General features: G+C 31.9%; 5 protein-coding genes and 2 pseudogenes across 5 annotated transcripts in view; 1 reads left to right on the top strand and 6 right to left on the bottom strand.

Annotated features, from left to right (window-relative positions):
• Nucleotides 1-1,956, bottom strand: part of LOC124938423 (L-type lectin-domain containing receptor kinase IV.1-like) — a 4,007-nt gene extending 2,051 nt beyond the window's left edge. Inside the window, exon 1 of the mRNA XM_047478858.1 lies at nucleotides 886-1,956. Within this exon, the coding sequence (XP_047334814.1) occupies nucleotides 886-1,951 (1,066 nt within the window). The 5' untranslated portion in view covers nucleotides 1,952-1,956. The remainder of the gene's footprint in view (nucleotides 1-885) is intronic.
• Nucleotides 1,957-23,019: 21,063 nt separating this feature from the next.
• LOC124938631 (L-type lectin-domain containing receptor kinase IV.1-like) lies at nucleotides 23,020-33,655 on the top strand. Its single transcript, XM_047479106.1, has 2 exons — nucleotides 23,020-24,082; nucleotides 32,625-33,655. Exons 1-2 carry the CDS (start codon nucleotides 23,035-23,037, stop codon nucleotides 33,572-33,574), a joined length of 1,998 nt encoding a protein of 665 aa, XP_047335062.1. The 5' UTR covers nucleotides 23,020-23,034; the 3' UTR covers nucleotides 33,575-33,655.
• Nucleotides 33,656-60,716: 27,061 nt separating this feature from the next.
• Nucleotides 60,717-63,877, bottom strand: LOC124938310 (annotated as a pseudogene).
• A 9,436-nt stretch (nucleotides 63,878-73,313) lies between these two features.
• On the bottom strand, nucleotides 73,314-80,805 carry LOC124938925 (L-type lectin-domain containing receptor kinase V.9-like). The gene is made up of 4 exons (XM_047479447.1): nucleotides 80,146-80,805; nucleotides 74,404-74,461; nucleotides 73,781-73,878; nucleotides 73,314-73,439 (listed from the first exon to the last, which is right to left on the bottom strand). The coding sequence occupies exons 1-4, from the start codon at nucleotides 80,803-80,805 to the stop codon at nucleotides 73,314-73,316; spliced, it is 942 nt and encodes a 313-aa protein (XP_047335403.1).
• Nucleotides 80,806-89,302: 8,497 nt separating this feature from the next.
• Nucleotides 89,303-91,799, bottom strand: LOC124938927 (annotated as a pseudogene).
• Nucleotides 91,800-104,870: 13,071 nt separating this feature from the next.
• LOC124938471 (L-type lectin-domain containing receptor kinase IV.1-like) lies at nucleotides 104,871-107,458 on the bottom strand. The gene is made up of 2 exons (XM_047478915.1): nucleotides 106,341-107,458; nucleotides 104,871-105,929 (listed from the first exon to the last, which is right to left on the bottom strand). Exons 1-2 carry the CDS (start codon nucleotides 107,446-107,448, stop codon nucleotides 104,980-104,982), a joined length of 2,058 nt encoding a protein of 685 aa, XP_047334871.1. The 5' UTR covers nucleotides 107,449-107,458; the 3' UTR covers nucleotides 104,871-104,979.
• Nucleotides 107,459-124,280: 16,822 nt separating this feature from the next.
• On the bottom strand, nucleotides 124,281-127,408 carry LOC124937484. The gene is made up of 3 exons (XM_047477752.1): nucleotides 126,522-127,408; nucleotides 125,005-125,562; nucleotides 124,281-124,450 (listed from the first exon to the last, which is right to left on the bottom strand). The coding sequence occupies exons 1-3, from the start codon at nucleotides 127,395-127,397 to the stop codon at nucleotides 124,340-124,342; spliced, it is 1,545 nt and encodes a 514-aa protein (XP_047333708.1). The 5' UTR covers nucleotides 127,398-127,408; the 3' UTR covers nucleotides 124,281-124,339.
• Nucleotides 127,409-142,505: the final 15,097 nt, after the last annotated feature.

Consider the following 142,505-nt stretch of genomic DNA (forward strand, 5'->3'; position numbering starts at 1 on the left):
TTTTAAAATTATTATTTTTAACCTATTATTATATAGTGTAAAAAAAAGGGAAATAGCTGCATTTTTTCTTCCATATTGACCCATGAAAAAATTATTTTCTACAAAAATTGATTGGAAAACATATCCAAAGTAATAAGACAACAAGGTACGTAGGAATAGGATGACCATAATTGACTTGAATAGTTTTTAAAATTTGGACTATAAACAAAATGAAAGTGCAAGAAAAATAACTAAAAGGGTGAGCGCGCTGTCAATAATAAAATCAAAATAGTGAGTTAATCCACATTAAAACATAATTAATATATTCTTGAATTTTAATTTTCTTTTATAACAGTGTTAATTAAATAAATCACTGTTATTATTCTTTTTATATTGCAATTATATAGTATTATAATTTGTTACTATGATTAGGTTATTTTCATCTTAGTTATTATTAATTATATATTATATCCTGGTTGACCACGGCTGATCAAGTCTGGGTAGCATCATAAATTAATTAGGCCAGATGGATTTTAAACCTGGATGAAGTTATGATTTAAAATTTATTTAGGCTAAATTTTCAACAAAATAAACCTAGTTTACTGTCTCTATTTTTTTTAGCGACGGAAAACATCAATAACAATGGTATTGTCCCGTTTATCGGCCTATATATACATAATATTTTGGGTTGTACACAGATTCACCATTGTTTTTAACTAGGCTCAAGATTGTAGCTTGGATTTCATGACAAGTTCCCGACAACTAATATAAATGTATCATTGTTTTTATGATCAGTAAAAGTTTGTTAGATATTATTTTTGTTTGAACCGAGCTTAAGTCTAAAACATCGATCCGTTTCGACCATGAACAGTAAAAAAAGAGAAACAAAATATGTAACGTACGTACCTCTACCCAACAATTGCTTGTCGCTAAATCCATTAGTGGCGAAGTATAGATCTTTGTATTTGAATCGGTGAGGCCCATAATCAAGCTCCCAATCCTCCATTTCTTCCGCAAACTTCTTCTTTCTTTTAACATAGTAAATCACAGCTGCTATAATAGTTATTAACAGAACAAAACCCAAAATCGAAGGCATCCCAATTATCAAAAACTTATTTTGTTCCATATTCTTATTGCCATTTGTAGGAGTCTTTGGAAGCAGAGAGAGATCAAGCTCCTTAGCTTGGCCATTCACTTTGAAACTCCAGCCAAGCAAATAATGTCGGTTAAAAATTGTACCGGTTGCTGCTGCAAACCCGACATACATAATCTGATTTAGGTACGGAGACAGGTCTTTATATAGAGATAGAAGCGGTTTAGACGGTTTTTTCATTTCGAGTGATGCGATTGTTACGTTCATTTGTTTCTTAACACCATCATATTCGATCCAAACCCGCCTAGATTTATCGCTAATCAAGGTCAGGTTCCGAGGATTTGGGTCGTTTTCGTCCAAGTAATACCCTGCAGGCATGGACATTACAGAGATTGGGCTGTCGATATCGATGCCAACGTGATTGTCATTCATATCGTTTAATTCAGGGCTCAATACCGTGTCAAACTCGATGGCTATAACATGCCTGGTGTCGTTATGGTTAATACTCGATGTGTTGAAAATGCCCAAGTAACTAATCGGCAGTGCCCCTGGTAAGTTAGGTTGTGGAGCGATTACGAAGGAGATTCCATGGCCACCTAACGGGTTTTCTGGTATAATCCCGAAAACGAAGGAAGTGGAGAAGGATATTGCAGATTCTCTTGTTGATTTCTTGAAGATGATTGGGTTTGGGTAAAACGCATGGCCGGTTATCAGTTGTGTGCGGTTGGTTAGGAATATAATTCCTTCATTGTTGTTGGCATCACCATCCAAGGTCAGGTTGGTGGATTGGAAACCATTGAAGGTGAAATCAGTGTTGGATTGTGCGTGGGTGGTGGATGTGATCAGGCATAGAAGAAGAAGAAGATGAAGAAGAGACATTTTGCTCTTACAGTTGGATCAATGGGATTTTGATGCTAGATGAACTCATTAAGTTTCTTGGTTCTTTATAGAGATTGTTTGATCATTGTGTATTTGACTTTTCTTTCTTGCAGTTGTGTGGCCATGTTACAGATCTTACGTTAGTGTTGGTTGATGACTTAAAGGTTTTGTCTATATATCTTAATTATTCATTTTCAAATGTTTGTTTTCAATTCGTAAATTTCACACCAATCTCTTTTACAATTAATTAAATGCCGGCTTCACTCACTTCTAAGATGAAATAATACCATATTCATCTATTAGAGCATCCCCATCGGTAGGTACAAATCTGACGTGGACAAAATTTGTACCTGGGTACACTAATGGGGAGTTAGGTATAAATCAGGAGAGAGAAAATTGAGTAGCAAAGTTTTGCTACCGGGTACAAATGAGAAAAAGTCAAAAAAAGTGTTCCCCACCTCCACTTTTTTATAAAAAAAAAAATAAACATTTAAAAATTTTAAAAAATAAACCGTTTTATTTAATTTTTTATTTAACAAAATATGATTTAGTAGTCTATTTTTTCAAGTATTATTGTGATGATAATTTCCTAAATTATTTTTAAAAATTATTGATTTTTTTTAATTTTTTAATATAATTTATAAATATTAGTTTTATTAATTTAAACAAATTAATATAATAAAAAATAAAACAAGATTACTTGAATTATTGAATTAAAAAATATTGTATGAATTAGATGATGTGGATGGTGGGACCACAATTGTACTTGAGATGGTTGAGGAATAGAGGTATAAATTGAGAGGTATAATTTATTTGTGATGTGGCTGCTGATGTGGCACATATTTGTACCTATGTATGGGTACAAGGATGGGGATGCTCTTAACTTAGTTTCCTATGTCAAATTTATTTAGGTATCTAAAATAGCATGCATACTTGACAAAATAAAATGCCAAAAAATAATAATTGTGTTAAATTTTGCAACAAGTATGCCATGTGATTTATATTTATATTTTTTTTATCCTCTGTCATTTTTTAATGGAGAACATTAGGAAGGCAGGTGAATAATATGCAGTTCATGCTTAAAGCCACAACCACAACTCCTAGTTCATGTATTGTAAAATTTTATTTTTAATTTTAATTTGTATATATATTATTAATAATTTATAAAACTAATAAAATTTCAAGTTGAATATATTTCAACAATATTTCTTTAAATATGTTTAATAAGATTAATTTTTTAATTTAATAATATTTTTTGTTATTAATAAGTAATAATAATGATTTAGAATTAAAAAGTTTTGAGAAAATAATTTTATTTTAATAAGATTAACAATTTAAATATATATATATATAACATATTATTAAAATATATAATATTATGAACTTAAATAATAATTTATCATAAATATAATTATATTATAAATATAATTATATATATATATATATTAAAATGATTAATCTTATTAAAAATTTAAAACTAGAATTTAATTTATAAAATATTATTAAAATTATTAATAAAATAATTTATTAAAATAATAGTTTATAATATATATTTATTACAATAAAGTCATAAAAAAAATCATTATATATTTTAATAATGTATAATTATATAATTAATAGAAGATTTCAGAATAAAAATATTGTCTCAAAATTTTTATAATTTTTTAATTGAGTATTTATTCAGTAAATATTTTAATAATTATTTAAAATTAAAATAAAATGTATTATAAAAATAATTTTATATAAAATAATTTTTTTATCTTATTAAAAAATTGATTTTTTAATTATCATTAACTTTACTATATTCAAATTAAAATTATCAAACTTATTTAAAATTTTTAAAAACAAATTATAGTTGCATAATATTTTTTATTTTGTTTTATAAGAAAATAATTATTACAAAATGTTGAATTAATCTTAAATATTGACAGGATTGAAAATATCTTGAGTATAGTTGAATTTGAATAAAATAATGTTACTATATTTATTAATACATACATAATTTTAAAAAAAAATCAAAATATTATTTAATTTAAATCAACACATATAAAATATTAAAAATATAATTTTATTGATTACAATGTTAACAGCCCAGATTTCAAACCATGGGAAATGCATATCTTTTTATAATACATAATATATGCCATTAAGAAATGACTATTATTAAAAATAAAAATATTTGATGACATGATATACATTCATGGCAAAATTTAACTTTGTTATTATATTTTTTTTTGTTAGACCTCAAAAATATATAATATATTTTATTGTCATGTTTGTATCCATAAACAAAATATTTAAATATTTTTATTGATAAGTGAGTAGATAAATAATGTTAGAATAAGTCAAATGAGATATAGGAATGATTATGTTAAATATTTTTGTAACTTCATTTTTATTTTTCTAAAAATTTATACAAATTAAACCAAAAAATATTTTTTAAGTACAAACAAATATATATTATGAAAAACAAAGTCCAAAATAAAAAAAAAATTAATTTGCTCAAAAGTTCTAATAAAGAAAATTACTCTCCCAAAATTTTCATTTTTCCCTGCATTGAATTTTATTTAATTTTTCATTTATTATAAATCAACAAAACCAACCATATATATTTTTGTCTTAATAAATTTAAGAGAGAATAGGCCCTATATTCTAGTCTTAATAAATATAAGAGAGACTAGGCCCGGCGGCCAGGTCAGAGCAAGTTATGCACATGCATAGCCCCAACCTCCTCTAAGGGCCCCTTAATATCTATTTTCTTAATTATATTAATAATTTGAATATATATTATAAAAGTTATTATATAATATATATTATATATGATTTCATATAATTGTTTTTGTTGACTAGATGTTTTCAAAATCTAGTTATTTGGATGTAACATTATTTACCGTGAAATTTTTACGGATAATAAGTGCAGGAAAAAATGTTTTATTATGATTTGTCGTATGTATTGTGTTCCAAATTATGTGTCAGAGCACATTTGATATTATTTTCTTTAGTTGTCTTTTATTACTATTTTACCATTGTAAATCGACTATATAACCTTAAACTAGTTTTATTTGAGGTTGGTTGATATTTTGTACTAAAATACTTTCTAGTTTATCTCTAATTACAAGTTGGCCATGAGCCATCTATATTCTTTTCTATCTCTCTTTGTCTATCTTCTTATATCCCTTATCTTCTCTTCTCCCTCAATTCGCCCTCCACTTCTTTCTATTTAGTTACTATTCTTGGTTCCGGTTGATCGTGACACCATAGTATGTGTCACGAAGAGGTTAGATTGACAATTCACTTAATTTTGCATTATTAATATGTGACTAATATTTGAAGTCTTTTGTGTAGTATTACTGTGATTCATTGGGTGATGCCCGAGTCTTTTAGGTAGTTGTCGGGAAATTTGGGATTGATGTGGCTGTTATGGAAGACCTACATAGTTGAGTTACCATCAAAATTATTTTTTAGTAAACTATCTGGTCTGAGAGAAATTGTTGAATTTTTAGTGATCGTATAATCTGATGCGTATTATTAATATTTTTATTATTATGACGTTTTCTAAGACTCGTTCCGAAAAATTAATAAAGTTTGTTGGGGAGTTAATCGTTTTTCTCGAGTATTTACGAGTTCAATAACTTATTGAGTACTATTTTTTTCTTTTAAAGTAATGTTTTTTCGTAATAATTAAACAATTTTTTATTTTATTTTTAATATATATAGACATTTTTTATTTTTTTTAATAATAATATATATATATATATATATATATAATTTTGTACCAATTTATAATTAATATAATGTTTTAAATTTATTGGGCCCAAAACATTTTATTTGAGATGGCCTCGATTCGGAGGCCGGTCCTCTACATTACTCTCACTGCTGATATAAGCTATTCATCCTTCTTTATTTAGTCGTAATCCATCTATCCCAAATGCAAAATTACTATTTCTTTCTCCACCTTATAGTTTGGAAATGTTGAACTTAATATCATATTTATAGATCCTAAAAATAGGAATGCTCTTTACATAGGTTGAGAGTTTAGACTCTAAAAATATAATAAGATGTTTACTAATACAAATCATATTTTAATAATAAATTTAGTCACAAAAACACACTTTTAAGCTAAAATTTTATTTAGTCAAATTTATTTCATATATAAATTAATATTTTAATAATAAATTTAGTTACAAAAACTTGTTTATAGAATAAAGTTTTATTCAATTAAATTTAATTAATAAATTAATGTTTTAACATAAATGTTTTTTTTTAATTCATACCATATGAATAAAAACACAAGTGTTCAAAATGTCGTCAAACACACCTAAAATACAACGAGATAAACCATTTAAATTTTTTATTTTAACGATTTCACCTATAAACAGGGGCGGAGCCAAACATGGGTTATGGTGGGCTTCAGCCCCACCTAAATTAAAATCTTCAAATGAAACATTTTATATATATATTTGATATATGACTCTTAGCCCAGTTGTTTATGTAACTAAACTGTGAATTGAGATCAGGTGATCAAATGGCCTCACCTTTAATTTATTATGATTTTTATCTATAAATTAATTCATAATTATTATTAATATTTTATTTTATATTAACAATATTTTCTAATATACAAATATTTATAATAATACATAAATTTTAATTAATATATAAATAAGATTTATTTATATAAATAAATTATAAAAAATTATATATAAAATAATGTAAATCATATAATAATATTATTTATTTTAATAATACAAATATAAAAATTAAAATAATAATAGTATTTTATATTTCTTAATTTTAAATTATTTCAAAAGTTTATAAGAAAATATAAATTAATATTAATAAATAAGTTAAAATAGTTACATTGATTTGATTCGGTATTTAAATAAAGAATTTGATATCCCTGCTCAAAAACCTAAAAAATCTCCTAGAATTGATGTTGTTGTAAATTCTCTTAAACTTAATCCAGCATTACGTATTCCGATATGGAAATATCCTTTTAATCAAAGAGATGAAATTAGACGAACTTATATCAAGATGAGGTCATATCAACCTATTAAGGATGAGTACCTGCCGACCAAATTTGGAAATCAAAATCGACGGTTCCAAAGTCATTGGTTTAAGAAATTTACTTGGTTAGAATACTCTCCTTTGAAAAATGTTGCTTTTTGTTTCCCATGTTTCTTGTTTGAACATAAGAAACCCCAAAAACCTACATTTACAATAGATGGATTCAAATATTGAAAGCGAGTTAATAATGAGGATAGATGCTCTTTTGTTATGCATATATGATGTAATATTTCACCACATAATAGGGCAGTTGAATATCTTGATAATCTAATGAATATCCTTGTCATATTGACAAAGTACTGAATGCATAGTCTTCGGATGAAAAACAAAATAACAGATTACGGCTTACAACAACTATTGAAAGCGCTTAGTGGCTCACTTTGCAAGCGTATGCATTGAGAGGGCATTACGAGTCTCCATCTTCTAATAATCGTGTAAATTTTATTCAAAAAAAGCGGAGCATAGAAAGTTATATCTAAGATGCAAGTTGGAGTCAGCCCCAGATAATTTTTCATCCTGACTCCGCCCTACCTATAAATTTGTTTTTTATGATAAATGTTATTAAACATGACTGTAGCTCATAAATAAGATTTTGTCCATAATTTATGTAAAATCTTGAACTCTAGAACAATAAGAGGTTAATTATTTATTCTAACTATCTACTCTATTAATCCACACAATATATAAGAGAATATCACATAGAGACATTCAAACTTGATAAAACAAATATATGACATAAATTGTCTAACATTAGTGAATCAAATTAAAGAAACTAGAAATTCAAACAATCAAGAGTGACATAGAAATAAGCTGCGTCGGGCTATTATTCTTATTTGCATTAGGAGGGAGCCTTGAAAGCTTGGAGTTATCAAGTTCGTTAGCTTGGCCATTCACCTTCAAGCTCCAGCCTGACAAATAATGGCGTTGAACCAATAAGCTGCTGCGAACCCGACATACATATTGGGATTTATGTACTGTCACAGGTCTTTATTTAGAACCAGAAGCGGTTGAGACGGTTTTCCCAGATTGATTGGGGCCACGGTTACGTTCATTTGTTTCTTGACACCATCATATTCGATCCAAACCTGCCTAGATTCATTGCTAATCAAGGTCAGGTCCTGAAATGTGGCTTTGTTTGCCAAGTAATACCCTGCTGTCTTAGACAGAACAGATTCCAAAATGTTGATATCAATCCCCGCTGCAGCCAAAGGATTGTGCGCCCGCGCTGCACAGGATCAGCTAACGCCTCTAACGGGACGCCTCATCGCTGACGGAACCAGACGGAACGCGAACAGAACGCTTCGCATCCGCGTCCGCGTTTTCCTTAAAACTGTTTCAAATAATTTAATTATACAAAAATTCTTGTTCTTTTAGTCTTTTAGCATTTTAAAAAATAATTATGATTGTAAGAGGATTATATGAATATATTAGCTTTTAAATAATTTGATATGATACATTTTTTTATTGTATTTTTACTTTCACAAGGACAGTTATAAAAAATTTTTAATCAACTTTTCGAACCTAGTTTATTATTTGATGGTGACAATATCCAATTTATTCACTTCATATTGTTGGGTTTTGCAACAGCAAAACTATGGATCTTCTTAGAAATCAAAACCTGTAGCAAATCAGATTCCAATTCGTCTATGACGATAAACAGATTACCAAGAACTGAAATAGCACAAAACAATAAACGACCACAATATACGTGGTTCGGTCAAAATCGACCTACGTCCACGGGAGGGATAAATTTTACTAAATCAAACAAATGTCAATAGTAGAAACTTATATGCTCTGCTCTCAAATGAAAGAAGTGATTACACTAGGAATTATTGGACTACTCCACAATCAAAACTCCCCCAATCTCTCTTTTTGGATTAGCCAAAGAACAACAAGAAGAAAACCAGAAAACCCTAGATCTGTAATTCACTCTCTCTCAACCTTGCTCTGTTATGAGAAAAATACCCAAAAAAAGTATTTATACTCTAACCCGTTTTCATAAAAGAAAACCCTGACCCGTTTACCCGGAATTTAAAACCCGCCCGCAATGGCAAGGAACACCAACAATTCTCCCCCTTCCGAGCCATGGGAGAATGTTGCTATAAACATTCATCATCGTGATGCTTCTGCCAGAACCATTCCGGCTTTGGCACAACATATCTCATGCTTTCCTCTTGGCAAGCCCTTTGTCATCATATCTGACCCGTTCTCATCTGTATGCACTTTCTCCAAGTATAACTCCTTCTTCTCGAGTACTTCACGGATCCAATGATACCTTCTTTGGATGTGTTTTGAACGTGAATGGAAACTTGGATTCTTGCTCACATGTATAGCACTTTGTGAGTCACTAAACACCACAAGCCTACCTTGTGCAATGCCTATTTCTTTCAACAATTCTTTCATCCATCTCATTTCTTTACAACATTCAGTAATGGCAATATATTCAGCTTCTGTAATAGACAAAGCAACATATTTCTGTAGACGAGACTGCCATGATACAGCTCCTCCTCCAAAAGTAAATAAATACCCTGAAGTTGATCTCATTGTGTCAATATCACCACTCATATCTGAATCAGAAAACCCTTCAACATGTGGCTTTCTAGTACCATAACACAAAGCATATTTGGAGGTCCCTTGAAGATATCTCATTAGCCACTTAACCGCTTCACAGTGTGTCTTACCAGGATTTGAAAGAAAACGACTAAGTACTCCAACCGCATGAGCTATATCCGGTCTTGTACAGACCATTGCATACATCAGACTGCCTATTGCTGAAGCATATGGAACACTGCACATTTCTTGTCTTTCCTCTTCATCCTTGGGAGACATTGTCTTGTTTATTTTCAAGTGTGTAGCCAATGGACAAGTAACTGGCTTTGCCTTGTCCATACATAATCGTTTTAGAATCTTCTCAATATATCTCTCTTAAGAAAACCATAACCTTTTCTTCACCCGATCACGAATGACCTGCATTCCAAGAATTTGTCTTGCTTGACCCAAGTCTTTCATCTAAAAAGACTTAGCCAAATCCTTTTTCAACTTGGCAATCTTGAGCTTGTCTCTCCCAACAATCAGCATGTCATCAACATATAGGAGAAGTATAATAAAATCATTAGAAGCAAACTTTTGCACAAAGACACAATGATCTGTAGACGTCTTCATGTACCCATGGATGATCATGAACGACTCAAACTTAAGATACCACTACCTTGGTGCTTGCTTCAAACCGTACAGACTTTTGACAAGTTTGCACACCTTAATTTCTTCACCTTTCTTATTATAACCTTCAGGTTGCTCCATATAAACATTGTTAGGATCTAGATCGCGGTTGGAGGACCGGGGTCTGACCGGTTAACGCATTTCACTCAACGGTTGTTGATTAATCCGGTTAGAGATTAACACTGGGGTTTCAATACTACACAAACTGTCACAAACCCTTGAACCGAGTTCAAGTGCGGAAGTAGTTTGTTTCAGGTTGAAGCAGCACACACACTAGATAGACAAAACCGGATTTGGATAAGGTCGGTTTGGAGTATGGTGGGTCGGTTTGGGATTCAGTAAGTGAGTTTAGATAGAATCGGTTAGAGTGTAAGGCAGAAAGTAAATAACAAGACATGTTTTTATGGATGTTCGGAGATAAAACTCCTACGTCACCCCTTCCTCTCGAAACCGCGAGAAGGATATTCACTAATGAATACACAAACACAATCCGATCGAGACTTATTTTCTGCTCGATAACACCCGTACAATTTTAACCAAAATTGTAATCTTACTTCAAATAAACACTTGAGCTCTTTTTGACCTTAGAGAGATAAACTTACAATAACTCTTAAAGCTTGTGGTTGGTGGAGCTTAGTAACTCTTGTAACTTGTTGCTCAAACTCTTGTTTTTCTAGGGCTGCATTTATTCATCTTGAACTTCTTCTTTTATAGGTGAAATGTGGCAACGGTCACATTTCATCACCTTGAATCTAATTGGTTGAGAAGAGGTTCAGTGATTCAGACCTGGCGGTCTAGGCTTCCAGTGTATAGGTCAAACCGGCTAGGTTTGTCTTTTACTTAGTATGACAACTGTCGGTTGGACAGTTGCTTGTACCTGGAGGATTGCGTCTCTGATTTATCCCGGAGTGGAAAGATCCTGTCGGACGGTCTTCTGCACCCTGCAGATTGTCCTTAGACTTGTATGAATATGGTAATACTAAAATCTGTCATTTGGTATCATCTTCAACAGATACTCAAAGTATCTTATTTGCACCGATCGATTATTTAGGTTAACCGGATGACTTTCGGTTTTGGTCTTTTCTTCTGACCGGTCTTGTCTTTCTGATCGGTCAAGTTTTTGGTCGGTTGGGTTGCTTGACCGGTTGAATTACTTGACCGGTTGGATTCTTTAACCGTTCCTGCACAAGAAGATTGTTTTTGTTAAGTTCTATTTAACCGGTATAATTTTATCTATCAATTTCTCCATTTTTGATTATTTTACTTAAAATATTCAAAACCATGTAAGAATGAAAATGTAGGCCGGTTGTTTTAAAAGTTTATTTGGCCGGATTTTTGGAAAATGACTCAGAAGAATATTTCGAAAAATTTTGGAAAAATTTTAAGAAAAATTTTATATTATTTTGGAAAACTTTTGAGAAAAATGTTTTATATTTTATCTTATCAATTTATCCCTTTTTGATTATTTTATTTAAAATGTTCAAAACCATGTAGGAATGCAAATGTAGGCCTGTTTCCAAAAATACTTGATATATATATAAAATTATACTAAGTTAAACATAGGCAATAAATAAAGAAAAGCTGCTATCTATTTTTCTTGGGCAGATATTTGTCCAGCATTTCTGCAGTCATCGTTCCCGTGCCCGGATTGCGAGGGTCGACGCCCGGTCTGGAGGAGGATCCTTGACCGCCTGAAGTGCCGGTGAAAGGTGATGCCGATGGAGCAACCGATCTTAGTGGGGCTACATCGAGGCCTCACGATATTTTGACCAGCGGTACGGATCCATCTTCGAGTTCGTCGTCGTCTTGCGAAACCGGTTTGATTTGGGGATCGACAACCGTGTCAGCAACGCTGTCCAATAGTTTTGAAATTGCCGCCCTCTTGGTAGGAACCTTTCTTTTTCTTGTAGTCGGTCTGGAAGGAGAAGCAACAGCTTTGGACTTCTTATGAGCCTCAGCGAACTCATTGTATGTTGACTGTTGGCCGATCAGTTGAGCCGCATCTTCATTTTGCTGAATCGTTATGGCCGGTGCAACGTTTTCTAATGTTTGCATATGTCCGGCCAAGTTCGCATCCGCCTCTGTCGTTTCCTTTTGAATCCGGACTTGCTCGTCCAAGGCATCCTGAATCCTCTTAGCCGCAAACGCATTTGCTTCCTCAAGTGCTTTGTCGGCTGCTAGCTTTGCCGCTACCATCTCCGCCAGCTGTTCGGTGACCGCCTTTAGATCGGCCTCGGTCTTGGCATGCTTCTCCTCAAGCATTGTCACTCTCTCAAGTGTGGATCCGTCCTGGATACTCTTCTCCAATTTAGTTCGTTCAACTAGATAATGCTACAGTTTTGGGTTGACAACAGTGTATGCCTCAATCAGTTTTTCATGCTCAGCTCGTTCATCAAGTATGACAGCAGCTTTGTCCTCTATTTCGTAAAGAACCTGATCCAATATATTTTGTGTATGCTTTCTACCCAATTGTTCATGCCTCAATGCGTCAACAGCCTCTTGGTATTTGGTATACATTTTCAACAGATACTCAAAGTATCTTATTTGCACTAATCGGTTGTTTAGGTTAACCGGATGACTTCCGGTTTTGGTCTTTTCTTCTGACCGGTCTTGTCTTTCTAATCGGTCAGGTTTTTGGTCGGTTGGGTTGCTTGACCGGTTGAATTACTTGACCGGTTGGATTCTTTAACCGTTCCTGCACAGGAAGTTTGTTTTTGTTAAGTTCAATTTAACTGGTCTAATTTTATCTAACAAACATCTTCATCCAAATCACCATGGAGAAATGCAGTCTTGACATCAAGTTGTTCAACCTCAAGATCCATACAAGCAGCTAGTCTTAACACCACCCGGATAGAAGTCATCTTCACTACCGGTGAGAAAATCTCATCATAATCGATTCCATGCCTCTAGACAAAACCTTTGACAACCAGCCTAGCCTTGTATCTTGTCTTGCTATCATCACCTTCTTGCTTGATCTTGTACACCCATTTATTTTGTAATACTTTTCTGTTCTTTGGTCTTTGAACCAGTTCATATGTGCCATTTTTCAGCAATGACTTCATCTCTTCATCCATGGAAGCTATCCATTCTTCTTTATGAGCATCCTCAAGAGCCTCTTTATAGCATATAGGCTCCCACAATCAGTTAGAAGGACATACTCTGTAGCAGGATACTTAGAACTTGATCTTTTCTCCCTAGTAGACTTCCGAAGTACCTCTGTTTGTTGATTCTGTTGATTTCCATCTTCTTGTTGAACTTCAAAATCAACCTCAACATTATCACCAAGATCAGTTTCAGTATTAGTATCATTTCCATGGCCTACAGCTTGACCTTGAGGAACATCATCATCACTATCTGAGTCTGAAGCTACATGTGGCCTTGTCTCCTCAACATCATGAGACAGCTCAAGACCAGAAAGGTCACGTATGTATGCATCAAGCTTTTCACCATCTTCAAAATTCTCAATAGTCTGATCTTCAAGGAATACCACATCTCGGCTTCTCAAAACCTTCTTATCAACTGGGTCATAACACCTGTATCCCCACTTTTCATCACCATACCCAAAAATATGCATTGTCTAGTTTTTGCATCTAGCTTAAACCTCTCATCTTTTGGAACATGCAAAAAAGCTCTGCAACCAAAAACACGTAAATAGTCATAATTAATATCTTTACCTGACCAGACGCTTTCTGCACACTTATTATTCAATGGCTTGGAAGGAGAACGGTTGATCACATACACTGTAGTGCTCATGGCTTCAGCCCATAAATGCTTAGCCAACCTGGCATAGGAGAGCATGCTCCTCATCCGTTCCAACATTGTTCTGTTTATCCTCTCTGCCACACCATTTTGTTGTGGAGTCTTGGGCACAGTCTGTTCATGTCGAATACCTTGCTCTTTGCAATAATCATCAAATGAGCCTATGTACTCTCCTCCATTATCTGACCGCACCCTCATCAGTTTGCTTCCCGTCTCTCTTTCAACCAGCTTGTGAAAGACCTCAAACCTTGCTGCAACCTCATCCTTGGACTTTATAGCATAGGCCCAAACCTTCCTAGATGCATTGTCTATGAAGGTTACAAAATAGGAAGCACCACCTATGGATTTAATCTTCATAGGACCACAAACATCTGTATGGACCAGTTCAAGGACATTCTTTTTCAGTTCAACTTTCGACTTACTGAAGGAGACTCTGTTCTGCTTACCCTTCAAGCAATGCTCACAATTTTCAAGATGAGCATCCTTAAGATTCAGCAACTTATTCCTCTTGATCAAAACATTCAGCCCCTTTTCACTAATGTGACCTAATCTCTTGTGCCACAACTCAGAGGATGATTCCATCAAAACAGAATATGCTGCGTCATAGACAATTTTCAAATTTGTCTTGTATAAGGAACAACATTTCTTACATCGTGCAACAACCAATGAACCCTTGCTTAGCTTCCATGCTCCACCACTGAAAACATTATGGTAGCCTCCATCATCAAGCATACCTGCTGAAATGAAATTCATTCTTAAATCAGGAACATGTCTTACATCTCTCAATGTTAGGAAACAACCCATGTTTGTCTCGATTCTAACATCACCAAGACCAACTATCTTGGATACACCACTGTTACCCATGCGAACCTCACCATAATCACCAGCTTTGTAGGACTGGAAGTAACCTTTGTGTGGACTAATATGGAATGAGGCACCTGTGTCAACAATCCATGCTGTTTCATTTGAAGATGTGCTAAGACAGGAGTCTTGACAATTAGAAGCATATGTCAGTTCACCATCTGAAACATAAGCAGATGTATTTGCACTCTGTTCTTTCTTTTCTCTGGGCTTCACTGTACCCTTCTCTTTATCATTTTTAAATTTCCAGCACTCGTTTTTCCAGTGACCCATTTTGCCACAGTAATGGCAAGCACCATCCTTCTTTGGAGCTCTAGACTTGCTTCTAGACTTTCCTCTGCTCGAACCACTTCTATTATCCTTTGATCTTCCTCTATCAGCCACCAACATATCAGACTTAGAGGGTTTATCCCCTTTTCGATTCTCCTCATCAAGTAAGAAACTGGTGACAAATGTCATGCTGACTTTACCATTTGGTGTTGAGTTGCTGAGAGTGATAATAAGTGTCTCCTAACTTGTAGGCAAAAATCCAAGGACTAAAGGTGCTTGCACTTCATCATCAAAGTTTATCTTCATACTACTCAGCTGATTCAAAATATTTTGAAATTCATTCAAGTGCTCAGCAATTGATTTATTATCAATATACTTCAGATTCACCAGCCTTCGTACCAATGCTGCTTTATTCCCTGCTGACCTCCCAGCATAGAGAGCTTCAAGTTTGCTCCACACACCATACGTCGTAGTCTCGTTCTCAACATGATGCACAACATTTACACCAACCCATGAACGAATAAAGCTGCAGGCCTTTGTATCTGTCTTTTTCCAATCAGCATCTTTTGTAGTCTCAGGTCTAACACTCTCATTTTCAATTGCTTCATTCAAATCATCTGAAACTAACAGATCACTAATCATCAGTTTCCATTGCCTGTAGTTTGTACCATTCAGACTCACCATATTAGGTCTAGATTTCCCCATTATTACTGCCTTAACAACTAACAAAAACACCAGCAAAGAAACCAAATGATCTCCTCTTTGAATTTCGTCAAATAACCAGCAGAACACTCTGCTCCAATGTTAAAACAGATAACCAATCAATACTGCTCTGATACCACTGTTGGGTTTTGCATCAGCAAAACTATGGATCTTCTTAGAAATCAAAACCTGTAGCAAATCAGATTCCAAATCGTCTATGACGATAAACAGATTACCAAGAACTGAAATAGCACAAAGCAATAAACGACAACACAATATACGTGGTTCGGTCAAAATCGACCTACGTCCACGGGAGGGATAAGTTTCACTAAATCAAACAAATGTCAATAGTAGAAACTTACATGCCCTACTCTCAAATGAAAGAAGTGATTACACTAGGAATGATTGGACTACTCCACAATCAAAAGCTCCCCCAATCTCTCTCTCTAGATCAGCTAAAGAACAACAACAAGAAGAAAACCAGAAAACCCTAGATCTGTAATTCACTCTCTCTCAACCTTGCTCTATTATGAGAAAAATACCCAAAAAAAAGTATTTATACTCTAACCCGTTTTCATAAAAGAAAACCCTAACTCGTTTATCCGGAATTTAAAACTCGCCCGCAATGGCAAGGAACACCAACACATATTTCCATCTCTTCAAAATTAGATTAATATTTAAGTATTTTAACATTCAAAATCAAACAGTAGTTAGATGTGTATTTATTAATATTTTTTTTTTCTTATAAACTGGATGCACCTCATTTCTTTTCTCCCACATTTTCTTATTTTCTTTTAAAATTTCATATAAATTAATGTAATATATATAGCTAAATTATTTTATTTATCATACATACATACAAGTCAATTCAATAATTAAATTATACATTGAAATATTTTAAAATTCACTTTAATTTTTTAAAAATATTCTCTTTGTTATGCCATTATTTTAATAAATGAACATTTTAATTTGTAATTAATTACAACTAAAATTAAAATCGTAACATTCAATGATATACGAGGTTAAACTATTTTAAAAACAGTATTTTGTGATATTTTTCATGAAACTAAATAAATTATGGTTTATATTATTAATTTTATATAAATAAGTTATTAGAGTTATTTGATAACAAATTGAACTCGTTATATTCGTTATATTTTAAAGGTAAACTTGTATGATGAAAAAAAGCCTAAATCCTTTAGCAAAAGTGCATTTTATTTCCGATTTATTTAGCTTTTATAAATAATTAAAATAATTAAATCAATTTAATTTTTAAAATTTTCTAACCAGGTCAAAAGTCCAGCGCAATGACACTATGGTTTGACACAAATGTTGGAAGGACGCCTCTAATTCGACATTCTTCCTATATTTTTTTAAGTAATTCCTTGCAAATTAATCCTTATCTTAAAAGTTCAATGGTAAAACATAAAAACTAATATTTCACTATTATGGGTTTGAGTTTTCACCTCTCACCATTAATTTTTTTGTTAACTATGTACTCAAACAAGACCTAAAATGCACCCGAAAAGATGGTCCATGTGAGGAGATAGATCGTGGACCTGGATGTTTTTCATCCTCTACCATAACTTGTGCGCTAAGATAAATCTTATATAAATCTTTTATATATATATATATATTCTAACTCTATAATTTTATAAAAATATAAAATATTTCTGACATGGTATCAGAGTCGTTACCATTAGATCTTGTTATCATCCGCTGCAATTCAGTCCAACTTCAATCATCAACGCATTTGTGTGGTCAGATTTTGATTTCAACTATTTTTTATTTTCAGATCTGATCATTTGGTTTTCCGCATTATCTACTACTTTTTGATTCGTTGAGCAGTCTAAGTTGTTTACTGAATTTTTTGTTATATTTTTTGGCTGGTTATTGGTATTTTTTGTCTTGGATTCTTCCTTTATATCTCTCAATATAGATCGTGTGGAGGCATCTTCTATTACGGTTATGTTGTTAGGAGACAATTATGATTTGTGGTCTGAATCTATGAAGAGTTTGTAATTGGTAAGAAGTTGTGGTATTATGTCACTAGTGACTTCACTAAACTAATAAAACTTGTTGGATTTTCCTCTACTCCACCGACTCCAAAAGAAATTGACGATTATTGATGGATATTGATGATTGGGATAGTAAGAATCATACTATTCTTGCCTGGATTCGAAATATGTCATCTAGGAATATCCGGATCCATTTTCGGAGAATGGATACCGCTAAAATGGCTTGGTGTTGGGTATTGATTGGCCCAACATAATAGCCCAATCACTAAGTAACCCACTTTGTGGACTTGACCCAATAAGAAAAAAGGATATTACTCTCTTGGTTAGAGGGTTAGGACAAGCTCCTTTGAGTGTCTTGGATGCTAGTGAAAGGGTTGTCTCCTTGGGTTGAGGTTGTAGTGCTTCGAAATCGATAAACAAGAGTGACTGAGCCAAATTCCAATCGCATTCACACTCAACACTTGAGATTATATAAAAGATCGATTCCAGGCTATCGGAGGAATGCACCACTATCAGTTGTTGAGTTCGTTACATTAACTAAAACATGAGCTATGGAAATCTATAAACGATTTATTCTTTACTATCCAGTCACTTAGGGATTGCATTAACGAGGTCAACATTAATGAGAAACACTTTAGGGTCATTGAACTACTAATGAAGCTTAGCCCACATTAGCCACCACATCAAGTAATCAACAATGGTTCATAGACTCTACTTGTTGTACTATATAACCTCTTACATTAATCTGTTGCATTCTCTAAAACCTCTCATCACCTCACCTCCCATTCACACTACAAATGATGCAACTATACATATCACACATACTAGTAATGTCACTTCACCATCTCTTCAAGATATTTACTACATTCCCCGTTTAATATTAAATCTTATTTCTGTTGGTCAGTTGGTTGAGCAAGGACTGATTATTACTTTTACATCTTCTGATATAAATGTTCATGCTTACACATATTATTGATCTAATTCAAAATTCCAACTCCTTCAGGAATAATCCTCATAATAGAGATGCGTTTTTCTTTTGAATATTTGTAACGAAGTACAAGAAACAATTTTTTCTGATTCTAACTCTGATAGATTGGAATTCCTCCCGAAGAATTATGAGATTATTCTCTATCCATGGATCATGCCAGGATAATATTCTCCTTTCATTATCGATTCTGAACTTCATTATCTGATATGTCTCTCCTCTAGTTCTTAGGACCTTTTTCAAGGACCATGTCATTTTATTTTTGATTTGGCATGTTCATATGCTAATTTTTCTTTTTATTAATCTTTTATGAACACATTTGACGCATAATGAATATGCTTTCATCTCAAGGGCCCACACATGTCTGATTGTGAGCGCTCGATTCTATATGACAAAATTTTTAATGTCAAGCATTCCTTCTTCCTTTGGGTATATACAGTTTCCCATTTGACCTTTTTACCTCCTCTACATTGAATACCCCGATAAAGTCTCTCATCAGCTTATCTAGTTCAGTCATAACTTTTTTGGGAATGACTATTTCTTGTGCCAGTAGTTAATGATTCACATAGTAACTCTTTTCACAAACTATATTCTTCCTGCGTATGTCAGGTTTTTTGTAGCCCAACCCAAGATAGAATTTCTGACATTTTCAATAAGTGGGCGAAAATATGAGTTTTGAAAATGTGAGTTTAAAGTTGATTTGTAGATAAGGGGACTCCAAGATATTTGACTAGAAGCGTTCCTTCTTTTATCCCCATGATATTAAATACATTATGCTTCAAATCCTCCTTCACTCCTCCATAGAAATCCTATCTTTTGTCTTCATTAATGAATAAATCTGTAATACTAAAAAACATTATTAGTGTTTCCTTAATTGTACTAACAGATTCAACATTTGCGTGAGCCACTAATAACATTTCATCAGTGAAACAAACATGTGTTATTGTTTCTTCCTTGCAATAAGGTGAAAATTTGAATTTATGGTTCCTTAGGAGCATTTTAAAGATGCAATCTAGGATATCCATAATAAGAATGAAGAGGTAAGGTGATAGAGAATTGCTTTGCCTTACTCCCTTTTCACCTTTAAAAAAGTCACTATCAATGCTATTCACGCTGATAATGAATTGAGGGGTCGAAACACACTACATTAACCACTCGATAAAAAAGTTAGTGAAACCGACAACATAAAGGAATTAGTGGATGAATTCTCATCTTATCTCGTCTAAAGTTTTCCGATGGTCAATTTTGAAGTCACTCTCGCAGATATAACTTTTTTTCCATAACTTTTCAATAAACTCTGCATAAGAAGTATGTTATGTGAGATAGAATGATTCAGAGTAAAAATTGATTGCCCTAAAACTGATTAATTTTGAAACAACATATTTAAATCTTTGTGAAATGATTTTAAAAATAATTTTATATATTACGTTTCAACATGAAATATTTTACGAAAGTCGATAATGCAATTTTGAGAATCTGATTCAAAAATTCATTCACTTACCTCTTTTCCAGACTATCTCTCAAGTTTTCTTATATTATATATTTATTTATCGATTGAATAAGACTTTAATGTATAAATAAGTGATTGTCACTGTATTTATGATTAAAATATGAGTTTGTATGATAAATATTATTGAATAAGATTTTAATTTTTAGATAAAGTCTTTGTCACTAAATTGATGTTAAATAATTGTTTTTTGTTAATTAAATTAAATTGACTAAGACTTTTTCCCACAAACAGGACTTTATCGCTAAATTTATTATTAAAATATTATTTATATTATTAAACATTATATTATATTTTTGGAGTCTTATAACACCCAGCTAATGTAATAAGCATTCTAAATTTTACAATTATTGAATATTTGATATTCAATTACTAAAACTAACTCTTAATATGATATTTCTCTTTATGAAATTTGTAGTATCATATCATTTTTTATAAAAGATGTTGCAACCTCCACTTGAAAGTTTGATAAGTTACAAGGTAAAACTGTTTTACTTATATATATATATATATATACTAAACTTTTTGAATCAACAATAAATTTCCTTCAAACTAATATTGTACAACACATAAATTATTTAAGTTTTAATCATGTGTTAGGAATGATAGAGGTTGACTATAAAAGAAGTTGAATAGTCAAATTTAATCCCTCATGAAAAAAATCAATAAATAAAGCCAAATCTAAGGAAATTTGTCTCAATCATAAGTTAAGGTTTGAGTATATATATATATATTATTTTTTAACTTGTATTATTTTATATTATAGATGTGTTATTGTACTTCAAACCATTTTTATTTTATTTGCATGAATCATTTAAAAAATTTAATTACACAAATATGAATATCCATAATCATTCATATATCCCAAGTCCCAGTTATAAGTACTTTACAAAAGAAATAGTCTAAAATTCTATGAAATTAATTATTGACTTATCTAAAATTTATTTATTGCCTAGTTGGGATCAGTGCCGGCCCGCAATGTTGGCTGCCCTAGACCCACATTTTTTAATTCATAAATACAAAATTTTTGTTTTAAATAAAGAGAAGATGAAAAGTATTTACCTCGAACATTTTCGTTTAGAAATACATCATTTTCATTTATGATCTTAATTGGACTCGAATAACTAACATTATCTTCATTTTGTCGTTAATACTTCCTCACATTCCCGGATCGTAGTTCACATCTGTAATAACACATTTATCCTATAATCCTCGTTAACACCTTCCTCTTCCTCTTCCTCATCATTTTCTCCATCAATACATTTTTTTCTTTTTCATTTTCTTCATTAACACCTTGATACTCATTTTTTCATTGATACATTGATCTCTAATATTATCCTTTGTAAGTGGTTCAAAACCTCATATTGAAAAGTATCATCTTCTTCATTATTACATTCATCTCTAATGACATTATTTTCTTCATCACTTATTTTTTTTATTTCTAATAGTGTCATTTTCTCTATCACTTATGTCTTCATCTCTAAGACTCGAACTCGAAGGGATAGAACTTTGATTTTTTGCATTGAATAATTTAGAAATCGAGCGCACCAATGACTTTGTCATGCATCATTTCGTCGTTTGATTCTTCTATTATAAGATCTAGAAGTTTGTTTTTGAAATGGACGAAACCTCACTCTATTTTGATTTATATTCTTCGTCATAACTCAAAAAATATCTATATTAAAATAATTCATTTTTTAATAAAAATTAACAAATAGTAATTCAACAAATATGTTATGACATTATTTATATATAAAACATAATTTTAAATCCTAATTTATAAACTTATAATCTAATAACTATCATATTAATTACTAGTTTTTAAGTAACGGAGATTAAGTATTTTAAAACTAAATTTCTAATTTCCTTGGATTGATACTAAATAACTAAAATTTATCATAAGCATGAAGTATTAACAATAATATATTAATTACTAATTTACTAAATACCTAATTCAAAAAATCAATATAGTTATAATAAAATATTTAAGTATATAAATTAAAAGATGATTAAAAAAAATAACCTTAGAAAATTTAAGAAATAATTTAAAAATTCGAAAAAATTTAATAAAGTTAAAGTATATTATGTAGAATTTATAAGTATAAGAAGTTTATATAATTTATAAGAATATATTAATTTAAGTAGTTTATAAAATTTTAAAAATAATATATTAAATTAAGAAATTAGGAAAGAATAATATAAAATAATTAGATGGTGATGGTCATGCTTGAAGGAAAAAAAAAAAAAAAAAAAATAAAAAAATAAAATTTAATGTTTAAAATGGAAAAAAAAGTAAAAAATATGACAGTAATTTTTTTTAAAAAAGAATTGGGATAGGTTCGTGTGATTTACGAATTGAGAATAAATATATGAAAATGAATAAATGAAATATAGACAAAACCTATTTTTTTTTTCAATATGTTGGGATAGTCTCATTAGAATATATTTTTTTCATTGAAATAGGTTTGTGTGATTTACAAATTGAGAATAAATGAAATATAGACAAAACCGTAAGTCGTCATTAACTAACGTGAGATCTGAGGACTGGGAGTCAACACATACATACACAAAGATCAAACAATATCAGAAAGAACGAAGAAACTTAATGAGTTCATCCAGCATCAAAATCCCATTGATCCAACTGTGAAAGCAAAACAAAATGTCTCGAATTCATCTTCTTCTACTAGTCTCTGTTATGGTATGCCTGATCAAATCCACCACCCACGCACAACCTAACGCAGATTTCATCTTCAACGGCTTCCAACAATCCACCAATCTGACCTTGGATGGTGTCGCCCAGATCACTGATGGAATTTTGTTCCTAACCAACCGCACAAAACTGAAAACCGGGCACGCGTTTTACCCAAACCCGATCATCTTCAAGAACTCAACAAATGACTCTGCCATCTCCTTCTCCACTTCCTTTGTTTTCGGGATTATACCCGAATTCCATTCCGAGGGTGGGCACGGACTCTGCTTCGTCATCGCTCCTCAACCGGCCTTACCAGGGGCACTGCCGAAAGATCGGTTGGGCCTTTTCAACACGTCCATTATAGACCCAAACGGGACCAACCACGTTATAGCTGTTGAATTTGACACAATAGAGACCCCAGACTTTAAGGATATGGATGGAAATCACGTTGGCATTGATATAGACAGTCTGGAATCTGTAGTTAATAACTCCGCGGGGTATTACTTGGACAACAACGGTACATTTCAGAACCTAAGCTTGATTAGCTATGAATCAAGGCGGGTTTGGATCGAATATGATGGTGTCAAGAAGCAAATGAACGTAACCGTGGCCCCAATCAATCTGGATAAACCGTCTCGACCGCTTCTGTCTCTAAATAAAGACCTGTCTCTGTACATTAATCCCAATATGCATGTCGGGTTCGCAGCAGCAACCGGTGTGCTTTTTAACAGCCATTATTTGTTAGGATGGAGCTTCAAAGTGAATGGCCAAGCTAAGGAGCTGGATATCTCTCTGCTTCCAAAGACCCCCCTTACAAATGGAAATAAAAGTAGCTCAAAAAATAAGTTTTTGATAATCGGGATGCCTTCGATTTTGGGTTTTGTTCTGTTAATAACGATTATAACAGCTTTGGTTTACTATTTTAAGAGAAAGAAGAAGTTTGCAGAAGAAATGGAGGATTGGGAGCTTGATTATGGGCCTCATCGATTCAAATACAGAGATCTATACTTCGCCACGAATGGATTTAGCGACAAGGAATTGTTGGGTAGAGGTAAGTACTTCCTTTTCTTTGTCTCTGTTTTTTTATAACCTATTTTGCTCCTAAGAAGAAATTGACTATTCTATGTAAGGATGTACTAGCTAGACTCAAACTCGTTTCTAACAAAAATAACATCCCACAAACTTTTATGGATCAAATCTTTTAAAAACAATAATACATTTGTATTAGTTGTCGGGGACTTGTCATTAAATCCAAGCTACAATCTTGACCCTAGATAAAATCCAGCTAGGCCTTAGTTTCTGATGCTACCCAGACTTGACCAGCGTCTCTAGGAATATAACATATAATTGATCCTATTGGAAAACTTTTGGAGTTGAGGGAATTGAATGATAACATATTATTTTATCTAAATCACCACTAAATCTAAATCAATACTAAGATATTTAAAAAATGTATAATTTTAAAATAAATCTTAAAAATTCAAATATCACTTTACTTCTCTCTTGTCTACCAAAATCAAATAATTCATTAATCAAAATATTAAAATATTTTATATTTAAATTATTATTTATTATATATATATATATATATATATATATATATATATATATAATTCTTTTTATAAATAAAAAACATTCTTACTTCCTCAAAATTATCCCAATTATTAATTTTTCCGCTAGGTTATTTTAATAATCCTAACCTAAAATGGCCTAATAATAGTAACAAATTATAATATTATATAATTGAAAATTAAATAACAAGAATAATAACAGTATTTTATTTAATTTAACACTGTTATAAAAGAAAAATAGAATTCAAAAATAAAACTGAATTGAGTATATTTCAAAAATAAAATTAATGTATTGGAACTTTATAATTTTATAATAATTTATTTTAAACATTATAATTATAATTTATTTTAAACATTATAATTATAATTTATAATAATTTATTTTAAACAAAAAACTGCCATAATATCATGTTATACCTGATTTATTTATTATTATAATTAGTATACTATGTTTTGCTATTTTGTTTAATGCCGGATAAACTCATTACTTTGATTTTATTATTAAGGGTCACCCTTTTCTTTTCTTTTTCTTTTTCTTTTTTTTTTTTATCTTTGCAGTCTCATTTTAATTCATATTTTAATCCAAATTTAACAACTAGTCAAGTCAATATATATATGGCCATCCTATCTATAGTTATCGCTATTACTTTAGATATATATATGTTTTTCGATGATCAGTATTTATTGAAATTAATTTTTCATGGGTCAATATCACGAAAGAAACGTGGATATTTCCCTTTCTTACCCTATATAGTAATAATTTTAAAAAAACAATTAAATTAGGATTTGTTTTGAATATTTAAGAAAATTTATAATAATAATAATAAGTTTTTTAAATGTTAAATATAGTGGAATAAAAATGATAGTCACTTTAAACGTAATGACAAAAACAAAATAAAACATATGTGTTCACATTATCCTAAATCACACATAAAATAGAATATGATTAATCATTTGAAAGTAACAATAAAAAAAGCATAAGTCTAAAAATAAACATAAAGTGTGAACGAGTTAGGAAATCTTCACAAGATTGATGAGTTTACATTTAAAAAAATAAAAAATTTTAAAATAATAATAATAATATTAACAATATTTTTTAAAATTATTTCATTTCTTTATAGAATTTAATACAATCCTTCAACAAATTAAGTCTTATTAAAAATAAAAAATATATATTGAATTTCTGTTAAAAAAATAGTATTAGAATATATGTTTTTAATATGGTAGTTAAATATTTATTACCTTATAAAGACATTTAACAAATCAAAAATAAATGTTAAAAAATTTGAAAATATACAATTAAAATTACTACTAAAGAACATGATATTAAAAACATTAATTTAATACTTAATTTTTAAAAAAATTTCAACCAGATAATATATATATATATATATATATATATATATATATATAATGCTTAATTTTTAAAATGTTCGGATTGCCGGGTCGAGAGCTGTGGGTAATTTGAATATATATATGTGAGAGTAAATGGATACTTGGGCCGAATTGTGGGTTGACCCGCCCATAAACTTAAAACGATTAAAAATAAAACTAAAAATACTATAGGTATGATTTAAACTTTCAACCTAACAAAACAAGTACAACTCTTTAATCAACTAGGCTAATAACACTTTATATTTTAAATTCAACAACAAATTTGATAAACGCGGGATATTTTAACAATATAAGTTCAACTTTTTAACTAACTAATCTATATATATATATATAATGATACTTAATTTTTAAAGTGTCCGGATTATCGGGTCGAGAGCTGTGGTTAATTTGGATATATATGTGAGAGTAAATGGATACTTGAGCCAGATTGTGGGTTGACCCGTCCATAAACTTAAAACGGTTAAAAATAAAATTAAAAATACTATAGGTATGGTTCGAACTTACAACCTAACAAAATAAATACAACTCTTTAACCAACAAGGCTAATAACAATTTATATTTCAAATTCAACACCAAATCTGATGAACGCAGTGGTTCATCAATAGTTTTTAACCAACATAATTCTCTTTTGACTCTGCGCTATAGATTTCATTATTATTAGTGAGCAATAATGAAGAAATTCTGTCATTTTTATAGAGATAGTGGACATAATTCATATGGATATAGTAAGTCTCGCTTGGACTACTTTAATAGTACTCTTTACATTTTTCCTTTCATTCGTAGTATGAGGAAGAATTGTGTTGGGTTTTGCAATAACAAAACTATGGATCTTCTTCGAAATCAAACCTGTAACAAATCAGTTTCCAAATCGTCTATAACGACAAACAGATTACGAATACTGAAATAGCACAAAGAAATAAACGACAACACAATATACGTGGTTCGGTCAAAATCGACCTATGTCCACGGGAGGGATAAGTTTCACTAAATCAAACAAATGTCAATAGTAGAAACTTACATGCCCTGCTCTCAAATGAAAAAAGTGATTACACTAGGAATGATTGGACTACTCCACAATCAAAAGCTCCCCCAATCTTTCTCTCTGGATCAGCTAAAGAACAAGAAGAAGAAGGAAACCTAACACAATTCACTCTCTCTCAACTTTGCTCTGTTATGAGAAAAATACCTAAAAAAGTATTTATACTCTAACCCGTTTTCATAAAAGAAAACCCTGACACGTTTACCCGGAATTTAAAACCCGCCCGCAATGGCAAGGAACACCAACAATTCTCCCCCTTCCGAGCCATGGGAGAATGTTGCTATAAACATTCATCATCGTGACGCTTCTGCCAGAACCATTCCGACTTTGGCACAACATATCTCATGCTTTCCTCTTGGCAAGCCCTTTGTCATCATATCTGACCCGTTCTCATCTGTATGCACTTTCTCCAAGTATAACTCCTTCTTCTCGAGCACTTCACGGATCCAATGGTACCTTATTTGGATGTGTTTTGAACGTGAATGGAAACTTGGATTCTTGCTCACATGTATAGCACTTTGTGAGTCACTAAGCACCACAAACTTGTCTTGTGCAATGCTTATTTCTTTCAACAATTCTTTCATGCATCTCATTTCCTTACAACATTCAGTAATGGCAATATATTCAACTTCTGTAGTAGACAAAGCAACATATTTCTGTAGACGAGACTGCCATGATACAGCTCCTCCTCCAAAAGCAAACAAATACCCTGAAGTTAATCTCAGTGTGTCAATATCACCACTCATATCTGAATCAGAAAACCCTTCAACATGTGGCTTTCCAGTACCATAACACAAAGCGTATTTGGAGGTCCCTCGAAGATATCTCATTAGCCACTTAACCGCTTCCCAGTGTGTCTTACCAGGATTTGAAAGGAAACGACTAAGTACTCTAACCGCATGAGCTATATCCGGTCTTGTACAGACCATTGCATACATTAGACTTCCTATTGCTGAAGCATATGGAACACTGCACGTTTCTTGTCTTTCCTCTTCATCCTTGGGAGACATTGTCTTGTTTATTTTTAAGTGTGTAGCCAATGGACAAGCAACTGGTTTTGCCTTGTCCATACAGAATCGTTTTAGAATCTTCTCAATATATCTCTCTTGAGACAACCATAGCCTTTTTTCACCCGATCACGAATGACCTGCATTCCAAGAATTTGTCTTGCTTGACCCAAATCTTTCATCTCAAAAGACTTAGCCAAATCCTTTTTCAACTTGACAATCTTGAGCTTGTCTCTCCCAACAATCAGCATGTCATCAACATATAAGAGAAGTATAATAAAATCATTAGAAGCAAACTTTTGCACAAAGATACAGTGATCTGTAGACGTCTTCATGTACCCATGGATGGTCATGAATGACTCAAACTTAAGATACCATTGCATTGGTGCTTGCTTCAAACCTACAGACTTTTGACAAGTTTGCACACCTTGTTTTCCTCACCTTTCTTATTATAACCTTCAGGTTGCTCCATATAAACATCTTCATCCAAATCACCATGGAGAAATGCAGTCTTGACATCAAGTTGTTCAACCTCAAGATCCATACAAGCAGCTAGACTTAACACCACCCGGATAGAAGTCATCTTCACTACCGGTGAGAAAATCTCATCATAATCGATTCCATGCCTCTGGCCAAAACCTTTGACAACCAGCCTAGCCTTGTATCTTGTCTTTCTATCATCACCTTCTTGCTTGATCTTGTACACCCATTTATTTTGTAATACTTTTCTGTTCTTTGTTTTTTGAACCAGTTCATATGTGCCATTTTTCAGCAATGACTTCATCTCTTCATCCATGTCAGCTATCCATTCTTCTTTATGAGCATCCTCAATAGTCTCCTTGTAATATATAGGCTCCCCACAATCAGTTAGAAGGACATACTCTAGGGTACTTAGAACTTGATATTTTCTCCCTAGTAGACCTCCTAAGTACCTCTGTTTGTTGATTCTGTTGATTTCCATCTTCTTGTTTAACATCAAAATCAACCTCAACATTATCACCAAGATCAGTTTCAGTATTAGTATCATTTCCATAGCCTACAGCTTGACCCTAAGGAACATCATCATCACTATCTGAGTCTGAAGCTACATGTGGCCTTGTCTCCTCAACATCATGAGACAACTCAAGACCAGAAAGGTCACGTATGTATGCATCAAGTTTTTCACCATCTTCAAAATTCTCAATAGTTTGATCTTCAAGAAATACCACATCTAGGCTTCTCAAAACCTTCTTATCAACTGGGTCATAACACCTGTATCCCCACTTTTCATCACCATACCCCAAAAATATGCATTGTCTGGTTTTTGCATCTAGCTTAGACCTCTCATCTTTTGGAACATGCACAAAAACTCTACAACCAAAAACACGTAAATAGTCATAATTAACATCTTTACCTGACCAGACGCTTTCTGCACACTTATTATTCAATGGCTTGGAGGGAGAACGGTTGATCACATACACTGTAGTGCTCATTGCTTCAGCCCATAAATGCTTAGCCAACCTGGCACGGGAGAGCATACTCCTCATCCGTTCCAACATTGTTCTGTTCATCCTCTCTGCCACACCATTTTGTTGTGGAGTCTTGGGCACAGTCTGTTCATGTCGAATACCATGCTCTTTACAATAATCATCAAATAAGCCTATGTACTCTCCCCTGTTATCTGACCGCACCCTCATCAGTTTTTTTCCTGTCTCTCTTTCAACCAGCTTGTGAAAGACCTCAAACCTTGCTGCAACCTCATCCTTGGACTTTATAGAATAAGCCCAAACCTTCCTAGATGCATCGTCTATGAAGGTTACAAAATAGGAAGCACCACCTATGGATTTAATCTTCATAGGACCACAAACATCTGTATGGACCAGTTCAAGGATATTCTTTTTCAGTTCAACTTTTGACTTACTGAAGGAGACTCTATTCTTCTTATCTTTCAAGCAATGCTCACAATTTTCAAGATGAGCATCCTTGAGATTCAGCAACTCATTCCTCTTGATCAAAACATTCAGCCCCTTTTCACTAATGTGACCTAGTCTCTTGTGCCACAACTCAAAGGATGACTCCATCAAAACAGAATATGCTGCATCATAGACAATTTTCAAATTGGTCTTGTATAAGGAACAACATTTCTTACCTCGTGCAACAACCAATGAACCCTTGCTTAGCTTCCATGCTCCACCACTGAAAACATTATGGTAGCCTCCATCATCGAGCTTACCTGCTGAAATAAAATTTATTCTCAAATCAGGAACATGTCTTACATCTCTCAATGTCATGAAGCATCCCATGTTTGTCTCGATTCTAACATCACCAAGACCAACTATCTTGGACACACCACTGTTACCCATGCGAACCTCACCATAATCACCAGCTTTGTAGGACTGGAAGTAACCTTTGTGTGGAGTAATATGGAATGAGGCACCTGTGTCAACAATCCATGTTGTTTCATTTGAAGATGTGCTAAGACATGAGTCTTGACAGTTAGAAGCATATGTCAGTTCACCATCTGAAGCATAAGCAGATGTATCTGCACTCTGTTCTTTCTTTTCTCTAGGCTTCACTGTACCCTTCGCTTTATCATTTTTAAATTTCCAGCACTCATTTTTCCAGTGACCCATTTTGCCACAGTAATGGCAAGCACCATCCTTCTTTGGAGCTTTAGACTTGCTTCTAGACTTGCCCCTGCTCAAACCACTTCTATTATCCTTTGATTTTCCTCTATCAGCCACCAACATATCAGACTTAGATGGTTTATCCCCCTTTCAATTCTCCTCATCAAGTAAGGAACTGGTGACAAATGCCATGTTGACTTTATCATTTGGTGCTGAGTTGCTGAGAGTGATAATAAGTGTCTCCCAACTTGCAGGCAAAGATCCAAGGACTAAAAGTGTTTACACCTCATCATCAAAGTTTATCTTCATACTACTCAACTGATTCAAAATATTTTGAAATTCATTCAAGTGCTCAGCAATTGATTTATTATCAATGTACTTCAAATTCACCCGCCTTCGTACCAGTGCTGCTTTATTCCCTGCTGACCTCCCAGCATACAGAGCTTCAAGTTTGCTCCACACACCATACGCCGTAGTCTCATTCTCAACATGGTGCACAATATTTACACCAACCCAGGAACGAATAAAGCTGCAGGCCTTTCTATCTATCTTTTTCCAATCAGCCTCTTTTGTAGTCTCAGGTCTAACACTTTCATTTTCAATTGCTTCATTCAAATCATCTGAAACTAATAGATCACTAATCATCAGTTTCCATTGCCTGTAGTTTGTACTATTCAGACTCACCATATCAGGTCTAGATTTCCCCATTATTACTGCCTTAACAACTGACAAAAAAACCTAGCAAAGAAACCAATTGATCTCTTCTATGAATTTCGCCAAATAACCAGCAGAGCACTCTCCTCCAATGTTAAAACAGATAACCAATCAATACTGCTCTGATACCACTGTTGGGATTTGCAATAACAAAACTATGGATCTTCTTCGAAATCAAACCTGTAACAAATTAGTTTCCAAATCGTCTATGACGACAAACAGATTACGAAGACTAAAATAGCACAAAGAAATAAACGACAACACAATATACGTGGTTCGGTCAAAATCTACCTACGTCCACGGGAGGGATAAGTTTCACTAAATCAAACAAATGTCAATAGTAGAAACTTACATGCCCTACTCTCAAATGAAAGAAGTGATTACACTAGGAATGATTGGACTACTCCACAATCAAAAGCTCCCCTAATCTTTCTCTTTGGATCAGCCAAAGAACAAGAAGAAGAAGGAAACCAGAAAACCCTAGATCTGTAATTCACTCTCTCTTAACTTTGCTCTGTTATGAGAAAAATACCCAAAAAAGTATTTATAATCTAACCCGTTTTCATAAAAGAAAACCCTGACACGTTTACCCGGAATTTAAAACCCGCCCGCAATGGCAAGGAACACCAACAAATTGGATTTTAGAGGTCAAACTAATTGAGTTGAGAAATCAAATTGTATCAATTGTTTTAGAGATCGTTCTGCAATGTGAGAGTAAATGGATACTTGAGTCGGACTATGGGTTGACCCGCCCATAAACTTAAAACAGTTAAAAATAAAATTAAAAATGTTATCAGATTTTTACCGTAATATTTTTTTTCACAATTTTTTATACTATTACTCGTGCAAATGCATGTGATATATGTTAGTTTAAATAATATAGATTCATTATTGTTAAAAGAGACTACAAATTTAAAATTATATGAATGTGTACAACACTTTTCAAAAGTTTATATTTCCGAATTCCGACTCAATAGCAACACTATTTTAAACAAAAGTTGCAAATATGTCATTAATTTTAGAAAAGAATTAATTGAAAATTCAGAGTTAAATTTAACCTTATTTGCACATATGGGAAAATTAAGGTGTCAATATGTTCAGTATCAAGTTCAATTTTAAACTTTATGTACCAATTTAAATGATTGTCAAATATTTAGGCTTTAATTTGATATTATATCAATAATATAGGTCTCAATTTAATATGTTTGTATTAAACAAGTTCTCAAACACATGTTAATCTTTTTCACATATCTTGTTTAAGGTGGGTTTGGGAAAGTATATAAAGGTATTCTACCAAGTTCAAAAATTGAAATTGCAGTAAAGAGAATGTCACAAAAGTCATGGCAAGGGAAGAGAGAATTTGTGGCAGAAATTGTGAGCATGGGTCGTCTTCGGCACCGTAACTTGGTCCAACTCATCGGGTATTGTCGACGAAAGAAAGAGCTTCTATTGGTCTATGAGTATATGCCAAATGGAAGTCTAGACAGATTACTTTATAACAAGTCGGGGCAGACTCTAAATTGGAACCAACGTTTCTTGATCATTAAGGGAGTAGCATCGGGTCTTTTTTATCTACACGAGGGATGGGAACAAATTGTTATCCACAGAGATGTTAAGGCGAGTAATGTCTTGTTAGATAATGAACTAAATGGGAAATTGGGTGATTTTGGGTTGGCCAGATTACATGACCACGGGTCTGATCCTCATACTACCCAAGTAGTTGGTACATTGGGTTATCTTGCTCCAGAACAGATGTGGACCAAAAAAGTGACTGAAGCTACTGATGTATTTTCTTTCGGGGCATTTTTATTGGAAGTTGCATGTGGAAGGAGACCCGTTTTAATGAAAGAAGAGCGGTTCATTTTGATAGAATGGGTGTTTCGTTTTTGGTTAAAGGGTTTGATTGTTAATGCAATGGATCCTAAATTAGGCGGTGAATTTAACTTTGAGGAGGTAGAATTGGTAATGAAACTTGGTTTGCTTTGCTCAAATATGAACCCGTTGGCTAGGCCAACAATGAGACAAGTGGTTGAGTATTTAGAAAGAGATGTTGTGATGCCAGAGCTCTCATCATTTGGGATAACAATCTCTTCATTGACCTTTCCTCATCGGGAAGGAATCAATGATGATTTATATCCACCAACTTCAACAGGTAAAACAACATTTGATACATCAATTATGGTTGAATCAGATCTCTCTGGAGGCAGATGATGATTCAATAATTATATAATTGTACATATGATTTACACTTATCAAAACTTCATATATGTGTGTGCTTATGAGCTGGCTCATTGATGGTTGTTGACTTGTTGGTGTACTTGCTAGTGTTTTGAGATATGTGTGAGATTTAAAAAAAAAAGATACTTGGGATGATTTCTTACCTTATAAGTGATTTTTTTTATGATTTAAATGCACGAGCTTGTCCCATTTTTTAGTTTGAAAGCTTTGTATTATTTGTCTATAGAAATAACATGTTTTTATTTGGTAAAAAATATATTTTTTTTTATTGAAAACAGACAAGAGAATAAACAATCAAATAGCCAATTTGAATTGCAAGTCATGGTTTGGAAGAATTTGGGAGACCACGCGGGCTATGGCTCTAAAGCTGGTGATGAAACTATTAACAGACTACTAAATAGATGAGATAGACACGACGACCGATTTGAATTGTTTTGTTAGGTGCAATTTTCCTTTTGACAAGTAGTTGACTGGGATAATATTTGTGTCATTGTCTCGATTTATAAATGAAGGTACTAAGATTATATTATAAATATTATAATAATATATTCTTTCAATATATTACCATATATATATATATATATATAAATATTTAAAAAACGTTTATATAATTTTACAAAGAGTTTTTTAAAAATTATGGTATTATGGTGATTGACAGAAATTTTCCGAAACCAAACAGACAATAAAAAAATCTTGAAAGTATAATGAATCGGGATGGTAATTAATGTATTCCCCACCTTCTTTTCAGTTTGTCATCCCCTACATATTACATATGATACAACAATTTAATAATTATTGTTTTATTTAGATGAAAAATAAATGAACAAGAAAGAACATCGACAACAGCCGTCGACTGAACATGTCTTCATTAGGCCTGGTTTGGATGCGAGGAAGAAAAAGAAAGATGAATTTTATATTTATATTTTATTACTACTACAAAATATAAAAAGAAAATTAATGTGACAATAAACTATTAGGCATTGTTCGGTAAAGGTTTTTATTTTAATCTTTATTAAATTAATTTTTTAATTAATCACTTCTTATTAATTATATCACACATTTCATTAATCAAAATATTAAAATATTTTTATTTTAAATTATTATTTTTTTTATTTTATTTATAAATATCAATATCCTTTAAGTTTTTTTACCAAAAATAATAATTACCTCCTCAAAATTATCACCCAATCGTTCAATTTTTCTATCTATTGGTTTAAAAAAAACCCATAATCAAACCAGATCTTATAGATTATTGAAGATTATCTTTAAGATCAACATTTTTTTTAATTGAATTGAGTATAATTAATTAAGGTAGGACTTCATTTCATAATACATAAAGCCATATTTATAAATGTTTTTAATTGTCAAACCTCTATTTGGTTAACAAAAAGTGTAAATCTTAGTACCTTCAACAACTAACTCTGACCTCACACTCGACAAACCACCCACCACCCGACCTTAATCTCGTGACCTCACACTTTCAAATGTTCGCCAAACCAACCACTAATTCCGACCTCACACTTGACAAACCACCCATCCACCGACCTCCATCTCGTGACCTTACACTTTCAAATGCTCGCCAAACCAATAACTAATTCCGATCTCACACTCAACAAATCACCCCCACCCGATCTCCATCTCGCGACCTCACACTTTCAAATGCTCATCAAACTAACAATCAATTCTGATCTCACACTCGACAAACCACCCACCACTCGACCACCATCTCGTGACCTCACACTTTCAAATGCTCGCCAAACCATGCACTAATTCTGACTTCACACTCGACAAACTACCCATCACCTGACCAACATCTTGCGATCTCACACTTTCAAATGCTCGCCAAACCAACCACTAATTCCGACCTCACATTCGACAAACCACCCACCACCCAAGACCCAACTTCCAACTCGTGACCTCACACTTTTAAATGCTCACCAAACCAACAAATAATTCCGACCTCACACTCGACAAACCACCCACCACCCGACCTCCATTTCGTGACTTCACACTTTCACACTCGACAAACCACCCACCACTAGGGGTGAGCATAATATGGGTTTACCCAAACCCAACCCTAACCCAAACCCAAATTATTAATTTGGGTTGGTTAATATGGGTTGAGTTGAGTATGGGTTGGGTTGAGTATGGGTTGAGTTTAATTTGTGTTGGGTTAGGGTTACCCAAATTACCCAAATTATATAAATTTAGTTTAATTCTATATTATTAATCCAATATAAACTAATAATCTTCCAACTTTAAGTCGAACACGTTTTTGACATGTTTAACATATTTTTCATACGTTTAACACGTTTTCCACACATCTAACACGTTTTTAATATTTTTAACACGTTTCACTTATAACATGTTTTTCACACGTTTAACACGTTTTTTACACGTTTAACACATTTTTCACACGTTTTCACATTTTTTACACGTTTTCACGTTTTTGACATGTTTTGTCACGTTTAACAAGTTTTTGACGTTTTTGTCACGTTGAACACATTTTTGACATGTTTAATACGTTTAACGCGTTTTTGACAAGTTTAACACTTTTTTTTACATTTTTGACACGTTAACACGTTTTTGGCATGTTAACACGATTTTGATATGTTTAACACGTTTTTTACACGTTTGTAACGTTTTTAATATTATATCACGTTTTCACACTTAAAACATGTTTTTCACACGTTTAACACGTTTTTACGTTTTTGGCACGTTTAACAAGTTTTGATATGTTTAACACGTTTTCATACTAATAACACGTTTTTGTCACGTTTAACACGTTTTTGATATGTTTAATACGTTTAACGCGTTTTTGACAAATTAAACACGTTTTTTTACGTTTTTAGCACGTTTAACACGTTTTTAACATAACTAACATGTTAACACGTTTTTGATAAGTTTAATACGATTTTCACATTTTTGGGACGTTTAAAACATTTTTAACATGTTTTTGATATGTTTAACACGTTTTCACACGTTTAACACGTGTTTCACATATTTAATATGTTTTTCACATTTTTGGCATATTTAACACGTTTTTTTACATATTTGACACGTTTTTCACACATTAACACGTTTTTCACATTTTGGTACTTCTAATACGTTTTTGACATGTTTAACATGTTTTTCACATTCTTAACACGTTTAACATGTTTGTAACATGTTTAATACGTTTGTAAGATGTTTAACACGTTTTTCACGGTTTTGGCACGTTTAACACGTTTTTGACATTTTAACACGTTTTACACATTTAACATATTTTTGACATGTTTAACATATTTTTTTGCACGTTAACACATTTTGATAAGTTTTAACACGTTTAACACGTTTTTGGCGTTTTTGACACGTTTAATATATTTTTGACACGTTTGACATTAAACGTGTGAAAACGTATTAAACGTGTCAAAAATGTGAAAAACATGTTAAACGTGTCAAAAACGTGTTTAACGTATCAAAATGTGCCAAAAACGTGAAAAACGTGTTAAACGTGCCAAAAACGTGTAATATGTGTCAAAATGTGTTAAACGTGCCAAAAACGTGTGAAAACATGTTAAACATGTTACAAACGTGTTAAACGTGTTAATAATGTGAAAAACGTGAAAAACATGTTAAACATGTCAAAACATGTTAAACGTGCCAAAAACGTGTCGAAATATGTTAAATGTGTCGTGATCGTGAAAAATGTGTCAAACGTGTTAAAAACGTGTTAAACATGAAAATAGTGTCGAATGTTTGAAAAACGTATTAAACGTGTCGAAAACGTATTAAACGTGTCGAAAACGTATTAAACGTGTCGAAAACGTGAAAAACGTATCAAAAACGTGTTAAACGTCTCAAAACGTGGATAACGTGTTAAACGTGTCAAAACGTGTTAAATGTGCAAAAAATGTGAAAAACGTGTGAAACGTTTCAATAATGTGAAAAACGTATTAAACGTGTCGAAAACGTGTTAAACGTGTCAAAACGTGTCAAAAATGTGGAAAACGTGTTAAACGTGTCAAAACGTGCTAAAAACGTGAAAAACGTGTGAAACGTGTCAAAAATGTGAAAAACATGTTAAACGTGTCAAAACGTGTTAAACGTGCCAAAAATATGTCACACTGTGTCAAAATGTGTTAAACGTGTCAAAAACATAAAAAAACGTGTCAGACGTGTCAAAAACGTGTTAAACATGCCAAAAACATGAAAAACGTGTTCAACGTGTCAAAAATGTGTTAAGTGTGCCAAAAACGTGTTAAACGTGTGAAAAACTTGTTAAACGTGTGAAAAACATATTTAAAATGTTAAAAACGTGAAAAAAACGTGAAAAACGTGTTAAACGAATAATAATGTGTTAAATGAGTCAAATACATGTTAAATAAAAAAATAAAAATAAAATAATTTGGGTTACCCAACCCATATTAGTAAATAATATAGGTTGAATTATGGGTTGGATAAATTTAATTTTGGTTGAATATGGGTTGGGTAATATGGGTTGGATTTACCCGTTTGCTCACCCCTACCCACCACCCCACCAAACAAATTGAACACTAAAAAAATTATTTGAGAGCTTTTTTATTTTAGAACATTTTTAAAAATAAAAATATCTATTATAAAATTGTTTGATGTAAAAGTTTTTATTTGAATAAAATGATAATATATACCTAATATTAATATTTTAAAGTATTATAAAAATACAATAAAAATATTTTTCCTGCTTTGAATATAAATTAATAAAGTGAAATTTGTAAAATATTTCAAATAACACAAAAGACTATTGATAAAAAAAACTAAATTGATAAAAAAAAAAAAGATTTATATGATTATATCTTTATACTTAGTTGAAAAAAGAAAAGAAAAACATCTCTTTATATTTTAATTCATTACTATATTACATTTGTATGAATAAATTGTTTTAAATGAAAAATATTTATATTATATTATATTATATTATATTATATTATATTATATTATATTATATTATATTATATTATCTTTATAATTTAATTTTATACTTTTCACTTTATAATTTTTTTATAGTTATCTATGTTGATAATTTTCACTTTTATATATATTTATATATATATATTTATATATATATATATATATATATAAATATATATATATATAAATCAAGTAAGAAGAAAATATAATAAAGTTTAGTTTCTATGTACATGTCTTATAAAATTTACACATAATCTTGTAAGACATATATATAGAAACTAAATTTTATTATATTTTTATCTTACTTAATTTTTTTTTGGTTAGATTGTAAAAGAATTATGGGAATGAATAGTTTTTTAATATGGTATATTTTTATTTTTCTAGGTAAAATATTTTTTTCTTTTATCGAAATAATACTTGTTTTTCTTTTATCTTGACCTAATTCATTTATAATTTTTTATATATATATTTACAGGTCTTTTTATGTAACACAGAAGAAGAAGAGTGTCGGTGTATATGTGTCCATGGTATTCCCAGGCGTGTTAAAAGAAAATGTGTATGTATTGAAAATATGTAATTCCAAATATTATATTCCATATGAAAAATGTAATCACATTAAGAAAATAATAGTACAATTGCTTTTGATGAAGATGTTTCATTTTTTCATAATGGCTAATCTTTCATGAATTCTACTCAATTATCAAACAATAAACCAAATAAAACAAACGGCAAGCATTGAAACCTCATTTGCTTTTGATGAAGATGCTTCATTTTTTTATAATAGCTAATTTTTCATGAATTCTACTCAATTATCAAACAATAAACAAAATAAAACAAATTGCAAGCATTGAAACCTCATTTGTTATAATAAATCCTCTACTAAACCGTTTGAAACGAAAGTAATGCCACAAATCTGACGTGTTCTGCTACTTGTGCAGAAGAGAAATAATTTTTTTTCGAACATGTTAATTTTTTCCTAGAAAAAATAGTTTTTTTCTCTCTCGACACATGACTATGTTCGAGACAAAAATCTCCCGAATATATCCATTTTACCGGAAAAAATTAATTTTTTATCTCACATAACCATATTCGGACAAAAAACACATGAACATTGCCATTTTCCTGAAAAAAATAATTAAAAAATAATATATTTTTCTCTCTTTTGCACATGTCAATGTTCAGAATAAAAATATCTCGAACATATTAATTTCCCGAAATAAAAAAAATTAATAAAAAAAATTCTCTCTCTTATCAATGTGGCAGGACATGTACGTGACTTTCATTATAACTTCGTTACCCAAATCATTTCTATATAAATATATTGTCTAATAATATTGTATTTGATGTTGTGTGAAAAGAAAAAAAAAAATTTGAGTATTAATGTTTGGTGTTATAAGATGAATTATTTGGGATAGGCTTAAGAAATTAAATAAAAAATTATGAATAAATTGAGTAAATGAATATGAGTTTTATCTATTTTTAAAAAAAAAAAATAAGGCAAATATTTTAAATTATTAATTACATTTTCATATAATTATATTTATCTTATAATCTCTTCTCATTTCAAAATATCTATCATTTTTTTTCATTATTATAAAAACATTCCAACATCATACATAATATATCACAAATATTATCGAAGGAGGTTTCAAAATCAACCTAAAGCATATCAATACTTATAGGATTACACATATTTTTTTTTTAAAGAATGATCTAATTAATTATATATTTAATTTGTATATTTAATATGTATATTTAATATGTTTTTAATAAAATATACAACTATTATATTTATTTTATTTTTTGGGCTCTAAAATTTGATTTTACATTAGGCCTCCCAACTGACTGTTATCATTCTTTCATTTCTCTCTCTAATTAATAAATGAAATGTATAATTCAACATTAACAAATTAATAAATTTTAAGAATAAAAATCTATTTATATATATATATATATATATATATATATATATATATATATATATATATATATATATATAATAATGCTTAAAATTGAATTATGGAGTCTAGAATTTAATAAATTCTAAGAATTAAAAGTTAGCTATCTATATATATATATATATATAATAATGCTTAAAATTGGATTATCGGGTCTAGATACGTGATTAATTTGTATCTTAGCATGAGAATAAATTGGTACGACTTGTATGAGTTAAACCGGGGTCGATTTAAATAAGAAATAGATAAGCCTTTTTATATTCATTCTTTCATTTCATCATTTCATTTCTCTAATTAATAAATGAAAATATAATCAACATTAAAAATTTAATAAATTTTAATAATAAAAATCTATATATATAATAATGTTTAAAATGTGATTAATTTGGATCTTAGTGTATGGGTCACACCGTTGGTCAGTTTGAATAAGAAATGACGAAGACTTTTTATATTCCTGTTTTCCTTCTTCTCTAATTAATAAATGAAATTATAATAATAAAAATTTAATTTAATTACATTAGAATAACTAACCTGAATTCCGTGTATTTTTATATATAAAAATATATTTAAAATATTATTTATCTATAAATATTATTTATCTATTAATACTTTAGATAAAAATAATATTATTTAAATCTAATTAATTTAAAATTGATTTTAATTTGTAAAAATTAAGTTTAGTCTTAAACTTAATTTTATTATATATTTTATCCTCTCGGTTCCCCACTTAATTCTTTACTTGACCATCATCTTATGACTCACACTTTTTTATATATCTTTTTTATTCCCTCGGGGAACCACTCACCAATCTTTCAAATGCTCGCCAAACCAACCACTAATTCTAACCTCACACTCGACAAACCACCCACCACCCAACTTCCATCTCGTGACCTCACACTTTCAAATGCTCGCTAAACCAATCACTAATTCCGACCTCACACTCGACAAATCACCCACCACCCAACCTCCATCTCGTGACCTCACACTTTCAAATGCTAGTCAAACCAACAACTAATTATGACCTCACACTCGATAAACCACCCACCACCCGACCTACATCTCGTGACCTCACCCTTTCAAATGCTTGCTAAACCAACCACTAATTCCGACCTCACACTTGAAAAACTACCCACCCGCCGACCTTAAACTTATGACCTCACACTTTCAAATACTCGCCAAACCAACAACTAATTCTAACCTCACACTCGACAAACCACCCACCACCCGGCCTCAATCTCGTGACCTCACACTTTCAAATGCTCGTCAAACCAACAACTAATTCCGACCTCACACTCGACAAACCACCCACCACCCGACCTCCATCTCGTGACCTCACACTTTTAAATTCTCGCCAAACCAACCACTAATTTTGACCTTACACTCGACAAACCACCCACCATCTAAGACCCGACTTCCATATCATGACCTCACACTATCAAATGCTCTCCAAACCAACAAATAATTCGACCTCACACTCGACAAACCACCCACCACCCGACCTTCATTTCATGACCTCACACTTTCAAATAATCGCCAAACCAACCAATAATTCTAACCTCACACTCGAAAAACCACCCACCACCCGACCTCCATTTCATGACCTCACACTTTCAAATGCTCGCCAAACAACCAATAATTCTGACCTCACACTAGACAAACCATCCACCATCCGACCTCTCATATCTTCAAAGTCTTCCCCATGGTACTTCCTCTTCTCCTCCTCAAACTCATTAATCTCGGTGAACACATTGCACTTAAGGAGGGAAGTGGATACCTCCTAGACAATGTTGGTGTTTCTCATGGAAGTTGTATAGAGCAATATCCTTGGGCATATAGGCTCTTCCCGCTCGGTCCTATCCGCAAATTTGGGGACAAATATCTTGATAACCTCATAGGTCCACACTTAGAAGGCTAGTCCGAACCCATGAATAGTATAAGAGACATCACAGCCGCTTTTCCCCTTGAAGGTTTCCCTCTTGGCCAAATATACCTCCCATATATGTTTTATGTCTTTGTCAATACCTTTCAAGGTTGCACTGAAGGTCACCTTTCTCCATGGAAATTGAAGGAACATCTTCATGTCCTCCACCCTTCTGAATATTTTCAAACTTATCCTCCTCCTATTATTAGATCCAAAAAGATACTAGTAAATCAGGTGTATAAGCCCTATCTTCCATGCATCCTCCTTAACAGAGTATCGTAGGAAACATGCTTGAACATCATTCACTCTAACAATCATTTTGGCCCCAAAATATTTGCGGACTAAGGGTGAACATTCTTCAACGTGCCTGTTTTCGACCTTAGGAAATTTTCCAAAGTTGAGGCCTGTCACCAAGGCATATTTTTTCATGCCCCAGCAAAGCTCCTAACCATTGACTAGGAACCTTGTCTCCTTCGAATTGGAGTTTCTTTTTCTCATCAGCATTTGGTGGATTATTGTTCCTGAGAAAGTTCTAGTCGTGGCTTTCAATATATGCTGGAATTGAGTCTGCAAAGTCTTATCCATAAGACAAAGGTTATTAAACCTCTCATTTGTCTTTGACAAGCAGGTACATGAATATTTCCATGAAACACGGCCATAAAAGTTCTCAATAACAAATTTGGTTTTGGTTGGTGCCATCTGCAAAGAAACATTAATGAAAACACTGAAGAAAAATATAATAAGAAAGAAAATAAGACATTTTGCGTCTACATAGAGGCATTTTGTGTAGGCGCAAATGCAATTTGATATGCACAAATGAAATTGCATCTTCGCAGACACAATTTGTATTTGTGCCGACGTAATATACATATTCAAACCCTAAAACAAATTCCAACCATTCAACATTCATAAAATAAATCTCCCCCCTAAAACTCTAAACCTAAAGTCTAAAACCCTAAATTCATTTCTACTCAGCATGCATAAAACCTAAACCCTAAACCAAAGAGGAAAATGAAGGAAAAAACTCACCTAAAATTATGAAGACACCGTTGATAGATTTTGGCGTTAGGAGTTACTAGGATCGCTAGGAGTTGCTGTCTGTGTTGATCGGGGAGTCGGGGGTTTCTTCCTTCGTTGATTGGAAAGTAGATCGGCTTCGTTGATCGATCGGGGAGTTGCTTTGTTGATTCGTTTATCGATTTGGTTCGTCGGGGGAGAAAAAGAGAGAAAGAAGGATACCAACGGTCGAGGGGAGAAAGAAGAGAAATGAAATGAGGGGAGGGAAAACGGAGGGAAAGACGAGATTTTTATTTGGGGGTATATTGATTTTTTGCTATGGACAAAATGTCAATCTTGCAAACTTTAATTCCTCCTGTTATTTTTTGGAATAACCCTGTTATTAGGGTTATTTTCAAATTTCCATATATATATATATATTTACCTGCAAAAATAAACACTATAAATTAGATAATGTCATTATAAATTCATTTAATTTGTTTGATCTATGTGTGATATTATTTTATTAAAATAAATCAAATTTAAATTATAAATAGAAGTGTAAAATGTGGATGTTCATATAAATTTAAAATTGTGATGTTTGAAAAAAGATGTGAAATTTTAATTCACAGTAATAGATAGTCCCCAATTTGATAATCTAGTTTTTTTTAAATATTTATAAATTTTGGCTTGATGGATCATATTTATTAAAAAAACAAATTATTTCAAATTTATTCAAAATAAATTATTAAAAATACTGTTTTATATTTAAATTTAATAATAATAAAATTTATGTGTTTTAATTAATAAATTATGTGATTTAATAATAATAAAAAAAATATAGGAATATAATCAAACTAGCTCCATCTAGTTAATTTGATTTAATATATATATATATATATATATATATATATATATATATATATATATATATATATATATATATATATAAAAGTAAAAATTATATATTTCATTGAGAAATGACTCCGAGAGAATTTGGAAAATAAATGGGTGATTGAATAAATAATAATTTTTTTTTATATTCTTTATGTTTATACTTTTTCTTTTTTTCAAGTTGATATTATTTCATATCATTTTTTCTTTCATTCTCTCCCTTAATTCTTCTTTCTCCGTCACTATCTTTTATATATTTTTAAGAGACGATTAAAAGATATATTTTTATGAGACGATTAAAAGAGGAATGATCGTGGCACAATAAAATGGCAAAAAATATAAAATTTTATTGATTTTATCCTAATTTTTACTTTTTTTCAACCAATGATATAATAACACGTCATTTATTCCTCTTTCCAAATTCTTTTTTTTATTATTTTTTTAAAATCACCTAATTTATTAATAAAAATATTAAAAGAATGTGTATTCATTATCTCATATCCTCCTTTAAATTTCTCTTCTCTATAATTTTTCATATTAAAATATTTTTATTTTATTTTTATAAAATTTAAAATACAAAAATAGTATAATAATTTAATTATTAACTTTTTAAAATTTATCTTATTATCCAACACTAATTTAAAAACAAATCCAGTAGTAAACCTCCCAAATAAATAATATTAAAACAACCACTTAGATCCCAAGATATAGTTGACTTTAAAAGAAAAAACTATAAATTTGGTAGAAACACTTATTTTTGTTTAGTATCTTATTTCAAATATTTAATTACATTTTTTTTTCTTTCAAACACGGTTCCAAATATTTAATAAAAGAATCATTATATATTTAACTTATTTAAAATCATATTCCTAACCTAAATTTATTAACTTTTTTTTGTGTGTCATGAATCATGATTAGCACAATTTATTCATATAAGATAGCATATAGTCATTAAGATAATATATTATAAGAGATACATGACAAACAACAAAGTTAAATAAAAGATTGACAAGTCAAATATTCCCTACCCAATTGCCTTTTTTATTTAATTTGTTAACACCTCTTGGAAGCCATTGAATGTCAAGACTATTAATGCATTTCACTCACTAGTGTCAATTTGTGCATTATCATCCCATGTATAACTTTTTTTTTATTGATTCACTGTATAATAAAGATCAAAACCATAATCTTGAGTAAAACCATAAAACCAAACTATGACATTTGTTGGTTCAAGTTTAAACCAAAAATTACAGAATGAACTAATCAAAATCCGAGAAAAGAACGAACGTATTTTTCAAGGGGAATGAGTCGATTATTTCACTTATTTGGAAACATGTTATAAGACTTGCAATATGTGAACATTTTTATGTTGTTAAGGTTCTGATAAATTTTATTTGTTAAGCGTGTAGGTTGTTTTCTTTGAACGAACAATTTGTGTAAAAAAAATAGTATTTCTTGTAAGATTATAGTTGTCATGTTACTATTCTTGTTTGCACTAAGATTATTATAATATCATTACATATTATTAGAGTTATTTGAATAATTCATTTTAATGAATTATTTTAATATTTTTGTTTAGTTTTTCTTAATAAAAATTTATTTATATTTTATATGAGATAACACAAAGAAATAATTTATGATTTGGTAAAGAAAAACTAACAAAGAATGTCAAAAATCTAAGAACAAAACAAATATAAACTAAAAAAAACATTCTAAATTCATTCATTTGTGTAAATGTATTTCTCTAACCCTATGTTCTTTTGATATATATATATATATATATAGAATATAACACTTTTTATTTATATATTTAATTGTAAGCATCGTACTCAATTTTTAAAACTCATTAAAAAACAGTTTAATAAAAGTTATGACATATTTTTTCATAAATTATCCAAAATAAACAAAACTATAAAAAAAGCGTTCCATAGAATGATTGAAATTATAAAACATCATTAATACGATATTTCATGTCTTAAAAGACGGTGCAATCCAGAAAATATAAAAAAAAACAGATCCGGGGAAATAAAAAAACCTAAGACTCTATAATTGTAAATATTTTTAAACTTTTCATCCATCTTCCGTCTTCTCTTTCACATCCATCATTGTTCCAGCAATACTATCTATTGCAAATGTTTTTCTCAATATGCATGACATCTAAATTCTTCTAAATTATATCTCAACAATAGAATTTTTCAGTATGGTAGAACAAATAATATAGATAATTTATTTCAATTATCTCCTCGCACATCATGATGGATTTTCGTTCTTTTTGAATGATGTTTACTTTAAACAACGTCTTTTTAAATCATGAGCTTGCATATAGGTTTCCGCACCTAACAATAGTGGAGGGGCCATTCAATATTCTGTATTACCGTCAAAAGGTTCACGTTCTTTTTTGAATATGTGGTTAAGAGGAAGAAAACGCTTGTGACACATATAACACTCTTGCTGTCAATTTGTCAATCTCATTGAAACAATACTATTATTACAATAAGGACAAACAAATTTTCCCTTAATACTTCAATTAGATAGATTTGTATATGTAGGGAAATCTTTAATAGTCCATAACAATGCAGCATGCAGGTTAAAATACTCTGAAGTTGATGCATCAAAAGTTCGAGCACATGTATGAAATAAGGCCTGCAATTCCTCAATCAATGGTTGCAGAAAAATATCAATCGCATCACCAGGAATCTTAGGGCCAAAAATCAACATGGACATAAAGTTACTTGAGTTCATTCATATCGTCGGTGGTAATCTTGGTATTATAACAACTTGACAAATGTTATACGATTGTTTTTCATTAATAAATGGTTGAACCCATTACTAACCAAACAAATCTTGGTATAATTTAGATTCAGAAATTGATAATAGTCTAATCAAATGGTAAGAAAACCTAAGAATTAGAAGAATCAATAATTAATCATGAATCATGACATACAACAATCCATATCATCTTCATTCTATCATCAAAAGACACTAAGTTTTTTATCATATAATAATAATCATACCGAATCATTTTTCATCCGCATCAAGTCAAATTTTATATGAAACAACTATGAAAATCATATCAATCATTAATCAAACTTATTCTAATACAACTTGGAATTCTCCTAACTCAGCTAGATAATAATTTAATTTTTGCCACTAAAATCAACAACTTGTCACACCTAATCATATATGTCTAGACACACATTCAAACCAATGTGACTGCTAACTTAGTTGATTGATAATGAATTATTAAACAGGTAATAAAGTGAAGGGACGACGAGAACTAGTTTATCATCATGGTTGATGTAGCTAGCTAGCCGTAATTCAATGTGTATTTCTTATATATATAATAATTAGTCATCTTATGTTAATGTATAATTATATAATCATCCGATCATGTTTTAATAAAGAATATATTTATGTTCCCATTCCCTTGTCTGTCGGGGGTTAGAGTGGGGTTTGCGGATGAGATCATTTAGTATCCAGCTGTTTGTTGGGTTATTCGTTTGGGCTCCCAACTATGTAATAAAAAGCTCAGCCTGTTTAAGAAGTTCAGAAGTTCAGAAATTCAGATGTCCTTTTGTGTTAAATAGGGGCATGGTTGTCGTATTAGAAAAAGACTCTTGAGATGTCCTTGTTCTGCTACAAAATGTGGAGGAAGTGATCTTATCAAACACATCTGAAAGTCATCTAGCATACACTTGTAGAGATAGTGAGATCTCTTCTTTCTTTAGCTCTTATATTCATTTGTTTCGTGTTTAATATTTTGATTATAGTCACTAGTAGAATATGGGTCTTCTGTAACGACCCCTTGTAACGGCGCTCGAACGCCCTTACTAATGTATTTTATCAGTAACGGTCTTCGAAGACCGTTACTGATATTAGACCATCTGTAACGGCGATATAAACCGTTACAGATACAACATCATCAACTCGTTTCAGTAAGGATATCAGTAACGGTTTTATGCGTAAACCGTTACTAATAATGTATTTGTAACGGTTGGGGAAAACCGTTACAGATGCTGCGCCGTCTCGCTTTCTTGTCATCATCACTATCTGTAACGGTTATTAGAAAAACCGTTACAGATAAGCCATAAGTTACCGTTTGAGGAAGGTATCATCAGTAACGGTATTACTTAAACCGTTACAGACCAGCTTATTAGTAACGGTTATTAAAAACCGTTACAAATAGTTAGCTGCCTTTTCGTTTTCTCATCTAGTATCTGTAACGGTTTTCTTAATAACCGTTACAGAAAGTAAACCGTTTTTTATTTTTTATCCTTGGTATCTGTAACGGTTTTGCAATAACCGTTACAGATATTGTATAAAAAACCCGCGAACAACTTCCCTCTTTCTTTCCTTTCTTTTCTTTCTTTTCTTTTCTTCCTCCGCGCTTTCTCCTCTTCTTTCCGATATTCTGTGAAGCCATTCCAATCGTCGCCCGTCTTCTCCAGTCGCCAACGCCGCCCGTCTTCTCAAGTCGCCGTCGCCGACAGGTAAGTTTTCTTCCTCCGCCGATCGTCCCCTCTCCCTGCCACACGTCTTCAAGAATCGTTCTCTCTTTTCTTCGATTGAAGTCGCCGTCGTCCCCTCTTCCAGCCAGGTAAACTTTCTTCTCCCTCTGCCACACGTCTGATTGTGAAGTCTGCAATAGTCTTACGAATAGAAGAGATTGATTGATTTATGCTATAGTCTGATTGTGAGTTTACATGACGCAGACAATCAAAACGCAGACAATCAATTTATGTATATGTCATGTAGTGTTAATTTCCAAGTGTCAAGATTGTTGGGTTTGTTCTGCAATAGTCTTACGAATAGAAGAGATTGATTGATTTAGCCAGCGTAAGTAATCTAGGTTTGGACTGTTTTTGATTGGTTTATGCTATAGTCTGATTGTGAAGTATGCAGATTGTGAACATTGTTTGTATAATTACTGTAATCGAAGCTGATTTTGGATATTACGTTTGAGGTGTTGTTTTGTTGTAGTTTAATTAGTAATTGTATGAGTTATATGCCCTTTTAGATTGAATATGATAGTATGTTATATAATTATGACATATGTAGGACTTTTAAGAATATTTGTGACTGTTTTTATTCAAAGTAAACAAGAAAGTACAGAGAGTATATGGTATTTCTAAGAAAGTAAACAATAATGTGCAGAATTCTTCTAATAATGGTTGTGACTGTTTTGTTGTTATGTTTTTAAGAAAGTAATTAGTAAACAATAATGGTATTTCTAATAAACAGCAATTAGTAAAAACAGAGAGTACTAACTCTCACTTTCTAGCCTTAACTGAATTGAATATCTGTTTTTCATGTATAAATTATGTTCAGAATTCTTGATTGGCATGGTATATATACAAATGATGCTTTAGATGCTAACATCACTTACATGATTTTGATTTTGGTTTACGTTTTTGGGCTATGTATTTTCTGTCAACATAATCAACACTATTGTTTGCAGAAATTCTGAATTTCCCCGTTTAAACTGATCAAATCGTTATTCACTGCCGTTTGAACGGTATAATCAGGTATTCAATCATGTTACTTCTTATATATGTTGAACTGTTGAATTAGGTTTTCATTTTCACTTTTTGCGTTTGAACTGTTGAATCAGGTTGCATTAATTTCAATTCGATCGGGGTTTGAATTTGCCATTGTCTTTGTTGCCGCGGATTGTAGTTTGCACTTCAAAATTCAGGTTAGTTCTTATTTACAATCAATGTTAGATTGTTATAAGTAGATTATTGATGTTAGGTTAGTGGATAATTTGTAGGTTAGGTTAGTGGATAATTTGTATGTTAGGTTAGTGGATAATTTGTATGTTAGGTTAGTGGATAATTTGTATGTTAGGTTAGTGGATAATTTGTATATATGTTAGATTATCGATGGATTGATAGATTAAGTTAGATTATTTGTATGTTAGGTTAGTGGATAATTTGTATGTTAGGTTAGTGGATAATTTGTATATATGTTAGATTATCGATGGATTGATAAATTAAGTTAGATTATTTGTATGTTAGATTATTATTGGATTGATAAATTAAGTTAGATTATTTGTATGTTAGATTATTGATGGATTGTTGGTTTATTTGATTAAGTTAGATTATAGGATTATTAGATTAATAAATGATTTGTATGTTAGGTTATTGATGTTAGATTGTTGGATTATTAATTTGTATGTTAGGTTAGATGGAAATCCCAGACAAAACATGGATGACTATACTTCGTACCGATCCTAAATATAGTGAGGGGGTTGACAAATTCATAGAATTTGCTGAAAGGTCTACGGGTAGATCATCGATTGCATGTCCTTGTGTAAGGTGTGCAAATCGAGTATATGAGAATAAGAGTGTTGTTAGATCTCATCTAATTGTATACGGCATAAGACAAAATTATGGTTTTTGGTATTTTCACGGTGAAAAGAGATCAATTGGACGTCAACTTGTAAATGATGTTACCGAGAATGTGGAGGAAGATGAATCAGATGATGAAATTGAAGACGAACCGATCAATGAACCACCAAATAACGAGACTACTATCATGGAAGACGAACCTGTTGAAGTTTGTGAGGATCATGTAATGGAAGATATTATTGTTGAGGATCATCTAATGGAAGATATTATTGGTGATTTGTACCCTAATGTCAACATTGATAATGAACGGTCGATCGAAAATGAGCCTCCCGTTGATGATGCTAATACGTTTTACAAATTGTTGGACGATTCGAAACTACCTTTATATGAAGGTTCTCGCATTTCCAAAGCCTCAACTCTTCTTAAACTTCTTCACATCAAGAATGTAGGTCAGTGGACAAACACGTCATTTGATTTATTGTTGAGTTTATTGAAGGAGGAAATACTACCAATTCATAATCAACTACCGAATTCGTATTATGAGTGCAAGAAATTCATTAAAGACATGGGCCTATCGTACGAAACAATTGACGCGTGTAAGAATGATTGCATGCTTTTTCGTAAAGAGGATAAGGATTTGCAGCAATGTAAAGTTTGTGGGCTTTCTAGGTGGAATGTCAATAAATCTAATGGTACAATTCGAACGAAGGTGAATGGTAAGTATATACCCAACAAGTCTCTGCGCTATTTTCCATTAAAACCGAGGTTGCAAAGATTATACATGTGTTCCAAAACTGCTCCACACATGACTTGGCATAAAGATAACAACCCCGAAGATGATGTGTTGAGGCATCCTGCTAATTCAATGACATGGAAGACCTTTGATAACTTGTACCCAAATTTCTCAACAGAACCTCGAAATGTGCGACTTGGTTTGGCTAGTGATGGTTTTCAACCTTTTGCTAGCGGAAAAACATCGTACAGCATTTGGCCAGTTATTCTCATCCCTTACAACGTCTCTCCTACCACATGTATGGATAAACACAATTTTCTTCTTTCAATGCTCATTCCAGGACCAAAAAGTCCCGGTGATTGTATTGACGTATTTCTAGAGCCACTTATTGAAGAGTTGACGGAATTGTGGAATACCGGTGTGAAGACATACGATGCAAGCAGAAAACAATATTTTAATCTACGGGCAGCTCTTATGTGGACTATTAATGATTTTCCGGAGGTTCCCCCTATTATTCAAGAAAAAGTGGTAAGTCGTGTTTATTAGTTATATTTCTTTTATTTCTTTTATGTATGTATGTAATCGAATGTAATTTGTGTTTGTAGACTGCCTTGCGAACTGCTATAGAAGAAGACCCGAATAGAAATGAATTGCAGTTGGCTGAGTGCGCATTCGGGTCTCAGGGACATGGGCGAGTTGTGGGTTTGGGCTCCGGTGTCACACCTAGATCTTTTAGACCTGATGCTCGGGGTGGTACTAGCACACAGCGCGGTGACACGCAAAACGCCCTTTTACTTGAGGAGATACAGAGGATGCGAGAGGAGCGTGAAGCTGAGAAGCTTCAGTCACGGAGAGAGCGCGAAGAAGCCTTAATGGAGCGTCAAATGGAGCGTGAGGAAGCACAAAGGCAGCGTGAAATGGAACGCGAAGAGTTATTGATGCAGCGTGAGGATGAACGTGAAGAAGCTCGAAGGGAGCGTGAGAGAATGCGGGATGAGATGCTTGAGCTGAGATCGACGATGAACTTCTTATTAGCCAGGATTCCCCGTGATCAACTTCCACCTGCCCCTCCCACTCGAGATGATGCCCCTCCTACTTAGAGATGATCCCCTTCCTCGTGATCGTCGCTTCTGGTTAGTTGAATGTAATTTGAATTACATTAATTAATGGTTTTTGTGAATTTGTGATACGATTGTAGTTTTTGGATGGATTATAGTTTTTGGATGGATTGTAGTTTGTGGATGATTATTGTTTTGAATTAATGATTGTAGTTTTGGGTTTTTGGTTATTGATGATTGTGTGCTTTTTGATTTTTGGTTATTGGTTATTGATTGAGGTTTTAAATAGGTAAAAATTTGTAAAAAAAAAAAATCTATTAGGGTTTAGTAACGGTTAAATAATTTCAAATACCGTTACTATAAATCTAACTGTAACGGTTTAAGAAACAAAAAACCGTCACAGAAACATTACAATCATCTGTAACGGTTTTCGAAAACCGTTACAGATACTAAAGTCTTTCAGTAACGGTTTTTAGCCGGCTAAAACCGTTACTGTTGTCCCATTACTATCTGTAACGGTTTTCAAAAACCGTTACAGATGATTGTGATGTTTCTGTGACGGTTTTTAGACGGCTAGAACCGTTACTGTTATTACATGACTATCAGTAACGGCGTTCGAACGCCGTTACTGATACTAGTTCATTTTCTGTAACGTAATTTTTAGTAACGATTGGTAACGGTTTTATTTGCCGTTACAAATAAGTTTCAGTAACGGCGTTAGATGCTTTCAGTAACGGTTTTAGCCCTTACTAATGCCCCTTTTTCTACTAGTGAGTGAAGCTTCTTTTGGAGAAACGTTCTGTGGTTTTTACTCCTTGATTTGAGGAGGTTTTCCATGTTAAAATTTTGGTGTTCTTGTTTCATTTATATTTCCTTTTATGTTTGTCGTTTCTCGCTCCTAAAGATCCAATCAAGTGGGGAATAATTTATTATCACAAGTGTAATGATTATTCCGCTTTATTCCCAACATAGTGGTATCAGAGAGCTTGGTTCTAAGCGTTTTTATTTTGATTGGTTTATGAAGATTAACACAAATAGAATGATTTTATTGAATGGTTCAAACTATCATATTCGGAAGGGTAAAATGAAAGATTTTCTATTTGTGAAGTCTTTGCATTTACATATTTTTGGTAGTGAGAAATCCATCTCCAAATTTGATGACGAATGGGCTTTTGAGCATGAACAAGTATGTGGTTTCATTTGTCAATTTGTTGAAGAGAATGTTTATAACCACATACATCATGCGACAAATGCACCTAATTTGTAGGGTAAGCTTAGAATTTGTATGCTTCAAAGACAGGAAGTAACAAATTAATTTTACTCCAAAAGATTATTCATTTAAGATATAGTGATAGTGCTTCTATGGCTGATCACTTGAATGATTTTCAGGGTGTTCTTAATCGGATATCAGGAATGGGTATAAACTTCGAAGACGATGTTCAAGGGCTTTGGTTATTGACTACTCTACCTGATTCATGGGAGAATTTTAAAGTTTTTCTTTGCAACTTTGTTTCTAATGGTATAGTAACATTGGAGATAGCCAAAAGTTGTGTCTTAAATGAAGAATTGAGATGAAAATCTCAAGGCTCTTCATCACAGTCAAATGTGTTTGTTGTTGAAAACCGGGGAAGACATGATAGTAGAGGTGAGAAAGATAAGTCGAGACATAAGATTCCGAACAAGTCTAATTCAAAATACAAACCAATTGATGCTACCATTGTGGAAAAAGTGGACACATGAAGAAGAACGGTTATAAGCTAAAAAATGAAGCGAACAAATCTAAGCAAAAGAAAGATGATTCTGAAGATCATGTCTCATCAACTACTTATGATCTCTTCACTATTCACGACGAGAATACAATTAACCTTGTATTCCATGAGTCAACTTGGGTGTTCGACACAAGAGCTTCCATACATGTTACGCCAATGAAAGATTACTTTAAATCTTATACTTCTGGTAATTTTGGAGTATTGAAAATGAGTAATAATGTCGTAAGTAAGGTTATTGGTATTGGCGATGTTTGTCTAGAATCTAGCAATGAGTCGAAGTTGTTGCTTTAAGATGTTCGACATGCTCGAGACATAAGGTTGAATTTGATTTCAATTGGAAAGCTTGATGATGATGGTTTCTTAAGCTCTTTTGGTTCTAGAAAATGGAAACTTTCGAAAGGTAACCTCGTTGTAGCTCGAGGAGATAAGTTTTTTCAAATATATATTTAATGCAATCTTTAATAAGTAAGATAATGTGGATGTTGTACGAAGTAAAGAAGCTTTAAATTTATTGCACCGAAGACTTGGTCACATTAGTGAAAAGGGGTTGAATTTACTAGTTAAGCAAAATGTTATTTCGGGTTTGAGTGAGACAAATTTGGAGAAATGTTTTTATTATCTTGTGGAAAAGTAAACTCGAGTATCGTTCAAGCATAATCCTCCCTCAAGAAAGTCAGATCTCTTAGAGTTGGTGCATTCTGACGTTTGTGGACCTTTAAAGGTACGAACTAATAGTGGTGCTTTTTAATTTGTAACGTTTATTGATGATCATTCCAGGAAGCTTTGGATCTATGTTTTGAAAACTAAAGATGAAGTTTTACACAAGTTCAAGTAATTTCATGCTCTTATTGAAAGAGATACTAGAAAAAAGATCAAGTGCATTCGTAGTGATAATGGTGATGAGTATTATGGTCCATTTGATACATACTGTAGACAATATGGGATTAGACACCAGAAGGCACCTCCAAAGACTCTTGAGTTGAATGGCCTTGCAGAAAGGATCAACAAGACAATTGTTGAGAGGATTAAATGTTTTCTTTCATAAACAAAGTTGTCCCCCAACGTTTTGGGGTGAATCATTACACATTGTGGTACATGTTTTTAATTTGAGTTCTATAGTTGCTTTGGACGGTAAAGTTCCAAATAAGGTATGGACAAATAAGCATGTTTCTTATGATCACCTACGAGTATTTGAATGCAGGTACTTTGTTCACATTCCAAAGGATGAAAGATCAAAGTTGGATGTGAATAGTCGTGAGTGCATCTTCTTGGGTTATGGCCAAGATGAGTTCGACTACAGAATATATGATCTAGTTGCAAAGAAGCTTATCAGAAGTCGTGACGTTATCTTCTTTAAAGATGAGACTACTGAGGGAAGTGATCAAGCTAAAAATGATGAGTTGAAGGGAAAAGGTGAATCGATAAATTTAGTTAAAGTTCATTTATCTGATTTACCTATTTCAACAGAAAATCGGGTGCAAAAGGATGATGTTGAGGTGAACATGATGTTCACATGGACAATGATAATAGTGAGCAAGATGAATTACCTAAAATTCCACTTAGACGATCTACGAGAGATCGACAACCTTCAACTAGATATTCTCGAGATGAATATACGTTTGTGACGAATGGGTGGAGCCAGAGTCATATGAAGAGGCTAAAAATAGTGAATAATTGGTTGATTCTATAAAAGATTAGATGAAATCTTTACACGATGGGGGTATTTTTGTTCGAAAATAGAAAATGGTCATTTACGTAATTTTTTTAGGCGTTGGTCATCTGCACAATTAAGTCAATTATTATGATCATTTCATCAAATTTTCCATTTAAATAACTCACTTAGTTATTATTAATATTTATTTTGAGAAAAGTTTAAAAGACTCAAACTCAACTTTATAATATATGAGTATTTTTGAACCTCTGGAGATTTCACGGCACAATCAGCACGAACGAAAAAACAACACGATCGACACGGTATCAAGGTCACAGTTTTGCTTGATGTGGTCGCGATTGCTAGTCGCTCAAAGTCGCTTGTCAATTCAAAATGTGCGCACAATCGACATGATCGACACAATCAGCACGAACGACACGGTATCGATTCTAATAACTAGGTCGTTTATTCATCTGTAAAGTTTGGTTGGAAGGTTAGGGTTTCTAGTTTACCCTGTTTTGTAATAGTTAGGGTTTCTAGTGTATCCTATTATGTATTGCTCTATTTTGTTGTTGTGTTCTTCTATTCATCAAAATGGGAAGAAAGAAAAGCAATAAGAATAAGGAAGTCAGAGAATTTGTGATGGAGGGTTTAAGGGAGGTAGCTGAAAAAGAAATCGATAGGATTGCTGAACAAATTATCCATGAAAAACAGGAATGCAGCAAAGATAAAGAACGAATTACTGATATAAATTCCGAAGAAAATGCAGTAGGAAAACAGGGGAAAATGAAGAAATATGGAAGGTTGGGTATAATGAAAGAGCAAACCTCTTTGGACTTAAAAATCAAATCACAAAGTTACTGATGCATGCAAAGAAATGAGAGATTGTGCTCAATAAAGAGAAAATACAACAAACAACCGTCCAATTGAATATACATTATCTTCAAGATTGGAACCTACTGAAGAAGGAAGAATACGAAAAGATAGTAAACTGGTTAGTGAAAACAATGAGGGAGCTAATGAAGTCCCAAAAATCAAAGACATATACTATCATGAGCAATTCCAACTGGAAGGTAAATGAAGTCTGGAAAAAGAATGCAGAAAAGAAAGCAGAAGATCATTCATACAAATGTCAAATCTACTTAGGTGAGTTTAAAATAAAAGTTGAGATTCTCAACTCTCCTTTTGAATTTAAATTGTCCACTGAAGTGGAGGAGAAATGCGTCAAAGAATGAGAAAATGTAGTTGTTGGGAACTACATAAGAAAAAATCGTGTATCTTTTTCAAACACTAAGGAATCACTAATGAAACAATGGGAGCAGAAGGGACTAGAGAAGGTTTCTACAAACATCCATGATCTCTATTTTCTATAATTCAAAAAGGGAACGAACTTGGATGATATTCTGAAAATTGGGCATACTTATATTGGATCCAACTGTATGAAGTTGGAGAGATGGTCTGAAGAATTGACCCTTCTAAGCAAGCCAAAGAAAACAGCCCAAATATGGTAACTTATGAATATCACAGCACACGTGTATAATGCAGAAGCTCTAAGTCACTTTGCTAGTCTATTGGGAAAACCCTTATATATGGACTCGATTACAAAGGAAGGAGAGCACCTTACTTTTGCTAGAATAAGCATTAAAGTACATCCTTAAAGTACACTGCCAAAAAATATCAGTTGTTGATAGGAATGGAAAGCCCACAGTCATGAAAATCTCATATGAATGGAGGCCAAACATGTGTGCTTTCTGCAATACTTTCAAACATGTTAGTACTAAATGTGCAAATGAAATTGAAGAAGAACAGAAAATCATGAAAGTCTGTAAAGCAAAAAAGTAGGAAAATAAAATGGAAGAATCAAGAATGGGAGAGCATATTGTGGAAGTTAAGGATAATGATAAAAAATAAAAAAATGAGGAAAACGCAGAAGAAGAAAGCAAGAAGAATTCTGAGAAAAAGGAAAGCAGCGAAAGAAAGAAAGTAAAGGGAATCAAGGTGAAGAGGAAAAAAAAAATTTTTAATGCGAAGGATCGGGATGGAAAGAGAAGATGAACCTCAAGTTGTTGTTGGGGAAACTCAAGAGAAAAACACCCAGAATTTCAAAGCTGAAACAGAGAATGTTAAAGCCGATAAAGAAGAATCCAAAACCGATGTGGAGTTTGAAGCCGAAACTGTAGATAATGAAGACAAGAATATAGAAATACAAGTTGAAGATAACAAAGGTAAAAGCCTGAAATTCTCATAAATAATTCTTTCTATCAAATCAGAACGGGCTCGTACAAAGAGAGAATTCAAAATGAGAATCAACAATACTCGTCATCTTCTTCAATACAATCTCTTTTTATCGTTAGAGGAAAGGGAATGGGAAGGGGAAGAATGCATCTCAATGAAAATAGATGACATTAGAAAATCCCAGACTAGGATGGTTAGGTTTAAATGTAGTATTTTCTGTTTGTAATCTCTGTTTTTTAGAATGTATGAATGCTACTTATCAGATTTTTTACGATCTTTTGATTGTCATCCTTAATCATAGCTAGGGTTTGTCTAGTTTTGATTTATGCCGCTCTTACTTTTGGAATTTTAATGAATTGGTTTTAACCGTTTTTCTAAAAAAAATATATATATATATGAGTATTTTTATTAAAATATATTTTATAAAAAAATATTAATATCTTTTAACTTTTTATAATCTCAAATCAAACAAATAATTTATTTGATTATTTAAATAATTTTTGGTCTTATCACTTAGATTTTATTACTATTTCAAGTATTTAAATAACTCATTTAACTATTTGATTAATCTTGTTTAGTATGATAATGAAAAGTTCAATTATTAATTGAAAAAACTTAAAAAATATTAATATTTAAAAAAAAAATCATTTATATAAATAGAGTATATTTTAATATTTCTGATTAATATTTTAATTAATATAGTTAATTAAAAGATATATATAAAAATAATAAATTATTTAAATAACATTTAATAGACCTAACCTAATACAAATAGTAGTATTATTAAAAAGAGAAATGATTTATAGATGTAATAATGTGACGGTAATGTAATTGAAGAAATAAAATAATTTTTTTTCGTACTTTTTTAACCTAACAAGATTATGTTACATCTTTCACTCTTTCATTCTTTTTTTTAATTCATTTTTATTTCACTTCTCTATTAAAAAATTCACAAATATATATTTTATTAATTTTAAAATTTAATAATATCAGTTTTATATATTAATTTATTTTTATTTAATTATTCATGTAATAATTAAAATATTTTTTTAATTAAATTTTTTGTCAAATATTTAGATTTTTAAACTTTTATTTATTATTATTTTTTTAATTTCATATTAACTTAATTATATATATATATATATATATTAAGAAAAAGTTAGTTGGTATATATTAATATTCATTATTTTGTTTATATGAAATAAACAAAATAATATATATATATATATATATATATATATTCTTTATTTTGTTTTTGTTTTTGAATTATTATAAAATTTAAATTTTATTTATTTAAGAGAAATAATTATGGGAGAGAATTTGGACGAGACAATAATGATGTTTGCATTTGCTAAAAAAAAAATTAAAATAATTTCTTTTTTCTCTTTTTCCTAAAATAAAATAATTTGAAATGGAATGATGCCATCTCTACCGAGAATATTTTTTCCTTCAAGTTATGTTTGGATAGATTTCATTGAATTTGAATTGTAATTCTTATAATTGAAATTTCTATAATGGAAATTTGTTTATTTATTTTGTATTTTATTTACACTCTGACATGTTAAATAATTTTTTTAAATCAGTTTAATAATCTTTTCTCTTATTTAATACCTTTTATTTTTTTTGAAATGTTTAATAAAACAATATAATCGTTGAATTATTCTTTGAGGCTAAATTTAAAACGTTTTCACTTAATATTGAATTATGACATAAAACACTCTTATTTAGACTTTTTTTTTTTTTTTTTTTTTTTTTTTTTTTTTACCAAATAGAGGTTTGACCTAAACAGCTAAAAACATTTATAAAATGGCTTTATATTTTATTAGATAAAGTATTACTTTAATTAATTATTCTCAATTCAATCAAACTGGTTGATCTTAAAGATAATCTTCTATAATCTCTAATATTTTGTTGCCACATGAATTATTATTATTATTATTATTTTTATAATAATAACAAAATATAAATCTAAAACCCATCTTTTCTTTTTTTCTCACATCCACAAACTTCCATACATCCAAGACAAACCCCACCTCAATGTTATTTTTCATTTTTTCTTTATCCTACAACAATTTTATTCCAAGACGAAGAAAACAATGATTATATAATTGTTGAATCGATATATCTATCTCAAATGCTTAGTTAGTTTTCGATAAAAGTTCGCATCACTAGCTTCAGAACCATACCACGCCGTGTAAATCCTCATTTATGATCTCATGTCTCCCAAATTCTTCGAAACCATGAGTTTGGGTACTATTGTTTCTTGTTTCTTTTTTTTTCAAGTATTCTTTCAATAAAGAACTATGTTTTTTTACCAAATAAAAACCTTCCTACTAACAAATACAAAATACAAAGCTTTCAAACTAAAGTTTGTGACAAAGCATTCACATCATAAATAAAACACTTACAAGGTAAAAAACCATTCCAAATTAGTACATTAGAGATATTAAATAAAAAAAAAAACATATATTTTTTTTTTCAAATCTTACACTAATCTCAAAACACTACAAACCTACACCAACAAGTCAACAAACATCAATTAGCCAGCCCAAAAGCACACATACATAAAGATGTTTTTGTAAGTGCAAACCATATGTACAATTATATAATTATTGAAATCATCATCTGCCTCCGGAAAGATGTGATTCAACCATAATTGATGTATCAAAGGTTGTTTTACCTGTTGAAGTTGATGGATATAAATCATCGTTTATTCCTTCTCGATGAGGAAAGGTCAATGACGAGATTGTTATCCCAAACGATTAGAGCTCTGGCATCGCAACATCACTTTCTAAATACTCCACCACTTGCCTCATAGTTGGCCTCGCTGAAGGGTTCATATTTGAGCAAAGCAAACCTAGCTTCATTACCAATTCTACCTCCTCAAAGTTAAATTCATCACCTAATTTTGGATCTATCGCATTAACAATCAAACCCTTTAACCAAAACCGAAACACCCATTCTATCAAAATGAACCGCTCTTCCTTCATTGCAACGGGTCTCCTTCCACATGCAACTTCCAATAAAAATGCCCCGAAAGAAAAGACATCAGTAGCTTCAGTCACCTTTCCGGTCCACATTTGTTCAGGGGCAAGATAACCCAATGTACCAACTACTTGGGTGGTATGAGGATCAGACCCGTGGTCATGTAATCTGGCCACCCCAAAATCACCCAATTTCCCATTTAGTTCATTATCTAATAAGACATTACTCGCCTTAACATCTCTGTGGATAACAATTTGTTCCCATCCTTCGTGTAGATAGAAAAGACCTGACGCTACTCCCTTAATGATCAAGAAACGTTGGTTCCAATTTAGAGTGTTCCCCGACTTGTTATAAAGTAATTTGTCTAGACTTCCATTTGGCATATACTCATAAACCAATAGAAGTTCTTTCTTTCGTCGACAATATCCTATGAGTTGAACCAAGTTACGGTGGCGAAGACGACCGATGCTCACGATTTCTGCCACAAATTCTCTCTTCCCTTGCCATGATTCTTGTGACATTCTTTTCACGGCAATTTCAATTTTTGAACTTGGTAGCATACCTCTATATACTTGCCCAAATCCACCTTTGCAAGAAATGTGAAAAATATTAACATTGGTTTGAGAACACGTTTAATATAAACATATTAAATTGAGACCTACGTACAATATTAAGATAATATATATCAAGTTAAAGCTTTAATCTTTGAAAAATATTTGAATTGATACATATATAAGGTTTAAAATTAAACTTGATATTGATCACGTTGACACCTTAATTTGCCCAAATATCCAAATAAGGTTAAATTTTACTTTGAATTTTTAATTATTAAATTAAAGACATATTTAACAACTTTTGTTTAAGTTGCCATTGAAGTTAGAAATATTAAACTCTTGAAAAGTGTTGTACAGAATCAAATAATTTTAAAATTTTAGTCTCCTTTAGCAGCACTTTATCTATAATATTTGATTTTTTTTAAAAATTATTGTAAAAAGTATAGTATTAGTGTTCAATATTTTGTTTTTCAGTAGTAATTTTAATGGGATATGTAATACATATTTTACTACAATGTTAAAAAAAAAATATTTTAATACTATTTTTTTTTAACAAACTCACTAACTTAATTTAAAGTGGTAAGAATAGTTTTAAATAATACAGATCACGAGTTCAATTGTCACTTAAAACATTTAATGTTTGTTACTTTGTGACAAATATTATAGCGAGATGTCCAATTAACATCGCTAACTATTAACCTCTTGCGGTGATTAGTGGTTCAATATCACCTTTCTTTGTCTATTTTTCTCCTTATATTGATATTTTTATAGAAAATAAGATATTATAATAAATAAATGATTTTAAATTAGAGATTAAACTTAATTGTTAGTCTTACAATATATTAATTTTATTTTTAGGACTCATTTATTCAATTTTATTCTTACAGTTTTTCTTTAGATCAATGAAATCATTTATTCTTATTCTTATTGATTTTTTTATTTAGCAATTATAAAATATTATAATTGGTGACTAATATTAGGTTAATTAAATAATTAATCAACAATAATTATTTTTTCTCCTTTAAGTTTTCTAAATAACCCCAATCCAAACAAGCTATTAGAAGAAAAAAAACCATAAAAAATAAATAAAAAAACAGAGAAAAAGAGAAAAGGAAGTAATGTAAGAACGTACCTTTACCCAACAATTCCTTGTCGCTAAATCCATTAGTGGCGAAATATAGATCTTTGTATTTGAATCGATGAGGCCCATAATCAAGCTCCCAATCCTCCATTTCTTCCGCAAACTTCTTCTTTCTTTTAACATAGTAAACCACAGCGGTTATAATAGTTATTAATAGAACAAAACCCAAAATCATAGGCATCCCGATTATCAAAAACTTATTTTTTGAGCTATTTTTATTGCCATTTGTAGGAGTCTTTGGAAGGAGAGAGAGATCAAGCTCCTTAGCTTGGCCATTTACTTTGAAACTCCAACCAAGCAAATAATGTCGGTTAAAAATGGTACCGGTTGCTGCTGCGAACCCGACATACATAATCTGATTTACATATTGAGACAGGTCTTTATTTAAAGATAGAAGCGGTTTAGACGGTTTTCCCATTTCGATTGAGGCGATTGTTACGTTCATTTGTTTCTTAACGCCATCATATTCGATCCAAACCCGCCTAGATTGATCACTAATCAAGGTCAGGTTTTGAGGAATTGGGTCGTTTTCGTCCAAGTAATACCCTGCAGGGATGGACAATACAGAGTTTGGGCTGTCTATATCGATTCCAACGTGATTGTCATTGATATCGTTAAATTCAGGGCTCAATACTGTGTCAAACTCTATGGCTATAACGTGGCTGGTTCCGTTCTGGTTAATATTCGATGTGTTGAAAAGGCCCAAGTAACTGATCGGCAGTGCCCCTGGTAAACCCGGTTGAGGGGCGATTACGAAGGAGATTCCATGGCCACCTGACGGGTTTTCTGGTATAATCCCGAAAACAAAGGAAGTTGAGAAGGAGATGGCAGAGTCAATTGTTGAATTCTTGAAGATGATTGGGTTTGGGTAAAAAGCATGGCCGGTTTTCAGCTTTGTTCGGTTGGTTAGGAACAAAATTCCTTCAATGTTCTTGGCTTCACCATTCAAGGTCAGGTTGGTGGATTGGAAACCATTGAAGGTGAACTCGGTGTTAGATTGTGCGTGGGTGGTGGATGTGATCAGGCATACAATTACAGAGATTAGTTGAAGAAGAAGAAGATGAAGATGAGACATTTTGTTTGGCTCTCACATTTGGATCAATGGGATTTTGATGATGGATGAACTCATTAAGTTTCTTGGTTCTTTCTGAAATTGTTTGATCTATGTGTATGTATGTGTTGACTTTCATTATCTTGTAGATGTGTGGCCATGTTTATTATTGGACTCTCTCACGTTAGTTGATGACTTAAGGGTCTATATTTTAATTATTCATTTTCCTACGTTTATTCACAATTTAGCCTTGCTTATAAAACAAAAGAAAAATCATACACTATCCCAACTAGCCAATAAATAAATTTTAGATAAGTCAATAATTCATTTTTTTATAATTTTGATAACTTAGAGATGATTGAGTAATATATATATATATATATATATATATATATATATATATATATATATATATATATATATATATATATATATATATATATATATATATATATATATATATATATATTTAATAATACTAGGTATTTAAATATTATGGTTTAATTTTTTTTAAATATTACTTTAATTTTGTTTTTAAATTGATTGACATATAATTGGGATTTGGGATAATATATATATATATATATATATATATATATATATATATATATATATATATATATATATATATATATATATATATATATATATATATTTATTATAATCTATTAGAATTAAATAAAAATAATTTAAATACAACTACAAAAAGTAAATAGAAAACAAAGTTCAAAATATAAAAAAATAGAAAAAAAAGATATGTGCCTAAACAAATCAACTTATGCCAAGGAGGAAATTTTCAAATTTCCTTTAACTTTATTCATTTATTTTTTTTCCTTCCCGATTAGTTAAATTTTACTATTCTATCTTATTCCAAGTCTAACTTATTTTTTTCTCGAACACATGTAGTCAAAAATTAATTAATTATCTTTATGGGTTCTAAACTACTTTGACCGGACTATTTGATTGATTCACAAAGTTTAGTGTAAAATATAAAATATTTTGATCTCTTAACTTATCAAAATTTAGAGTGGAGCTACTACCTTCTTTATTTTTATGCAATTGATATGATCATACACGTTTCTTTATTTCATTTACATTTTAAACGGATTGACACTGACCTCTAAAATATATTTTTAACACTATAAAAGTACTAAGGTATTTTTTTTTTGCCTAAAGAATAGAATAAAATGATGATTGGTGATGAATTTGAAGATATAGAAAAAATATTTAAAAATATAAATAATAATTCAAAATAAAAAGTATAAATTTAATATTTTAATTAATGAATTAATTGATCTAATAGATTAAAGAGAGAGTAAAAGTAATATTTGATTTTTTTTAAGTTATTAAAATAATCTAAAACAGTACAAAACCTCACAAATATATTTAATCTTAATAAACATAACATCTCTCACTATTCATAAGGAAAAATATGAATATAAGATGTATTCATAGATAGAATAACAGTAAAAAATTAGAAAAAAAATAAAATTATTCATAGATTTATTTTTGGGATAAAGTTTATTAATTTAATTTAATTTAAAAAATATTTTAAAATAAATCTATTGACAAAGACATATTTATAGAATAAAATAAAATATAATTACATTTATCATAAAATATCACACTTATAGTTTTAAAATTTAACTACATAGACTTATCTATAACTAAAATCCTATTTTGATTATATATATATATATATATATATTATAACTCTTAAATTTAAAATGTTGAATCTTTTCTAACCAATTAATAATATAAAATATTTTTTTCATTAATTAATTTATTTCTCATAATAATATATATTAATAGATTTCTCTCTTCTTTTATATATATATATATATATATATATATATATATATATATATATATATATATATATATATATATATATATATATATATATATATATATATATATATATATATATATATATAATAATAATTTAAATATTATATTATATATATATATATATATGATATAGAAAATAAAAAATAAATTATTTAGAAAAAATTATTGAAAGTAAAAAATAATCTGTATCCTTAATAATTTTATATAAATATTTTATTCCCTTATTATTTTTATATATTAATAAAAATTTAACCTATTAAATTATAATATTATATACATATAACTTAAAAATAAGAATATATATATATATATATATGATAGAAAAAAACACAAAATTTATTTAGTATTATTTTCAAATGGATTTAGTTAAGAAATAATATGATATAAATATTTATATATAAAATTAATTAAATTTATAAAATTATATAATTATTATATATCCTAAATAAATTAGGAGAGAAATATTTTTAATTTAAATAATATATATATATATATATATATATATATATATATATATATATAAATGAGGGAAAAAATAAATATCAAATAATTTAATAAAAAAATGTATATAAATTGAGAATAAATAGAATATGTAATTAAGGTAATTTCTCATTTCACATTCTTAATTTCTCATTTTAAATTAATTTCTCTCTTTTAATATATATATATATATATATATATATATATATATATATATATATATATATATATATATTAATAATTTCTCTCTCTCAATTTTTCTTTCAAAATTATTTTATTTTACATATATATATATATTCACTAATATATTAAATTAAATATTATATTATAGATGAAAAAAATCATCATTAATTTTATATATATATAAAATCCTACTATATTAAATCAGAATATTATATATTATAAATTAAAAATAAGAAAACAAAATATATTCTATGATAAAAATAATATATATTCTATGTTAGAAAAAATATATATATAACATAAAAAAATATTTAATATATTTTTTAAAAATAAATTTAGTTAAGAAAAATATGATATAAATATTTATATATAAATAAATATTATTTTTATTAATAATATTTAATAATTATTTTTAAATAAATTTAATTATGAAAAATATGATATAAATATTTATATATAAAATTAAATAAATATTAAATATTAAATAATAAAAAAAATTAAGTTAGAAATGTTAATTAGAGTAATATATATATATATATATATATATATATATATATATATATATATATATTAAGTTAAATAAAGAAAATGAAAAAATAATTAAAAGAGAAATAATTAAGTAAAAATGTTTTAATAAATTTATGTAAATAAGTTTAAATCAATATGACATAGTTTTAATGACGTGGTCGGAATAAAATTAAGTTTTGTAAATTATCTTTGTGCAAGAAGATGTCGTCTAACTTCTACATATGGGTTGTCTGAAGAAGTGCGCGAGCAAACGTCGTCGAAGTACGCGAGCAGACGTTGTCTAACTTCTACAAACGGGTTGTCTAAAGAAGTGCGCAAGCAAACGTCTTACTTCTACAGACGAGTCGTCTAAAGAAGCATCTGATTATCTACTTAGCTCATCAGCTTGGTAATCAACAATATTCACTATCACTCGTCTACTGAGACAACTTAACACACTATAACTGCTTGTCTGCCACTTACTCAAATATTCCACCAACCCACGTTTTGTAGTGTCCCATACACCACGTTCTTCTAAATATTTTGTAGTACGATCTAACACGCCACGATCAAACGCATATTGCAAGAGGAGCTAAACTAGTTTGAAAGAAACAAAGTATGGCATCTAGTTCAAGACCAGCTAATCAATCTATTATTGGAACGAGATGGGTCTTTCTCAACAAACTTAATAAAGACGGTTTGGTTACGAGGAACAATGTTAGATTAGTGGCCCAAAGCTACAGACAGGAGGAATGCATTAATTTTGAGGAGTCATTTGCTCCTGTCGCTAGAATTGAGGCCATTCGAATCTTTCTGGAAATTGCTGCTTTTAAAAACTTCAAGGTTTTTCAAATGGACGTTAAAAGTGTTTTTCTTAACAAAATAATTAATGAGGAGGTCTACGTTGAGCAACCTCCTAGTTTTAAAAATCATACCTTGATGAATCATGTTTTTAAACTAGATAAGGTTTTATATGGTCTTAAACATGCTACTGAAGCCTGGTATGATACACTTACCAAATTCCTATTTGATCATGACTTCACCAAAGGCTCTGTTGATAAGACATTATTTAAATTTGTCAAAGATTCTCATATTTTATTTGTTCATATATATGTTGATGACATTATTTTTGGGTCAACTAACCCCAAATTATGTGAGAAGTTTTCTAAGATGATGACAGATAAATTTGAGATGAGCATGATGGGGTAGCTAAGTTTCTTCTCGGGCCTTCAAGTTCGTCAACTTGAAGGAGACACTTTCATCAATCAAGCAAAGTACACCAAGGAGTTGCTGAAGAAGTTCGTGATGGAGTGCTTCTCAGCCGCATAAACTCTAATGAGCTCGTCTCTCAAGCTTGATAAAGATGAAGATGGTCAAAGTATTGACATCACTGTCTATCGTGGGATCATTGGCTCCCTGCTCTATCTAACAACAAGCAGGCTAGATATCCTCTTCGTTGTTGACGAGATATTTTAGGCTAACCCTAAACAATCTCATGATGTAACTGCTAAAAGAATTTTGAAATATTTTAAGAGTACTCAATGCGTTGGACTGTGGTACCTGAAGGATTCCAGTTTCAACTTAATCAGTTACTCTAATGCAGACTACGCAGGTTGTAAGGTGGACAGAAAGAACACTAGTGAAACATGTCAATTCCTTGGTGATCGTCTTGTCTCATAGTATAGCAAGAAACCGACTTCCATAGCAACCTCAGCGGCTGAAGCAGAATATTTAGTTGTTGGGAGTTGTTGTGCTTAGTTGCTGTAGATTCAACAACAATTGAGAGACTACGGTATCCAAGCTGAGGAGTCGCCTATCTTCTGTGATAACACCAGCGCCATAGCCATAACTTAATAGCTAACCTATTAATGGCTAAATGTTTTTTAACCGATAATCTTACTTTAGAGTGAGACATCTTAGGAATCGGTATATTAGTGTGATTATGCGCAAACATTAAACGCCTCTTCCGTCGTTTCGTTTTGAGTAGAAAGATCGTCACTGACATCTTTCTTTCTTATCCCTCGTGGTAGTAGGTGAAAAGCTTCTACCTCTACTCATGTCCTTACTTTTTCTTCGTTTTCAGATTCACTTTGATTTTCTTCTAATTTATTAAAATAGTCTATTATATAAAATCTTCTAATTATTGGCCTTTCAAAAAAATAATTAATATTTTTTTCCTAATTTTTTTTCTCTTTCTTTTATATATATATATTATACAATTTCTTTTATTCTCATATTTAATTTTCATAATTTATTTTATATAAGAGAAATGATTAGGTGAGGGAATTTGGTGAGGAAATTTGGTGAGAGAATGACTTGACAAAAAATTAAATAATTTCTCTCTTTTCTCACTTTCCTCCCATTTTTACATTTTCCAACCCATTAAGGTGATCCAAGTCATTCCCTCACCAAATTCCCTCTATCTATCACTCTTCTTTATATAAATATATTTTATCCCTTTTCATATAATTTTTTAAAATATTTTAATTAATTGTTTTCTCTCTCTACAATCACAATCATTTGAATTTCTCAATCCTAATTCTTTTTTCTCTCTTATATATATTATATAATTTCTTATCTCTCTAATTTAATTTTTATCCTTAATTTTATATAATTATATTTATCCCTTCTCATATATCTTTTAAAATTTCTAATTAATTTTTTTTATCATATCATATAAAAAAAATATTTTTTCTCATCAATAATGTTTATATTTATATATAATATTGCATATATATATATATATTATTAAATGCATTTACTTTAAAGTAATATAATAAAACTTGTTGAAATATCTCTTCATCTTGGATTATGTGCAATTTGTTTATACTTAACATGTTGATTTATTTACTGTTTAGTGTTGTAATCTTTACATTTTATCACACTTAATGTCTTTTAAATATCTGAGTTTCTCATGTAAACTACAAACTCAACTATTTAAACAATATTTTTCATCTCTCAAATTTCTACATGGTATTAGAGTAAGTTTTTCATTTTGAAAAACTTGTTCACAATTTTCTTCTGCCTCCTCCAATGGTGGAAATAACCATTGGAGGAGAACTCAAATAATTATATTATCTCATATATTTTGAAATTATTTATCACAAATCCCATAATGTTCTTGTGGTATCAGAGCTCTTTCTTAGCAGTTTTGACATTTCAAAAACTGTACTTTATATCTCGATCGATCTGTCCATCTTCGTGTCTCGACAAATTTTCCCCACAAATTATTTTGTCCAAACATTATCACCGTCCAACTACCTAGTATAGTGTATCCACACAAAAAAAATCAATCCAGCGACACTCCAGCGATTCAAACGTCACTTGTACATTAACATTCAACGACACTCCGACGATTCAAACGTCACTCGATGTTATCAATATCCAGTGATACTCTGACGATTCAAACTGTCACTCGTTGTCATCAACATCTCATCCCCTCGGCAACATCCTCTTCACTCTCATAACTACCCAAGGTTTTACCTATTAGGTGTCTAACATTACCATCAAAACTCTTCCCAAGTCGATTCGAGAGAGTATGTGGCAAGTTAGGTGAATTATCTCTTTATCTTGGATTATATGCAATTTTGTTACACTCAACATGTTACTTTGTTTACACTCAACATGTTGAGTATTGTCAATCTTTACTTTTTATCACACTAAATGTCATTTAAATATCCGAATTTCTCATGTAACTACAAACTCAATTATCTAAACAATATTTTCGCTCTCTCAAATTTTTACAAAACTATATTTATATATTGAGACAAAATTTTATAAATTCATTTACCTTATCTATATATAATAACACTTAACAATCTAAGATTTTGAATATTGAAAGGGTATAACAATTCTCTCTACAATCATTTGGATTTCTCTCTTATAATTAATTTTTTCTCTCTCTTTCATATATATTATATAAGATGAGTGATAAGGGGAGAAAATTTGAGTGAGAATGATTTGACATCACTTCATTGGTTGGAAAAATAGAAAGAAAAATTATTTGATATTTTCAGCCAATCATATTGCTCCACGATTCTTCCCTCTCTTATTCCCTCATCCAAATTCTTTCCCTCAATCATTTCTCATTATATAATTTCTTATCTCTTAAATTTATTTTTTATAATTAATTTTATATAAATATATTTTATCCATTTTCATATATATTTATATTTTTAAATGTTTAATTATTATTTTTTCTCTCATTATATAACTTATCAATAGTTTTTTTATTTATATATAATATTACATATTTATTTTATATTAAGTAAATACCTAAAATCATACTAAAATATGAAATTGAGAAATTATTTTTTTTTAAATTTAAAATATATATATATATAAATAATGATACTTAATTTTTAAAGTGTCTGGATTGTCAGGTCAAGAGTTGTGGTTAATTTGGATATATATATATATATATATTATATATATATATATATATATATATAACAAAATGAATATTTGGGTCGGATTGTGAGTTGACCCGCCCATAAATTTAAATGGTTAAAAATAAATTTAAAATGATATATGTATGTTTCGAATTTGTAACCTAATAAAACAAGTACAACTTCTTAACCAACTAGGCTAATAAGACTTTGTATTTTAAATTCAACACCAAATTTAATGAATGCGGGATATTTTAACCATATAAGTTTAACTTTTTAACTAACTACACTACAACAAATAAGACTTTCGGCGACGCTTAAAAAGATTTCTGTCAACCCTTAAAAGCGTCGCCAAAAATATCACTGACACTTATTCTTGCGTCGCCAGAAGTAGGGTGGGCGCAAGTTCTAGCGACGCTTTTTTAAGCGTCGGTATCATGAAGTTAAGCGTCGCCAAAGATTTATTTAATTTTTAGCCATTTTCTTTTTTATTTTATTTTTGAATTGTTTTAATAATTTTTTTTTATTTGTTTTAAATTACATAATTATTAAAAATAAAAGACATTTATAACTTCATTTTCTACCATTTACATTTTAAATCATAACAAAAAAATCATTAAATTTGCTCTACAATATTATACAAAACATTAACTAATATTACAAATTCTAATAATATTTAAAAATCAATTAAAAGACAAATTTATATATTAAAATACTATAAAAATAATGATAAATTGATAAGATAAAAGCATTGATGATATTGATGAATCGTTCATCTGAATAGTCCCCTTCATTTCCAAACATTAACAACATATTATCCAAATATGTTTACCAAATCATTCGTATTCCCTAGTGATTTTCCATCTTCATGCCATCTTATCATTATTGAAAACAATAATACTAATTAAGAATAAAAAAAATTACTCACTTTTGTCAAGAAATAGATAGCTTAAAAACGCAATATACCCTGTATATAAACATTGAAAAAATAAATAGTTAAAATACACTATTCTCAACAAATAAACCCATGTCTTCCTCACAATTAAGTTTCTAACCAATAACAAATAGTATAAAGTTAAAAACAAGATTTGGATTATTTAATTAAAAATAATGTCTTTCACATTGTGTTTTTTCATTGGGAAAGACCCCACACAGAAAAAATACCAACCGTAGTAAATTTAAGCATGAATGGGTATCACTTTTTCTATTAGGTGTAGTGAAGCAGGCCAACATGAAGAAACAACATCCAATTTTTGTTGACATGAAGGTAAAAGATCATGGTCAATTTAATAAAGTATTAAGTGTTTATCTCAAAAAGCATGGATATTAATTGATCTTATTTTATGGACAGGTTCATAAATAGGGCCACTATTAATATTTTCTAATAGTGATGGATTTATAGTGACTTTTCCTCTACATGATGTATCAAGACTTATAAGAGGCATTTACACCCCCTCAAGAACTGGATGAAATGTGATTCACAACCCATAAAACAGCTCCCATAGGGAGTCTAATGCAATTGTTACCTAACTTCGAATTTTGGTAAGCCTCCCCCTCCCCTTGAAATTAATAACTATAATTCAGATATTAGGTAAGGTAAGAAATAAGTACACTCAAAATGCAGATAATCATAGAAAGAAGAAGGAAAAATTTATCATTTTGACTAGAAAAGAATGAAATACCATTTTAACATTCTTGATAGTATACCAATGCTCATTGGCATCATTAAAGGACCATTGTGACTAGACGATATGCTTTTATCAAACAGCCACATTTACCTTGTAGGAAAAAAAGAGCTATCATCTAACAAAATACCAGATCTTTAAAAATTAGACACATAAATTGTATAGATATGGAAACAATAATTGTTTAAGTTTACCATGAGTTAGTTTCTATGTGCTCATCCAAGCCTGGATTTTGAAACTGCAGTGATCCACCAGTGCCCATCAAACTACTAGCATGCGGCGAAGAAAACGAGATTCAGATGTAAATAGAAGAGAAAAGGAAGTAAGATGAAAACTTTTCATACTAAGTCAAGAAACATAAACATATTCAGTAACTAATAAAATCATAGATCATTACCATGCTAAATGATACCATTCAACTAAGTCAATAATGACAAGGTCCTCGTCCTCTATAGAGCTATCAAGATACAAACCATGAGCCAAGCGTCTAATCAACAATACCATCCCAGATTGCACATACTACAGAGAAATGATAAATAGGTCCAAGGAAAATGAACAAACAGATAAAAGATAAAATAATTCACCATATATTTGTAAACATACTAAGCATAAACAAACAATCACCTCGAGACTGATTTCATAAGATGCAATAAATGTTGAGACGTAAAACACTTCGATAACCTGCAACTTCACTCTAATGAATAAAGCAAATGAGAAGCTTCCAACAAAGGGTATATAGTTGGCAAGACAGAATCATATAATGAAGGTGTGGTCTTGAGCAAAGCATACCCAAGAAACATTCAGGATATATAGTAACTAATAATGAGAGCAGAGTAAAAAGTATTAGCTAAGAAACTCACATCAAAACCATTCAGTATCTCACATTCAAGAATTTCAAGAAAATAATTTAAGGATTCAACTTCAAATGCTTGACGAAGATAGCCAAGTTGATCATTTCCTGCAACAATTTTAGGCATGTAATTATCATATGTAATAAATATTTTAGCCAAATATAGTATATCACTGAAGATCATACCATCAATATACTATTTTCCTCTTTTCTGGAAGAGATAACACGAGACAAAAGAACCATAACCATAAAAGAAACCATAAAAGAAACCATAAAGAAAATGCAAGAACATAATAAATAGTCATGATCACCTAAAAGGCTTTTTATCATGAATCATTTGGAGGAGGCTTTTAAGGTCTAGAGTTTCCATTAAGATTAGTAGAAGTTGTAATTTGAGATGATATATGGACTGAACTGCTTCAGTTGATACTATCAATTTTTCTAAATTAGAGGACCCAAATATGACTTCCTGTATTAAGATTCAACTAGGTGAATGTAGTCCCAAAAAAGAATGTAATTCCAGACATTGCAAGAACAATAACCTCATAAAGTTCACAGAACTATTTCCATTGCTTACCATTATAAACACTATAGACTCATAATAAAAGAGGAAAATAATATAAAGGATCAAACCTTCGAAATTAAGGTCCTTGGAGAGCCCTTCATCTCTCGCTATTTTATTACCTGATACCTAATTGAAGATTCAACATCAATTCATATAATAATATCAAGGATAAATGCATGTTTCTGCTGCCACTCTGCCTTACATTTAATACTGTTGGCACATCAGAAATTATAGAACCATCTACAAATCAAGGGAAACAAGTTAAATAAGAGTTTATTAATACAAGAAATAATGCATTAAGATTTTGCAGAGTTCTTCATTCATATAAGAACTTTTTCATTTTGATTAAAGATGATAATAATCCACCATTTGGATGTTGTCTCACGTATGATATTCACTATCATGGGGGTAGGAATGCACTAAGGATAACAAGGAAAAAATAGTATCACACCTACACATGGGTATTGAAGAAACTTATCAATCATATCCAATAAAAGTGGATACTTACAATTCTGTGACAACTCTATAATCACCCTGTGCAGAAGATTTAACTACAGATCATGGTGGAAAATCACCGTCTCCACATGGGCCATCACCTACCCATGAATATACCACCCTCCAACCCAAAAAAGCTTTAATTTCGTTCAACAATTTCACTGTACACAAGGACATACAGAGTCTCAAAATACTTTTTTTTTTTTTGGGAAAATGACTTAGCGTCATTTCATTAAAAATTCCCAAAAACGGGAAAAAAAACCACGAGTTTAAGAGATCATTCTAGACAGGCCTAAATTGATTTTGAAGTCGTAACATTCTGAATAAAAGTTAAAAACGTAAATGAATTATCTGTTTGCAATGCTTTCAATTCTAGTTAGTTTAAAAAACGGTAAATTCCAGTTCCTGCAGATATTCCAGTTCTGCTCCGTGCTTGGAATTCGTCTCAAAATACATTTACCTGAAACTGATTTTGCATAAACTAGAAATAAAACAATCCATTAATGAACGCAAGTTCCATGAGAGCAACAACAATGTTAGCAAGTGGCCTCCTCAGAAATCCTAGGCATGTGAATCATTATAAGATACATCCATAAGTTTGCAAAGATAGATGAAAGACACACAAGTGAGAGATTAAAGAGAGACCCTGCTTTACTTGCGAACATAATCCTAATGAAGTAATAAAATACACAACATTTTTAAAGACAATGTCATATGCTTAAACTAAAACTATGAATCGAGTTTGGATAGTTCTACCGCTAGAATAATCACTCCAAACAATGTTCATTTTATTTTCCTATATGTTCTTAACATACGCTCACCAAAGCAAATAGTATAAATAAGCAATCACTTCAAGGCTTGCATATTTGTCATAAGTAGACCAAAAAAAGGTAATGGTAGCAACTAGCAAGCATCATACATAGATATGCTGCAATGTAACCTCTTAGGTAAGTCAGTTGCAGTATATCAAACGGAATATACAGCAAAGCCAGGATTGTTAGCTAGTATTAGAGAAGTCTCTATTGAAGGATTCGTGAAGAAATCCAAAGTAAGAAGAGACATATATCTATTACATGCAGTGTCAGGCGGACAAGGAAATGAGGAAACGACTACTGCCTACTATCGTAAAGCACACAAAGTAGAAGAAATGGATTCATGATAATGCGCACATGATTGATTGATGTCAAATAAGCAAGAAAAAATTTAACGTAATTCCAATCTTCAAGAAAGTCAAACCAAACCCTATGTTCAAGTCAGTTGAACTAATAACCTCATCCCTAATCCCAATAGTCTGTCTTGATTCAAGACCCTCACAACAATCAAACAATAGAGGCGATGGAAGTAAAAAATCAGATAAAGCGATAATTACTTTATCTAAAAATCACATGTATGAGCAAACCAAAGCCACAATCTCTATCCATAGGTACAAAATAAAGCGATTAAAATGAAATCGAAGGAGATTGAGGGAGGGAGATAACTCACAGCAGGAAAACGAGTATCGAGCTTCTTCTTCATAAAGTCTGATTGGGGATCTCAGAATCGAAAAGTGGAGACGAAAAAAGCAGAAGACAAACTCTCATAGAGCACAGATAGACGCAACAAAAGGTAGTGCATCGGGCCTAATACGATTCAGGCTGATCGATGACTCTCTTATTCACGGTCAGTCGTCTCTTTCGTCGTGCACAATTATAAACATTCAAAATAAAAAGAGTGTGAAGAGTCGGAGCTGAGACGATTAGGTTAGATGAATTCGTCTATTCATAAAAAGAAAATGATTTGGGTAGTCTTTCTACACATAAAATGAATTGGATTTTTCTACTCACTAATTCCTAATTTTTAAAAATATATAAGTTCAATTTTTGTTCTAATTAATTTATTTTTAGTTTATATTATTTTTTACTTTTAATTTAATAAAATAATAATTAAATAAAAGACATATATTAATAAAAAAAAATTAATAATATTATAAAAAATTTAAAAATTATGTTACATAACAAATAATAATTAAATTTTAATGTTAATAAAATTTTAAGTCAAATTTAATTTAAAAAAAATTAAAATAAAAAAATAAAATATTTATAAAATTTATAAATAAACATACAAAAATATTAAAATTTAAAATAGTTAATTTATTTGCTCTTAACAAAGTTATTTATATAAAAAAAAACAAAGGTGATTGTATAAGGTTTGGTAAAAGTTTTTTCTTTTAATTTTTACCCACCTTTAATATGCGTTGGCATATAAAGGTGGCTGAAAATATGTTTTGGTGTAGTGCTAATATATTTATATATATATATATATATCTATATCTATATATATCTATATCTATATCTATATCTATATCTATATCTATATCTATATCTATATCTATATCTATATCTATATCTATATCTATATCTATATCTATATCTATATCTATATCTATATCTATATCTATATCTATATCTATATCTATATCTATATCTATATCTATATCTATATCTATATCTATATCTATATCTATATCTATATCTATATCTATATCTATATCTATATCTATATCTATATCTATATCTATATCTATATCTATATCTATATCTATATCTATATCTATATCTATATCTATATCTATATCTATATCTATATCTATATCTATATCTATATCTATATCTATATCTATATCTATATCTATATCTATATCTATATCTATATCTATATCTATATCTATATCTATATCTATATCTATATCTATATCTATATCTATATCTATATCTATATCTATATCTATATCTATATCTATATCTATATCTATATCTATATCTATATCTATATCTATATCTATATCTATATCTATATCTATATCTATATCTATATCTATATCTATATCTATATCTATATCTATATCTATATCTATATCTATATCTATATCTATATCTATATCTATATCTATATCTATATCTATATCTATATCTATATCTATATCTATATCTATATCTATATCTATATATATATATATATCTATATCTATATCTATATCTATATCTATATCTATATCTATATCTATATATATATCTATATCTATATATATCTATATCTATCTATATCTATATATATATATATATATATATATATATATATATAACTATGCTTAATTTTCAAAGTCTCCGAATTATCGGGTCGAGAGTTGTGGTCAATTTGGATATATATGTGAGAGTAAATAAATACTTGGATCGGATTGCAGCCATTTGAAGAAGCTTTCGCTCTTCTGCTCAACCCAAAAATAGCGTCCGTTATCAGTTGTCTTCCTAGTCTGCTTATCAAGTTGTAATTGCTCAAGTGCCACGTACTCTATATTCCTCTAGTCCATTTTGTACCTTCCCGTACATCATGTTCCAGAGAATATTCTCTAGTACAATTCGGTACGCCACGATCCAACGAATATATTCTTGTGTACCTTCCCATACACCTGGCGTAAACCCAAAGGATAGTCGACACGTTTCAAAGAAGAAGATTCGACCATTGCTGATTCTCTAGTATAAAAGGTGATCCAAGGACAAAAATGAATCTCTCTCTCTCTTGCTCGGTTCTTGAATTCTCCAACTCTCAAGCTCAAGCGCGAATTGCTTACTTTCTCTATGATCATTCTGTAATCAATATATTGTCCTTTCTGTGTGAAATCTCAGTATTGTAAGTTGAATAGAGGTTGTTTTGTTCAACAGAGAGTTAGCTAGGAGTTTAGAAACAGACAGTTGTTAAGTCCTGTGTATCTGACCGGATTTGTGTAGTGTTCTATACTAATCAAAGGCTTCTATTGAAAAACCTTCTGGAAATAGAAGAAGGGTGACGTAAGATTTTTATCTTCGAACATCCATAAAACTCTATTAGTTATTTCATTTCCGCTCCTTGCATTCGTTTTCTTGATGCTTCAAATCTAGCAAGAAGTTCCGCAATTGAATCCGTTCAAGAGTTTGCGAAGATTTGTGATGAATAGAAAAATATCTTAATCTCTCACAAGATTAACATCGAATTGAATGTTGAAAATTGTTAACTATATTCAGAACCCCCTCTCTATAGTTGACATCGATCCTAACAAAGTTTAACATTTTAACTAACTAATATATATATATATATATATATATATATATATAATGATGCTTAATTTTCAAAGTGTTCTGGGTCGAGAGCTATGGTTAATTTGGATATATATGTGAGAGTAAATAGATATTTGGGTCGGATTGTGGGTTGACTCGCCCATAAACTTTAAACGTTTAAAATAAAATTAAAAATTCTATATGTATGTTTCGAACTTACAACATAACAAAATAAGTACAATCTTTCAACTAAGTGTGATTAATATGTGATTTGTCGAGAGATAATAGGCCGGTTGAAAGTGGTTAAAAAATATGAATCAAATATTTGATTGACCAAAGTGTGATGTCACAATACTAAATCTTAAAAAATATAAATTAAATATTTGATTGACCAAAGTGAAAGTGTAAGATCACGAGATTAGAGGTTCATTCGGAAAAAATATGTGATGAGATATGTGAGAAGATAAGTTGTTTTATCGAAGTGAATAAAATATGGAATGAGAGTATTCTATTTTTTATTTTAATATATTATTCGTAATTTATTAGAAATTTTTAAACATTGAATACATATTATTATTATTTTCTTATTAAATTTATTTTATTTAAATTTTTATCGTTGTGATTCGGGGTTTTTTTAAAGAATGGCGCCAATAATCACTGTATCCAATTTATCCACTAAACTATTTTATATCAAATATTAAAAATCTCTAAAACAAATCGATTTAATACTTGTAAAAAAAACTTTATAAATATTAAATTAAAGAGTGAAAGCTTCAAACTCTTGAATAATCATAACTATTTAATTATTTTAACTATGAATTTATATGCTAAGTTGTTTAATCAAACAAGGCAAGGAATACATCCATTAAACTATTCAAATGGGTGTGTATAAAAAAACATGTCAACCAACTCTTAGGGATTATTGGTATTACTTTTTCTTTTTTCATTTCTTTAAGAAACTATAACAACATTCGTAATCAAAATTATGTCAAGTAATTTAACTTAACACTTTATAAATAATAATGGAAATCGTAAACTTTGATTATTTAGACACTAATTTTTGTCACTTATACAACAGTAATTGGGTGCAAATTATGATTGGAACAAGGGGATGAGTGGGGTTGTATTATTGATATCATTTTAAATGCTACATATTTTTATTAATCCACATATAAGGGAATATCACATATACACATGCATTCAAACAAAAAAACCAAATATATGACATAAACAAGAAATACAAACCAGCAAGAGTGACATAGAAATTAGCTGCGTCGGGCTATTATTCTTATTTGCATTAGTAGGGAGCCTTGGAAGCTTGGAATTATCAAGCTCGTTAGCTTGGCCATTCACCTTGAAGCTCCAGCCTAGCAAATAATGTCGGTTAAAAAGTGTACCGGTTGCTGCTGCGAACCCGACATACATATTGGGATTTATGTACTGAGACAGGTCTTTATTTAGAACCAGAAGCGGTTGAGACGGTTTTCCCAGATTGATTGGGGCCACGGTTACGTTCATTTGTTTCTTGACACCATCATATTCGATCCAAACCTGCCTAGATTCATTGCTAATCAAGGTCAGGTCCTGAAATGTGGCTTTGTTTGCCAAGTAATACCCTGCTGTCTTAGACAAAACAGATTCCAAGCTGCCGATATCAATCCCAACATGATTGTTATTGATATCGTTAAATTCAGGGCTCAATACTGTGTCAAACTCGACAGCTATAATGTGGTTGGTGTCGTTAGTGTTCATATCCGTCAGGTTGAAAAGACCCATGAAACTGTTGGCAATTGCTCCTGGCAATCCCGGTTGAGGAGCTATGACGAAGGATATTCCATGGCCACCAGGTTGGTTATCGGGTATAATCCCAAAAACAAAGGAAGTGGAGAAGGAGATGGCAGTCATTTGTTGAGTTCTCGAAGATGATTGGGTTTGGGTAAAAAGCGTGACCAGTTTTCTGCTGTGTGCGGTTGGTTAGGTACAAAATCCCATCAGTGTTTTTGGCTTCACCATCCAAGGTCAGGTTGGTGGATTGGAATCCATTGAAGGTGAAATCGGTGTTAGCTTGTGCGTGGATGGTGGATGTATGGTATATAACTACAAAGACTATTAGAAGAAGAAGATGAGACATTTTATTTGTTCTTTCAAAAGAGGTGAATAGAGAAATAAATATTTGAGCCACCTCAAAGGGCTGAGGAGAGAAATAAATATGTAATGCACTAGTTGTATATTTTTTTATGATGGATTTGGTAATAATTATTATTTTTTAGGGCTTAATAGTTCTGATTTTTTAAAGTATGTTCTTCTCTAAATTATCTTGAATATTTCTATCTTCACATTGTAGTCTCTAAGACAACCAAATCAACGATAAAAGTTCTTGACGATCAAACAACTTCGAAGATTGATATTAGAGATGACAATGGGTGCCCGTATGTTCGATACCAGTGGTTACCCGATAGTCGAGTTCGAGTATTTTAAATAAGGTACGGATTCGGGCATGTGTACCACCATTGATCTTTTATAATTTTTGAAATAAATATGTTTTTCTCTAGTTGTATACTATGGGATTTAGGACTTTGATGATGGATTTGATAATAAATATTTGATTGAAGAACTCATTTATAATTGAGTTTTGGTTTATTTGAATTAATATGTGGAGACTTTCACTATTTAAACTTTAATATGTCATTTCATGTTGTAAAATTCCACCCTGATTTTTATATTACATACAACACATTAAAAAATTAATGTTTTGTGTCAACGATTTGATTTTAAAAAAAAAAAATTAATGGAATGACTAAAAATTATAACTTATTTAAACTAGTTTAAATAATTGTCAAATATATTCTTATTAAATTATTTGAGTTTTTAATTAAATAAATTATTATAAAAGTAAATAAGAATAATTTAACATTTTGATGGATAAATTTAATAATTGAATATTTTAAAAAGAAATAAAAATTACCGGCTAATTTTTGATAAAAAAAAAATCAAAAAAACTAAATATTTATCAATGTTTTGGAATAAAGGCGACGAATGATACAGTAACGGGTCCAACAACTGTTGCTATTGAATTTTAACGACGGTATTTTATGTAATAGTGACGATTATTTTCGTCACATTTTCATCCTTATTCTATTTATCATTTAAATTTGACAATAGCGACAGATAATTCAACCGTCGATAATTCTGTCGCTACTGGTCAATAAATTAGTGATTTTACGGTTATGATATAATAATTATTTGTGAAAACCCACGAAACAAGATTGAACCAGACAACCTAACAACTCATGATGGTCTCTGGCAAGACAACCACTTGACAGAGTACATGAAAGTAAGTGATGAAATCGTGAGCTTTACAACCAGGGCTGGTCCTGGATAAGACACTTGCATAGAGCCCACTTTTATAGGGTCCCTATTTTTTATATTTAATAATATTATATTATTAATATTTTTTTTTCCTCTTTTTTCTTCTTTAATATTAAATATATATTATAAAAATAAATTTTTTATCTCATTTTTAGTATCATATTATAATATATTTGTTAGAATCCAAACCACAATAAAAGAGAATAAAAGCGATAAAGAAGAACGAACACCAAGATTACGTGGAAAAGCCTTTACGGGTGAAAAACCACGGGCAGAAGAGAAGATTTCACTATAACGAAGATTGTACAGAATTTTTTTTGGTGGACAACGTAAAAAAACTGTTCTTAAAGAGAAAAGACGGCCGCAACCTCTATATATTGTTTAACCCTAGAATATGATGTAAATTAAAAGGGGCAAACCCATTAAGACTACAGGTCCATATAGTGCGGGCAAAGCCCGCTGACCCAACAAGAATTCGGGCCACAAACTCTAACAATCTCCACCTTGAAACGAATTCCAATCTTTGATAGCATAACCACAAAATCAAACCTCTTCCACCAAAGCCCCTAAGGGCATAACTCAGCAATGAAGACCAACCAGGTTCAAGCAATGCTCAAACTTGGTAATAGGAAGTGACTTGGTCATCATATCTGCAGGATTATTGTGTGTACTCACCTTGCTCACAACAATATCACCACGAGCAATCACATCACGCACAAAATGATACCGTACATCAATGTGCTTAGTCCTCTCGTGAAACATCTGATCCTTTGTCAGAAAAATAGCACTCTGGCTATCACAAAATATTGTAGAAATCTGCAAATCATTACTAAGTTCGCCAAATAAGCCTTTCATCCAAATTGCTTCTTTGCAAGCTTCTGTAATCGCCATGTACTCTGCCTCTGTAGTAGACAAAGCAACTGTAGCCTGCAACATAGCCTTCCAGCTAATAGCGCAACCACCAACACAAAAATGTAACCAGACAATGATTTTCTCTTATCAAGATCTCCAGCGTAATCTGAATCAACGTAACCGACAACTCCATCTCTATTTTTCCCAAACTGTAAACAAACATCAGTAGAACCACATAAGTATCTGAGAATCCACTGAACTGCTTTCCAATGTTCCTTACCAGGGTTTGCCATATATCTACTAACAACACTAACTGCATATGCTAAGTCAGGTCGTGAACAAACCATAGCATACATAAGGGAGCCAACGGCACTAGAGTATGGCACTCGCGACATATAATCATCATCACTATCTGACTGTGGTGACAAAGAAGACGAAAGTCTAAAATGAGCAGCTAGTGGAGTACTTACCGGCTTGGCACTTTGCATGTTAAACCTACTAAGGACTTTCTCGATGTACCTCTTTTGACTTATGTACAATTTACCAGCCGGTCGATCTCTAAGAATCTCCATTCCAAGCATCTTCTTTGCTGCACCTAAATCTTTCATCTCAAACTCGCCACCCAACTGTGCTTTCACCTTTCTGACCTCTCTCTGATCTTTAGCGGCAATTAACATATCGTCAACATACAACAACAGGTAAACGAACGACCCATCATCACATACTTTAATGTAGACACAACTATCGTAATTGCTCCTCCTGAAATCATGAGTGGTCATAAATGTATCAAATCTCTTGTACCATTGCCTCGGTGACTGTTTCAAACCATAAAGAGACTTTTTCAGCTGACATACATAGTCCTCCTTTCCTAAGGCTACGAATCCCTCTGGTTGATGCATGTAGATGTCTTCCTCAAGTTCTCCGTGTAAGAATGCAGTTTTTACATCTAACTGCTCAAGCTCAAGATCGTGGTATGCCACAATACCTAGTAAAGCCCGAATAGAACTATGTTTCACAACTGGAGAAAATACATCAGTAAAATCAATACCTGGAGTTTGACTATATCCTTTTGCAACAAGCCTGGCTTTATACCTGGCTTCTTCAACTCCCATCGTACCTTCCTTTCTCTTAAACACCCATTTGCAGCGAACAACCTTCTTGTTCTTTGGTAACTTCACTAGATCCCATGTAGCGTTCTTGTGAAGCGATTCTATCTCTTCCTGCATAGCGATCATCCACATATCAGAGTTTTCGCAGGTAATCGCCTCTGAATATGTCACAGGTTCTTCTTCTAAATCAATATCTTCAGCCACATTTAATGCATACGCAACTAAATCAGCCTCTGCATATCTCTGAGGGCGTCTAATTTCTCTACGAGCCCTATTTTTAGCAATTGAATATTGTGGAGGTGCTTCTGAGGAGCTAGCACCATCCATAGAAACTGGAATAGGCCCTGGAATTTGCTCTGGTGTAGGTTTCAACCCAATCTCCAGCTCCACCTCAATACTTGACTTCTGTTGATTTCCCTCGGAGGGAGTTGAAGATGGAGACCCCTGAAGCATGCTAGTCTCATCAAAAACAACATCTCTACTGATGATGACTTTATTAGTCTCAGGACACCACAACTTATATCCCTTCACACCTTGCTTGAATCCTATGAACACACACTTCACCGAACGAGGCTCTAACTTCCCATTATCCACATGAGCATACGCAGGACATCCGAAAATTTTTAAATCAGAATAACTAGCAGGAGAACCAGTCCATACCTCTTGTGGAGTTTTCTTATCAATAGCAGTCGAAGGAGAGCGATTAACGAGATGACATGCATACGCAGCGGTCTCAGCCCAAAACGACATCGGTAGCCCAGCATTAAGGCGCATACAACGCACCTTCTCCATCAAAGTCCTATTCATCCTCTCTGCAACTCCATTCTGTTGAGGATTATGTCGAATTGTATGATGCCTCACAATACCTTCAGTTCTACATAAAGTATTAAACTCATTAGAACAAAACTCCAAACCATTATCAGTTCGGAGATGCTTCACTTGCCTCCCTGTCTGCTTCTCAATCATTAACTTCCACTCTTTAAAGGTAGAAAACACGTCACTCTTTTGTTTCAAAAAGAATGCCCAAACCTTCCTGGAGAAATCATCTATAATAGTCAACATATAGAACGCACCACCTTTAGATGGTACTCTAGAAGGCCCCCACAAATCAGAATGAATGTAGTCTAGTGTCCCCTTCGTATTATGAATACCAGCCGAGAACCTAACTCTTTTCTGTTTACCAAAAACGCAGTGTTCACAAAACTTCAGCTTCGTAATACCCTGCACATCAAGAAGCCCTCTCTTGTTCAATTCGACCATGCCATTCTCACTCATGTGACCTAGACGCATGTGCCATAATCTTGTTGCATCAGAATCAGACAAAGACGAACTAGCAACAGCAACATCACCTGTAATCGTAGAGCCTTGCAGAACATATAAATTGGCAGTTTTCTTGAGTCCCTTCATCACAACAAGAGACCCCTTGCTGACCTTCACAACTCCACCTTCACCAGTGTATTTGTACCCTTTAGAATCAAGAATACTCAATGAGATCAGATTTCTCTTCATGTCAGGAACGTGCCTTACATCACCAAGTGTTCGAACAGTGCCATCAAACATCTTAACTCTAACCGTACCAATACCAGCAATTCTGCAAGATGCATTATTACCCATCACAACGGTACCTCTAGAGACCACTTCATATGTAGAGAACCAGTCCCGATTAGGACACATATGAAACGTGCATCCAGAATCAAGAATCCATTCGTCGCTCTGTTTCGAATCAATATCAGACGTAACGAGGAGTTCTCCATCATTGTACTTTTCAGCAACATCAGCTTCGCCATATTTCTCTGGTTGATTGCTCTTATGATCCTCACCAGCCCTCTTATTTTTATTCTGTAACTTATAACACTCAACAACAATATGACCTTTCTTCTTGCAGTACCTACACGTCTTATCTCTGTTCTTGGATTTTGACCTGCCACGGTTATTGCTGCTAGAATACCTCTCCTGCTGTCTGCCTCGTGCAACAAGGCCTTCAGCCATATTATCTGAACCAACAAGTTTATGCATCTTCTCTTTCGAGAAGAGTGCATCATAAACCTCATCTAGAGTCAAAGTCTCACGACTATAGAGAATGGTATCTCTAAAATTAGCATACGAAGGAGGTAGTGAACACAATAATATGAGCCCTAAATCTTCTTCATCGTACTTAACCTCCATAGATTCCAAATCAGAGACTATTTCTTTAAAAACAGTTAAATGATTTTCTAAAGACGTACCGTCAGACATACGTTGGGAATACAAGCGTTGCTTCAAGTGTAGCTTGTTAGTCAGCGTTTTCGTCATGCATAATTGCTCCAATCTTAGCCAGAGTGCAGCAGCTGTTTTTTCCTTCAAACAGTCTTGAAGAATCTGATTCGACAGATGCAGATAAATCTGCGATAGAGCCTTACGATCTGCTCGTTGCTTCTCTTCATCAGTCCACGAAGACGGCATCTTGTCAGCGCCATATAGCGCATCTTCCAGATCCATCTGTGCCAAAATAGCTCGCATCTTCACTTGCCATAACGCAAATCTGGTGTTACGATCCAGCAGCGGAATGTCGTATTTCATCGTGGTCATGACCAAAAAATAAAACAAACAAATTTGGCTCTGATACCAATTTGTTAGAATCCAAACCACAATAAAAGAGAATAAAAGCGATAAAGAAGAACGAACACCAAGATTACGTGGAAAACCCTTTACGGGTGAAAAACCACGGGCAGAAGAGAAGATTTCACTATAACGAAGATTGTACAGAATTTTTTTTGGTGGACAACGTAAAAAAACTGTTCTTAAAGAGAAAAGACGGCCGCAACCTCTATATATTGTTTAACCCTAGAATATGATGTAAATTAAAAGGGGCAAACCCATTAAGACTACAGGTCCATATAGTGCGGGCAAAGCCCGCTGACCCAACAAGAATTCGGGCCACAAACTCTAACAATATTATTTATTTATATTTTATTTTATTAATTAAAATTTAAAAAAATTACTATTTTAGGGCCTAAAATTTAAATTTGAATAGGCCCCAAAATCTCAAGGCTTCTCATATGTGACATTGACTATACATAATTGATTATGTTTTCTTGCACATATCATTTTTAGAATACCTGTAAATTGTGCTCCATTGAAGATGTAAGTTTTATCCATAAGTATTCAAATCATTATAAATTTTGTTTATTTAAAAGCTTATACTTGTAAGTTAAATTTATTAATGTTTTTTCTTGTCATGACCAGCACAATTTTATTCATTTAAGTGACAATGAGCCATTAAAGATAATCTCCACTTGTTATAGATAAGAGTTACATAAAATATTAACAAGTCAAATATTCCCCATCCAATTGAATATACTTTCTAAACACCTCTTGGAAGTCATTAAATGTTAAAATCTCCATTCTTGGAAGAGATTGATGAATATCAGCAACAATTGACACCATTCTTCACTTTGAAAACTTCCATGACAATTAATCATGTCAATTGTTTAAACTAGTGCAAACCATCTTTCTTCTGTGATTCTAATTATGAAATAGTGTTAAAACATTATCATTCCATTTTGGCATGTATCAACTCTTGTGATGAATTTTCAATCCCAAAGAGTACACAGATATTATCTTGCCCAAAAAAATAGCCAAAGAATGTTCTTTATTAAAGGGTCTAAAAAATATAATAAAAGGAGACATTACGCAGATATGACAACACTGTTGCGGTGTTTCTTGCCATTGCGGACGGGTTTTAAATTTTGGGTAAACGGGTCAGGGTTTTCTGTTATGAAAACGGGCTAGAGTATAAATATTTTTTTTTGGGTATTTTTCTCATAACACAGTAAGGTTGAGAGAGAGAGTGAACGGGTCTATGGTTTTTCTACTTATTCTTGTTCTCTGGCTGATCCAGAGTGAGAGGTTGGGGAGTTTTTGATTGTGGATGATTCAATTCATTCCTAGTGTAATCACTTCTTTTATTTGAGAGCAAAGCATGTAAGTTTCTACTATTGACATTTGTTTAATTTAGTGAAACTTATCCCTCCCGTGGACGTAAATAAATTTTGACCGAACCACGTATATTGTGTTGTCGTTTATTTCTTTGGCTATTTCAGTTCTTGATAAATTTGTTGTTCGTCATAGACGATTTGTAAACTAATTTGTTACAGGTTTGATTTCTAAGAAGATCCGTAGTTTTGCTGTTGCAAAACCCAACAAAAACTAATAAAAAAAAAATACAAGACAAAATAATAAATCCATGCACAAAACCGGCAAAATAAGTCTAACATGGTGCCCACCCCGAAAGAACATGTTCAATAATTTCAACAAACATTGAAACTATTACTTTCTTGTCTACATTCAAATAGCAACTGATTTCTCCTATGCAAGGTGTGAACTAATAAGGATGAAAATATGCGTGAAATAATTTGGATTATTTGAGTCTTAGAACAGGATGAAAATATGCGTGAAATAATATGGATTATTTGAGTCTTAGAATATTACAATGTGCTTTTAGCTCATTTTTATTCCTTGTATTTTGCTTGCACTTTGTTGTATGGTCTTTTATTTTGGTATGATCGTTTTTTTCTTGAACCACAAGATTATTGCCACTATCTAAGATCACTCAACTTATTTTAGCAACTAATTCCATGTTCAAATACTATGTTGTTCTGGTGTTGAGTCATATATTACAACAAAAATGATAAAATGTTTAACAAATTAAGTCAATAGATAAGAAAATGTCATTTTTCAAGTGGTGTCACAATTATTGGTGCTTAAGTTTTAGTCATTTGTTCACGGTCATTGAATGACTTAAGTCACTTATACGTTTTTGGAAGTTACAATAAAAAAACTAATAATTTTTCAAATTAAAAAGAAATAAAAAAAAGGAAATCACATTTATCATCAAACAAAATGATCTAAAAGGTAAAAAACAACCAACTATACAACAATTTGTAACAATAAATCAAAAAATATCTCAAACTCTTACAACAAAATTAATCCAAATCCTATTCATCATCACTAAAACACTAGAAGCTACCCTCTATCAACCATCAATCAGCTCAGAGACACACATAATGAGGTTTCCAAAAGTGTAACAATAATAATATTACAAAGAAAGTAAATAAAAATCATCAACCTCCCGAGAGATGTGATTCAACCATAAATGATGTATCAAATGTTTGTTTGCTAGTTGAAGTTGATGGATACAAGTCTTCATTGATTTCTTCTCTATGAGGAAAGGTCAAGGACGAAATGGTTATCCCAAATGATGAGAGTTCCGGCATGATAACATGTTTCTCTAAATACTCCACCACTTGTCTCATAGTAGGCCTAGCCGACGGGTTCACATTCGAGCAAAGTAAACCGAGCTTCATTACCAATTCCGCCTCCTCAAAATCAAATTCACCGCCTAATTTTGGATCAACCGCATTAAAAATCAAACCCTTTAACATAAAACGGAACACCCATTCTATCAAAATGAACCGTTCTTCTTTCATCACAACTGGTTTCCTTCCACACGCAACTTCCAACAAAAATGCACCGAAAGCAAAGACATCAGTGGCTTCAGTCACCTTTCCTGTCCACATCTGTTCTGGGGCAAGATAACCCAATGTACCAACAACTTGGGTGGTATGAGGATCAGACCCGTGGTCATGTAATCGGGCCAACCCAAAATCACCCAATTTTCCATTTAATTCGTTGTCTAATAAGACATTACTAGCCTTAACGTCTCTATGGATAACAACTTGTTCCCATCCTTCGTGTAGATAGAAAAGACCCGAGGCTACACCTTTAATGATCATAAAACGCTGGCTCCAATTTAGAGTGAGATCTGGTCTGTTATAAAGTAGATTGTCTAGACTTCCGCCCGACATATACTCATATACCAATAATAACTCTTTTTTCCGTCGACAATATCCAATTAGTTGGACCAAATTACGGTGGCGAAGACGGCCAATGCTTACAATTTCCGCCACGAATTCTCTCATACCTTGCCATGATTCTTGAGACATTCTCTTCACTGCAACCTCCATTTTTGAACCTGGTAGAATCCCTTTGTATACTTGTCCAAATCCACCTGTACATAATTATATGTTAAAATTTAAAATTACCTTAAGTTATCTTCAAACTAAATTTAATATTCATACCCACATCTATATTTGTCCAAATATTAATATAAGGTTCAAATTAAGACTATCTTAATATCAAACAAATACTAGACTAATTCTAATAATATAAACATACTCTTTTTCTTTTTCTTTAGTTCATTCAAAACATTGGATATAGCGTCTTAATATAATACAAATTCATCTACTAAAATAATTGAACTAATCCGATCGACAATTACTCTTGAACTTGATCCTATATATTTATGTATGAAAGTATTCTACGCAAAAAAAACAAAGAAAGGAAGTAATTGTACCGGTACCCAACAATTCTTTGTCGCTAAATCCATTAGTGGCAATGTATGGATCTTTGTATTTGAATCGATGAGGCCCATAGTCGAGCTCCCAATCCTCCATTTCCTCCGCAAACTTTTTCTTTTTTTTTTAAATAGTAAATCATAGATGGTACTATAATGGTTATTAATAGAACAAAACCCAAAATTGAAGGCATCCCTATTATCAAAAACTTTCTTTCCGGAAACTTGGATGACTCTCTCGGAGGAGAATCTGTTGGAGGAGACAGGGATGGCTTTGTCGGAGGAGACAGGGGAGGCACTGTTGGAGGAATCATGGGTGGGATAGTATTATTATTTGTAGGAGTCTTTGGAAACAGAGAGAGATCAAGCTCGTTATCTTGTCCATTAACCTTGAAGCTCCAGCCAAGCAAATAATGTTGGTTAAAAAGCGTACCGGTTGCTGCTGCGAACCCGACATACATATTGGGATTTATGTACTGAGACAGGTCTTTACTTAGAGACAGAAGCGGTAGAGACGGTTTTCCCAGATTGATTGGGGCCACTGTTACGTTCATTTGTTTCTTAACACCATCATATTCGATCCAAACCTGCCTAGATTCATTGCTAATCAGGGTCAGGTTCTGAAATGTGCCGTTGTTTGCCAAGGAATACCCCACCGGCTTTGATATTACGGAGATAAGGCTGTCGATATCAATGCCAACATGATTGTTATTGATATCGTTAAATTCAGGGCTCAATACTGTGTCAAACTCGACAGCTATAACATGATTGGTGCCGTTAGTGTTCATATCCGTCAAGTTGAAAAGACCCATGAAACTGTTGGCAACTGATCCTGGCAATCCCGGTTGAGGAGCTATGACAAAGGAGATTCCATGACCACCGGTTTGGTTATCGGGTATTATCCCGAAAACAAAGGAAGTGGAGAAGGAGATGGCAGAGTCATTTGTTGAGTTCTTGAAAATGATCGGGTTTGGGTAAAATGCGTGCCCACTTGTCTGTTCTGTGCGGTTGGTTAGGAACAAAATCCCATCAGTATTATTCTCGGCATCACCATCCATGGTTAGGTTGGTGGATCGGAAACCATTGAAAGTGAAATCGGTGTTAGCTTGTGTGTCGATGATGGATGAGAGGCATACAATAACAGAGACTACTTGAAGAAGATCAAGAAGATACATTTTGTTTTTGTCTCGCAGTTGGATATTTTTTTTTGTTACTTTCTTAAAGCCAAAGCATCCTTAAACCGAACCACCCCACACAGACATTCCCCCAAACAAGATTTAATTCATATTATTGAATCCCTAATTAAAGATATTAAATGACGTTGAAAATCTGAATTATCCGTCGCTAATATTATTACCGACGAAATATAAAGTGTCGCAATACGTGCGTGGAGTAGGCAAAGATTTGGCGGCACTTATATTAGTATCGGTATAAATTATTTATGCGCCACTAATGTAATTTATTTATTATTAAATTTAAACGAATTTGTTTTATAACAAAGTAGTTTTAAATGGTTATAAAATATATTTTTAATATACGTGAAAGGTAAATAATGATTTTTTTTAACTTATAGCTATTCATAAAAAAAAATTCATTGTTTTGTTTCAATTAAGTGACAATTTTATTGGTGAAAAATTTGTGATCAAAGTGATCTTTTACCTTCTTCAACAACTTTCTCTGTGTTGCCTTTTTTTTACAATGTATTCATAATACATTATGAGAGATGAATTACTATGTAATTGTTTATTAGAGTATTGTGAAATCTCATAGATTTGGTCATCAATTACAAGCATGTTTATTTTAGTACAAGTGTACAACTAATAAAATGTAACATTCATCTCTTAGATATATTTTTGCTAAGTTTTATATGCTAGTTTCTTTATCGGGATTGTATGTTTTCCAGTGATTATATGAATTTGTTCTTCGTTTATTTCTTCTTCTTTCATCAATAGTTTCGGTAATTTTTCTAATATTTTATCCGCCCTAGTACTCTTTAGACTAACTATTTTAGATAGGTAAAATTAAAATTTATATAAGCAATAACATCGCCATTAAAATTCTAATTGTTTGACACGTCATCATTCACAAATAGGACATTTTAGATTTTTTTTTTTTTCTGTCCTATGGACCTTTCCAAAAGGCAAATTTTGATTTTTATAATATATTACTATTCAACTCATTATAAATTAATTTCTTTAAAAAGCTTATTCCTAAGTTCAATTTTTAATTTTTCTCTTGTCATGATAAGCACAATTTTAGTTAACACCTTTGCAAGACATTGAAGGTTTAAATCTCCATCGTTTCAAGAGAATGATAGATAACATTTGACATCATACATCAAATCATTCTACAACTAGATCATTTTTAACTCAACTTGGAGAAAAAAGACATTTTATTTTTCAAACACACGCAAACATGTAGGGTTTCCAGATGATGCGGTGCGAGTCGAAGAGGCGTTTATGCGAAAGTTGTAGCATCCGAAAATATCTCGCAAGTGTCAGATTTCGACGATTGCCTAGTGTTTTTCGGGTGGAAACGTGGTGCTGTGAAGAAGTCATGGCTTTGCCATGAGGTATGATGGTTTAAGGCCATCTGACGACGTTTAGGGGCTCAAAATCGCATTTTTATTAGTTTCGGGTGTTTTTTGCAATTTATTAAAAGTTGTTTATTTCTTTTGCAAGCTAGGGTTTGAGTATTTAAAGAATCTTAAAACACTTTGTTATGGGAAGATTATTAATCAGAAAACGAGGTTTCCTCAATATCTATCAACGTTCGGTATTCGTAAGAATCAACGAATCTTGATAAAGGTTCATCCTAGCCACGCACGCTGCATCAGTTGGTATCAGTTTCCAGTCGACCCTGAGGTATGCCGCCCCGAAGACAGCCGCGCAACCCTACCCCTGGTGCTGATGATGGTGACCTTGCTGAGTTGCGACGTGAAAACGCTGAGTTTCGCCGTGATAACGACGATTTGAGGCGGCAGGTTGAATTGTTGACGCAACGGATGGATGCATCTATGCACATGCACCACCCTGAAGATGATGTTACGATGACAGATGAAAACCCTCTCGGTGGTCTTCGGAATCGATCCCCTGAACGCCCCAATCATCGCTGGGAGCAGGCTTTCAGGGTGGACATTCCTAAGTTCGATGGTAGTCTACCACCGGAAGAGTTTATTGATTGGCTTTCTCAGGTTGAAGAGATTCTGGATTTCAAGAAAGTTCCTGCAGATCGTCGTGTACCCCTTGTTACGATCCGCTTACATGGTCGTGCACAAGCATGGTGGCAGCAGTTGAAACAGACACGTGTTCGTCATGGTAAGGCAAAGCTCACGAATTGGGACAAATTCAGGAAGCATATTAGGGCTGCGTTTCTACCATATAATTACGAACGTAACCTGTACCAGCGGTTCCAGAATCTTCGTCAGGGTTCTCGTTCCGTGGATGACTATTCCACTGAGTTTTACACCTTTGTGGCTCGTGTTGACCTGTCTGAGTCCCCTCTCCAGTTGGTTTCTCGCTATATTGGTGGCCTTCGCCTCCAGTTGCAGGATATTTTGAATATGTTTGATTCCTTGACTGTTTCTGAGGCACATCAGCGTGCTTCACAGGCTGAGAAACAGCTAGCCAGGCGCGGTTCGGGTAGCTTTGGAAAACAGGTTGTCCCCACTAGTGGCATTGGTTCTTCTTCCCAGCCGGCCCATCCCACCCCAGCCCCCCCTCGCAGCACTACAGCCCCCCCGCAGGGACGTCCCGGTGGCTTGCGTTGTTTCAATTGTGGTGAAGTTGGCCATCGCCAAGCAGAGTGTCGCAACCCAAAGTCCACCAATCGTGGTCTTTTTACTGAGGTGGATGATCCTGACTCTGCTCTTCCTTCAGATTCAGCCCCAGTGTATGATGTTTATGATGATGAGGCAGCGGAGGAGTATGTTTCTGGTGATGTTGGCCCCCTTTTGGTGATTCGTCGATCATGTTTAACCCCTCGTGCTCCTGACAACGAGTGGTTACGCAATAATCTGTTCCATTCCACTTGTACCATCGGTGGCAAAGTTTGCACCTTCATCATTGATGTTGGGAGTTGTGAGAATGTGATTTCTGAGGTTGCAGTTTCGAAGCTGGGTCTGTCCACTGAACCTCACCCCAAGCCTTATCGCCTGTCCTGGCTGAGTCAAGATTGTGTTGATGCCAAATCAGCCCAAGAAGGGTGCTGCCCCCACTCATCATGCGTCCCCCCTGCCACCTTGTTGTCTCGGGGTCCTTTTCAGACCGCCATGGTTGAATCTGGCATGGTGTTTGCTCTATTTTGTTCGCTGATTACCTGTGGTGCTAGTTCTGAGGTTCCTATTCTAGTGCAGCCGCTGTTACAGGAGTTTGCAGATGTTTTTCCTGAGAATCTGCCTTGTGCCTTGCCTCCTTTGCGTGATATCCAACATCACATTGACTTGGTTCCAGGTGCTGCCCTACCCAACCGTCCTCATTACCGCATGAGTCCCAAAGAACATGACGAGTTGCGTAGACAGGTGGAGGACTTGCTGGCTAAGGGACACATTCGAGAGAGCCTTAGTCCCTGTGCTGTCCCGGCCCTTCTTACCCCAAAAAAGGATGGGTCTTGGCGTATGTGCATTGATAGTCGTGCTATCAACAAGATTACAGTGCGTTATCGGTTTCCTATTCCCCGGTTGGATGACTTGTTGGATCAGTTGGGTGGTGCTTCTGTGTTTAGCAAACTGGATTTTGTCCTTGGGCTGCCACGTACCCAGCGTGGTTCTGATTCGATTTTTGTGGTGGTTGACCGATTCTCGAAGATGGTTCATTTCATTCCCTGCAAGAAAACCTCTGATGCTGTGGCTGTTGCACAGCTTTATTTCAGGGATGTGTATCGCCTTCATGGACTTCCTGCCTCCATAGTTTCTGATCGGGACAATCGCTTTGTGAGTCACTTTTGGAGGAGTCTTTGGCGTTTGGTTAATACTCAGCTGAATTTTAGCAGTGCCTATCACCCGCAAAATGATGGCCAAACTGAAGTTGTTAATAGGTCTTTGGGGAACCTTCTGCGCAGTTTAGTTGGGGATCATCCTAAGGCTTGGGATCTGAAGCTGCCTCAGGCCGAGTTTGCTCACAATCATGCTGTTAATCGCTCCACTGGTTTTAGTCCTTTCCATGTGATTTACGGGCTGTCTCCGCGTGCTCCTCTTGATTTGTTAGCGCTACCCAGCAAGGTGCGTCCTCATTCCACTGCTGCGGATTTTGTTAGTCAGTTGGCTCAGGTTCATCAGACCACTCATGACTGCTTGGTTGCTGCTACTGCCAAGTACAAGGAGAAGGCTGATTCGAGAAGGCGTGCTGTTGATTTTGAAGTTGGTGACTTTGTGTGGGCTATTCTGACTAAGGATCATTTTCCAGCTCATGAATATAGCAAGCTTGCTGCTAAGAAGATTGGTCCTGTTGAGATTGTGGAGAAGATCAACCCCAATGCTTATCGTTTACGCCTTCCCAACCATGTGCGTACCTCTGATGTGTTCAATGTGAAGCATCTTGTTCCTTTTGTGGGTGAGTCTTCTTCTGATGAGGATGATGCGGTTCCAGATTCGAGGACGAATCTTTTCTACCCTGGGGGGAATGATGCGGTGCGAGTCGAAGAGGCGTTTATGCGAAAGTTGTAGCATCCGAAAATATCTCGCAAGTGTCAGATTTCGACGATTGCCTAGTGTTTTTCGGGTGGAAACGTGGTGCTGTGAAGAAGTCATGGCTTTGCCATGAGGTATGATGGTTTAAGGCCATCTGACGACGTTTAGGGGCTCAAAATCGCATTTTTATTAGTTTCGGGTGTTTTTTGCAATTTATTAAAGTTGTTTATTTCTTTTGCAAGCTAGGGTTTGAGTATTTAAAGAATCTTAAAACACTTTGTTATGGGAAGATTATTAATCAGAAAACGAGGTTTCCTCAATATCTATCAACGTTCGGTATTCGTAAGAATCAACGAATCTTGATAAAGGTTCATCCTAGCCACGCACGCTGCATCACCAGATCAATCAACATCAGCAAACTAGTTTTTGGATGCTAAATGTTACTTCCCCCGACGCTTAAATATTGTCGCATATTAAGCGTCAGAAAATATACAAGAATGTTTACTTCCCGCAAGCCTTTATTATTTTTCTTAGACACCTAGAAATTATAAATATTTACCCAGAAATCTACTTGTATTATTATAACACTTTCTGAGATTCGTTCCGGAGAATCAGTAAAGTCTGTTGTGGGGAATTAATTGTTCTTTTCGAGAATTTACGAACTCGATTAAGTATTAATTTTTATTTTCATGATTTGTCGTTGTGCTTAATCGATTTTTATTATTCTTAATATACATCAACTTTAAAAAAATCATAAATACTTACTAGAAACAGGGAAATCCTCTTTTGTTTTTGTTAGCTCTGGTTTTTCTAATGTCTAACAACTCTTTCGAATATAAATCTTCTATTTTCGAAATAATATTCCTATGTCAATCTTGATTTTCATGGTCATTCCTTCAATTCGTTCTCTCCTTCTCATGTGTACAAGGACAGTCGAATTGGTGATAAATTTATTTGTTAGAAATTTTTTAGGATTTTTAAAGGGCATTCTCGATGGAGTCTTAAACCTATTAGGTTGCCAAGTACCATTAACAATTAATCTTTTCTAAACCTTCATCTCTCTTAAGTTAATGCAGAATAACTAGAATTTATTGGTATTAGCTAAATGATGAAGACTTATAACTTAATGGTATATCATAAAAACTCACCTGTATTACTTACAAAAAAAAATGATTGATACTAGCTAAATTTTTCTATGAATATTAAAAAGACTAAGCTCTTGTTCAAGTCTACAATAGAAAAATGCTTCTTGTTAGAAAGAAAAAAAAGATGGCTGCCTTGAAACTTACTATAAACATAAGTGGGGAAATCCCTTGCCCAAGCATCCCAAAAGGAAAAAAAATCTGTAAATGAGCTAAAGTTATTTGAATTAGTCGTTTGAAAATAGATATTATAAATCAAGATCAAGGAAAATTGCTAAATTATTACCCAACATGTATAATGCTAATGTCTTTCAAGCTAATTATTTTCTTACAAATATTTCAATTTAAATATTTGACAAGTAAACCTGAATTCCACCATTTACTAGTTAATGAAAATTAATACTTAGATTTTCATTATAAACCTACACTTAAAAATAAGATTATGCCGGAGATTACCAATGAATTCATCTTGATTTCAGTTGAGTTATAGTTTGTTGAATTGCTTGCAAAGTTTGTGTTTGATTTCAGATACAGTGAATTTTCTTACTTAAAATAATAATATAATAATATATTATTGTCAAAGCATATAGGTATATAGATTTGGCCATAAAAGTCAGTGAGTTCATGAATTTGAATTTATTAGAAGATAAGTTAAAGTTCTATTTGGTCCACCTAAGAAGTTAACTTAAGGCTAGTTAAAATCATATTCAAACATAAATTTATCAATATTCTCATTAAAATAATAAATAAAAATTTCTTTTAACAAATATTTCTTTTATCATAATATATTAATATTTTTATGCCTTTCAACTTAAAAAAAAAAAATCTATATACTTAAAATTATCATCTATCAACTTGAAAATGTTTATACTTAGTTTATTTACTCAAATTTATTTATTTATATTCTCGTAAATATATTATATATATATATATATATTATATATATATATATATATATATATATATATATAATATTCAAATTTTTAATTGATAACGCTACATAGATTTGATTAAACTTATACGGTCATTTTTTAATTTTGTATATTTGTAATAATATTTAATAAATAATATTATAATTATTATAATCTTGTTATATATATATATTATAATATTAATCCTTTTAATTGTTTTTAAAATAGTTTTATAAATTATTAATAATATAACTAACTATTTAATTATATATTTATAAATTTAATGTTTTTATTTAAATTAATTTGAATTTCTTATTAACTTTTAAATATTAATAAATTACTTTGTAACCCCCGGAAAAAAAAAAACCTATTACGCTAGGTTCCGTGAAAAGCCCGAATTTTGAGAAATTTAACCTTAATTTGCGTGTCAGGAATTTTATTTTAAGATAAAACATTATTTTTAAAAATATGTTATTTATTTTTGAAAACTTTTTAAAATTAATTAAAAATAATTAATTTTGAGGTTGAATTTTAAATAATCCGAAAATTTATAATAATCAAATCACAATTTGATTTCTCAAGAAATCATTTAGTTTAAATTAATTAAACATAATTAATTTAAAACATTATTTATTTTGAAACAGAGTCATTAATTGATTTCTGAAAATCAATACAAGTTTGCATATGTATAAAAACATATTGACTAGAGTGTTCTTTTAACTCGTAGTTTGGTGATACTTGATAAAAGACTTTCGCACTTTATCCTCCATACACGTTTAAAATATAGTGTCTACTTATAAATTTAGCTTTTAAAAATCGATAGTATAACGTTTGAGTTTTTAACCGATTATTCTTCCGGTCCTAGTCATTCTTTTAAGTTTTAGCGTTATTTCAAATATTGAAACAACAATATTTATAATGATGGTACCTGTTGCGAATGATAACTAGGGAAGAAATACCTAAAGAATATCAGTCATTTTTAAATGCATTAGGGTTTATAAATAAACGTCAAACTAGCCTTTGTCGAAAATATTTTGTGGAAATATCCCAAAAATATTTAAAAATACATTTATAATTTTTGGGGATTTTTAGATAATGATTTGGAGTCCTAAAATTATAAAAATAATTTTAAATTTTGAAAAGTGAAACTATACACGCCTTTGGACCGGAGTCCTAAGCCTAGAGTTCAATTTTATCGGTCGAGGTCAAAGACACTCGGTCTTAGTCGAGGCTCAGGATCTTCGATCTAAGTACCGAAGTCCCTCGGTCGATGTGCTAAGAACTCTCGGTCCTTGGTTGTTCTTACCGGTCTATGTATATAAACATATTGGTCTTAGGTTAGCTCGGGGCTAAGTTTCTCATTCGAGGTGTATAAACCTCTCGGTCTTGGGCTAGCTTTAGGCTTAGTCCCCCGGTCTTAGGTGCGGGAGCTCTCGGTCCTAAGCTTGGGATTCTCAGTCTCAAGGTCAGATCTCTCTTTCCTAGGGTTTGGGATTCTCGGTCCTAGGGTGGGATTCTTGGTCCCAAGATTGAACCCCTCAATCCTATGTGAGAATCTTCGGTTGGATCTCTCGGTCATAACTCAAGAACATTGGTCGGACATCTCGATCCTAGCTCAAGAACATCGGTCTTAGGTATTGATCATAGGTTCAAATTTCTCGGTCTTAGGTTTGAGACCGAACAAGCTTCGGTCCTCAAGAAAAACAATGTTCAATTTTTTAATTTTTTTTAGCTTGAATTTTTTGATCCAAGAGTTTGGGTAGCTTTACAAAGCTCTTAGGAACATGTTGATCATCATCTTAAAATATCAATCGCCCTGGATTATGATCAATTTGTTTAAAACATTTTGTGATCAAAAATCGGGTTTTTTATATTAAAGCTATTTTGAAGTGTAAGGAGCTATCCAATAGATTTCTTATACTACATATACTTGATTGATACTAAAACAAGAACACTAGTTGTTCGTTTTGACCAAATCAAGAATTCAAAATTTTCAATTTATTTTGAAAATTTTGATTTTAATCAAACATGGTTGCGATGATCAAACATGATATAAACAATTTCCCAACATCATTATAATCATGTTGGGAAGCTTTCTAGGCTGTGATTCAACATAATTAAACCAAGAACAACAAACCCGTTTTTTTATTTTTAAAATTCAAATTTTGTTTTTTGTTATTTAGATCGATTGTTCGGTTCTATCCTATCTAGATAGTTTCTAAATTATCTGGAGATGAATTTTCAACCATAAAACACCATAAACAACAAGAATACAAGCTTATGTAATTTTAAATATAAAAATTTCAAATTCAAACTGTAAATATGAATTAGAGAGTGATTGGAATCTTACAAAGGATTGAAGAACACTCCTTAATCCTTAAGAAAAATTTCTAGATGCCCAGATCCAAGCTTTGAGGCCTCAAACAGGAAAATTCAAAAATCTGAAAACTTCAAGCTTTAATGGCGAATTTTTGATTTTCTTCGATTTAAAGGTTATGAGTTGGTTCTTTGGATTCAAAATGATTCAGGGGTGTATTTAAATTTATAATGTCCTTGAGTCGATGGAAGCTCCAAGTGAAATGAATCGGCCAAAATCCATTAATGGCTTTTGGTTATTCTTGGCTTAAGTCGCCTATTTTGATAGGGAGAAGTGATCACAAACGTAGGGTGATCATTTCAGGCTTTAAATGAGACGAAATGATGGACTAAAGAGGGAGTTTTAAAAAGAGAAGATGAACACGGATCTTCATCCTTATCCTCATGGCACCGCGATGAAGAAGACAACCGGAGGCCAAAATGAGGCTACTTCATGCGCATTTGGTGTTCCTTCTGCATTCGTCAACATCTAGGTGTTTCGTTAGAGTTCTGGATAACGGGGATAATTTCAAGTTAAAGAAGACAGTCCAGTTAGACGTCGTCTAACTCCTTTAGATGTGGTCTAAAGGAAGCGCAGTTAGACGCGATCTAACTCCTTTAGACGTGGTCTAAAGGGAAGAGCAGTTAGACGCGGTCCAACTCCTTTAGACGTGGTCTAAAGGAAAGCTCAATTAGACGTCGTCTAACTCCTTTAGACGTGGTGTAAAAGAAGCGCAGTTAGACGTCGTCTAACTCTTTTAGACATGGTCTAAAAGAAAGCGCAGTTAGACGCGGTCTAACTCCTTTAGACGTGGTCTAAAAGGAAGCGCGGTTAGACGCTGTCTAACTCCTTTAGACGTGGTCTAAAGGAAGCGCAATTAGACTTCGTTGAACTCCTTTAGACGTGGTCTAAAGGGAAGCGCGGTTAGATGTTGTCTAACTCCTTCTTAGACATCCAAAGAAGCGTCTAACTACGTTCTCACGCAGCTCATCTACAGTTACCGTTTTCAATAGTCTGACAAGCCATTTGATCTGAACGACTTAACAACTGCCACGTACATCAATATTCAAATTGCACATGATATTTTGTAAATTCATGTACAACATTCTATCAAAGGATATTCGGCGCATTACCTGTCTTGTACGACCACAATCTCAATGCTCAGTATGATGTACCTCGTACTATTGGCGGTTGTGCAACAAAAGGAGGACACGTTTCCTCAAAGAAGATTCGACTGTTGGTGTACTTCGACTGTTGGTGTACTTTAACTATAAATAGAAGCTCAATGACAACGGACGAACCGTTTGATCAATTTTCTTTACATATACCGGTCTTACAAGTTGTAAAAGCTCTCTGTCTGATTATCCAATCTCTCTTAAGCTTAAGAAAACATTACAAATTCTCTAGCTGTCATTCATTGTCCTTTCTGTGTAAAATCTCAGTGTTGTAAGTTGAACAGATGGTGTTCTGTTCAACAGAGTGTTAGCTAGATGTTCAGAAGCAGGCGATTGTTAAGTCCTATTGTTTTTAACTATGCTTGTATAGTGGTTCTAATAAAATCAAAGTCTTCTAGTGAATATCCTTTCAGCTGAGGAAGAAGGGGTGACGCGTGAGGGTTTACTCCGAACATCCATAAACAAATCATTTGTTCTTTACTTTCTGCCATTTTACATTCATCTGTCTGAAGCTTCAAATTTAACAAACAGTTTTCGCATTTGAACCTGTTCAAGAGTTTGTGATTTGTGAAGAATAAAAACATATTTTAACTTCTAACAGAGTTAAAATCAAACTAAAGTGTGTAAGCTGTTTATAATAGTCAGACCCCTATCTCTATTGTCAACACTGATCCTAACATGTGTTATCTTTGACATCTCCACTATGATATGATCTCATGAAGATTTTGTTAACATTTCCATAATAATACGATTTGATTGAAATTTCACCATTATGTGATTTCATACCTTTTTAAATTCAAAATATAATCGCACATATCTTTCTTCTTTTCTTTTACCTAACATTGATGCGCACCAAATTGTGCTTCAAAAACATAAGCCCAATTTCACACCCATCAATTTGGTTAGGAAGACTTGTCTTATCAAAATATGTTTATTTATATTGAAGTCTGCAACTAATAAAATGTTGATAACATTCCACTCTTAGATAACTTACTCTTAGATAACTTTGTTGTTGTTAAGTTGTATATGTCTGATTGTGAATACACTTTAAAAGTGTGACCCATGATATGGAACACTTTTAAATGTTTTGGATTTGGCATAAAAAAATATGAGAAAAACACTTTTAATTATGTTTTACCGACACTACAATCTATGTCAACTATGAATGTAAGATTAAGCTTCAGTGATTTCTTTAAAGATGTTTTTAAGCATATGTAAAAATCTGAATTGTTGTAGTGTTTGCAATATCCGGTTACTAGTAAAAGAAATATATATATATATATATTAAAAAGAATTGTATTTTAATATTTTAGTTGATAATTTGATTAATTTGTAAAAATATAATAAAATAAGATTATTAGAAATTAAACCCAAATTCATCAACTAGTAATTTCATCCCCTAATGTCCTCTACCTCAAAGTGACTCAAGCCTAGAGAGACTGGAAACAGAATAGGATATTTGATATGAAATTTTTATTATTATTATATATTAATATATTTTAAATATTTAGAAAAAAAAAATGTCAACTTCTTCGTCATCAACCCGTCAACATTTTTTTAAATATACCAAAATTTATTTAAAAAAACTCTACCGACATAGCTCCTAAGACTTAAAACTAGGATTGTGTGAAGCATTTTAGATGAATTCATCTTAGATTTCAGTTTGTTGGGTTACTTGGTAAGTTTGTGTTTGATTTCAAATTGCTCATTGTTGTCTCCTCTCTTAAACTTTGAATTTTCTTGCTTAAGGAAATAATAATAATAATAATAATAATAATAATAATAATAATAAATCATTTTCAAAGCATAGATCAATTCAAATTATCTTTTTTTAAGAGACTTAGCTCATATAGGTAGTATAGATTTGGCCATAAAAGTCGGTCAATTCCTGAATCTGAACTCAATAGAAGTATAAGTTACTTGTACTTGGCCCTACCTAATAAGCCAACTTGACTTTCAAAGAACAAGAAATGACAAGTTTGTATTTTATTTTAAATTCAATTCTAATCAAAATTATTTTAAATTAATTATATTACTTAATTCATTAATTAAAATAATTTTATTTTATCATTATATATTAATACATTATAATTTATTTTACTACAAACAAAAATTAAATTAAATTACCTCTTAAAAATCATTGTCACTCAATATTGTTTTAAATAAATTAATATTTATTTAAATAAGTAGAAACATATATATTAATATCTCCTAGCTAACATAGACGCCTTCTCTGACTTATTTCACCATCTAGATTCCAGCACTCTCGTGGGCCAAGCTTAAGTTATTAAGTCAAAGTCATTTCATTCATAGCCAAAAAAAAAATCATTTTAAAACACTTTTTTATTTTATTTTATAAAATTAAATATATAATTATTTCATTCATTTAAATATTTTTTTCAAATATCACAGTATTCTAATGAAAACATTTAAGAATAAGTTAGAATTTTTATTAATCCATCCCAAGCTACAAACACCTGTAAAAAAAAAAACCTAATTAAAAGAAAAAATAAAAAGACTTCAAATAAAAACTGAGGATTTATTTACCTTGTAAAATCAAGAGGTAGAACCGACCAGATTGAAAGGTTATTCTTTATTTAATTTTTTTTATCTCGTCTGGCCTGGGTTGGGTCAGGGCTTCGCGCACGGGTGCGCTTGACTAACCCACTGGCTCTACCGCTGACCCTGTCGCCTGGCCGTCTGCAGGACACAGTGGTCAGCGTTGGTTCGGTTTTCATTTCTTAAAAATAAAAACATTAATAATTTATATATATATATATTTTTTTGTCTCGTTTAACTATTTTAAAATCTTTAACTATTTTAAAATCTGATTGATCCAAAATAATTATTTACTTTAAATCTCGCTTGGGATAAATCTGTATAAGAATTTTTAAAAATAATTAATCAGCTAGAATTATATAAAATTATAAAATTGAAGAATTAAAAATAAGTGTTTACAAATATTCCATCTAAATTCTTCAAGAATTTAAAAAAATAACAATTCTATCTGGGTTGGTATATAGATTCATTTGCTAGTAGTGACAATATTCTTCCAATGCCATATATTATAGAGTCTAAACATTTTTTGTTCACCAATCTTTATTTAAATATTTACGTATACAGAAACACTATAGAAAAAAAAACATCATCTGCCTCCAGAGAGATGCGATCCAGCCATAGATGTAGAAAACGCCTTGTTCATTAATGAAGACGAATACGACATTGAGAAATCTTCGAACCCTTGTTTGTGAGCAAACGACAAGGCCTCGGCCGATATTCCAAGCGAAGAGATATCCGGCAATGGAATATCGCCTTCTAAAAACTGCACCACTTGCCTCATAGTCGGTCTAGAGTATTGGTTCGTATTTGAACAAAGCAAACCAAGCTTCATAACCATTTCCACTTCTTGGGCGTCAAATACACCACCTAAATTTGGATCAACCGCATTAAAAATCAAACCCTTTGACCAAAAACAAAAAATCCAATCAACCAAAATGAATTCATTATCTTTCAATCCAATTGGCCTCTTTCCACTGGCAACTTCCAACAAAAATGCACCAAACGAATACACGTCGGTGGCTGGCGTGGCTTTCCCGGTTCTCGTATGTTCGGGGGCAAGATAACCTATTGTACCAACCACATGTGTAGTACGTGGATCAGTCCCGTGGTCATATAACCTAGACAAACCAAAATCACCCAATTTCGCATTTAATTCGCTGTCTAATAAGACATTACTCGCCTTAACATCTCTGTGAATAACAACTTGTTCCCATTCCTCATGCAAGTAGAGAAGTCCGGCTGCTACTCCTTTAATGACACGAAAACGTTGCCTCCAATTTAGAGTGCACCCTGGCTCATCATAAAGCAACTTGTCTAAGCTTCCGTTAGACATGTAATCATAAACTAATAATAGTTCATTTTTTCGACGACAATATCCAAGGAGCTGGACCAAGTTACGGTGACGAAGACGACCTATGCTGACTATTTCCGCCACGAATTCCCTCATCCCTTGCCTTGATTGATGAGAAACTCTCTTGACTGCAATATCCATTTTTGAACTTGATAGAACTCCTTTATAAACCTGCCCAAATCCACCTTTACAATAATATATACATGTGAGCTTCATAATAATTAACTTGTGTTCTAATGAATTAATTACATGTAAAATTTTGTCCATTATCCTGCCCAATAAAAAAATAAGTTTATAAGTTCTATGTTTTTGACATGTATCCAAAGACAACTACTCCCCAATACAAACAAAAATAAGTTTGTAAGTTGTATGTTTTTGAATTTGTAATAAATCATGTCACGAATTATTTTGTATTGGGGAATAATTCTCTTTAGATATATACATGTCATGTCATCTTAATAGGGTGAGCAATAAATGAAAAAAAGTTTACTCTTTAAAAAAAAATTGTATACCTAAAAAAAAATCAATTTTTGCAATACTTTATTATTGTTGTATCAAAATTTGTGTAAAATAAAACAATATTTTTAATAACTTACCTGTACCCAACAATCCTTTTTCATTAAATCCCTTTGTGGCAAAGTATAAATCTTTGTATTTGAATCTGTGAGGTCCATAATCAAGCTCCCAATCTTCAATTTCTTCTGCAAATTTTCTTTTTCTTCTTACATAATAAACCACAGCTGATATAACAGCTGCTAGAACAAACATCAGAACAAAAGGCAACACCATTGTCAAATAATTAAACATCTTTTCCTGTCTATTAATCCGAGGTAGCTTTGGAAGCTTGAAACTATCAATCTCCTTAGCTTCACCATTCATTTTAAAGCTCCATCCCAACAAATAATGTGAAGTAGAAACCGACCCGGTTGATGATGCAAACCCGACATACATAATCGGGTTTATATACTGAGACAGATCTTTATCTAAAGAGAGAGTCGGTAGAGACGGTTTTCTCATTCGAATTGAACCCATTGTTACATTCATTTGTTTTTTTCCACCGTCATATTCGATCCAAACCCGCATAGCATTTCCGCTAATCAAGCTTAGATTTTGAAATCTACCGTCGTTTCCATAATACCCTGCTGGATACGACAACACCGAATCCAAACCGTTGATGTCGATTCCGACATGATTGTCGTTGATATCATTGAATTCCGTGCTCTGGATCGTGTCGAATTCGACAGCGATGATTTGGTTGGTTATGTTACCGTTATTGGATTCGTTGAATAGACCCAAGTATTGGCTCGGTAAGGCGTTTGGCAGGCTCGGTTGAGGAGCGATTACGAAGGAGATTCCGTGGCCACTTAGGGTCGGGTATTCGGGTATAATCCCGAAAACGAAGGAAGTGGAGAAGGAGATTGCGGACTCGTTTGGTGAGTTCTTGAAGGTGATTGGATTTGGGTAAAATGCGTAGCCTGATTTTTGTCTTGTTCCGTTTGTTAGGGCTAATAGACCATTGGGTTTGATCTCGGCTATACCTTTGAGGGTCAGGTCCGTTGATCGGAAGCCGGTGAAGATGAAATCGGGATTAGGGTTTGTGGCGTGGCATAGAAGTGGAGTGATTACAAGGAAAAGGAGAAGGTTTAGTAGAGACATTTTGTTATGTTTTTTCAAAAGCTTCATTCTTTGTGAAAGGAGAAGCATAATTCTGTTGAGTATGAGCATGGACATTCTTATGAAAACTCATTTTTTGTGGAGGGGAGAAATTGTTTTTTATTTTTGCTTTTAAAATGAATCTGCAGCCATCATTTATTAACCTGCTTATGTCATGTGGGTAGTGATGGACCATTTCTCTTCCCAAGAAAATTAGAGAAAATTATAGAGAAAACGATTGGTTGTTATTTTAAATAAATATTTGTATATATAAAAAGAAATATTTTGAGGTGATTCATCTTCAGTGAAGTTCAACCAGTCGGTTATCCAATTAAAATGTTTTGATTAATTCTGATTTTATTATTTATTTACAAATTGGTTAATAGACTAAGGAGATGCTTGGTACGTGGTTTTTGTACTCAAGAATGGAAAAGGGAATAAAATGAAGTGTTTGGTTGATGGGTTTCATTCCATAACATTGATTTGATTCCCGGATACTCAGGAATCATCCATTCCTCTCTAAATTGGGAGGAATGAATCTCATTCCCTTGTAATGTATTTTCTCTCCCATGATGTCCACTCTCCCACGTTCTCTCTCATAATTATAATTATAATATTATATATATTTTTCTTTTATAATTATATTAGACGTTCTTTTATAATTAAAATAATAATTTAATTTATTTATTGACATAAATTATTTTAATTAGAAATTATTTTAAATAATATAAAATTAATAAAATAAAATAATTATTTTAAAATAATTATAATAACTAATAATAAAAAATTATATAATCAATTTATATATTATATATTAATAATAAAATTATAATAAATTAATTAAAATATAAAAACTTAAAAATAAAATAACAATTTTATATAAAATAAATATTGAAAAAATATTAAAAAAGTTAGATATAAAATATTTTAATAAAAATATTTATTAAAAATATTATGTAATGTTATAGTATATATTATTAAATAAAATATTATATTTTATTTGATTAATTATTAATATATAATATTTTAAAAAATTTATCTTTATTAATAGATAATTTTTATTTATAAATAAAAAAATTGAATCATTCAATTATTTTTTATATGTATTTAAAATATATATATATATATAATTAATATAATAAAATATTAGATGTTTATATTTTATTAAATTAGAACACACTTCAATATTTTATATATTTTAAACAATTATAATATAAAAATAATAATATTTTGTATTTTTAATTAAATAAAATATAATAAAAAAATAAAAATATTAATTTAATTCAATTACAAAATAATATTAATAATTTCTCTCTAATAAATCTAAACATTATCAATGAAATAGAAATATCGGAATTAAAATATCCAAACACTATCAATGTTATTGAGAATGATTAATACTCATAACCAAACACTACACTTCTATCAATCATACCCATTCCCATTCCACTCATCTATCAATCCCATTCCTATTCCGATTCCCTTATTTGAACCAAGCGCCCCCTAATATCGATATCAGTTTTACTAGTTTTGAAATCATTGTTTCTAATCTGTACCGTTGGTTAATCGGTTTAACCGTGAACGTATAATTTAATTTTTTATATAAAGTATTAAACTTGTTAAATAATATTTTTTCAAATTTCTTGCACATATTTTTATGTTATTTTATATTTTTATTTATATTATAATATATTATATTATTGTTATAATATAATATAATATATTATAATAATATTTAATAGATATATTTAGAAATATTTTATAATACATTATATTATTCTAATATATTTCAGACAATTTTATACAAATTATAATTTAAAATTAAAATAAAAAATTAATATATATATATTATTAAATATTATTTATAATATATTTAATATTAAAAAATAACTAATATAAATATATATGATTAAATTATTATCGATTTACCGATTAAACCGCTAGAAAAAATAGTTCAACCGAAAACGAACCGTTTAACCGGTAAAAAACTAGTTAACTGAAATCATTAGAACCGGTTAACCAATAAACCGATAAAATGAAACCGATAAGCTATCGGTTCGGTTAGGTTATCAGTTTTTCAGGTTTTTTCACCGTCCTAGTTATCTTGTATAATTTTTTTAAGAAAATCTTAAGATTTTTCTTCAATATTTTTTTTTTTAATTCTACAATATTTTTATTACTCTTTTATCAATGACATTATTCATTTTTATTACTATTATTATTATTATTATTATTATTATTATTATTATTATTATTATTATTATTATTACATTTTATCAGACTCGAACAAAAGAACACAAAGGAAGGAATATCAACTCTTTTTTTGGTTGGTTATTCTAGAAGTGGAATCTTAACAAAAATATGTTATTAGTCCATATAATAATTAAATATTTATAATAATAACATGATATTAAAGTTTATTAATAATAAATAAATAACAATTAATGTATAATTTGAAAAAGGAGAAATAACAGAAACAAATTATCATGGCTCACACACAAAAGGAATAAGGGTTGCTTAAACCTAATCAAAGAAAAAGTATAAACAATTATTATTTATTAAACATGTTTGTATCAAAATCTTTTCAAATTTATAATAAAATAGTGAAATAGTATTTTTATTTTGACCTTATATGATGTCATAATATTACGGCATAAGTTAAAATGTGAATGAGAGATGCATAAAAGTAAGGCTTGGAAGAACAATATTGAGATGATAGATTTTTTGAGTTACTTTTTACTCTTTCTTAAATGATTTGAATTGATTTTCTTGGTTTATTGTGTTAATAACATGAATGTTGTGTATTATTCTCCTTTTCTTTTCTATAGCTGTTTGAGGTTTTATTCTTAACTATTTTACTTTAATATATTTATGTTGAAAATATGGAGTTGTGTATAGAGTAGAGTTAAAATAGAATGATGGTAGTGATAATTATGTATTAAATAAGCAAGACTATTAGATTTAATAAAAAATAATAATTCTTAATATCGGTAAACACTCAAAATTAACCTTTCAATTAATAATATTAAACTAATTATTTTAAATTATTTTTAAATAAATAAGATCAAAATAAATAACTTCATGACAAAAAAATCTATTTAAAACAATTAATGTATTAATTAATCAAATTAATTAAGAGTTAAAGTCAAAATAAAAAAATAAAATTATTTGATATAAATTTTATACTCATAATATCCCAAAATAGTTTTAGAAAAATTAAAGGATATAAATAAATAATTTTGATGAATTGTTGTATCTATTTTCTAAAGAGAATTATTTATTTAAATACTAAAAATATAAAAATAAAATAAATTGGTAAAATATTTACCATATTTATTTTAATATTTTGTGTATTTAAAAAGATCAAAATTAAATCAAAAGAGTGAAATAAAAATCAATTTCAAACAAACCCTTAAGGATTTAAAATAAAAATAAAATTGTGATCTTGTGTCAGTTGTGTGGCCGAAATCAAGAGAATCCCAGAACACGCCAAGACAATCAGATCAGCGCTGAATTTTCATCAAGCGCCTAGGAGAAGGTCGCGTAGCCGATTGTAGCTAAAGCAACACGTGCCCGGGCTGCATTGGAACGGCTAATGCCATGTTAGCTAGGACGCTAACGGAACGTCATACGCCATGTTAGCTTGGACGCTAACGGAACGCCATCGACTGACCGAACGCTAATGGATCGACAATGGAATGCCAAAAATAGACGAAACGACGTCGTTTTTGGTTCTGGTCTTCATTTCATCACGAAGCCACTAGGCTTCTTCAACCGACCTATGAGTAGTATAAATACCCTCCTCAAGTCATTCCGAAGCCAACCTACTAACATAGAAGCCTCAAATTGAAGAAAATCGAAATACTCCATTAAAGCTTCAAAGCTTCAGATTTTTTGAATTTTCTGTTTAAGACCTTCAAACTTAGATCTGTGCATCCAGAAAACTTTTCTAAGGATCAAGGAGTGTTCTCAAATCCTTGGTAATGTTTCAATCAACCTCTAATTCATACATATAGTTTGAATTTGAAATTTTTATATTTCAAATTGTATAAGCTTGTATGGTTGTTGTTCATGGTGTTTTATGGTTGAGAATTCATCCTTAGATTGTTTATAAACTATCTGGATATGATAGAACCGATTAATCGGTCTAAATAACAAAAACCCAAATTAAAATTTCAAAAATTAAAAAAACGGGTTTGTTATTCTTGGGTTAATTTGATCGAATCAAAGCCCAGAAAGCTTCTGAATATAATTGTAATGATATTGTGCAACTATTTAGATCATGTTTGATCCATCCCGATTGTGTATGTTCAAAATCAAAATTTTCAAAACAAAATAAAATTAGTTCTTAATTTATTCAAAATGAAAAGGTAGTGTTCTTGGTTAGGTACCAATCAAGTATATGTAATATAAGAAAGTTATTGGATAGCTTATTTAACTTCAAAATGACTTTTAAATCAAAAACTCAAATTTTGATCACAATTTGTTTTGAACAAGTTGATCATCATCCAAGTCGATTGATACCTTGAGATGATGTTCAACATGTTCTTGGGCGTTTTGTGAAGCTATTAAATCTCTTAGATTAAAGAATCAAAGATAAACAAAATGAATTTTAAAAATAGAATCCTTGTGTTCTTGAGGACCGAGACTTGTGAGCCTAGGACCGAGACCAAGGACCGATAAAAATAAACTAGGACCTATACTTAGGACCAATGTTCTTAAGCTAGGACCGAGAAATCTGACCGAGGATTCTCACCTAAGACCGATAAAGTTCGAACCTAGGACTAAGAGGTATGACCTGGGACCGAGACTCCTAGGACTCACGACTGAGAAATCCAAACATAGGACCAAGACTCCCAAGACCTAGGACCGAGAAGTCTAACCCTAGGACTAAGAATCTCATAATCAGGACTAAGACTCTCGAGACTAAGACTCTAGAGACTAAGGACCGAAGAACTTAGCCTAGAGCTAGCCCCAAACCGAGAGGTTTATAAACCTCGACTTATAAACCTAGACCGGTAAGATCAGCCAAGGACCGAGAGTCCTTAACACATCGACCAAGAGACTCTGGTAGTCAGACCGGGAGCTCTCGAGCCCAGACCGAGGGTCTCTAGACCCCGACCAATAATATCGGACACAAACCTTAGGACTCCGGTCCTAAGACTTGTTTGGTTCCACATTTAAAAATCCAAAATTATTTTTATAATTTTGGGACTCAAAATCATTTTTCTAAAAATACCAAAAAATTAGAAAATTCATTTTAAATATTTTGGGGTATTTCTACAAAATTATTTCAGTAAGAGCTTGTTTGGTGTTTATTTCTAAACCCTAATGCTTTTAAAAAATGACTGATATGCTTCAGGTATTTCCACACTAGTTATCAACCACAATAGGTACCAACATTTAAATATTGATGTTTCAATAATTTAAATAACGCCAAACCTAAAATCATGACTATGACCAAAAGAATAATTGGTTAAAACTCAAACGTTATACAATTTCAAAAGTCAACTTTATAAGTAGAAACCATTTTCAAATGGGTACGGAGGATGAAGCGCGAAAGACCTTTCCCGAATATCACAAAACTTTGAACCAAACAAAATTCTGGTGTAAAATACGTTTGTACACGTACATATTTTTATTGATTTTTCTAAAATAATTAACGAGTCTGTCTTTAAATAAATAATCTTTTTTTCATAAAACATCAAATCGTTATTTGATTATAGAAAATCCCCAAATTATTAAAATTTGAAAAAATTAAAAAGTTTACTTAATTGATTTTAAAAGTTGTTAGGTACTATTAAAATCATTTAAAATAATGTTTTATTTCAAAAAATTAATGATACGTAAAATAAATGATACGTAAAATAAATTGAAACCATCGAACCTTGAGTCACCCCGGACCCGCATTGCCACGTGTCCAGTGATGCGTGCTAATGCTACGGGATTTCCCGGGGTTACAATCTCATAATATTTTGGTGAATAATTTGTTGAACTAAATAAAATAACCTTTATTAATAAAATTAGAAAGATTCTCATGTGATACACACGATAAAATATAAATAAAAAAATTAATTAAAAAAATAATAATATGTATTCAAGGTTTAAAATTCTTAATTCATCACAAATACTATATTAAAATAAAAAATAGAATACTCTCATTCCACATTTTATTCATTTCAGTAAAATATTTTATCTTCTAACATATTTTTTTTTTAAATGAACCTCTATTCTCGTGACCTTACATTTTCAATTTGGTCAATCAAATATTTGATTCATATTATTAACATTTAGCATTCTGACCTCACACTTAAGTAATCAAATATTTGATTCATATTTGTTAACTACTTTCAATTGATACCGGCCTATTATCATTCGGCAAAGCACATCACAATCACACTTGGTTAAAGAGTTGTATTTGCTTTGTTAGGTTGCAAGTTCGAAACATACATATATCATTTTTAATTTTATTTTTAACCATTTTAAGTTTATGAGTGGGTCAACCCACAATCCGACCCAAATATCCATTACTCTCACATATAAATTCAAATTAATCATAACTCTCAACCTGACAATCCAGACTTATATTGTTAAAATATTCCGCGTACATTAAATTTGGTGTTGAATTTGAAATATAAAATCTTATTAGCCTAGTTAGTTAACAGGTTGTACTTGTTTTGTGTTTTGTTATGCTGAAAGTTCGAAACATACATATAGCATTTTTATTTTTTATTTTAATCGTTTTAAGTTTATGAGCGGATCAACCCACAATCTGACTCAAGTATTCATTTACTCTCACATATATATCCAAATTAATCACAGCTCTCGATCTGACAATCCAGACACTTTAAATTAAGCATCATTATTATTATTATTATTATTATATATATGTTAGTTAGTTAAAAAGTTGAGCTTATATTTTAAAAATGTCACGCGTTCATCAAATTTGATGTTGAATTTAAAATATAAAATTTTATTAGTCTAGTTGGTTAAGGGTTGTATTTGTTTTGTTAGGTTACAAGTTTGAAACATACCTATAGTATTTTTAATTTTATTTTTAACTGTTTTAAGTTTATGAGCAAATTAACCCATAATCCGACTCAATTATCCATTTATTCTCATATATATTCAAATTAATTACAACTCTCAACTCGACAATCCGGACACTTTAAAATTATATATATATATATATATATATATATATATATATATATATATATATATATTAAATTACTTCAATAATTAATTCTATTAACAAAATAAAAATGAAATCATATGGATTTCAACACACCTATACGTAAACTTTACGAATAAATAATTTTATTTTATTCTAAAAATGTGATTTAATTCTTTAATTTTCTAAAAAAAAAATTATAATTTACATCTCTAACTATATAAAAATTCACATTTATACCTTCGTTTTATTCATAATTTTTTCTTAATGTTTGTAAGCCCACTACAAAAAAAAAATATTTAAGCTCACTCCAACTCTAATTTATAGATGTATCCTTTGGTGATCTTAATTAAAGAATTTAGAGTTAGAAGAAAAAATAATATCTTGTATCTCTTCTAGCTATGATCCATACAAGGGACATTTCCTTGTAACTCACATTTTTTTTTATATATAGATTTACGCATATGGATATGCGTAAAATTTGTCAATGAATTCGATCGAACCCAAGGTCTCAGAGAGGTTGGGATATTCATCTCTAATTACCGCTAGAGAGGATAATTTTATATATTGTAGATGATTTTTCAGATCCAACAATAAAATTATCTTAATCAAGTTTTTCAACAAATAAATAAATAAAGGAGTTATAGTTCCAATTTCAAATTTATTTCACATCATTCAAACAAAAGTTTAATGAAGTTTAGGATACAAATATGGTGTGAAATGTGAAATATGTGATTTGACTATGATATACTAAAAGATGAAACCTTCAAACACTCCATCTTAACTATATTATAATTTGTATTTTTAAATGTCCATGCAATAAAAGTAATCTTTTAATCACAATACAAACACATAAGATGAAAAAAAAACATTAAAAGAGTGTGACACCATAATTTTCCAGGGTAAACATCTAATCATTTATGTTATTATGAAATTTGGACATTTAACCTATTATTAAACAATTTTCTTTGGTCTGCATACAAACTAATTTTTAATTTTAAAACGTTTTCAGTTGAAAGAAAATGATCGCGTTAATTTTAAATATTAAGAAAAACAATATATAAAATAGTACAATAAAATTAAATATCATCCCAAAGAAAATACAACAAAGGATTAATTTCTATCCCCACCAAATTAAATGGGATTGAAAATGTTATCCATATATCCCTATCATATGTGGGGGCATAACTATAGTCTAAGCTGGAAAATTCGTCGCGTGGTTTGAATATAAATCAACCATATTGAGTAAAAAATCTTTCATTTTGATATTATTTAAAATACAATATACCAAATTGAGGGTGTTGACAGGTACATATAAAACTAACCTCCATAATAGATAGGGTTACAATAATCAAAATTATTATTATTAATTTTTTTGATTTTGATGTTTGCTCTAATTTATTTATTTTTTTGATTTTGATGTTTGCTCTAATTTATTTATTATTTTTATATATTTTGTTGTTTAAATGACCCGTTTTTATGAATAACAAATTTAAGTTTTGAAAAATTCTTTTTTACAAAGTGAGATTTATTTATTTTATTTATTTTATTTTTGTAAAAACAACAGCTAATTTACCATTTTATTAAAAATTTCAAAATGGAAGAAAAAAACGGACATAGTTCATTACTTTATTCTAACCACCTAAAATAATCTATATTCAAAAATCAAAAAAACAATTCATATGAATTACAAGCCATCGCACTTGTGATTTTTTATTTATTAATTTTGCCTCATAAATAACACAAATATCTTATCGAATATAGTTAACCAATACAAATCAAGTTTGTAACATTATTTATAACAATATCTCTAAATTATAACTACAACATTAAAATCCCAACAAAGTAAAACAAGCTAAAGTAAAACAAATCATATAAGCTAAATTCATCTCTCTTAGTATTAATATTCATCTTTCTTTGATCATAGTTCATATTATTTGGAAATGTATTTCTCTTTTCTATTAATATTTATTATTTGTTCATTTATTTTCATTTGATTTATTTAGATAACTAACATCATCCAACATTATAGCTTAGTCAATAAGACCACTTAATTCACCAATGGGTTCATAGTTAGTTAATCAGATATTTTTAAAAGAACAAAAGTCATAAGTTTGATTCTCACTTAAAACACTTTAAATTAAAGGGAAGATAATAAATATGATAGTTAATGCTAAGCTAGCTTCATACTTTACAAAAAAAAAAAAAAATGACTATATATATATTTTTTTATTTTCTTAACTCATTAATTAGGTAAGATAACTCAATCAAATCAAATCAAATCGCTTAAATTTGATTTTAAAGGTCACATTTAAGTAAAGTAAGAGACCTACTAACTTGTTTGAAATAAATTTTGATTTTAAAATACATAGACAAAAAATAAATAAATAATATTCTTAAATTTTAAACTTTATATAAAACTGATAAGATATGAATCAGGTACATCTCATCCCCTATTTTCCAATAACTCTGATTTGTTTTACAATTAATTGCCAAAAACTAAACTACATGTAATGTTCGAGTAGAGTCTCCCTTGAGACGACTTATAGGGTATTCTAGTTTTGTGATGACTTCTATCATTTGGTTCAACAATTTCAAATAAATTATTAGCCTATCATAATTACTCATTGAATATTCAACTACTTGAGACATATTTAAAAAAAAAAAAATTAAGCCAGCCCAAAATATATGCCGTCTTAATAATCACTATTCCATTAATAGATTTTTAATATAAGATTCAAAACATGAGAGTTGTTTTCATCCAGCTGGTTCTGTCCAGAGGATCCCTGTTTTCATTCACATTGAGGGGCAAAAGAATAATTTTTTTTAAATGACCTTTTTTTCCTCATTCGTAATTACTAATCAAGTCTTGCAAGGCATTATCACACTATTAATGAGATTTTTCAATTTTTATTTGATGATTCAATTTATTGATAGTTTACTGTGGCATCTAAGGTATGGCGGGATGGGCTAAAGCCCACCAAAAACAAAATTGATCTTTTTTTGTTATGTTAAAATTTTGGTCGTAACTCTCATTTTTAAAATAAGTTAATTTAATATTTAATTTTTTAATTCTCAAAAATAGAAGAAAAAAAAAAAAAATGTGGTGGAAGGAACTTATTGTTGTTTTTGGCACAATTAGAATCCCACATCGGAAGATAATGGGAGTGAAAGAAGTTTCTTAGTATATAAAAGAAACTATATTCACAATTAGCATAAATCCCACATCGGAAGATGATGGGAGTTGGGGAAGTTTCTTAGTGTATAAAAGAAACTCTCCCCTCTTTGGTTTATTGCACCCAAATTTGTATCTCTTCTTCCTTATTAATTGATAGCCTTAGTGCTCGGAGACGTAGGCAACATTTTGGCCGAACTCCGTTATCAAATTCTGTTAGTGTGCTCATTATTTTATTTTCTTCTTTTGTGGTTCTGTCAGGGTTTTCCCCAACAAGTGGTATCAGAGCCGAAGGTTCGTCCTTGGCATGGTGGAGTCTTCAAAAGGGGCGTCAACTCCTTCGTCATCCTGGACGAGGACACCGATGTCGAACTTGAAGTTTGCGGTGGAGATCTTTGATGGAACTGGGCATTTCGGCATGTGGCAAGGTGAGGTTCTAGATTGTCTTTTTCAGCAGGGTCTAGATGTTGCTATTGAGGTCGGAAAGCCAGATGGTATAGAAGAAAAAGAGTGGAGTATCATGAATCGGTTGGCGTGCGGAACAATTCGGTCGTGCCTGTCCAGAGAGCAGAAGTATGCTGTGAAGAATGAAACTTCTGCACAGAAGCTGTGGCAAGCATTGGAGGACAAGTTTCTGAAGAAGAGTGGTCAGAATAAGCTCCTTATGAAGAAGCGATTGTTCCGGTTTGAATATCAATCAGGTACTACAATGAATGAGCATATAACTAAGTTTAATCAGTTAGTAGCGGATTTGTTAAACCTTGACGTTAGGTTTGAGGATGAAGATTTGGCTTTGATGTTGCTATCGTCCCTTCCTGATGAATTTGAACACTTAGAAACAACGTTACTTCATGGGAAGGGAAATGTTTCTTTTGATGCTGTAAGTTCTGGTTTATATAGTCATGAATTGAGAAAGCAGGACAAAAGGAAAAACAAAGTAGGTACAGCAGATGAAGCATTGATGGTCAGGGGCCGTCAGCAGAGCAAATCAAAAGGGAAAGGAAGAAGATCTGAAAGTAGAGTTGCCAAAGATGAATGTGCTTTCTGCCGTGAGAAAGGACATTGGAAGATTAACTGCCCAAAGTTGAAGAAGAAAGAGAAAGATTCTGAAGATGCGAATGTTGCAGAAAACAAAGGTGATGCAGATTCAGAATACTCTTTATCGATGTCACACACAACATCACATCCTGATGCGTGGATATTGGACTCAGCCTGCACTTATCATATGACACCAGTTCGAAAGTGGTTCTTTGACTTTAAGGAGCTAGATGGTGGAGTTGTTTACATGGGAGATGCTAATACATGTAAAATAAAGGGGATGGGTTCAATCAAGCTGAGGAATGATGACGGATCCACCAGAATTATTAGAGATGTTCGGTACATACCGAATATGAAAAAGAATATCATTTCTTTGGGGGCCTTGGAGTCGAAAGGCCTACATGTGAAATTGGAAAATGGAGTTCTTAAGGTAATATCTGGAGCGCTAGTGATGTTGAAAGCTATCAGGAAGAGTAATAATTTGTATTACTATCAAGGTAGTACAGTTAATGGGACATCATGTGTATCAACTTCCGGGAGCAGTAAGGAATTAGAGGCAACAAAGTTATGGCATATGCGATTGGGGCACGCTGGTGAGAAATCTATGCAAACTCTTGTCAAGCAAGGATTATTGAAAGGTACAAAAGTTTGTAAGTTAGATTTTTGTGAACATTGTATTCTGGGAAAACAAAGGCGATTAAAATTTGGCACTGTTATGCATAATACCAAGGGTATTTTGGATTATGTGCACTCAGATGTCTGGGGACCTGCCAAGACTCCTTCTCTTGGAGGTAGACATTATTTTGTTACTTTTATTGATGATTTTTCCAGAAGAGTTTGGGTGTTTACTATGAAGAACAAAGGTGAAGTGTTTGAGATTTTTCTTAAATGGAAAACTCAAGTTGAAGACGAGACAGGAAGAAAGATCAAAGTTCTCCGGACTGATAACGGTGGAGAATACAAGAATGATCCATTCCAGAAGTTATGCCAAGAGTGTGGCATAGTTCGACACTTCACACTTAGAAAAACACCACAGCAGAATGGAGTATCGGAACGTATGAACAGGACATTGGTGGAGAAAGTTCGGTGTATGTTGTCTAATGCTGGGTTAGACAGGAAATTTTGGGCAGAAGCTGTGTCATACGCTCAACATTTGGTAAATCGCCTACCATCATCTGCAATTGGTGGCAAGACTCCATTAGAGGTATGGTCTGGAAAACCTGCAACTGATTATGATTCTTTGCATATTTTTGGTTCTACTGCATATTATCATGGAGTTGAATCAAATTTGGATCCACGAGGAAAGAAGGCTCTTTTTATGGGATTTACTACAGGAGTTAAAGAGTATCGTTTCTGGTGTTTGGATGCAAAGAAAACCATTATCAGAAGAGATGTTACTTTTGATGATTATTCAATGTTGAATAAGGTAACACCAGACAAGATTGGTTGTACTCCGCAACAGGTGGAGTTTGAGCAGATAAAGATAAGCCCAATTAGAAGTGACTCTCCGACGACAGACGAAGAGTTAAATGAGGAAGAGGTTCTGACCCAAGAACCTTCAGAACAAAGTGAATCAATTGCTGTGAATAGGCCAAGACGAGTTATTCAAAAACCAGGTCGGTTTGTTGACATGGCGGCCTATGCACTTCTAGTCGTAGATGATGTTCCATCCACTTTTCCAGATGTCAGTCGAAGTACTGAAAATGGAAAAAGGAGAGGTGTTATGGAAGATGAGATGCAATCTATTCAGAAGAATGAGACATGCAAGTTGACGCATCTACGAAAAGGGAAGAAGGCTATTGGTGGTAAATGGATCTTTGCTAAGAAAGAAGGATTTCCTGAAAAATTTGATGTTCGCTACAAGGAAAAATTGGTAGTTAAAGACTACGCTCAAAAGGAAGGAGGTGATTATAATGAGGTACTTTCTCCTGTTGTTAAACACTCTTCCATTAGAATTTTGTTGGCCTTGGTAGCGCAGATGAATTTGGAGCTAGCTCAACCAGATGTGAAGACCGCAGACATACACGGTCATTTGAATGAGGAAATCTACATTTATCAACCAGATGGATTCAATGTTGCTGATAAAGAAAATTGGGTTTGCAAGTTGAACAGATCATTGTTCAGGTTGAAGCAATCGTCGAGACAATGGTACAAGCGACTTGACAAGTTTATGATGGAGCACAAGTACACAAGAAGCAGATTCAGTTCATGTGTGTATTTGCGCAAATTGCAAGATGAGTCTTACATCTATCTACTCTTGTACGTTGATGATATGTTGATAGCATCAAAGAGCCAATATGAAGTTGACAAGTTGAAGGTTCAATTGGGTAAAGAGTTCGAGATGAAAGACATGGGGAAAACCAAATCTAATTGTTTAGATTTGGTAAACATCTTCCGCGTTTGAGTCGGCGCTGAAGAGCGCCAATTGGAAGCACTGAAGGACTATTTTTAATATTGAAGAATTAGTATTTGGATATTGTGCCAAGGTGGAGATTTGTTGTTTTTGGCACAATTAGAATCCCACATCGGAAGATAATGGGAGTGAAAGAAGTTTCTTAGTATATAAAAGAAACTATATTCACAATTAGCATAAATCCCACATCGGAAGATGATGGGAGTTGGGGAAGTTTCTTAGTGTATAAAAGAAACTCTCCCCTCTTTGGTTTATTGCACCCAAATTTGTATCTCTTCTTCCTTATTAATTGATAGCCTTAGTGCTCGGAGACGTAGGCAACATTTTGGCCGAACTCCGTTATCAAATTCTGTTAGTGTGCTCATTATTTTATTTTCTTCTTTTGTGGTTCTGTCAGGGTTTTCCCCAACACTTATCACCGAAGAGGTAAATAAAGGATAATTTTTTAAAATGATTTTCAAGTACACCAAAACTTTAATTTTTTAATTCGTCTCTAATGGTTTATATCCATTCCCTTCTATTGTTACTATATTAGTCGTCTTTGCAAAAACAAGGTTTTGACAATAATTCTTATGAATTGCCTAGTCATTCTTGATTGATAGTATGGACTTTGTATTTATAAATTAAAATGTAATATTTTGTAAGTATTTATAAATTAAAATGTAATATTTTGTATACAAAATATTATATTTATGTACGAAATTATATTAAATATTTAATTATGTAATAAAAATATTTTATTTATACATACAAATTTAATAGAATGTATCATATTTATGGTTACAAAAAAATATATATATGTTAATTTTTAATATAAGTCATCCCAAGTTGTATGTCATTGGTATCTTTCAACGAAATCATTTTAATAATATTTTTTAAAATTTTAATTAATTATTTTATTATAAAATAAAAGTAATACAATATTTTGATTTTGCATAAATATTTTAATAAAATTAATAATATATATATATATATATATATAACTAAATTTTAAATATCTTTTTATAAATTATTTTATTTGAAATTGTTTCTTTTTCAAACAATACAAATTGAAAAACTTAACTCCAATTATGAAAAATTCTTATTTTATGGTTGAAATTTAAACTTTTTTGATAACTAATTTAAATCATTTTCGTTTAAGGTTCGACTAAATTGTGGTTCTCAATTTTAGATTAAACTTATTTTGACTAATAAACTCATTTCGTCTTAAAATCAAATTACATTTATATATTACTACTAATTCATTCTCAATAAGATGATAATTACCCTTTCAGTATAAGTCATGTCTAATTCGCTAATTCAAACAAATTTTGTATTAAGATGTCATATTTTATACAATTAAATATTAGTATTGTCATCTTTATTTACTTCAACATCAATATTCATTATTTTTTAGAGATGATTTTTGAGGCACAACACAAATACATAATATCTAAATATGAAAGAGACGAATGATTAACAACATCGTCGTCACTTTAGTCTATAACATCGTTGTCTAAAAATTGAACCAAGCATATGTATCCTCGTTTGAGATTGAAGTTGAAGTAATCAATTCAATTGGAAAGTGAAAACTTTTGTCCACAATAGGATTTATAAAATAAAAAATAGTTATACAAGGAATTTATGCATATTTTAAACACAAATTAATAGTTTATAATATTTTAAATGTTTTTAGAAATTAAGATAAAAATTCAAACAAATATAAATGTACAAGATTACAAGGTGCAATTTCAAACAAAAATAAATGTAAAAAGAGATTTTAAAATAAGATAATATATAGGGAGATATTTTAAACTTAATTAAATATATAAGGAACATTGTAACTATCTGTTCTAAGGAAAATATTAAGGATAATTTTAAATAGTAATTTTATTTTTTTTTTAATTTTAATAAGATTAATTTTTTCCATTTTTAATAAGATTAATAATTTTAATTTATATATAATTTTATTTAAAATATTATAAAATAACATTTGATTAAGTTCATATACAAAAATAAAATATTTCAAAACTTATAATTATATTTGACATTTCTAACTGAATTCATATTCTTTCCCTATTTTGTATGCATGGAATATGTGACGGTAGAATATTATCAAAAGAGTAAAAAATTGAAAACATGAATATTAAATAAAACTAACGTGGTCACTAATTTGTATATTTTTTTAACTCATAATTTAGTGGTAGAACACATAACTTCATATCATCAATATTATCAAATGGATTTAAATTTTCTCTACGAACAATTTTCAAAGAAAAATAGAAAAAATAGTTCCTTTTATTAATGTACTAGCATGTATCCCGTGCATTTGCACGAGTAATAATAATATAAAAAACCGTGAAAAAAATATTACGGTAAAAATTTTATGGGCGGGTCAACCCACAATCCGATCCAATGATCTATTTACTCTCACATATATCCAAATTAACTATAGCTCTCGACCCGGCAATTCGGACACTTTAAAAATTAAGCATCATTATATATATATAGATTAGTTAGTTAAAAAATTGAACTTATATTGTTAAAATGTCACGCGTTTATCAAATTTTGGGTTGAATTTAAAATATAAAGTGTTATTAGTCTAGTTGGTTAAAATGTTGTATTTATTTTGTTAAGTTGAAAGTTCGAACCATACCTATAGCGTTTTTAATTTTATTTTTAACCGTTTTAAATTTATGGGCGGGTCAATCCACAATCCGACCCAAGTATCCATTTACTCTCACAGATATCCAAATTAACCACAGCTCTCGACCCGGCAATTCGGACACTTTAAAAATTAAGCATCATTATTTATATATATATATATATATATATATATATATATATATTTGATCAATTGATTCAAACTAATCACTAGCTAGTATGCATTTTTTTCAATACTATTAAAAATATGATTTTTTGCAATAAGCTTATCAATACAAACTTTAATATTTCATTAAAAAAATACAGTATATCATAAACTAAAAAAAATGAACCCATTTTCACTTATTCAAAACAACAAACAATTTGCTAAATAAAAATAAGGAAAGGAAATAATAAGATAGAAATTAATCCTCTAGTTTCTCCGTTATCTCTAGAAAAGACTAATTAATTATAATAAGTAGTATGATCATAATAATTAAAAGCTTAGATAGAAATTAATCTATGGTGGAGATACAGATTCCCTACGTTTACAGTTTCTAATCTTGATCTTTAACACTTCTTCCTCTCCACCATTGCCATTGACAACTTCACAGCACTGTCTTCTTTGCCCCTGCTCGTAACCATTCATCACAAAATTAAATTATCACTTTTGCATTAAAATTATGAATTAGGTCATCATGAAAGGAGTGTGAGACCAAATGTCCGGGAAAAATCCCCCCATTAAATTGGTTATCGAGATATGTATTGACAACAACTTATTAGGAGGGTCGGTTTTGGAGTAAGCCCAGCTAACCCTTGGGCTAGGGCAGTCTCATCCTTAATTAGGACAATTCATTGTAGGTTTTAAAATTAGAAAAGTCTAATTTTTACTAAAACTTAGTTTATTCTTTTTTATAAATTATTAACAGGGAATTATTAATAATTTATAATTAATCTAGAGTAACTTAGCTATATGAGAAAATAAGAGTTTTTTTTTGTTTGTTTTAAATCAGGGTTAAGGCAGACCAAAGCCAGGGCTGAATCTGAGTTTTGAATCATTGTCTATTTTTCAAGTTTTACGTTCTTTGATGTATTTTTTAGTTTTTTCATTTTGATTTGAAACGTACTACGAATCATGTCATAATTTATGCGAGAAAAAATTGTGATCATTATTGTGGTCCTTACCTTGGTCCACACGGAAGCATCCAAAATGGCAGCCGAGACTTTAATAGTCTTGATAGATGCAGCCGCACCATAGTCCTCCCTAATGCATTCTTTACCCGGTTCCGCCTCAACCTTTTTGTACATGGTCCTAGTCGACTCACCCGAACTCGAATTGACCATATTTGTCGGCCCATCTAGAAAATAAATAATGGGCCTCTCGCACGGTTCTTGGCTTAGGACCCGAGTGTTAAAGGAAAAAGGTTCTGCGCTCCAGGTCCTCCACGTGGTAAACGTTTGAAATGGAGTGATTAATTCTTTCGCAGTCACCAAACTCGGGTACAATTGTGCTGTGTAGCCCCATGATATCGAAAAAGACCAGTTTCGGTTCAAGTCGTAGCAGAAGGATTGTTGTAACAGTCGGCTCGGATCTAGTTGATATGATTGGATCAATTTCTTCGTCGACTCGACTTGTGTGAGACCCGGGAAAATGGGTTGCAAGTAGTCTTGATGGTGCAATGAGACCAATGGGACCAAGGGATGAGCGGCAAGTAAACCATATGGGTCTCCTCTTATATCAACCTATATACATACGCCAATAGAAAGTCAAAAGAATTAAATATATAGTCCCATTTGATTATTGTATTTCCTTAGAAAATTTTTAATAAAAAAAAACTTAATATTCTTATGAATGTTTTATTATGACAAAATTATTATAATTTTTAACCAAGAGCTTGTTTGATCTTGGGTTATTTGAATGATATTGGGCTACTTGAAAAGATTTTTTTTATTCAAAAGTGAAAATTGAAAAAATAAATGAAAAAATATTCTTAAATAAAATATTTTAAATAATAAAATATTCTTTAACATTTTAAAATTTTGTAAGAAAAATAAAATTATTTTGATATTTAATTAAAAATTGAGTAATGTACGTAGTTGAAAATGCTAGAGTTAATAGAAATAGAATGAATGATAAATTATTTAAAAATAATCTCAAATAGTTTATCATTCATCAAACATCCCTTTTATAATTTTATTATTCATTTACACACTAAAATAATTAAACATTCTTACTTCTTTTTATTAATATGACATTCTTACTTTATCTTTTATTAACATATTAACTATTATATTTAGACATGTTATCTAAATGATTTAGATAAACCATGTTTATAACAACCAAATTTTCCTTTTCCAAATAATCTGAGATCAAACAAGCTTCAAATTTGTAGTCAAAAGATAGTTTAGCTTGCTTTAAAAAGTAGAGTTTCATTTTAGCCTCATCACATGCTTACAAAAATGTAATTTTATTGGGTAATATAAATGTTAAATTGTTTTTAAATAAAATGTCATCCTGAAAGGATTTAAATGATTTGGATTTCCTAGGGTACATATACCCGGTGACAAAAGGTTATTTGTTCATATACCAAATTAAACATCCTATGCAAAAGAAAACTATAATATCAGATTTGATGGATCATAAATAGTTAGGCAGCAAATTAATTTGATATCGATTTTTTTTTATCAAAATTTAAATGAACCTGATGGAATCCGAGCTCTCTAGTAAGTGGCACACCGATCTCCGCCATGCAACCGCCAATCTTCTCATCCGAGCCATAAGCAGAAGAATATCGATCGATACACCCATCTAATACCCTAACCAACACCTCCGCCAGCGGATAACTAATCGCAAATCCTCCGCCACCATACGCCATCGTATACGAATGTATCAAATCTTGTTCCACGCTCTCCGAATTCGACCCAATATAATACATTTCCTTATGATCGTATTTCCTCAAAACCGTTAACAAATTTTCTATGAAGAAAACCGTGTCATCATCTCCCATAACAAACCACCTAACGTCTTTCAATCCAAGTTGGAAACTTTCCTTTATTATTCGGGCTATTCTAATAGCTGACCGGGAACCATACCAACAAGTGTATTGGAACCGGGTAGTGTCCTCCGATACCCTGTATTGGGGTGATGACTCTGGCCATGGCGTGTTTTCTTGTGGCGGTTCGTCCAACCAGACGAAGCCACGAGTCGTGTTTGGCTTCCACCAGAGTTCGCAGTAGTGGCGACGCTCCTCCCACATTTTTGCGGAGCCTCCTATGCCGAAAAGGATGTGGGAAACATTTGTTTCTTGGTAATAATTAGGTTGAAAGTTGATGCCACCATTGGTTGAATCCGATACGCGGACCGTGGTTGATGGGTCGACGTGGGAAGTTGTAATGGACGAGGGGATAGCATTGAAGGAAAGGAGAGAAATGGAGGCAACCGCAACTATGGCAAAGAAAGCCTTCATGAATGAAGTGAAAATGTCGGTGACTTTGACGGTTGCGGGGATGGTGAGGAGGAATTTGTAAGGTTTGGTGGTGGTGGCGAGGTTTCTTGGGCTGAGTTGGTGAGACGACATCTTATTTTCGGTTTTTTGTGTTCTTGAAGATTGAAGAACAAATCTTAAAAGTTGAGTTAGATGATGGGAAAGTTGAAATTGATTATATACATTTTGTAGTTGAGGTGTAATTGTGGTATGCATGATCTTTTAATCATCCTTAGACTATAATTAGGGCTGCCAAACTAATTAATTATATTAAATTTGAAAATGTATTATTGAGATTAATAAATAAATCCCTATATATATATTATCAACAAGGTGCTAAATCCTATCTGAAAATACCTTAAATTCATAAATAATTAAGTGATTCGGATCATTAGAAAATGAATGAATAATGATGGCTTGGTTCTATGAGATCGTGGAATCAACTAAATGGATGGTCTGCAAACATTCTTCTCATCATAGACCGTCTCGCTGTCCCATATATATATATATAATTTTTTTTTAAAGCCCTTATATATATATATTTTTAATTTTTTTTTGGCTAAATATTAGTTTATATATTTGTGGTATACATGTGTGCATGACGGCCATTTGCTTTGGTTGAAGGGTATTATTAATTTATCCTACAAGTAGGGTACTTAATGTTAGGACAAAAGGACACTTACTGGACATAATTTTGTTTACAAATGAAGAAATAAATAAATATATATATATATGAAATATATTTAATATTTATGGTGCTATGACTTTTTTAAATAACATAATTCATTTCATAAAAAGAATAGAAAGCAGTGGAAAAAACATTATTCATGTACAATAGATGTTCTCATATTCTGCCAAATTGATGATCACCAAAATAGCCAAAAAAAAAACAAATTGGATGAAACAAAAAAAATAACTAGAAATGAATCCGAAACAAATCAGTTAAATGATGTAAAACCAATACTGCCTCACATAACTGACAAAATGAGAAAATGTGTCAAAACATCATTAAAAAAAATAGCTTGCCTCCGTGCCCCCACACAGTAAAGTGAACCGAATCGAGACACAAACTAATGAGCATCCGCAAACCTTATTAGTCAAACATTGATGCTGCCAAAAGCAAAAAATAAAAGAGAACTAAGACAAAAACGAAAAACCTCACATATACTCTGGCCGACTCCCACACCGGATTAACAACCATAAGTCACTAGTGATCTAAACAAACCGATTAGAAACCAATGCAACAATAACCAAAAAATCGGGACAAATCGATTGAACACATGCTTCGAAAATAAAGAAACACTACAACAAAAAAGACTTACAGTGACGCTTAAAAAGATTTGTATCAACCTTTAAAATCGTCGACAAAATTGTCATTGACGCTTATTCTAGCGTCGCCAAAAGCAGAATGGTTGCAAGTTTTTACCACGCTTATTTAAGCGTTGGTACAAGCGTTGCCAAAAGACATAAAAGTTTTAACCACACTTATTTAAGCGCTGGTAACATTAATTCAAACGTCGCCAAAAGTCTATTTTATTTTTAAACTATTATTTTAACAATTTTTTAAAATTTTATATTTTAATTTTGACTTTTCTTTTAAATGTTATTTTAATTTATTTTTTTAATTTTTTATATATTAAATAAAACACCAACATTTCAAATATAATAAAAATACTTAAATAAATAAATAGAACATTAATTAGTTAACTTACAAATAATGTTTTATTTATTTAAATAAAATGCATTAAATTTAAGTAATTAGCTCTCGCTTTGGAGACTTTTTTTTGTCACTTCGGACACGACCGTAAAACTTATCGTCGACGGCGCCTCCGACGTTGGAATAGTCTCAAACTTCTCCAGCAGGTGCGTCTCTTTCTCCCCTACAATCTGACCGAAGTATCTTCACATTGGATGGATGAATCGACCGAAATCGTAACTGCAAGAATCGGGTGAAAACTTTCAAAAATCGTCGGTCGCGGCCTTGCTCCCTCCCTGGGAGTGGATCTGAATCCCCATCGCCTTCTGGTCGATTGCAAGCGTGTCTTATGGTTCTCTGAAACATGTAGCAACCCGCCGTCGGTCGTCACTTTGCTGGCTGATGGAAGAACATCGTCGTCGACCTTTATCGGGGCCTTCTACTCGTTGCGGATCGGTCCAGCTTCTCCCCTCATGTATCGCTTATAGTTTTGGTCGAGGTTTCGGCCTTGGCTTCAGTCCACAACGTGGAGGTCGCGGGTCAAATTCCTGTGCACCATCATATTCGCCTCTTTGAATCATTCGTCCACCCTCACTTACTGTTGCAATACTTATTGTATTGTGGCTCCATTATAGGCTATCCTCTCTATAGGATAGTCTATCCCATGGTCGGTACACGCCCGTCCGGTGTCATTACTTGGGCAAGAGGTGCTACTCTTAATCACCCATCTAGCCTAAACAAGGTGTTACCCAGTCCCATGACCAGCAGCAGCTCGGCGAGGGTCGGGGTTGCATTGAAACCCCATGGAAAATAGGGCAAATCAATCAAAGGTAGTTCTGCAGGTGATGGACGCAAAGGTTCTTCTGATTTTGAGGCTAAATAGGCTCCAGGTCAATCTTCTTTATCCCATAACCCATATCAGATAGCATATTGTGCATTAGGTCCTACTGGGACAATACTAATGATAAATGTCTTGATTCTGATAGGAAATTAGGTGATGCTTTGATTGAAAATATGGAATTAGGATCTGATAGTGTGTTGCAATCTAAGGATGTTAGTAACTACATGATTATGATTGATAAAAACTATTTTTCTGTTGATGAATTGTTATCCTTAAATGTGTTGGGAATTACTACTGCACATGATGAATCTAATGATCCTAGTTCTAGACTTAGTCCTTTTGTTATAGCCCCTGTTTCATTTGAGAAGCCCCCCTGTAATATGTCATTTGGATCTATCGGGTGTTGATGTTGTGGTTAATCCTTCTGGGTTCGTTCTGAATGTTGTCTTGAGTTTTGCTGATTTTTTCGGTCTGCCCTACAATTTTGAAAATCATCGGGTCCATTGTGGATGCTCCCTTGGGTGTTGCGGCTGCTATGTCTGTTTCTGTTGTAGCTGGTGCTAACATGGGTGCTATCGGGTCCATTGTGGATGCTCCCTTGGATGATGTGGCTGCTTTGTCTGTTTTTGACCATGCTGGTGCTAGTCTAGGTGTTATCAGGCCCATGTCTGCTTCCCTTTTGAGTATTCTGGATTCTAGAATTGCTGGTCTTTATTTTGATGGTGCAGTGAGGCTTGATTGTTCAGAGGTTGGGGTCCGTTCGAGTTATATTCGTGGTTCTGATGCTATCGAGTCTGGTGGTGAGAATGCTCCTTAGGATACTATGGTGGTCGATCCTTGTGATGTTGGGTTTGGTGCTGGTGTGATAGCAGGGTCAGGGTGTAGTTTAGATTTGGGTGATGTCAAGTCTGGTCATACTGGATTAGGTTCGGGTGATGCGTTGAAGTTTAGATGTACTGATGTTGGGCTAGATGTAGGTGATGTGACTGGTTCAGGTTCCCCTGTTACATTTGAGTCTGGTGGTTGTGATGCTCTGATTGATGCGACTTTTGGTTACATTTCTGATGAAGCTGATGCTATCGGGTCTGGTGGTGGTGATATTCTAGTTAATGTTGCTACTCTGTATATTTATGATGTTTTGAGCACTATCGGGTCTAGTGCGGTCTTGTCTAGAGGTGATGCTGTCTCATGCCAAGGTGATACTACTGTTTTAGGACAAGGTGTTCCCAAATTCTGTTGTAGAGTTGCTGAGGATGCTTTGTTGCGCAACAAACTGGACCTGTGTAATGTGGCTGATTTTGTGCTTGACTTTGATGACATCCTCAACACTGATGTTGTTGGTTTAGCTAAAGACTCTTCTGGGTTAAGGGTTGGTTTTTGCATGCTTGTTGGATCTGAGCCTAGGGCTTGTTGGGTTGATTCTGACTCTGATTTTACTTTTAATTATGGTTTTGTTTCAATGTCTGGAAAATATACCATACATATACCATAATTAGATAAAAGAATAACTTAATCTTGAAATATCAGGAATATTTTTCAAAAGAAAATACAAAAACACCTTTCAAGAACATTAACTCCTAAAAACATCAAAAGATCAGCATCAAAACAACATCAAAAGATTCTTCCTTCCCCCCTAAGTCTAAGGCTAATCTTTTTCTCTTTCTTTCCCCCTTTTTAACATCATATGGGAAGAGAATCTACAGACGACTCTAGGGCTAAGGTTAGAGCAGAGTTATAGACATCCCTGTTTCTTTTCTTCGACCTGAGCCTACCCACCCGAAGAACATAGTCGACAACCTTCTGGTTGTTCAAGATTTTAGAAGAATTGGCATGAAACCCATGACCAGGTTTAGTAAGGAGACAACAAAGAAATGCGCAAAGAGGAATGTCATAGCTGAAGATCTTCTTTCGAGAAGAGATCATTCTAACCAGATTGTTGAAGAGAAATTTCGATCAGTTGATGGCTACACCCCTTGTGATGGCCACCATTATTTCGAAGACTTTCGTATAGTAGATGTAGGAAGAGTCTTTTGCAAGGAAGGATTTGGAGATGATGTCGTTGAGTAGGGCATACTCAACCTTTAGACTGTTACTCTTCCCGTGATACTCAACAGGAAGGATTTACCCTTCGAAGACTTGATCTGAAAAGACAAGCGTCATTTCAGACATAATTTCATTTGGAGAGGAAGGAAACTTATGGATTCCTTCAGTTGGAAGTCTGAAGAAAATGTCGAATGTTTCTTCAGTGAAGCAAATATTTTTGCTAAGTACATTCGCACGAATGTACTGATTAGGGTAAAAGTCTGCGGTTTCGAAGAACTCACGAACAACTTGTTCGTGATAGATGTAGTGAGGACGAAGAAACTTCTTCAGCCCAGAAGCTTTCAATGATTCAAACATTTGAACCATTTCAGGAATCATTAGAGTAGAAACAGACTTGAAGTCGACTTGTAGGGATTTCGGAGAGAAAAAAATCATTTTGGCAAGATGAACACAAGATCTTGACGATTCGAATTCTAGAGAGAGAATTAAGAGTTTAGGAGTACTCAACCATTTGAGTGACACTGTTCATTAAATATAAGAGAGCTAACTGTAACATTTAATATTTAATGATTATACCAACCGTCAAAAATTTCAGAAACCTATTCTCAAGGGACACATCTATCAATTAATATTAATCATGAAAATATACTGTTAATATTAGACGTATAGAAGAAAGTTATCAGAAATTTTAGTCACTCTTTAAATATTGAGAGACACCTGTCTTCAATCTATTTGAGAAGTGACTGGTGTATTTTTGGCGGGAAAAGTACATAGACAGATCCAATGACAAAGGACAGCTGTCCCGATAGCTAGAAGATGAAAAGTCTAATTGCACAAGTAGACGATTAAACTACTTTCCACATTCTTCACTTATAATTGGGAAATCCGTCTATTAGACGTTAATGTATAATTGAGCTTGTCTTATAAATGTCTAATGTCTATTAGACGTAGACGTCTAATTATGCATGAATAACACGTATTAGACGTGTGTCTGGTTAGACGTGAGCTTCCAATTGTTCTTGTCCTAAAAATGTCTAACGTCTATTAGACGCATACGTCTAACTGCGCAGGTTAATAAACCAAAACATGAGTTCCCAAAAGAAAATAAAAATGCTTGAGTAGACGTACGTCTAAGTAGTTATGTTTCTTAAACTTCTTTCCATTGGACGTATTGAGACCTCTGTCTTCTTGTCTGTCCAGTTACATTTTAACGATATGTTCTCCCTCAATTTATGCACATAATAAAATCAATCAAGATCAACAAGTCCTAAAATATTTCTAAAGTGAGAAAACTTAGTTTCGGGTAGAGGCTTCGTGAAGATGTCTGCAGTTTGTTGATATGTTGGGATGTATTCAAGACGAATCTGCTTCTGATTGACATGCTCTCGGATGAAGTGATGTCTGATTTCGATGTGCTTTGTCAAAGAGTGCAAAACTGGATTATAGGTGATTGCGAAAGCACTAGTGTTGTCGCAGAAAATTGGAAATTCTTCAGCCTCAATCCCATAGTCCCTAAGCTGTTGTTGAACCCACAAGAGCTGAGAGCAACAACTACCACCATCAAGGTACTCTGCTTCAGCTGTAGACGTAGCAACCGATGTTTGCTTCTTGCTGAACCATGATATAAGACGATCTCCAAGGAACTGGCAAGTTCCACTCGTACTTTTTCTATTAATTTTGCACCCTGCATAATCTGCATCAGAGAAACTAGTCAAATTGAAACTGGAATCCTTCGGATACCACAGTCCCACATTTTGAGTTCCCTTCAAGTATTTCAGAATGTGTTTAGCAGTAGTAAAGTGAGAAAGTTTGGGATTAGTCTGAAATCTTCCACAGGCACCAACAACAAATTGGATATCTGGTCTACTAGTAGTAACATAGAGCAATGACCCGATAAGACCTCTATAGACTGTGACATCTACACTTTGACCACCATCATCTTTGTCCAAGGAGGAGCTCATTGGAGTAGCTGCATCAGAGCAGTTCTCCATCCCAGACTTCTTCAGTAACTCTTTGGTATACTTGGCCTAATTGATGAATGTTCCTTTCTCCAACTGACGAAGTTGAAGACCGAGGAAGAAAGTTAATTTTCCCATCATGCTCATTTCAAATTTGTCTTGCATCAGCTTGGCAAATTTCTCACACAATTTGGAGTTAGTTGATCCAAATATAATATCATCAACATATATTTGAACAAGCAGAATGTGAGTCTTTTGTGAATCTAAACAGTGGTTTATCAACAGTTCCAATAACAAAATCATGATCAAACAGAAATTCAGTAAAAATGTCATACCAAGCTCTAGAAGCTTGTTTCAAACCATATAAAGCTTTATCAAGTTTAAAAAACATGATTTGGCAAAGTATGATCTACAAAACCAGAAGGTTGCTCAACATAGACATCTTCATTTAATTTACCATTTAAAAATGCAATTTTCACATCCAATTAAAAAACTTTAAAATTCTTAAATGATGCATAAGCTAGAAAGATTCTAATTGCCTCAAGTCTTGCTACAGGTGCAAAAGACTCATCAAAGTCGATACCTTCCTCTTATTTGTATCCTTGAGCAACTAAACGGGCTTTGTTTCTAATAACTAGGTCATCTTCACTAAGCTTGTTTCTAAATACTTATCTTATTCCGATGATTGACTGATCTGTTGGTCTAAGAGTTAGATGCCACACTTTATTCCTCACAAATTGGTTTAACTCCTCATGCATAGCATTGATCCAATCTGGATCAACCACTGCTTCACCAATTTTATTGGGTTTAATTTGAGAAATAAAGGCAGAATTGGCCATTTCATCCATCAATTGACGTCTTGTCCTTCGATGAGAGAAAGGATTTCCGATGATCAATTCTGGTGGATGATTCTTGTTCCATCTGAAGTTGAATCCAAAGGGATTGGTCATCTGAACAGGTGACTCCACGACGTCCGAACTCTCAACAGTTTGTTGAACAAGTGTTTGTACGTCTGGTTGGATTTCAACCGGATCAGCCACAAGATCAGACACAGAAATCTGTTTATCTAGAGCTTCATCCTCACTTACAGACTCAAGATTCGTCGCTTCTAATCTGTTAGCAATGTCAATGGGATCAATGGAATTACTCTCAACAGACTCATCAAAAACAACATGAAGGGACTCCTCAACAGTTTGAGTTCTGTTGTTATATACTCTATAAGCCTTGCTTACTAAGGAATATCCCAGCATGAATCCAATATCTTCTTTAGCATCAAAAGCGGTCAAGTAACTTTCCATTGTTATGGATAAAACATTTACACCCGAATACTTTAAAGTATGAAACTGTGTGAATTCTTCCGTAATATAGTTCATAGGGAGTTTTATCAAAACGTGTGTTAATTATTGACCGATTTTATGTGTAGCAAGTTGTGTTTATGGCTTCTTCCCAGAACCTCTGAGGTACGTCTGATTCAGCTATCATAGATCTCGTTGTTTCTTTAGAGTCTTCACTCTTCTCTCAGCAATGCCATTCTATTGTGGAGTTCTGACACTAGACAACTCGTGCCTAATCCCAAACTCCTCGAGATAAGAGAAAATATATTTGTTTATGAACTCAGTTCCCTGATCACTTCTAATGCATGCAATATACAAAGATTTCTGATTTTGAATTCTTTTAAAGATCATAATCAAATTTTCAGCAGTTTTATCCTTTGATTGTAAAAATGCTACCCATGTAAATCGTGAAAAATTATCAATAATAATTAGGGCGAATCTCATTCTTCCTAGGCTCTTTATAGGAATTGGACCAAACAGATCCATGTGTAACAGTTCTAAACAGCGGGTGGATTGAGATTTCCCTTTACTTTTGAACGATGATCTTCCCTGTTTACCTAACTGTCAAGCTGAACATACTTTTTCTTTAGAAAACTGTAATTTAGGTAAGCCAATAGCTAAATTGTTTGAACAAATTTTGTTGATGGTTTTAAAATTTAGATGTTTTAATCTTTTATGCCATAACCATTTCTGGTCATTCCTGACAATCATGCACATATGATCGGATTCTTTATTTTTCCAGTTCATTTTATATGAGTTTCCTACTCTACTACTAGTTAATAAAGTATTACCATGTTGATCCTTAACTAGGCATGCATGAGTTTGAAAATCTACTGACAGACTATTATCACATAATTGACCAATACTAATCAAGTTATAGCATAGATTGTCAACAAGTAACACATCATTAATGGTTAGATTATCATGGATAATCTTACCCTTACCCATAGTCTTACCCTTCTTATTGTCACCAAAAGTGATCTTAGGTCTAGAACAATCTGCTATATCAGTAAGAAGTCATCTGTTTCCTGTCATATGTCTGGAACAGCCACTATCAAGATACCAGACAGATTCCTCCAGGACATCACTCACATGTACCTACACAAAATAATATTTACAATCGTTTGGTACCCACATTCAATTGGGTCATCGGTCAATCAGTCCCTTAGGAATCCATATTCGAGTTATTTTGATGAATTTCTCATTTTGTGTTGTGATTAATGCGTATAATTTTGACATAGCAGACGCCTTCCTTCTAGCCTTTGATCCTTTAGTCTTTGAAGATGATTTTCTTTTAGAAATCCTTGACTTCTTGCCAAGTTTTAGATTGCCAGACTTGCTGACTACTTTTAACTTATTTTTCAGCCAGCTAACAGTCGGCGGAACATAAGTTATTACATTCTTCAAAACTAATTCTTCATGAATTAGATCAGATTAACTGTTAGTTAAATTCCTTTTAACAAAACTTATTGGCTTAAGCTTGTCAGTTGCTGTGTTTGACTTTTTGTAGAACTGGTTTGGGTCATCGCTATCAAATCCTAAATCGGATTTAGATCCAGCAGGTTTCAACAGACTAATCTGATATTTGATAGCTTCTCCAGACCTTGTCCACGCACTAACAACATAGTTTAACCTTTTGTTTTCAGAAGAAAGTGTTTGGATCTGTTCCTTGAGCATCTCATTCTCGGATGAGATTTCTACTACTTTCTTTTCAAAACATTTGATTCAGAAATTTTGTGTGAAGAAGAAATATTGGCCTCATATTTTACTTTCATTTCATAAAAGGAATCTGATAAATTCTTGTACTCAATGGCCATGTCATTGAGTGCATTAGTTAACTCTTCGTTGGTAAATTCTGGTGGGGAAACATCATTTACCTTGGATTGATCGTCTGCCATCAAGCATGTTACAGTTTCAGTATCATTTTAAACAGGAGAATCCTCAAATTGCTTTCGGCCCATTTGGATTTATTTTCAACACACATGAAAACTTTATGATCTTTCTGGTTCTTTTTGGCTTGAACGTTTCGACCATAGATCTGAATTAGCTTCTCCTAAATTTCTTTAGCAGAGGAGCAGGACTTGATCTCGTAGAATATATTCATGTTGATCGATTGATACAAGATATTTTTGGCCACATTATTCAGATTGTTGGTCATCTTATCTTTAGTTGTCCACTCACATCTTGACTTCGAAATTTTTAAGGACCATCGGTAATGACGTTCCACATATCACAGTCAGAAGTAGTCAAGTGAGCTTGCATTCTCATCATCCAATAGTCGCAGTTATCTTTCGAAAGAAGAGGGATCTCGTTGATGATAAACATGATTCAGGTTGTTGATGCTTGAGAATAGAAAACAAAACTCTGATACCAATTGAAAGGATCGGTGGCAGCAATAGAGATAGGGGTCTAGCTATTGATGACAACTTCGTACAAAAACGGTTTGATAGAAATCCTGTGAGGGATTTAAATCACAAACCCTTGCAAACTCTTGAACGATTCAAGTGTGGAAACGTTTTCTCAGGTTTGAAGCTAAGAACCAAAGAAAAAGAATATGATAAAATATAAATGACACAAAGAGCTGTTTATGGATGTTCGGAGCAAAACTCTCCTACGTCACCCCTTCTTCCAACCACTGGAAGGATTCACTATACTTTTCGTAGAATCAAATAGAGTTGCACGGCTAACTTACTATTGAACAGAACACACTTTGTTCAACTTGCAGTATATTGAAGAATATCACTCAGCTAGACAATACTTTGATTCTAACTCTCTCTTAATGTACACACAGTAAAGCAAGAAAGCAATTTATGAGATTGTAAGTTCAGTAGTTCGTTCGTATGCGTATTTTTTAGTGTCCAGCGATTCATCCGTTGTCCTTGAGAATCTTTAAATAGAGAGCAGGAACCAACGGTCGAATCTTCTATAATGACACGTGGCGAACTTCCATTGGAAAACCTTCATAGTACACAGGTACAGCAGACTCTAAGCACTATGATCGTGGTCGTACCAATCTGGTAGTGCGCCGAATATTCTTCTAGGATTGTCCTACAATAAACAAGTAGTGGGAAGAATATTTGTTTACGTGGCATTAGTTCATTGGTTGCAACTGACTGTCGTACGTTTGTTAGACTGCACGTCTAACTACGTATCTGTTAGATTGCACGTCTAACTACGTTTGTTGGATTGCACGTCTAACTACGTTTGTTGGATTGCACGTCTAACTACGTATCTGTTAGACTGACGTCTAACTACGTATCTGTTAGACTGCACGTCTAACTACGTATCTGTTAGACTGCACGTCTAACTACGTATCTGTTAGACTGCACGTCTAACTACGTATCCGTTAGACTGCACGTCTAACTTCGTATCTGTTAGACTGCACGTCTAACTACGTCTGTTAGACTGCACGTCTAACTACGTATCTGTTAGACTGTACGTCTAACTGCGTCTGTTAGACTGCATGTCTAACTGCGTCTGTTAGACTGCACGTCTATTTCAATGCGTCTAATAGCCAATAAGTCTAATGAAGCTCATTCAGACTTAGTCTAATATAGCATGTTTTCGATACACCTGCACCAAAAACAATTAGACGGCTTAGTTTAAGTTTTATACACACTCATCCTCAAAATTCCATTAGTCAGAATATTTTGACCCTTAGTCAAAATAATTTAACCCAACAGTGTGATATATAAAAGACATTGAATGTAATAAAAGTAAGGACTAAAATAAGTAATGTGTAGAGTATGAGAAAAACAATATGTTAAGTGCAAGTACTTACACTAATTCCAAGGAAGATTGAGAGATAATTTACTCTACTATTATCGTACTAGTTATCATGTCAAAAAGAAAAAGCCGATGCAATTAACTTTGTCCACAAGAATTTCGATTTTTCTCTAGAATACCTCTAACTATTGTTAATCCCTTTCCACAACTCACTCATATTTGTTACGTTGATATTTTTAGTGAACTAAACCGACCAATTTTATTTGTATTAATTTTAATAATCTTCCCCCAATACCCTATTTTTCAGACACATATCTCTAGCACTACTTAGACAACAAGATTTTGTTGAAATAAAAAATGTTCGATTACTAGACCACATCATTTGTCGGCCTTTTTGACCTTGCTCCATCTAACCAAATAAGTGATATTAGAATCAGTTGGTTCCATAAAAAAATTATTAATCAGTCTTTCAATTTTTTAGCCACTACTCTCTAGAGACGAAAGATCGACATCATATACAGTTGGAGAGAAGCGATACAGTTTTTTATAAGAACCAACTCCCTTCACTTTTCTATATTGCTTAGGTCAATTCGGTTGGGTTCAGCGAGCGGTGGACTCGGCATCAACTCAGATGCAAACGCTGTGAAAGATAAAGTAGGAAGTTCGGTCATCTAAATGGTTGATCAGATCGACTCATCCGAGGGTTGTTGATCCAAGGCATGGTACTTTGAGAGTGTAAATCAAATTGTTGGATGTAGAGGGTTGAGATTGCGTTGTGCGCCAACCTTGTGGGTTAAAACGAAGGCTGGCGCGGACGATCGGAATGGAGAGAAGCTTGGTGCGCTCTTGGACGTTCGATCGGGTTATCGAAACGAATGACTATATATATATATATATTATTTTTATTTATTTGTATTCTTATTTTATTTTTATTTTTGGAAATTGTTTTAAAATATTGTTTTGATTGCGACAATTCTTGTATGTATAATTTATAAACCCTTACATTAAATAATTTTTTAAAAAGAGTTTAAGAAGTTATTCAGAATTTTCTTTCAATTAATAAACATCATTGGGCTCTTGAAATTCAACTATTGAATTTTGGTTTGATTATCAAGATCCGAAGTTTAAACCAAGTTACATCCCAATTAACTTCATTCTTAATTTTTGCAATTAAGTAATTCCTTAAATTCATTTTATTTAAACATTACTTGTTATTTCAATCTAATCTTCACTATTAAATCTTATTCCAATCTCGTTTTATAATATAACGATAGTTAGTTTGCGAGTAATATAATATTTGTCTCTCCTAAAAGAATTAATTGGGCCAGGCATTCTAACTAGTAATTTTACGAACTTAGGTACATAGAAATCCTAAAAGAATTAAGCCCAAATATATTGTTTTAAAATTTGGTAAGAAATTACATATCTTTAATTCAGTCTTACCAATAATATTAATTTTTCATCTTATCTATTAGTTTTTAATAATTATAAAAAAATCATAAAACTGTTAAGGGCCACTACTTGGAGTGTGCATATATTTTTTTCTTAATCTAGAGTCCAGCCCAAATCAGGCTCACATTATTTATTACAAGTTCATAAGCATAGAATTACAAAAAATAAAACATCAATATAATCTCAACAAACACAAAATAAACTAAATTAAAAATCATAAAAATTTAAACCGCCAGTAATACTAAGATATGTTTCCTTCATTTTTATTGTAAAATATTAATAATAAAAAAAATGTATAGTTACTTGTGTTTGAGATTCTTCTTTACAAATGCCCAAAATAATTTTCCATCTAATTTTCTCACATTAAATCCATGGGAAAAGTAAAAGAAAATTCCTTATGCAAGATGTCATGCATGACCCTTATTTGTGTTTCAAGCAAGCTGCGGATTCGACCAATTATCTATGTTAATACAAACTCGTGATTTGTCAATGACACAATCCATGTTTAAATTTGAATTCACTAATATAAGGAGTTGGATCTGGATTTAAACCAAAATTTATATATTTAAATTTTATTTTAAAACTATATTTTTAAACATATTAAACTTTTTATTATCAAAATATCATATGTTTTTGGCACTACAGTAGTTATGTATTCCTTCGAGGAAGGTCTTAGTTTTTATATTTGTTATTGCTCCTATCGTATTTATATTTTTTTTTAGAAATTCTCACATTTTAGAATTCAAACTTTTATTATGTATATATTAACAAATTTAATAATATTTCTTCGTTAAACTCAAATTTACTCCAACTTTAAGTATTTCCAAACATGTACAATAACAATTAATTAATCCTCATTACCTTTCTTTTTAGAAAAATACAATAACTAATTGAACCTTAATATAAATAGGGTCAGCCCGAATAACTTTGATGTTTTTATAAATTATTTTGAGACCTTAAGATTGAGGACTCTAGACAGTTACATTGGTTGTCTCACCTTAAGACCGACCTTAAATATAGGCCATTGATAACGAAGGGAGGACGCAAAACACAAATCATTATCCGCACAACATGCTTGAATCATATTGACAAAATGTTCGGGTATATATTTAGGACTCTATACATAAGTTTGATTAATAAAGCTCCATTCCCCTTATAGGCTTCCATGCTTGGGTTTATTTAAATAAGTTTATTTATATAAGAAACCTAATTTAACATTATTTCATATTCATTCACATCTATCACATTACTTAACTAATTAATTAAAATATTTAAAAAATTAATTTTAAATTATTATTTATTATTTTATTAATATATATTAATAACAAACAAAATTAATATATATTAATTTTTTAATAGGCTTGGTTAGGTTTAAGGATGACAATTTGAAACCGTACAGCGAAAACTGAACCGAATTGTCCCGTTTGGGACGGTTTTTCCCTAAAACCAAACGGGGATGGGGCGGAGATGGTATTTGTGCCCCCCGCTCTGACTCGCCCCAATTTCACCCTGATTCTATCCCGAACACTATAAACATAATTAAATATATTAAATTACCTATATATTTATTTATTAACTATTTTGTGAGCAGTAATTTTATTTTTTATAATAATATAAAATTTTAATATATATATATAATATAATATATATTAAATTAAAAAATTCGTTTATATAATTTTTTGTATATATATATTTTTTTAAATATTTTATTAACGGTATCAAGTGAGATTCCCCGAAACCGAAAAAAACCAAACGGGACGAGATGGTATTAAAAAATTCCCGAAATAAAAATAGGGCGAGGATAGTAAATATTTTCTCAACCCCCGGAACTAACCTATTGTCATCCTTGTACTTAGATTATGTCATATAATATATTTAAACAGTTTGATATTCAATTCTCAAAAACTAATTCAATACTCAACTGTTGAGAACTTTGTTTTGGTTTTATTCCCATTTATTAAGTCTATGGGTATGTTTGACAAGATCCAATGTTTCAGCCATGTTACATTCAAATTATCTTTTGTCCTAAATTTTGGGATTAATTAATTCATTCCAAATCTTAAATTCATATTACTGGAAAATTATCTGTTTCAATCTTTATCTCCATTAAATTTTATTTTAATTTAATTTGTTTTACTATATAACAATATA

The sequence above is a fragment of the Impatiens glandulifera genome, chromosome 5, assembly GCF_907164915.1.
Source record: "Impatiens glandulifera chromosome 5, dImpGla2.1, whole genome shotgun sequence".
Taxonomy (NCBI): Eukaryota; Viridiplantae; Streptophyta; class Magnoliopsida; order Ericales; family Balsaminaceae; genus Impatiens; species Impatiens glandulifera.

Bases quoted from the DNA above. Each gene is read 5' to 3' on its own strand.
- LOC124938631 (XM_047479106.1), top strand. From the start codon at position 23,035: ATGGTATGCCTGATCAAATCCACCACCCACGCACAACCTAACGCAGAT. The intron at 24,083-32,624 runs GTAAGTACTTCC...ATCTTGTTTAAG, and splicing joins CAAGGAATTGTTGGGTAGAG to GTGGGTTTGGGAAAGTATAT.
- LOC124938925 (XM_047479447.1), bottom strand. From the start codon at position 80,805: ATGACTGCCATCTCCTTCTCCACTTCCTTTGTTTTTGGGATTATACCC. The intron at 74,462-80,145 runs GTTTGTATTTCT...ATCTTCAATTAG, and splicing joins TTTCTATGTCACTCTTGCTG to GTATCAGGTAATAAAATAGC. The intron at 73,879-74,403 runs GTTTGATCCTTT...AAATTGTTGCAG, and splicing joins CAAGGACCTTAATTTCGAAG to GAAATGATCAACTTGGCTAT.
- LOC124938471 (XM_047478915.1), bottom strand. From the start codon at position 107,448: ATGCTTCTCCTTTCACAAAGAATGAAGCTTTTGAAAAAACATAACAAA. The intron at 105,930-106,340 runs GTAAGTTATTAA...ATTATTGTAAAG, and splicing joins AAAAGGATTGTTGGGTACAG to GTGGATTTGGGCAGGTTTAT.
- LOC124937484 (XM_047477752.1), bottom strand. From the start codon at position 127,397: ATGTCGTCTCACCAACTCAGCCCAAGAAACCTCGCCACCACCACCAAA. The intron at 125,563-126,521 runs GTTCATTTAAAT...GTATGTATATAG, and splicing joins GAGAGCTCGGATTCCATCAG to GTTGATATAAGAGGAGACCC. The intron at 124,451-125,004 runs GTAAGGACCACA...GGTTACGAGCAG, and splicing joins ATGCTTCCGTGTGGACCAAG to GGGCAAAGAAGACAGTGCTG.